At 43.2% G+C, this 121,215-nt stretch overlaps 2 protein-coding genes across 4 annotated transcripts; both read left to right on the top strand.

Moving 5' to 3' along the window:
* Positions 1-20,906: 20,906 nt before the first annotated feature.
* On the top strand, positions 20,907-23,694 carry BCL2A1 (BCL2 related protein A1). Its single transcript, XM_075043961.1, has 2 exons — positions 20,907-21,408; positions 22,903-23,694. Exons 1-2 carry the CDS (start codon positions 20,989-20,991, stop codon positions 23,005-23,007), a joined length of 525 nt encoding a protein of 174 aa, XP_074900062.1. The 5' UTR covers positions 20,907-20,988; the 3' UTR covers positions 23,008-23,694.
* A 2,527-nt stretch (positions 23,695-26,221) lies between these two features.
* Positions 26,222-110,924, top strand: MTHFS (methenyltetrahydrofolate synthetase). Of its 3 annotated transcripts, XM_075045107.1 has the most exons (4): positions 26,222-26,478; positions 30,039-30,303; positions 46,111-46,260; positions 49,519-50,860. In XM_075045107.1, exons 1-3 carry the CDS (start codon positions 26,338-26,340, stop codon positions 46,239-46,241), a joined length of 537 nt encoding a protein of 178 aa, XP_074901208.1. In that variant the 5' UTR covers positions 26,222-26,337; the 3' UTR covers positions 46,242-46,260; positions 49,519-50,860. The 3 variants fall into 3 exon arrangements, with proteins under 3 accessions (XP_074901208.1, XP_074901209.1, XP_074901207.1); XM_075045108.1 differs by lacking the exons at positions 46,111-46,260; positions 49,519-50,860 and adding an exon at positions 110,804-110,924; XM_075045106.1 differs by lacking the exon at positions 46,111-46,260.
* The last annotated feature ends 10,291 nt before the right edge of the window (positions 110,925-121,215 follow it).

The following is a 121,215-nucleotide window of genomic DNA, read 5'->3' as shown; positions in this document are numbered from 1 at the left end:
ATCAGGAGGGACAGAGTCTATCCATCTCTCATCTCTGTGCTGGCAGTTTCCCAGGGTATTGCTAGTGAACACAGGTTACAGACCACGCTCCCTGCACTCTCTGCACAGGCAGAAGGAAGGGCCAGAGAAAGAGAGCTATCGTGTTCCTGTTCTCCTGTAACAGACGGAAATCCCTTGGGTACCATCACATGTGAGCAGCTCCTATGCATATGTGAGGACCGCAATGATGTAGAGAATCAGGGAACAGCAGAGGCCTGTCCATCCTCATTCCCACCCTATCCCTGCTACATTTTACAAAACCAGACCTGGTCCATCTCACATGCGGTTTAATTTCATTTAATCTGAAGAAAGTCTGGTGCTCGATTCCCTAAAACATCTCATGCACTGTACGGGAGAGATTAAAAACACATACTAGTAACTTACCAGAGTTACACACAGTAAATGCCCGGTGGACTTCCGGAGCAAAAGTACACGCAGAACAAAGTTGAGCATTTGGATCATTGACAGGTCTATGGTTGAAGAGAGGTTTTGTCTTAACATCAGATGCACAGGCACATTTGTGATCCTGCTGTAAATGGCTCAGCTAATGTTTCTTAATGCACAACAGTTGACTTGGAACTTCAGAGGTTTCCAATTCCTCCTTTCTTCCCCATGACCCTTTCCCCTCTTTGTCTTTCTCCCTCTCTGCTCTTCACATTCCTCTCTTCTGCTGCACTATGAAGTGCTTACTACTGAGTAGTGGGATTATGACACAGTTGATAAACTGGGAGATTATGAAATCAAAGCAATAAATCACACCTCCCTCCCAGCTTTCTTCTCTCTGCTTCTTTCTTCCTTTTCTACTTCTCCTCTCCTAAAAGAAAAAGAGGAAAATTGTGATATTAGAAAGAAGCATCTTCTCCCAAGCTCTCTCCCCCCAATCAGCCCTCTTGGCTGTGGTGATTTTATCCTTTTGTTTAAGCATCTCTAGAATTTGTGATAATAAATTTGTGCCCCTTCAATCTCCAAAATGAATGCATGATATTTTATTTCCACAGTAAAAGCCATTTAACAATATTCTGACATCTTACAGGCTTGCAAATTTTTCCCTCCTTTGGGAAATTGCTAATCATCAGAGTTGCCACAATAAACAACAAGTTCTGTAGAAAAAGAGCAGCACACAACAGTACAGAGGTCCAGACACCAGTTTTTTTTTTTTAATTAGTAAAACCCTGGGATTTCTGAAAGTCACACCTCCTAGAATATAGTGTCCCACGTGTGAAGATATGATGGGTTCCTGTGCACTTCAGCCATGAGAAAGTTGGGGTGTATAAGTAATTCAAGTTCTTCATAAATACTGCCTTATAAAATCTACATTACACTGTGCTTTGCTCTTTTATGTAGCATTCTCTAGAATCTGCTTGGAAATATTCATTTCACCTAATTTCTTGTCCTTACTGAACACCTTACCCCACACCAAGCTCACTAGCTCTCACAAAGAATTGTGCTTAATATACTGCTGTCAATTTGCTGACATACCTAATTATATAGTTGAATATGTCAACATTAAGTTATGTCTACATGACAGGCATTGATGTGGCTGTTATGTAGTATAGACATACTCAAACCACCTTAAAACAAAGCTCAGGCACTGCTACCAGTGTAATCATTGCTGAGCCACATGGCCTGCAAAACCAATCAGAATAATATTTATTGAGTTAGAATCACTAGCCTGTGCCAAACTCTGGTTTTAACAACTAGAATGCTACTGGTAATCAAGCCAGCTCATGAAGACCTTGCCCGGTGTGTCTACCTACACAGCAGCGATCACAGCCTTAAGTCACAGCTCTGACATGAGCACTGGTGGGCTTAGCCACAGCAGGATAAGGTTTCATCATCCCCCTCTGTCTGCATCTTTTTTCTCCTTGAGAAGTTTCCACCTTCGTGGTGGGGATGGGAGAAAGGGATGGTAACCTAGCTTATAATTCAGCTGGCCCTGTTCACACCTTAAAGCGGTGGTGGAGATGGCATTAGTGCTAAAATGCTGGATTATGAACTGCAGTATAGACATACAACCTTTTGTGCTACTTTTATCCTAGCGTCAATAATGTCCAGCAGAAAATACTGGGAGAGGCATTGATCATTTACAACACTATGGCTAAATGTGCTGGAGCCAGTCTGTCAGAGCCCTTGCTCTTGGAAGAGAGGAATTGGGAGAAATACAAACCATAAAACAGAAGGTTATCTACTAACAAGACATCCCAGTGTAGTTCAAAATCAATATTAAGTCTTGAGTAAATCAGAGAAAGTAAAACAATAAGTAAAACAGGGGAAATCATAAACATTAAAGACCTATGTAGTAGTCTATATCTAACACAAAAAAAGTTACTTCTCTAGGATTTTTTTCTCCAGTGCTACAACAGATTTTCTGCATGATCTTGGGAAGATGCATAGTTTCTCTCTGTCATGGTGTTAGATAATACTTCCCTACCTTATAAAAGCTCATGTTGCAAGTTGCTGAGTGTTAAAGAGTACTCATTAGATAGGATTATATCAGGTGCTGAAGAAGGGAGAATACATGCAAAAGGCAGGTAAAAATGGGATGAGTTCAGTTGTCTTTTGGAGTCAGTGGAAGCTGGGGCATGGCAGATGCTCAGGTGTTCTCAGGCTCGGTCTCTTGATAAGGAAGAATTTCCCTAACCAACATACAGGGAGCAGGTTTAGCATAGGGGCAAGTATTCACACTCTTTAATACTCAGTGGCAAACTGATTAATTGCAAAAAAATGTTGTTTGATTTCTCATTTGCACCACTTGTAGAAAATATTTCAGTGGAGTCAGCACTGACTCATCTCTTGAGGAATGAGTTCCTGGTGAGGTCTTGGGAAACATTTGAGTAAAGTTTCAAATGGGCCAGGTCCTGTGAATGATGGGGTGGCAAAGAACAATCCTGCACAAGCTTTGCTTGTTCAACAAAGCAGTGTAGTTATCAGATGTGCAGGGGCTGCACCAGCATAGGGGTCCCTGGTGGTGAAAAGTCTAAATACATAGTGACAAAGATGGAAGAAGACAGGGGTGAGCATTAGCAGATGGCTGGGCATGTTACTCCTTACAGCATTATGTATATTAACTTGAATAAGGCAGAATGGGAAACACTAAAGAGTGCCAGCATTTGGGAAGTCACCAGTACCTTGAATTCACCTAATAGCTAAACCAAGTGACATTTTTTATGCATGGGTTTTATACCCTTTAAAATGATTTCCACCTGTTATCTGTGTAATAACTATGGACAGATCAGAACAAGCAACAGTGACCATTTCTGTGCACAGACAAAAATCTTCCACCTGCAGTTGAGTTCCCTTCCTTGGCTGTTACCTTTATTGTGTTATGTATACCAGAGCATCAACCCTTCAGCTTTGCAGCACTTTGTCATGTCCAGGTAATTAAAAGAATGCCACTGCACCTGGCAGAACTATAAAAATGTCCTTATAAAAGTCTCAGCAGCATTTAATATTTTATTCATTGCTATGTTGTTGTGTTTTGCCTGCAGTAAAACAGCCTCATGGAAGTGAGACATTACCACTGAGGGCTAACAAACATTCTCCCTTCAACATGTTATATTAACTCTGTGTCTTTTTTGCCCTTCCAGTTTTGGATCCTTGTTTTTAACAATCTTTCTGCTTTCTTGAAAAGAAAAAAACCAAACCACCTTTCTTTTGCTCGAGCAGGGAACTAGGACAGGCAGTGTTTAAGCTTTCATCCCTTCTCCATATGTGGAAAAGACTGTCTGAAAACTTTATTTCCCAGGGAAATATATTCCATGTTTTAACCTTGTAACATCTGAATAATTGCCTTGCATATAAGATTATCTCTCCCATTAGTAACCCAGGAACTAGAAAGAAAAATAAAACAAAGTTTCATATATACAAAAACACTGATAGTTCTATTACAGAAGGTGTAGGACGCCAAACCACACAAGCACAGACATAGCTATTAAAGGAAAATTAGAAAGTTGCTGACACAAGCTGTTCACAAATAAATTTTTCAGGTCCCCCGAAGCCACATGATTAGCTTACAGACTTTTGGTTTTCAAAATACAGGTTTGGTGTGCTCTTATGTGTCTTCACTTTTTGATATGCTGGGGAATCACATGAAACCAGCTTTATTTTACAAGTATGGAGGCTGAAAGTTTAATAGATATTCTTGAGTGATAACATGACTCCAGAATTGAGAGATTTCAGAAAACCACCACCAAGGCCACATGGCCAGCGGTAATGCTTTAAGATTTAGCATCATTAGTCTGTTCAATTCTAGCAAACTAATTGATGTTCCCATACATGCATTTCCCTGTAGGCACGCTATGTTTTTCCATCGAGCAACTTTGTCTCAGAGAAAAAGGACTCTGTCTAGGATTTACAGACTTCTTGTTGCACAAAGGAAAGCAAAAGCAAGTTGGGACATCATGAAATTCCCATTATGTTCTGTGTATGCTCAGATCATCCATAAGTACATAAGCAGTATGTCTGACTCATCCCCAAAACCTGGATGTGAGTATAGGAGTCCCAGGTGGAGATTGTGCCAACAGTGCAATAAGCAACATGACTAACATCTATCATATGTAGTTTGTTTTCCTGTCCTTTTTTTCCAAGGGAAGGACCGCATGTCTTAGCAGGTACTATTAGCGCTCTCTTTGTATCCAAGAACACAAGCTCTAGGAATTGCATCTAGCACAGGAAGCAGAAGGTGGTGATGCCTGTGACGGCCATGAGCCCCTGAAGGAATTCATTACTTATTCTGGGATGGGGTCTGTCCCCTGCCCGGACAAGCTGCCCTGTCATTTTGCAGAATCCCATTTATCCGAGGGATGCGGCTGCCAGCTAGGTGTTTAGTCTGAGGGTCTGGATGATGGGGTATGCCAAGTCCAGCCATTTGAGCATCTTGCTGTAATGCTCAAAATTTACGTCGAGAAAAGAAAAAAAAATGAGGCAAGGCTTGGAAAAAGAAAATACAGAATGATATTCAGTCTAACTGCACCAAGCTCTGTGAAGGTGAAGAGGTGAAATGAATATGCCAAGCCCAAGCCAAATCAGTGGCACAGTCAGCCATAGGCTGAAAGCACAGTCTCAGTGGACAGTCCACCCTCCTGTGACTTTCATCCAACACCAACCCATTGATACAATTTTTAAAAAGTCTCAGCAAAAGCAATTTATACTTTCTCGAGTAGTTTGACATATTCAAACGCTAAGTCATTCTGCTGATGTGAAAAGCAAAACCCTCATTCTAGATGGAAAAGGAAAAAATCACTCATTTAGTTTCACTAAGTACAGTCGGCAACAGCACCAGTGTTGCCAATTCTGGACATTAGGTCTTATAATATTCACTGTTTTTCTGAAAACAAGAAGTTATGTGTAGCTCATGAAAAACAAATGCCCTGAATTTCTAGCCTTCATGGTTGCAAATAAGAGCTTGAAGACCTGAAGTGAGTGTGCATCACAACCTTAGAAAACCCAAACACTAACTGAAAATATGCATTTTATTGTTTTTGATCATCCTTGTGATTTTAAGTCATGCATGACTTTTCTTGGAGGCCTGACTCACAGCTTTTAAATGTTCATATGGGGCTGCAGTATCCCACAAAGAATGAAATGCAACTGTACGAGCTGTACCCATGTTATGGGGCAACCAAGAAAACATTTGCCAGCAATTTTTGTTTCATGTTGGCAAACACGAGGAGTCTCATGCTCTTGGTGTTTTATGGGAGCAGAGAAAGCTGATGAAGAGCAAGGTGAGGGGAGGAAGGATTCCTGCCTAACTTGAAAATAGGTGAAAGTTGATCCTGAGAAAAAAAATAAACTGAATTTAACTGCTACCGCTGTGTTAATGAATGGTTGGGAAGACAGCAAGGGAAGGCATGTGTTTATATCGCAGAGCTGGTAATAAGGAATTCTTGTTCTTGCCCTGATTCTGCCACTGACTCATCCAGCAGGGTTAGGCCTACTTCAGTTCTCACTTCAGAGTAGATTAGACTTAACTATAGACCCAGCTGCTGTCACATTTACTCATGTTGAGTAACACTTTCTTCCCTGGTGACACTATTTGTGAAGGAAGAAACTCCATAGTTCACAGAAGGTTACTGACTGAGCCCCACTGTAGAAACAGAAAAGATAAGAAGCATCTGCAGCACAGAGGTGCTCTAAGGCTTAGCTAATTAGGTCTATGCGTAATGCATCTCTTAATTAGTTGAGCTGTATGTAGATATTGGGATCAGTTACTGATCTGCTTCTCTGCAGGCTCTCCTTTGGGAACAAATGATCAGGAACTGAGGAAGGTTTGGGAGTTGAGATTTGCTCAGCTGGCAAGCCCACGGACTCATCCCATGTAGCTGTCAAGGTAAGAGACGACAACCTAGGCCCTCTTCCATGCTTAACTCTGAACCAGCGACGGAGAGGGTGAAGAATTCACAATATCTTTATGAAGATGCTTCTAAAAATTCTTTTACTTAAGTCTAAGATGCTCCACTCCAGAACTGAGCTGAGTTTGGAGCCCAGTATAAACCCCGTTTGTAGTGCTGCCAGCCTTCAGCGCACACAGCGTACCAACACCCAAACTTGTTAGCAATCACTGACAGCACGAGAGTGCTATTCAGTAAACCCTTCCAGGGAGTTTTTTCTCACTTAACCAAATGTTTGATTGAAAAATAAAGTTTTAAAATTCAATCAGTTGCATAGACCCCTGGACATCATTTGTTCAGGAAATTATTTGGTTAATACTGATGAGTATTATCAACATTAATATATATATTATTTAGAGGTGCCAGTTAATACGATATATCTGCTTTTGTCAATGTCAGCACTGTGCCATGCCTCCATTCCCCCTTGGAGGCATCCTTTGTAAAACGGCTGCAGATCTATTAATAAGCACTACATTAGAAACTAAATCTCATAAAAACTACATCTGTTACAAATGTATTATTGTGCCTATGTTGTTTAAAAATAAGAAGTGAACTTTTCTCTTGATAACCCCTCAGATTTCAAATAAACTACATGTGGAGTGGATTCAGGCCAGTGCATCATTTGTGCTCTTATGGAGGCCCTTACATTTTTACTTTTGATTTGAAATGTTTTGCATCATCTTCCTTTGCTCAGTCATCTCAAAGAAAACATTGCCTTGCTACACTTCCCAATTCCTAAATTATCTAGTTCATATTTATTGTGATCTAGTCTGGTACACAAAAATCAGGCTGGGCAGCTAAAGACTATCTGGTATTAAACACACACTTCAGAACTTATAGCTGCCATAAACCCCTCACCTTTATGCTTACTGGCTCAAGAACTTCATGTCCCCCTTTTATGACACATCCATAACTTACAGCAACATAAAAACACATCTTGTCTTTCCTGATAATTTTGCCATCCTGCTATTTTATGAGCCAGTCGGTTGGTCTGCGAGTACATGCACCAGGTACTGTATCTTGACGAAGGAACTGGATTATTGCCAAATAAAACAGTCAGACTATTATTATGGCTAATACGCTAGAAGTGTTTGCAATGGGTTTTTAAATAATCCTCTACATTTATATTGCACCATTCATCCTGAAGAGAACCAAGGTGCTGTGGAGGCTAATGGGTCTTTTCGCTCATTGCTAAAACGTAACTGCTGCTAAGCTGGAGAAATAGTGACCATCCTGCACAAACAGCGTTATGCAAGTGCAGTAGGTAATGAAGCAAACAATAATATTGCCATTTGAAATCGCAAGCTAATTACTTGATTTGGAATTTGATGAGGACATAAGAGCTGATATGCTGCTGCTTGTAAAAATATGCCCCAAAGTATTTTTGGGTTGTTTCATCATTTGTGAGCGATGGCACTTCCACCACTGTTAGGTTCCCTGTCATCACACTTGGCACGCTATTTCCAGCTGAGCTCAGGGACAAGATTGTAACTTGAGCACTGAAAGCTTCATTTCTAGCAGTGCACAAATTTCTCTAAAATATTTCCTAAGCAGTCCAGTGACTTGTGAAGCCCAGCTCCCTTTGGCTTAGGAGAACTTGAGTGTACACAGATTTACTCACCACAGCCCAAACACGTGATACACACGGGAAGGTGCCTGACAGGCAGCCTTCAGCCAGGGATGTGTCGGTGCTTTGCTGATGTCTGAGTTGTAATGCAGATAATACCACACTATTTAACAGACAGTGAATCTTTCCTAAATGTGGTAGGAGGACATGTAGCATTCTACTGGACTTGAGAGACGCATCAGTGGTGCATTCCCACAGTCTGCCCTAACTTCTGCTTTGGGACTGGCTCTGCCACATATACTTGAAGAATAGGAAAATCAGAGTTGAATATAGGAAAGGTGAGAAATTCTTCTATCTACATAATTTTTTTTATTCGTTGTGTTGCTATATGCAATTATGAAAGGACTTGGTTATTATCTGAAATAGCAGATAGTTCCTGACAGACTGTCCATATCATGCTACCTATATAACCTATCATTAGAGGAATAGATCTGTACTGCAAGTGAAGACTACTGATCAGACCTTCCCTTTAAAAATTATTGCCAAAGGCAGATGGGAAGTACCAAAACAGTATACACCAAAGCTGAAATCTTGCTTACAGGGAAGACATGGGAAAAATTCACTACAGAAATAGTGGTTTGTGTCCAAATTGGATCCAACGCCAAATTCTTTGCATGTTAAAGATCACCTAGATCCTACAGCCAAGTGTCATTTTTGAAGCCAGCAGCCCAAATCCGTCAAGAGTTGCCCAACTGGACTCTTGAGACCTAGAGTAAGAAAGGTGCATTCCTAGCAGCAGGATAAAAGCTGGATTCATGGTACAGGCTTTCGAGCACTGATGTCCCAGGATATCTTTATCTTAACACCAGTCTCCCCCTCTCACTTAGAGCATTGGGAACTGAGGCATTCGCATTGTAGTGCTGTATTTTCTCTCTGGCTCCCATGCACCAAGCATAGTATTTCAAACAAACAGTTTCAGATAGTGCTTGTTTTCTGTGCTTAACCAAGATCATTAGGCAAATTATTTAGCAGGGTGCACAGGGATTTAGCAGTAGGATTCCCATTAATATGACAAGACATACATGGCTAAATCTCTGCACTAACATTTCCCTACACAGTATTGCCTTAACACTCTTTTAAACTTCAATAGTTTGTTCTGTCTATACAGAGATGCTATAGACAAACTGAAGGTAAGGCTCCCCAGATTTTAATCACTCAAGAGTCAATATTCCCTTTCTTTGGGTTCCTCAAGCCAGAATAAATCCTGTGATATTGCATGACAAAAGCACAATGTGCCAAATTAAAAGCACTGTAATAGCTGAAACCAATTGCTATTGATCAGTCCTTTGTAGGCTGATAACTCAACTGCTCTCTGGAAATAAATTTCTACAAATTCCTTAGGTGTCAACACTGACTGAGGCAATCATTTACCCATGATAACAAGGGCTAGCCTGTGCTGACTCAGTTTTCTTCCCAATTTAAATATGTCAGAAGGTACCAAAATCCCAAACTTTATTAAATTGGGGGTGGGACTGGAGACATCAACATTAGTTTGTTTAGTGTTAAAGGTGACACAATATCTTGTCACCATACCCTAACTCAAATAAGTACAGGGACATGGGCAGAAAGACACCACCAGTAAAGCTATTTAGCTTTAGCGGTGAACTTCTTATCTATCATTTTGGTTGTTTAACCACTGAGCCTGCTGCAAAACATACCAGTGTACAGAACAAACTTTCACTGAATATCAGACAGGTACCTCAGGGTAGAAAGATGATTTACAACATTAATGCACCACCATTCAGATAGCTCCAGAGTCACATGCAAGAATCATCTCTTGAAGGCTCCGATGGACAAGTGGGATTGATTTACAGTAAGGCAGCAAGAGAGATTTGCCTCAGCTCTCACATCACAGCTACTGCACTGCTCCAAACTGAGACCCAGGGGATTAAGGACAACTGAAATCGGTGTTTGTCCACCTTGATCCGCTGAGTTCCAGGTTGCAGCAGTGCAGATTCCGCCTGATGAATAGTCGAGCCATCTTTGCAGGAGGGGGGAGAGGTGGGAGGCAACGACTTCTGGGAGAAGGAACCACAACAGTTGGTTGCAAGGCAAATCATCAGCATGTGTGAATCAGACCACCCGTTCTGGATTGTTAGATCTCTGCAAAACCATTGAAAGGAACGAAAGAATAAAGCTGTGGGGAATTCATCTATCTAGCAGAGCCTGTCTTAGCTGGGAGTTATGAGCTACACACAAGAAAGTACTAATTTAAATTCTATGGTTTGTATTATCAAAGAGGGCTGACTAGATGATCTGACTCAAATAACCATATATTTATCAGAAGGAAGGAACCTATTTTGACCTTATTCACATCCAGTTGCAACCTGGCTAGTGTAAATATAAAGCAGAGGTAAAACACTACCAAGCCATGACTGCAATAACTACCTGGGGAAATGACTACACAGGGTATAGGGCAACCAACCTAGAGCACAACCCCTTTTTATGGCTGGCGGCTAAGAAATAAGTATTGTATTTTTGCTTGTAAACTGAGCACATTTGGTCTGGACTCGGCAAGAGCCAATAATCCTGCAGCTCGGAAGTGACATTTTTAGTGAGTCACTTTTCACAGCAGACCACTTTCAGTGTATTACTGGGGCTGTAAACGTTTGTCTCAGCACTCCTATTTTGTTAGTATCACCAGGAATTGGGGAATACGTTTGCTAAAACTGAACCCTATTCCAGAGTATGAACTTCTGGATCACACTTTGTCGCACCCCGTTTCCTCAGAAGATAACAGAAGTATTCATAACTCTTTGGAATTGAGATGGAAGCTTTACAGGTTGGATCCTGCAGCTGCATACTACCTCCCTCCGCACAGGAGGATGCGCCATTAGTAAAACTTACACATGTGCGTGTGAGGCTGCAGGACAGGGCTTTAAATCTGCAGAAAGGAAGAAAGAAGATTGGATTGCGTGGATGTTTTAGGATGAAAACATTAGTGTCTCAAAGAGACACAATAGCTAGACATCTCCAATGCACCTAAACCACTTCCTGATTTCACAGGAGGCCATGGTTAATGTAGAAAGTGTTGTTTGGCAAGGAATGATTAGAATAAAACCCCAGTTATTTTCTTTGTTGAGTATCTAGCTAGACACCATGAACAGAAAACCTGACTACATCATGCAAGTGCGTTGTGTTGTGCTTTTTACCTTCTAAGGGAGATCAGTTTCTATTAGATTTATAGTTAATTAACTATAAATGTCATTTATTAACATTACCATTACTTCCAATTTTCCATTTGGAAAACATTACATACTTACAAAACTATTTCTTTATTATAAAATGAGATTTTTACCTTTTTATGAAATCTATCATTTTAAAATATTTTTGAGAGCTACACAACAAGTTAATTTAGTACACTAAACACTAAAGAATCTGACCATGACTGAATAGGAATCCACTCATAAATTGACTATCCAGAAAAAGTGATTAGCAAGTAATATGGAGAGACTACAAAAGAAATGTTGTTCTACACCAATTTCCAGATTATACAAAATTAGCTTCTATCTCAATGGTGAAAAAGGAAAAATGTTTTCAGGAGCAAGTACCTTGGATCAAAGATCAATGCACAAGAAAACAAATTGCCTCAGAGTGTGGTATCACAATTTAATAGAATAATTTTACGGCTAGCAAGCCTTACTGTGAAAGAAAGGTGATTTGAAAAGATGAACTTGATAAAATCATCTTTCAGATTCCCTCACAAACACTCAATCTTTGGTGACTTAACCAAAACATATGTCCAAAGAATTACAAGTTCTACATCTTTGGCATCTCTAAGGCAGATCTATCTGCTAGCTACAGTGTCATGTGGGAGAAAAATGGGATCCAAGAGGTACACACACATGTACATATATATATATATAAACACCAAAACCAGCATCTCACTCTATAACATGCTACATTAAACTATGTATTAAAACTAGCACCTAGGCCTGGCTGAGATCAAGGTCCCAGCATGCTCACTGCTGTACAAATAAACAGCTCCACTGACTTCCAACAAAGGATGGAAGAAAACAAATATTAGGGCTCTGACTCACACACAGATGGCAAATGACTGGAGCGGTGCGCCTTTGAGTCAGCTCTTACCTGCTTCAGCTCTATTTGGCTTGTGGCCACAGACTTGTTGTCATCAGTAGCCTAGGCTAAGACATCCCAGCATGACCCAGAGCAGCTGAAACGCACACATAAAATCCCTGTAACATGCCTCCTTGGGGAGGCTGCTACATATAGGCAAAAGACACACACCTGAATGTAATTCTCTAATTTCCACGGGGAACTGAGTCACAGAGAGACCAGTAGTTTTTTTAAGGTTAGGTAGGAAAGCTGTGGTATAAGTAGAAAATTAGATCATATTTGCTGAATCAGCAAATCTTTTGGAGAAGCCCATCCAACAGATGGGGCAACCAAAACTCAGAGAGTTGGAGGGGTCTGCCAGGCCATAGGAACACCAAGTTTTATACCGAATATAATGATTCTAGGTTTTGTGGCTTGCCACCTGTTGTAGAGAGCACTGGTCCCTACCAATAGATCCAGCTAAGGACTGAGCTGTACTCAAGTGGGACAACAACTCTCAATCCCCTGTAGGCAGCCAGAAAAATGAACTCCCTCTGGAACTGCAGTGGTCATTTATTAACTCAGGAATATAAAGAAGGGATGTAAAGCAAACTAATTACATTTGATGGGGGCTTTTTGGATCTGGGTTCTGAGTTGCAAAATAGATTGGGAATGTTTATTGTCACGCCTCCAAAAGGAGATTAAGGGGAAAGGAGAAACAAGGATGTTGCTATTATTTACGTTGCTCGAGCACTGGCCATTGGAAATGCATTTCTCATTGAGTGATTAACAGTTATCCAGCACAAAGAGCAAATAGAAACCTTGTCTAACTCAGTTGATGCCATTCTCTCTGGTCTTGCTGCATTAAATCATGTGAAACTGGCTGGTTTATTTACTGTCGCTCCTTAATATCATTAGTCTGCTGTGATGTCATGTTTCAAAATCAGGAATAATTAAGAAAACATAAGAGATCTTTAACTAAAGTTCTTTTCCCTTGAAAATCGATAACTTTAGGCTTCATTTAGCTCCCTGTAGATAGATTCACATCCCTGCACAGATGAAGTTACTGAAATCAATAGAGCTTTGCTGAGGCACAGGGGGTCAGTCTGTGCAGAGCTCCTCTGACTTCATGAGCAAAGCACTCACTGCTGGGTCCAAGCTTCCATCTGCATTTGGGTTTAAAAAGGTTTCTCAGCTCTAGAATACACTATGAAAGCCCTTGATTAAGTCATTATGATGCATAATACCCTGGCATGCCAAGAATCTAGTCCCAAATTGATACAAAGGCAAGTCTGCTAAGGATGAATGGGTATTCTGGGGTTTTATTGTGAAAACTCAAACTCACATACACTGAACTGCTGGTATGGAGTTTGCTTGCTGTTGCTACCGATAGCCATTAAAATGCCTCATGGATGAAATGCAATCATCCTCACTGTTGCCTAATGAAAGACTATCACGGTCCCACTCCCGCTGTTTTGTGAAGCCAGTGGGCTTTGTGTCAGCTCAGCACTTCTCCCCACGATTAGTGAGCTGGGGCAGGAAACTCCTCCTGGCTTTCATGGGTGAAACACCCAGCACAAGACAATCCCTGCTCCCGACTGGGGCCTTTAGGTGTTGCTTTATGGCCTGTAACAGTCAGCACAAATAAGTAAATGCTCTGCATTATTTGAAAGGGTCTAAAAGAATTTGGCTTTCTGAAAGACAGAGCATTCTAGGGCCTGAGCAGGCACCGGTATTAGCATCATTACTAACACGCTTACAGGCTTAATTCCCTAGATGAACTGGGGGCTCTATACACAGCCATGGCAATGAAGTGATGGGCAAATGTAATTCAAAGCACAGAGCACTGAAATGTTATATGATTAAAAAATGAGCTCAAGAGCAAATTTCTTTCTGCTTTGGTTAAAGAATGGCAGCAGGTTTGGATAACTAGTCATGGTAGCATCAACTTCCTTCACACTTATTTAATGGGATGTCATGTCACTTAAAAAGATTGAGGGGATAGTATTACATGCTCAGACAGCACAGCAATGAATGTGGTATAAATACCTGGGGAGACAGATTAGTTAGCTATTTCTGCTCACAGCCTTCTCCTAGGAGCACAGAAATGCCATCTCAGCATGCTTTTTTGGAGGATCAGAAAATCGTAATAAACACAGGGATAAAAATATACCATGAGAGTTACAGCTAATTTCTTGCTATAATTTGCAGCAATTTACACATAATCATTGTGGGTTTGAAAATACTGCACAGTGCCAACAGGAGAGTGTCTGCTGAAATGGTGCAAATCAGAAGAATGAGACATGCAGTTTGGATTACAAAACCCTCCAGAAGGGTTGTTTGGGATATTAGGTTCACAAGTTCTTCCCTGCAGTTGACTTACGCAGGAGATTTTATGCTACCACATGCAGTCCAGTTTCTTAGGCTATAGGTGGATGGAATGAGTTTCATACCAACTGCTTTTAGCCTTCAGAAAAGTCTTATCAAACAGCAATGTAGTCTATGTCTTCCTCATATGTTAGATGAAGGGATTTTTTTATTTTTTTTAAAAAAAGGCTGTAAAACATAGGCACTAGCACCACAACATTTTCATGCAAATACATGACAAGGTTATAAAATTGTAGCAAAATTACTGAATTGGGGTTCAGAAATGTGTTTTAATTTAAATATTTATTTCCAGCATATGAACATTACTGATATCATATTACACATTAATTTCCTTAAACATAATTTCTATTCAAAGATCTGAATTGATTATAAAAGAGGAAAATATTGTACACTGTACATTTGTATTTTTGTCCATTTTTATAACTTAAAATAATTCAAAACAATTTGAAAGGGAATAAAAACAAATGTGCCCCCAGACTGGAACCCTGCATATAAAACAAACTAAAGCTGAGTTATGAACCTCCATGAAGAGTGATTTATAGTAGAAATACTAGCATTCCTACAACACTTTTATAGGGTCATCAACAGAGGGGATATCATAAAAGGGGGGTAAAATGATTTACAAAAAGAATACATTATCTTCTAAAGGAAAGATATTTCATCTATGAATCACTAACACTTGACCCAGTGCAAAGGTTTCTAGTAGTAACAGAAGCAGATGCAGGGTTGATTTAAATAAGGGAGAAGTACAGGAGCAGATGCAGGCCTGATTTAAATGAGGGAGAAGCACAGAAGCAAGCATGCTCCTGGGAGGGCTGATGTAGAGGACTGCAAACCTCCAAGGCATCCAGGTAAACTACCTGGTGAAGTGAGCTTGAGTTTTGAAGTGATTTATTTTAAAACCATGAGATCATATGCTTCCCTTGGAAAATCAAATAGCAAAGAATTTAGAAGCATGCCTAACTTTAAATTGTTAGTAGCCTTATTGAATAGCTGCAATTTTTTTTCAAAGGTACCTAAAGGAACTGGGCACCTATATCCTGTTCACATTCAGTGAAACTCTTTACCTAAATCTTGTTCATATTTTGAAACTCTCATCCAGTGGGACTCTGTATGCTGTGTAAGGCTCAGATATGTTACTGAAATGCTGTCTCACCATATTTTGAGTAGCACCACTATTTAAAGTAGCTTTAAAGCACTGGTACAGCTGATGTTGAATGCCTGTCTCTCCTGATGGCATTATGTCTTTGGAAGACACAGATCTGAACCAAAGCTGCAGATCAATATACAAATGACTTTGCACATGTCCACGTTGCACCTGCCATAGCAGAATGAACCACAAGTCAAGACCACCCTTGACTTGTGGGTGCGAGGGACACACAAAGTTTTGGTGATCGTATTGAGGCATGAGCTCTCGACTTCTTATTTCATGAATACTCACAAGCAGACCTTTCTTATTTTTTTTTCCTTCTGGGAGCAAGTATTTGCAGCAATGAAGCTGGCTTCAGCAGACAGTGTTTCTGCTGGCATCTGCGAGGTCTTGCTAAGCTTCTACCAAGACTACTTGTTCTTGCTCCATTGTCTGGGAAGCTTAGGGAGCCTTACGCTTCTGTGGCTCACTGCTGACAGCTATGACTATTTGTTCAAATTCTTCTAATCCTAGATAAACATTTGGAAAGGCTTATGAGAATGTAGAACATGTGTCTACACACATGCATATGATGACACATGGCACATGCATAGCGGAGCAGTGCGTTCGGCTGCCCTGTTGATTCATGATGATGAGAGAAGCTGGGATCCAGAAGAAGCCAAGTTCTGAGTTGAGATGAGTTACCAGAGGAAGTGACGAGGCAGCAGCTGAACCCTGAGGAGCACAGCCAAACCTGGCCCTTCCCATAGTCCCCTTGTGTTGCTGGAGCGCTATAGAGGAGCCATAAGGGGAGTGGAATGGCCTCTCGGAGAATTCTTCTCATGCTTCAGCAATGGAGAGCCACAGCGTGCATCTTCATATGATCCATCCTCCCAGCATTTGCTGCGTGGTATTTTGGGAACAGGAGAGAGCTTATGCCGTATCGCTCAGCCCTCAGTCATTCTGAACTGCACCACAGCTCAACAGTAAGCTGGAGCAGCTTCTTGCTTTAGTTTATGCTGGGGACCACTTTGGCTTTCCAATTGGCCCAGAAAATCTAAGTTGGCCCAGAAGATGCAAAACTAGCTACATCCTCCTATCCTTCCTGGAGTTCGTCTTCTGTGCTTCTCCGAGACACGCAGAATATAAGCTGGCTCTAAGTCTCTGTTTCAGCTGCCACAGAATTTAAGATCCAGGATCCTGCTATTTCGTCTCCACCCTAGAAACATTAGGAGATAGGCTGAAGTGTTTTAGAATGACCTGCTCCCAAAACTTCTTACGGAGATGACCTTTCCAAGCTTTGGACAGGAGACTTTGGTGCTTCTCAGCTGACGGAATTCGCCGGGAAACACAATCCCATTTAGTAATTTAGATCATTACGGGGCCTGAGCCCCAGTCCTACTGTATTTTAGTTCTTTGCTGCCTAGCGAACCTCAAAGCACAGAGGACTTGAGCGCCCGTGCTCAGAGCCGGGGAGGTGAGGGCTTTGTTTCTTCTCCTGCGCCGGGCTCCTTCCTTCCCTGCGTGCAGCCAGCCCGGCTGCGGCTAGGTGGCAGCACTCCACTGGGCAAACCCAGCCTCTGCATTTAACACCGACTAACCCTCTCAGCTCGCAGAAAAGCCAGCTTGCATATTGCCGTTCACAGGAAAAACAGAGGGTAAATAAAAGTCACCAGAGCCTCCTGAAGTCTTATATCAGGGCTGTGCAGGACAGCTGGGAAGCTACAAGTGAACTGAGCTGTTCTTTTGCAATGAAATCCAATACCACACAAAAATCACCCTGGTTTGGACGGCAAAAAGAGAAGAAAACCAGAAAAAATTCTGCAATAATTTTCTCAAGGCCTCAGACTGTTCCTCCAGACAAAGCTCACAGTTCCCACATTCACCTGGAACTGGAACAACTCTGGCAAGGCAGATGCCGCACGAATAGCTCAATGAAGCTTTTGTCATTTTGGCTTAGTTTTGCCTCAAACGCAATGAGATAACATTGTCTCTCACAAGTCAATTTTATGAGGATCTGTCAACTCAGTTCCCATCTGTTCTGGAAAATAAGCCTTTTCAGGTTAGGGTAGGATGTGGAGTCAAATCCACAGAACACAGATTTAAACTGAAGTATTTGAAGCCCCGTGCTATTGCCAGGTAGCGAGGGGAGGGTTCGCATTTGAGCTTCCATGTCAAGCTGGTTTCTGTTTCAAACCTTTTATTAACACTTACCATTTATAAAAGAAAAAGTGTATACAGCAAAGAGGAAAAGAAGGAAGAAGCAGTGCAGTGTATAAGAATGCAGTCTAAGCAGCACTGGGGAGACAGAGCAGGTAGGAAGAAAAGTAGAGATACATTAAGTTAAAGGTATTCACTTACAACTACAAAATGTGAATAAAGTCTGGTAGGAGAAAGGAAGGCACTGCCTAACATAGAAAATGAGAATCAGCGCGTTAGAGTGGCACAAGACAGGCAAGAGATCCCAGAGCTGATTTCTTACAGTGCTCAGAGCTGACCATTAGAGCTTGGGACGATTGGGCTATGCACTCTGGTCTGACTCTGTATGTGTGTATACAGATACATAAACTGTCATTGCTACTAAACATCCAACACTTGGAATTGCCCCCTCGGCTATATGCTATTGAAAAGCCAATGTGTCTAACACTGAAGTCGATAGACCTGGGGCAGCTTCAACAGCTACATCCTGAGCTCTGGTCACCAGTGTCACAGCCTGCTCTTAGAGATGCCTGCTCAGAGCTGCCACCCCTTCTGGGAGCTGAGCACTGAGCTTCACCTTACAGCCCTTTCAGAGATCAAGAGACTGTAAGTGGCAGCATTTGCACCAAAATTGACAAGGTATTATCACTGACTTCTTTCAAAAATGGTGACATACTCATAGCCTTATTTCATCACCCTCCTCAATACACTAAACACTTCACTAATGAAGAAATATCTGCTTCTGCCTGTGCTCTGCTGCTGTCCGTGGTGAAGAAAACAACGTCTCCTTAGGTATTGTTCACTGTTCTCATGTTCAACTATTACTTATAGTCACAAAGAATACAAAAAGCTTTTCTTTAATCAGTTATTAAGAGAGTCAAGAGTGATCTACAACTTCACAGACTGTGCTACACAGAAAAAGGATTCTTGTGATTTTTCCTCGAGTACTTCTCTCAGGCCTGTTTGCAGCAAACATCTGACAGGAAGGAAGCTGTCTGGGTAGAGCAATGCCTTCCTTTGCCCCAGAAATTTCTGCCCAGATTTAGCTGAGTTGGGAAGAGTTAAGGACTGTCACATTCTCTTTTTTTTTCATTTGCATTCCTCATAAAATGTTGGCAGTTTGCTGAAATCACTGAACATAATAAAGGCAAATCCAGCCTAACAGTTCTGCCAAAGCAGCAGCTGCAGGTATTGGATAGAGGACACCGCTGAACTTTCAAAATGAGCTTTGGTAAGAATGTGCATGTGTATGGAGGAGGTGAGAGCTAGCTTCCCACCCCCAGCCCATTCCCAGTCCTAGCATCACATCGTTCCCTGGGGGTAACATCTAACATGAGAGTTTCTCCAGCTCACACTGCCCTCCTAGACCCATTCTCTTCCAAAGGTGAACACAGCACCAAGCCACCTCTTTCTCTGCTTCCAAGAGAAAGTGAGGGAAATGTTTTCCTGAAGCACTGAAGTGATTTATGTCTGTGCTATGCTGGTGATAGCCTGAGATTTCAAACCCTGCTGTGCATGGAAGACTAATGTGTCATTCTGAGCCAGACTCATCACATACAGAAGAAAAAACCTGGTAAGGAACTGGAAACTACCCTGGTCTTCTGCTGAATGGGTTTCTGCAAAACTGTGATGTCAGAGCCACAGCATACACATTGGGGGGGAGGGGGGGGGCTAGCTAGGGTTAGCAATATACTGACACCACAGCTGTATTACAGTCTAGATACACTTTGCTCCAGTATGATTAGGGGCCAGTGCTATCCTGACATCTGAGACTCTAGCCCTATGCTGGCCCCCAGGCATGCAGCTTTGCTCATCTTCCATAGATCTGAGCATCAGGGAGCGCCTGGAACTGGAAACAGGCTCACTGCCATCCCTGGAGCAAAGAAGAGCTGTTGGTGTGTGGGGCTGGGAATGCCTTTTGCCTTCAGAGAAGGAAGAGGCATGAATGAGAGGTGGTAAGAAGTAGAAGGATGAAGAAAGGGGAATGGAGAAAGAGAAGGGTCTCCAAACATCAAATTGATTGCTGCTCTGAAGCCTTTGCAATGGGTTGAGGTTCTATACAGACACATCCTGACCCTTTAGCAAGATCAGGTTGCCTAAGGAGACGTTCGTAAGGAAAGAGTGGGTTAGACACCCCTGCCCTTTCTGCCCCAAAAAAGAACTGCTTGACTGAAAATCTGAATCTAAGAGCAGTTGTTGTATCATGATACTTCTTCGTTACCTCTCATGAAAGATTCAGTTGGTATCACACATCACTAGCTTGGCCCGTATTTTCCATTCCATGTTCCGACATGCTGACTGCATTAGCGTTGTCTTTCATACTAATAGTGTCTTTTACAGCAGAACTCCCCGTGGGGGAAAGAAATCTTTGAAGCTACCCATTCAAATCTTCAAAGAAGGACCTTGAAGAGCACTCACAGAGAGAGTGTGGGAAAGTCTGGAACAGGGGATAATGCTATAAAGCTGGCTTTCCCTGTTTTCCATCCATACTTGTACCACTGTGGTGTTCCCACTTTTTGCAGTTATGTAAAGCTCCCTGAGTGCTGAAGAAAGTTTATCCATTCTTCCATCCTGTTGGAAATGTCTACCAGTTTCTTAAAAAAGCTGTGAACCAGAAATAACCCATTAACCTGCAAAACAGATTGCAGCCTTCACCCCTGGCAATGAAAAGATTGGGGTGAGGGAAGATGGGGGTGGGGGGCTGCATCCTCCTATAGCATACACTTTTTAGGCATGTTTTTTCAAGCCAAATGCCTAACCTTTGCTAGCATACACCATTCTCAGCATTTTGTAACCCAAATGCCAAACCTTTGCTAGTGTTACATAGCAAAAGTCCCTAGCAAATGCCAATTTATACTGCTAAAGAATGTGGTAAAAGCTGGTAGATTTTAGTTGTGGAATCATACTATTTAGAGAAATAATAAATCACTCAAGAAGACATGTTTTCTCCCCTTAAGCAGACACTTTTTCTTTCATTTCCGCTGTGACATATTCCACAACCCACACAATCATTAAGTCACTAGGTTTCTACAGGAACTTCTGTGGTAAAAGCAAAAAAATTCCATTGAAACCAGATGATACAAAGCTGTGTGCATGTCCTGTGGCTGCTCATTACTGACCCTCATTAAGAGTGGTACACTGCTCTCTGTATTTCGTTCTAAATGGAAACTGCTGAGTTCTATTACGTTTATTACTTGGCTCAAGATTATCTGCAATATGTGCTTCAGGAATCACATCTTGGACCAGCCCAAACCAGGGTTGCTCACGTCTTGCGAAACATTGCATCTTCGCTGCAAGATCAAACCGAGGAGGCTCTCAGACCATTCTTGGACAGGATTGATATTACTTCTGTAGCTGTGGCCAAGAGAATTTTCAATGGTGTCATGGAAGAAAAATTTGCTGATGGAAATACTAACTGGGGACGAATTATGACCATATTTACCTTTGGAGGTCTTCTCACTAAGAAGCTTCAAGAGCATGGAGTTCAACTCACTGGAGAGGAGAAGGAGCAGATTTCTTATTTCATCACAGAGTACATAATAAACAACAAAGCCGAATGGATAGATGCGAATGGTGGCTGGGTAAGTTTTTCATTTTCCACTGAAGTCTAGATTAGGAGATTTTGTTTAGTTAAGGGAAACTATTGTTACAGACACTGTCAAAAACATTTTATTCAGGGTTTTATTTGGTAGTTTAATATTTGATCTCTGTAATGTCTCCTTGAGACTTACAGTGAAAACTTTGCTTCTGCTTTAAATAGAACAATGCTAAAAGACAACTTTCTTTTTTAAAAGGCACTTTCTGTACCTGTAACAGTTGAAACCCTAGAGTTAGTCTTGAATCATAGAATCATACAGTAATTCAGGTTGAGAAGGACCTTAGGAAATCATCTGGTCCAGCCTCCTGCTCAAAGCAGGTTAAACTATGCATGCCATGAAACTTTCCATTATTATATCTAAAATTAAGTGGCAACCTAAGGTTAGTGGAGCAATTTTGCTTCCATAGAGGAGCTGGTCCAAAAACACTGAAGTTCAAGGTAAGGAAAGAATACACAGGTGTGATCCTCACAGCTGTCAGTACTCTTGCTGTGGATTTCAACAAAGCCATTATTTAATCCCCCAAATCAGTTTTACTTAAACAAACTTACAAATAAGTGCAATTGGGGTTAAATCTTTTCTGTTTGGACTGAGATAATCCTAGAACTTCCATCTATCAATGGTCAATGCTGACAAAAGCATTTGTCAATATGTGGATTATTTTGCCAAGCTGCTGAAATTCCCTTCTGCCAGGGGAGAGGAGGTCCGTTTTGCTTTGCAGAGTTTCATCACACCAGTACTTTTTTTCTTTTGCAGTTAGGGGAAGATGAGAATCAATGACATCAGTGTCAGTTATTTCCCTGGTACTTTTTTCTTTTACCTATATGTAAATGTTACTCTTTCCATCCCTCTCTCATCCCACTTCTCTTATATTTCCTATTTGCTGTTTCTTTTTTCCTTTATTTGTTTTCTGACATCTTGCTTTGCCTTATTTCTTTTTGCTTGTTTTGATCCTTCTCTGTCTGGTAGCAGTAAAAAAAGGTGATAGTGCGTCATGGACCCTTGATGCATCAGATTTATTGTAAAGGCTTCTCTCTCCCATCTCTTTCAAATAGAGTCAATTTCATTTAAGAGAAGTATCAACTCCTTGCAATATTCTGTCATAATAAGTGGCTCATCATAGCAGAATAAGGAGGCTTCAAGGAAGATATTTATAAGGATATCACTACATCAGAAACATAGTACTTGTATCTTCCTTGAAGATGTGGGCAGGATGATACAGTTCACGTTCATTTTCTATTTACGCAGGGAGGGCACAGTCTTGACTTACAGATAAAACAAACATTCAGCAAGGTGCAGCTATTTTCAGCTACTGTTTTTAAAGCTCCAAATTCATCTTTCAGAGTTAGGGCTCTGAAAACCTGTTCCTCCATGTACAACAGTGTACCACTCTGTTAATCTGATACTAGCAGAGTGTGGTGTGTTTTTCCTACATGTTATTTTTAAGCTGCCCCTAACTGTGCATGTTCTTTTCCACAGGAAAATGGCTTCCTAACGAAGTTTGAAAGAAGATCACTACTATCTTTCTCCAAAATCACAGCCATGTTCATAGCTGTTTTTTCCTTGCTCAGAGAGTACTACTGAAATAAATGGACCTGCCATTCATGTATAATCTAGATATTGCCACAAGCTTCATTGCTAAGCTTTCCTCCAAGCAATATCAATGAAAAAATAATTTTCTTCCATAATTTGTTTTTAATTTATTTGTATTTATTTTTACTAAATACAATGTTTAACATGCTATCCTAATTGCCAAACCTGAAGATGAGATCCCTCCAAAGAGGAATCGACACAGCATCATGCAGCAATTCAAGTCACCCTTTCCAGGCAGGACTGCTTCGAGAGAGAGATCATTTTCCACATCCAGACAGCTCTTGGAATCTCTGTTGCACCTCCATGAAAGGACATTGTTTTACTGAAATACAATCCAATGGGTTAAGAAACAAGTTATAATGTCATTTGTTTTGTAAATGAAATACTACTGTAATGCATTTTATTGCAACCTTTGCATAAGCAAAAGGGGGAAGTCTCTGTGAGGAAAAAAGAAATGCAAATTCCAATGTAAAAGTGGGTAAAAGTTACTGATACAGACTAAGCAATTTTTACGCAAAGAACAATTTGTGGAAGCTAGCAACTTAAAAATGTGCACTCACTGTTAATGCAATGGTATGTGTTTCTTTGTTGTATTTTTTTAATTGCTCATATATACAGTGAATGTTCTTTCAAATTTCTGTAATGCAGTCATCGGGCTGAACTTTTTTTAAACTATATGTTTTAAAATAGGCAAGTACAAAATATTTTTTAAAAGAGAAATCTGTGTAAATACACTAATATTTTTAAAAAATACATTAAAATATGTATTTTAAAGTCTTACAGTTAGTCTCATTTCTTTCAGAAAAATTGGTAGATGGGAAAAGGTCTACCTGAGTAAGATAACTCTTAGAAAATCTATCACAGTGCTACTGGAGAATCCAAGTAGTATATGGGTTTGACCTGAAGTCCATGGATGTCAAGACTTTAATTTTCTGTAGTACTTCTTAAATATTATCTGGTAGCTTGTATAAGAAAAAGACAGCTTGTGGAAAAATAAATGAACTGGATTGGCTCTGATGACAGTAATTAGTGGTTTGGGATACAGTGCAAAGCTCAGAAAATTAATGAATAGGACCTAACAGACTTCCAGGCTTTTATAGTCTGGGGCAACTATTGTTTTGACTCAAATGCCATTTGCTTTCAAAGGTTAAACAGCAGTTCTTAAAGAATTTATACTAGAAGAGTTTTCTTTAGCTGTAGTGACTCTCCTACATTAGGGAACTAAGGCTGTGTCTAAACACTTATTTTGTAGACATGTTGGGAGGTGAACCAAACTGAGGCAGCAGTTGCCTGTGGCACACAACAGCATTATTCTCTGAGACAAATCCTCTAGACAATCAAGACTTTATGATACTGACAGAATGAAACAGCCTATTTCTGGTAAGGGGTTCTCCATCTTTCATCTTGATGTAAGAAATTTTTTACAGTAAGAACAACCTCTCCAGGGATGTGGCAGAGTCCCCATTGCTGGAGGTTTTCAAGGTGCGACTGAACAGAGTGCTAGTTTCATCTAGGCTCCCTTTCCCATGAAAGGTTGGACCAGACGATCTTTCAAGGTCCCTTCCAACCTGGGCTGTTCTGTGATTCTATGGTCTAACTTGGTGGGTTTAACTACAGAACACAAACAGATGCTAACATTTGCTAGAACCTGTATTGCTCCCTCTCCCTCTCCTTCTCCCTCTCCCTTTCCCTCCCCAATGAAAACAAGAAAGATTATTTAGCATGTACAGCAGGACTTCTGAGATAAATTTTGTTGCTGTTGAAGAAAAAATGGCAGCATCCTCAGGGCAAGGGGCAGCTAAAGGAAAATGCCCACCTCCAGAACACCTATGCAAGTTCCTGTCAGAACTGACATTATAAACCATATTTTGACATATATTTATTTATTTGCAGTCTAAATCTTCATGATAAGAACAGTAATTCTTACTCAGTTCCTTTTTGTGCACTACTGTAAGCGCACATTGTAGTGGCTAACACCAGCCTATTAATACCACATTCACTTCCTTTTACACTAATCTAGTAACCTCTTTTATACTGGGGAGTACAATTTTTTAATTAAATATAAAGGTGATGCAATAATTTTAGAACTTGCCTTCATGGTAAGGCCTGGGTTTAAACAAAAGAAGCCTGGATCATTAGTGGTCCAGTGAGCTCCACATTATCTTCACCAGGACAAAACCTCCATTTGCTCTCCATTTAAGAGCAAGAAAAGCCGTGACGAGATATACCACCCAGATTCTCAACATACTAAAATGTCTGAAAACAACAGGGCTATTAGCCAAGTCTTATAAAATAGTATAGCTATGCTTTGTTAACTGTCATGAAGTTATCTATACATGACACTGAGTAGTGTACCAGCTCCCGGGGCACTGCTGTTTAAGGGATCCTTTCGGCCGTCAGATACCACCCAGATTCTCAACATACTAAAATGTCTGAAAACAACAGGGCTATTAGCCAAGCCTTATAAAATAGTATAGCTATGCTTTGTTAACTGTCATGAAGTTATCTATACATGACACTGAGTAGTGTACCAGCTCCCGGGGCACTGCTGTTTAAGGGATCCTTTCGGCCGTCAGGTGATAAACAGGAGAACACAATGCTGTTTCTAGAGCAAAAGACGAGGTCAAAGAGCTGCAGAGCGGGATGGCTGATGACTTCATCAATGCACACAGCAGCTAAATTGAGATGTCATCAAATGCCAGGTAGAACACATTTATAAAAACAACTCTTCTCCTACAGAAACGTCCCTTTCCGCACTTAAAGGTGGGCTGGACCATTAAAGGTGCCCAAAAGCCTGCTGTGCCTGCCTTCGGACAGAGCTGCGCAGGCTAGCACACCTTCCCCGTGGGCGCAGCGCTTTCATTCACCACAGCTCCCTCACGGCCCAGGCCCACCCGCGGATGCCGCAGGGATACGAAACCGTTCGGTCGACGGTGGTACAATATCCCGCCGACGTGTAACTTCCCTCCCTACAACAAAACTAGGAAAGGGGAAACGCTCCGTAATCTACGCCGGACAAAAAAAATAAAGATGGGCCTTGCCAGGGCCCAGGCTGGCCCGCCAGCACCCTCAGGGCCGGCGGTGGCTGAGGCCGAGTGGGGATGGCGGCCACCCAGGCCTGGCCGCAGCGACTCCCTCCGGCCGGCGGGCGGGCGGCGAGCGAGGCCGGGCGGCGGGCCGCCCCGGGAGCCCGGCCGGGCGGCGGGCCGCCCCGGGAGCCCTGCCCGGCGGCCGGCCGCCCCGGGAGCCCTGCCCGGCAGCGCCGCCGCCCCCGGGGCCCGCGAGGGCGAGGCCGGCGCCGCGGCCCGGCTCACTCGGCGCATGGAGCCGCCGGGGGAGGGCGGCGACATGGCGGCCGCGCTGCGGGCCGCTAAGCGGGCGCTGCGAGAGGAGCTGCGGCGGCGGCTGCGGGCGCTGGGCGCGGCGGAGAAGCAGCGCCAGTCCCGCCTGCTGAGTCGCAAGGTGGGTGCGGGCCGCGGCCCTGCCGCCGCACGGCGGCTTCCAGGAAAAGCGGCCCGGGGGCGAGGGGGGGGGAGAGCCGAGGACCCTGACCCCGGCCCCGGTGCTGCGGGGGGAAGCCCGGCGGGGACTTTCCAGGCCCCGCCAGGCAGCGAAGCCGTGACTCAGGGGACTCGCCGGCTCCTCGGCCGCTCCCCCGGCCTTCCCGGGCCTGTGCGCCGAGCGGCGGGGGCGGGGGGTGAGCTCCGCCTCGGCCCCGGCCTTCCCGCCTCGTCACTCCCGGTTGGTGTCGGGGAGCGGGGCCGGTGGCTGCGGCGTGTGCCGCGAGTGCGAGGAGCGGGGCCGGCCGTCAGCAGGCTGAGGCGTGGGGTGCTTGGGGAGCTGGAGGCGAAGCCTGCCACGGACTCGGTGGTCTTAAAGGTCTTTTCCAACCCGAGCGATTCTGTGAACCCCGAAGCAGCGGGGTTTCTCCTGGGTTCGTGGTGGGTGTTCACCTCAAGATGTTTTCACATCGGGCGAGCTTTATGGCCAGCTCCTAGCAATGCATATAAAAATGCAGCGACTGTCTCGATTTGGCCTCTTGTTTAACTGGCTGTCGTTTCCCTTCTGTATCTTTCAGTGGTATTTCTTCCATGCGGTTTTATTTCTAACGTAATTTTTCTACCTTAAAAGACACCAAGCAGGGTTTACCTAACTGGTATCCTAGCACAGCATGATACCGGCATGTACTTTTGAAATGTCCTGTTTGCATTTGGATTACAAAGTTTTTATATAGATGTATTTTATCATTTTAATAAACACAATAAAATTTTATTTTGCAGTCACTGCATATAATAGAGCACAGTCCTCATTTTTTTTGCAGCACCAGCGGGTGCTTCTAGATGATGTACATTTATATTGTTATTTGCCTGCCAGAGGATCTCAAATCATTTCATGGACTTCACTTAATACTAACGTATAGCCACTTCATGAGTGGGACGTGGCAGCACACAAACTTTAGGTCACAGGAAGTTTAACTGGGACTCATGTAACCTTTTTTCCATTGGGAGTGCTTTTTTTAAAAAAATGTACGTAATGCCCTACTATCATGATAATGCATTTTAGTAATCACACATCCTAGACTTGAATCTTTCAATTTTCAGAAAATACCGGCATGCATCCTCTTGTAAAAGGCAGAGTCCTCTGCCAACTGTATAAGCACCTAGCCCATGTAGTACCGAATTTTTAGGAGCCCTCAGCCTTTGTCTAGCTGCTGCTGATAAACTCAGCAACAGAGCACTCATTTCTGCTAGTGAGAGCACACTAAAAGATGTAGCTTTTGTTTTGCTTAAAAGAAGGCATCAGGAAATACGACATATAAATCGATGTTATCTTGCCATTTTAATAATCTGACACAAATGGAAAATTATGAGTTCACTTGAGACAGAGTGGCATTGCGCAAGTGGCAGAAAACAGCTTCCTTACAGGAGGGCAATACAGCAGACAGGAAATTTTTGAAAATGCTGAGAAAATATTTGGAACAATATAAGGCTGAAAATGTAGCTTTATAACATATATCAGTGCTTGCAGCTCATAAAAGTGAGTAGGTTATTTTATAACACCTGAACAATATTTTTAGTTGTAAAATCTCATCTCAAAATGATATTTAAATTCAAAGTGAAATAGCTTCACAGGCTGACCGAGGCATCAGTATTTAATTAGCTCATGGATGATTAGTCTTTTTTAATGTTTATGTTCATGATTAAAGTCATGCTGTTTGCATGCTCTGATTCTGCAAAAATAGCCATAAGCTGGTGAAAAAAAGGGCAGATAATATTTTTTAAGTGTGGAAATTTTTTCACTCTTCTCAGAAACTGCTCCGAGTCATATAGCAGCTTTATCTTCACAGTTCTGAAAACATCCGAAATTGTGTCTTCCTGCTAGCATGTGGTTTTACATCTTCAACCTCATTTTTTTCTGTACGGCATAATCGATGTGTTACTGGGCACGTTGGAGCAGGTCAGACCTGTGTGGTGCCCACAGCACACAGCACCGCTTTGAAAGAGGAGAGTTTTGTGTCTCGGTTTCTCTCTTCTCCAAACCCGTGATAAGATTCAGCTCTGGAGGCCCTCAGCAACATGAATCACAGGCATTGTCTGGAGTCTGCAATTTGACTAAATAGTCCGTTCTTTCAAACAAAAGCTACCGTGGAAATCCTGTTGTTTAAGAGCCTAATCACTTAGTTGGAAAAATCCATGTGTGAGGTTGGGCAAATTACAAAAGGAAGTAAAATATGGTTTTGAATTGTTAAGTCATTTCTATGGCCAAGCAACACATTACCTAATTTGGTCTGGAGTGGGTTTGGTTTGGTTTTTTTTCTTTCCCTTACAAAAATATGTCCATCTTGTGCATATTTCACCTGGGCTTTTAACTGCTGTGCTGGAAAGAAAGAAAAAAAAGGAGTGAGAACCATATCTCAACTTAGATAGGGGCATTTATCTCTCAGAACGGGGACAGGGCAAAGGCTAAAGCTCAGAAGAGCAAGTTACCCTGCAGTTATGCAAACACAGAGCAGAGGATTTGGTGCTCTCTGTTCTGTAGATAAGCAGAGTTTCTCAATTGTCTGATATTTTTGACAGATTTTTGCAAGTGTGTAGAATAAGAATAAATCACATTTGAATGAGAAGGGACACATTTGTATTTGTTTTGTCCAGATGTAAGTAACAAAATATGTAAGGTACTAGAGAAAGAGAAGACAAATTTTTAAAAACCTTCTCTCAAATTTTAATGTGGAATTCAATCTGGAATGGGGCAGAGACATAGTGAGGCATGAATCTGCTAACACTTTTTCACCATATAAGCATTTTTTATTTTCTTTCCTATATTCAGTCTTTTATAAGCCCAGCACAGTGAACCTCATGAAAATCAAAAAATGGGAAGACCATCTTTCCTTCAAGCTCTGAAAAATGTGCAGTAATAAGATCACCTATTAGAAGCAGGTAATGTTTGAAGTCATATATCTGAACTTGCTGTAGGGAAGGCGTTTCAGGTTAAAAAAAGAAAGAGAGGGACCTCGTCTTGGAAGACTTTGTGCTCTGCAGTTATCTAATGCTAATTTTCTTTTGAGTTATTATCACTGATGCGCTTCTCATTCTACCTAGGCCTGGATGAGAGATGCAGCATGTAAAAAGGGTGAAAGAAAAGGAGTGCAAAAACCTTGTATCTTGCATAAACTTGCAGTTCTGACCTGCTGTATCTTTCTCCAGGGATGTTGGGCATTTGAGGATGCCTGCACTATATAGCACAAACGTTTAAAGGATCAGGAGATCGTCTCCAGAATTGTTTTTTGCTGGCCCAAACCTGTTACAATGTTTTGTTTACTAGGTGCAAAAATTTGCCTATTTTGATTTCGCTAATGGTGTAAATGTTGGAGTAGGAAACAAAGTCAGTTTATTCTCTCTATGATGCATGGTAGTTTGTATCTCCACCTTTTTCAATGGATATTTTGCTCCAGCTGTGTGTTTAATTAAAGTCGATCTTTTAATAAACTTTTCATAAACTGATTGCATCAATTTCCCATGTAGGTGATTAGCCATCCCAAGTACCAAGAATCCAAAAGAATTGCAATCTTCCTGAGCATGCCAGATGAAATCCAGACAGAAGAAATCATTAAGGACATTTTTAAGCAAGGCAAAGAGTGTTTCATCCCACGTTACAAGCCTCACAGCAATCACATGGACATGCTGAAGTTATCATCAGCTGAAGACATTTCTTCACTTACTTTGACATCCTGGAATATTCTTCAGCCTAGTGATGATGACAGTGCAAGAGAGGAGGCTCTTGCTGGTGGTGAGTATTTTCTTCCTGCATTGTGGGGTTGATGAGCAGGAGTAGCCTGGAGGCCAGTAGGAAATAACCTGATAGCAAGAGTGAAAAGAAATGTTACGCTTCGGTTTTATATTTTGTCGAGGTGCTTAAGTCAATGTAAGCAGACACTCCTTTCTCTTGCCTGTTTTTCTCCATCCTGTGCCACCCCTGTGATATGCCAGCAGGGCAGGAACAAGACTGCACAGTTGATCCAGCTGAAGGAAACTCAACCCTCCATATGAATCAGCTTCTTGGTCCAATTCATGGACATCATCAGTGCAGTCTCAGCAAGCATAATGTAGGGGCTTGTGAAGGAGGCAGGGCCTTGCCGGGAGTGGCTTCAGCTGCCATTGAAAGACATGGGGATTCACAGTTTTAGGATGCACTCTGAAAACTTTAGTTTGCACTGTCCGAAAGGTAGGGAACTTTCCAGGTGATGCCTGTAGGCTGACATGAGAATTTTCTGAAATCTTTGATCCCGCAAATTGTATTGCGAGGATGAATCACAGTGCTGATATGGAGCCTGCCCATGCAGAACAGCTCTCTGGACTGAGACCTTAGGCTGAAAATAAAAGGACTTTCTTGTAGGCCTGGATGAATATTGCAAAGTCTTTTCCATCACTATTCTCCCACATTTTTATTGTTATCTTATAATGCTGTCTCAGTCACTGGATTCTTCATAAAGCTGAAAAGTTAAAAGTTTGTTTAGATCTAGCTAGTGGCATGTGTGTTTTGATCCCCAAACAACGTCTCTCTTTCTTAACCTAAAATTCCCAACTTCTACAAACTCGCAAGCAAACTTACTTTTTCTTTGTCTACATTCGTTATTTGCATTCTTTTTGTAAACACATATCTTCCTGTAACATCTGCAGAAATGTTTAATGTTATTAATGGAAAACTCATCTTGAACTCACGGTTGAAACCTCAGTCTGGGAAAATATTCTCTAGGTGGAAATTCACCATGCAGACAGATTCCACACCTCACAGACTTACCAGCTTTTTAATGCTTGATAAAGGAACATAACATTTATATGACTCTGGTTGGTTAAACTTCTGTTTGTATTTGCTTTGAGATGCCAATGTATTCTCCCAGAACACTTCACTGTGTTTGTTTCTCTTTTATTTTCGATCTCTACCTCTTTCCTAATTCGGAATCCTTTCTGTGTGCACATTTTAGCTAGCAAGGGATTTCACTGCTTCATACAATCATCTTCTTCACATTTAATATTTAGCACTGTTACTTGTTTTCCTAATTTTAGTCAAAAATTTGTGTATATTGATGGGATTTTGGGGCTTTTGACGGTAACCCTTAAAATGTCCAGGGTTTTGTTGACTGAGCTTCGTTCAGGCACTCTGGACAAGCTTTTGTACTACTGATAAGGTGCTGTTAATTGAATGTAACGAATCTGTTGCAGACATCACAGAGTAAACACACAACAATTTTAGGTGCGATGAGAGCAAGGACTACCTGGTGTAGAGTGCACTGAGGTATACCTGCTGGTGACGACCCAGGTGCCAGGCAGTGAAGATGGGGGAAAGCAGTAGCAAGCTTTGGTACCTGGCTATTTCTGGAGCTGCTGTTCTGTTCTCTGCACCAGGGCATGGTTATAGGGAGAGAGTGATGCTAAATGAGCTACTGCAGTCTACAGAGAGATGCCAAGAGAGCAGTTGTAACAACTGGTATATGTCCATGTCAGACTCGTTCTGCCTGAAGCTCGATTTTAGTCAGTTTATACTCAGTAATTTAGGAATAATTCGGTTTGGATTGGAAGTCAGACCCTGGTCCTTTATCCTTGGACAGCTTTTGTAGAATAGAGAATAAGTTTAAGTTTTATTCACTATTGCATAATCAGATCCCCCCTCCCCTCCCCTCCAATTTGTCCCTACAGAAACACACACTGCATCTCAATGTGTCTTTAAATTCCTTTTGCTGTATTTTTTGTGTCAGTTATTATATTTTTTGAACTTTGGTACATTTGTAGGAATGCAAATTGCCTTACTACTACATCCATCCTCCATTGTTGGAATTATGCATGGATGAAACATTTATCTCTGTGATGTTATCAAATACTGTGGTGATCTGAGGCATTTACATTGTTATAAGGAGATAACATGGTGTTACATTAGTAATGTTCCCATTGCTGGCATAAGTTGCTATGTAATTTCCAAGAAATACCCTGCAGGTATATAAATAAGTCATGTCATTTCTGAGTGTATTCATTTTGCATGACAAAAAGCTTAAATTCACACTGTCCTTAAAACTTCAGGCACGGTTATTGTGAAGGATAGCTCAAATATAAGACCAGGTATAATTTTTGCATAGTTTCCCAGTCTTTGGCAGCACTCACAGGCAGTGCTGAATAGACATGAACCCCTCCTTTTGGAGACAGTCCTTTTTCTGTTGGATCAGGGTTTACCCATTTTCATCTTGGCAGTACACTACATTGCACCTTGTTGGCATAAACAAAGATCACTGCAGTTTGGTGGTAGGTCTGTCATCTTCTCTACTATGTATGGGTGACAGTAATTGTCATATGAAAAGTTGCTTTCTTTGGGCTAAACGGGCACAGTGACAGAAAGAACAAAGGTGGAAGAAGTTCAGATATTTTGTTTGGAGTAGGGGTGTATGTAGGTGCATGATGTGGTTCATTTCCAGCTATACCTGCTGAAGGATTTAGACAACTTCTGGAGCAAGCCAGTGATACCTTGTCTTAGGTACCAATTCCCATTTGTATCCTTGCCCTTCAGAAGTATAAATGTGCACTGGTATTGGGTTTTGCCCAAGGTAATACTTCTGGTGAGAGTTCAGGCAGGTTGCAGTAATTGTTTACAGGAGTGTAGATAGCTTGCACAACTTTGGAAGGAGTAAATCAGATAAAACCATGTTCCCTGTTTGCTTTTTATCACAACTCCTACAGAAATTTAAAGGACATTTCCCCAGCAGCTCTAATTTCAATGTGGTTTAGGGAGGCGGTGTGATTCAGCGGGCTGGACATGGGTTTCCTCATTTGTAATGTTATTTATTATTACTTAAACCTGCTCTTAGAACTATGGGTGAAAAGCTAAGTTATACCTCTGAAAAAGAGATTCTTACTGGGAGTCAAAAAAAAAAAAAGAAAAGAAAAGAAAAAAAAGACTAGGTTGAGTATCTCCATATGGTAAAATTCTTGGAGGTGGCTTCTTTGAAGGGAGGCAGGTGGCCAACTTTGCACTGAAGAATCTCAACCGGAAGTCTTGGACCTAAGCAAATATTATGCTTAAATGTTCACAACTAAACTGAACTACTGACTAGTAGTTGAAGGTATACCATAAATTATAGACAACTTTTAAAACATTCACCTGGGTGATGGGGAGAGGGGTTTTGGCCTAGGTATTTTTCTTGGGCTGAAAAATGAAGACTTACTAGACATTATGGCTCTGAATCTGCTTACTCTAATGGATTGTGAGGTGCTCTCCTAAGAAATGCAAGAAAATGGGATTATGTGTCCAAACTTAATTCAGCCTCTTTATCTGTGTAAATTCTACCCCGGTCTTTAAGTACATTATTACATAGTCCTTGCCCGTTGGATCTGGGCTCATTCAAAGATGAACCCAGATGGAATGATCTGGGCTTTTTCAAAGATGCAGAATATGAACACTGCTTCCTGTTAATGAATGCTGCTAACAAGTATGCGCTCAGTCATTTGCTTTCTCTCTGTTCAAGTTAGAGCTGCAGGCCTTTTTTACCACACATTATTCAAACCTTGGTATAGAGACTGAGGTCGTCATTTCTGTAGGGGATCTTCATCACTACAACATTCAATGACTTAAAGATATTCACTAGTATTTACAGATGGAGAAGCAGCAGAGGCTCGGGATCCTGGTTCCAGCCTGAGTTGTGCAGAGGAGCTGCCCCAGTGAACGCAAACTCTTTTGCTTGTTTTTCCAAACATTACAGTTTCTTCTCTGTTCCCTCCAAAATGATAATTTCCGAGACTTGTCTCGTCCTTGGGCTAGACCCCCTTTTCCAAGCTTTAATTTCTCTGCCACCATAATGCCCCTTTCCATTCTTCTGCTCGTTGCCCGGCCTAACTGAATCTCCCTCTCCAAGTGTCCTTCTCTGGCCTTTCTCTCCATATTCCCATTTCCTCCTGCTCTCAGTCCTAGCTTGTCATTTCAGGGGCAGCTGGGCCAACATAAATAGCTTGCCCTTGCCAAAAGGGAGGAGATCATGTGCTTTGTCTTCTTTCACTTGTCCGCTCCCAGATATACAAGATTCACTGTCCCAATTTACTCATTTCCTTCCCCACTGTGCTGGCTTCTTTCTATTTTTCTTTGGCTTAGAAGAACTCCCTCTCTGTTACATAGTACTTTTTGTACTAAACAGTACAAAGACATAGTTTTGTGATTGTTTCTTTTGGGCTGTGCCTGATTAAATAAGCCTCTGCCCTCTCTCCTCCCTTTGGTCCCCACCCCTGCTCTCCTGCGCCAGCATGGATGCCCCTGCAGCCATGTTGGGAGCTATACTGGGAACCAGTCTTGGTTAGAAGTAACCCAGCACCAATAAAAGGCTCTTCTCTCAGACAGGGCCACCACACAGGTTTGGACTGCTGCTACTGAAGGGCTAGTAGGAACCTGGTGATGAGGGTTGTGTAAGCGGGTAGCATGCCAAAAAAAAATCTTAGTGAAACTTCAGTCCTCATTTCCTTCTGTGTTTCAGTTCCCAGTCTTGCCCCAGTCAGTGGGACTAGGAGCAGCCACTGAAATGAAAGTCCTTTGGAGTCCTCGCAGTTGGGAGCAGAGCTGGCAGGAGGAGCTGAGCCTGCAGCTCTGTGTTCTGTCTTTGCAGCAATACGGGCTTAAGGAGTTTTCCCTCCTCATGTTTTCAGCATGTTCCTGCCTCTCTGTGGTAAGCTGGATCAGCTTGCTGCTCTGGATGAAGGGTATTTTCCTCCTTTCTTCTACCATGTTTTGGTTGGGATTTTTTTAACCTAGATGAGTGGATCCAGATTACCTGGTGGCCTTATCAGTGCAACATGTGTGGGGTGGGAATGAGTAGCCACAATGGAGGGAACATCCCCTGTAGACTGTCACTGACTTGTAGGGAGAGTCGTGGGGCCACCCATGCTGTTGTGACTCCAGCAACGGTGTGGAGAGGCCCAGTGCTCACTCTGACACATCTTTCCTAAGCCTGTGCAAATGACAGGTTTTCAAACGTTTACAACATTGTGTAAGCCCAGCTCAAATGGATTTGAATGGGGCTGAAGCAACGTCGTTGACACAGAGGGTACTACGAGCCAGATTTCAAGTTCTTGCCTCAAAGCATAGAGCAACAGAGCTTTTCCCATTGCTGTTTTTTGCTAGCTTTGTTCTTAGAAACAAGTGAACCATTTTGCCTGAAATAAAAGAAGTATAACCCCCCGCCTCAGTCTGGCATAAATACCCAAGCTGAAAAATGTCAGCACTTGAAAATATAGCATCTTGTATGTAATGGGGAATGCTGAATAATCTGCTACTACTCTACTAAAGCATAATGTATTTTTGCTCCCAGAGATGAATGTATTAAGAACCAGACTTGTAGATTGCAATTTAGTTTGGAGACTTCTGGCATTTTCAGTACTGGAAACTTTGGTGGCCTACCGATCACAGAATTTGTGTTGTACCTTCAAGATACTTAGTGAAATATTACTAGATAATCCGTGCTTTAAATAACGGTATATTTATTATTAATAATAAGGAAAGATCCAGATTTCAAACAAAGTGAGGAAATATGTCTAGCAGCAACTTCTTGCAGCTTCATTTTCACATAACCTTTTGAATGTTGGCTTTTAAGGTTAGGGTAGTTATATCTTTCTGCCCTTAAAACTTCCAGAACACTTTGAGACTTGCTGTAGCATAAATTACAACATGCTGGTAGCAGAAACAGCCAGGGACGGTTTACCTGTGTGGATCGTATTTGGTTTATGAGAGCTATTTATTGCCAGGAAGGGTGACCCTCTTGCAAGGAAAGTGCTGGCTACCTCTAGGCTACAGATCCAAGCAACCTCAAGTGGTTTGAAATTATTTTTGAGTGACCATTAGCCATATTTTAAACTTTGCCATTGGGATTTGCCCTGCAGAAACATTGTAGTCTGCAGAAGCTTTTTCACCTGTCTTTAAACTTCTGTTATTTATTCATACATTCAAAGAGGCTGCATTTGCTGCCAGGACTGATGGCCTTGTGATGCCATCAGTATTCTTAGTTATTCCAAATTTTAGCATAGTTCTTCAGAAGTGTGACTGAAGTTGTGGCAATACAGTCTTAAGAGGAATAGGTTTAACTTACAGCTGCAAAATAAAATGGGATGTAAAAAAAAAGATAATGGGTTGCCCCCCTCTCCCCCCCCCCCCCCAAAGATGTGCCAGAAATGGGAGGGTTTTGAAATATGAGGCATGTTAGAGTTTAGAAATAAAAAACGGTGTGAGGAGAAAATGCTGTGCCTTGAAGCACAGGGAAGGTCTAATATGCTACTTCAGCTCCATTAGATGTTGTATAGCTGTACATGAAGGCATAATGGGACCATACAAAATGATGCTAATCATTCTGAAAAAAGATGTGTAGTAAATAATGCTTGGGGGTAACTGTGAATATTTAAATGAGATATATGCAGATTGGAATGTATCTGGAATAAATGAAATATGGGTATGTGAAAAGCAGGGATATTAAATATTACTGCTTAGGAAAAAAACCCCCAGAATACCCCAAACAAGATTGTAAAGTGATTGAGGGTACTATTAGATTTTCTTTTCCTCTGGGAGACTTGATTAAAACTTACAGTACAAAATATGTCAAGGGATAGATTATAATTTAAAATCTTTTTGCACTGGTCCTAAAAAAGAAAACCTGAGAGCATGGCATGAAACAAAATTGAAAATCAAGGCTTAGCTCTTAATGTAATTTATTTTTTAATGAAATGATTTAAAGTTTGGAATGAACTTCTGCTTGGAGACAATGAGCCATAGTATTTTGATATGCATAAGGAGAACAAATTCAGTGCAAGTGAGGCATTAACATTCTGGTGATGAGTTGTCTTGTAGAGAGAGGATGCTTCCCCTCACACAGTACAGGAGCACTGGACATGCAATCCAGCATCATGTGTTTTTACAAGAGTCAGGAAATCTCACAACTTGTAGCTGTGTAGCAATAACTGAAATTTCTTCCTACCTCTGCAGCTGCAGTCCCTGGCTTATCCCCTTACAAACAGGTTCTGGTTTCTCTTTACCTGTGGGCATTTGGAGTGTTCCTCTAAGCATCTAATTATATTTGTATTAAGCCCTTGGCTCCGCTGCCTTCTGACAGCTGTGAGTTGTACTGGTTAGTTAGTTGTAATGTGAAATATTATGTTCCTTATTATGTTAATATCATATTATGTTCCTGTGATGTGTGAAATATTATGTTCCTTGTATTCATTTTAAATTTGCTGCTTTCAGTTCAAGTGCTACCTCATTCTTCTATGATAAGTAAATAAGGATGTTTGATTTACTTTCTTTTTATTATAAATTGTTTAGTTAAACCTGAATTATATCTATTGTATTTTTTTCTATCAAACTTTGTCCATTTACTTACTCTCATATAGAAGCTTTTCTAGATCTGTAAGAGTTCCAGCCATTGCTCTTTCAACCTTTGCAATCCCTCTGATGTTATTTTGGAGAAAAGATACCTGAGAGAAAATTTTATGTCCAGGCAAAGAAATACTGTGAAATGTATGTAGTGGCACTGTAGACTTTCTGTACATAACATAACACTGCTTTTCAAATCAGGTAACTGGGCAAATCTTTTTCACTGGTTCCCACACAGGTATCCCACAATGATGCATCATTACAAAAATGCTTGTTCCAGTATTAAAGATCTGTAAAATAATTTTACATTATTCTGTCTAGCATGTTCTGTAACAGGTAGAACTAGGAAAATGCCTGCTTGGAAATAAAATATTTCAGGTGTTGGACCCAACTGTGGTAGCAACTGTTACCCTCAGGGTTTTTCTGCATCCTAGCGTTCAGTTGGAAGATGTGGGACTTCATCCCTGGCGCTGGGATTGCTCTTTCCTGCAGCTGGTGTCTGCCCTTCTCCTTGATGTCTGCACCAGCTTCCACAGCTCTCTGAAACAGCTTAATAACAATCAGCACCCAATTTGCTAGGTGAACGCAGACACTTTTAGCTGAGCTTCTCCCGGTGCTTCTGTTCAGAAACAGGTACAGCATGATTACAAAGAGTCTCTTTCTTTGAAAGGCTTTGAAAAAATGCTCTGTAATGCAAAAGTTGATGTGTTTATGTGGCATCGCTTTGTAATGCCCTTTGGTGTCCTTATGTCCTGAATTTCCTTGGTGCAGACTAAACTGTCAACACTGTATGGTTTAATTTTAATACCGCCTGTGCCAGGCTGTCCTGCAGTGAACCTGGAGGGCTGAGAGCTCTGGAACACTACAGCGTTTTGCTTTCATAAAGTTCATTAAGGCTTTAAAAGAGTGCTTTTCCTTGTAATCATCTGAAGTGTCACATCCATGTTTGCCTTCTTGCAGAAAACATTCTCTTTGCACTCAGCAAAGCAACTAAAGAGATTACTTCTGCTGTAATCAATTAAAGTTTAAAGAGAACTGAAAGCAACATAGGCAAGGGCTTTAAATTCACTGCAAGTGACTGTCAAGTGTTTTGTTTCAAAGAAGGCTAATTTTGCTACAGTGAGTGTGAAGAGTAGCATTGTCATTTTCTTCATACTGCTTCCTGGAGACAGGAGTCTCTGAAAAGCAACTAAGAGGTTAGGTTCATTTCTGGAGTGTGGCATGAGTCTGTACAACAAACTCATACAGGGGAAATGCAAACATGCGAGTATCTTTGGCTGCGGTAATTAATCCGAACAGATATGTTTGTCTTCCTTTATTTTCATATTTGGAAAGGAAGAGCCAGCACCAAGCTCATCTCAGTGCCTTTGTGCATGTAATCTGGACAATCCGGAGAACAGGAGAGGAAGCTTTTTCCTGCTGCCCACCTGTGTAGGGTGATGTGGATTGAACATGCGGTTTGGTGAGACAGCTGAGCCCTGCTAGCACCCTGCTGGTGCCAGAAGGGGCAGTCCTGCTGCCTTTTTCTTGCTTCCAGCTCTGTGCTCCCCTCGTCCTCCCGGCCCTGGTGCCATCTCCAGTATTCACTGCTGAGCAGATTCAGCTCATGAATCTGGCAGAAGATTGCTACTTTTTTTTCTTTCTTTTTCCTAGGATTGGTTTTGTGCCAGTTTAGTGGGCTATTAAATTAGGTCAGCACTTTTTCAGCTACAAAAGATTTGTCTTCCTGGCACAGTTAATCCCCACTGTCTTTGCTGAGATTGAAAATACACTGTCATTTCCCCTGTACAGTGGGAAATTCCTTGGACCTGGCCAAGAGCCACTGACTTTCAGGGAGCAGGAGACTCATGCTGTTGTTTCACGGTGTAAGGATAGCTCTTGGTCTTCATGCTTGGCATCATAACTGGACTCAGTTCCTGCTTGTGCTGGCTGTTGGGGATGTGAGGTGGGAATCAGCTTTTGGGGTGTAGATGGAGGGCAAGTTCCTCTCCAGGAGTGACATGAAGTCCATTGCCGGCAGGTGTCAGTATTCCATATATTTACTATGGAGCGTTGGTGTCATTTAGGCTGTTTTCCCTATAATTAAAATCTCATCCAGGCATTGTACTCACTCACACTGGAGAACATGCTCTCCAGCCTAATGTTGCCCAAAAAATCAGGGGTTGGAGTGAGGGAGGTGGAGGATTTCGGGGACAGTTGGGATTTTTAAGCTGTGCAAGCTTAAAAAGATAAAAGAAAATCTTGTGATGGACGAAGCAGGATTTCTCAGCTGTTGTGATGTTAACAGGTCTGACACTAACAGTGAAGGTGCCATCACCTCCAAAACAGCTGACTCTGCATGTTCAGTAAACCCTGCCTGTAAGCATGCCTAATGTTCCCATCAAACGGTGTAACTCCTTACAGCAGTCGGGTTTATGTGCTGATGAAGAAGTTGATGCCTTAACTGTTCATATTTCACAAGAGGTTCTGCATATTTTACAATAGGCTGCATGGTGAGTGAGTCAAAGGGTTCTGCATATTTTACAATAGGCTGTATGGTGAGTGAGTCAAAGGGCATTGGAAATATTGATAGTGATGCATGATGTATTGAAAAAATCCCCAAATGATTCACTTCTGTCATATTTTGATTTTAAAATACCCAGACAGCAGCATGCAAAAGAGGACCAAGAGTAAAGAAATAAAGTAGTCCACATGCACATGTATCGAGTTGAAGTATTTAAATAAGTGCTCAGATAAACACTATGGGAAGTGTAGCTGATAAGATCTTAAAAGAATTTCACGTAAAAACACATAAAGATATACAAAGATTCTTGTATCTTAGGCTGCAGCAGTGTTATGACAATCCCGACAAACAGTTCAAGCACCAATGCCTTGTGAGTTTCTCTAAAGGAGCAGATTTGCAGTCAGCATTTGCTGATTTAACAAGATGTGTTGATGTGCTGTAAAGTGGCTCTAATGCCGTTTGTCCTCTCTTTGGAATTGGTCCTTGGTACATCTTGTTTCAGAGTATTTTGGTGGTTTAAAATCACAGGAGAACCCAGGTGCAAGCCTTTGAACCAAACATTTTTCGGCGCCCTTGTTTTCCCAATCAAACTGTTCTAACTCTGCTCACATATCTGAATATCAGGAGCAGATAAGTCATTTTTCACGGACTGATAACTAAAGCATTTCTAAGCAATTATTTCCTTTACTCTGAATTTGCAAACCCAGACATTTTTGTAGGTGGCATTGAGTGATTATGGTTTATTTACAGGGCTTACACAGACTTGATGAATAATAGTGAAATAGAAAACTACTTGTTCAAATTTTCTTTTAGGTAGGCATTTGGCAAATTCTGAAAATGAGACACCGGACCTCAGCTGACTGTAAGTTAAACCTCAGGGGAAATGAGTGTGATGGTTATAACCTCACAAAGTCTTGCCACATGGTGAAACCAGCTAGATTTGAGCACCAGTCTTAGCCTTCCTTATACAGTAGCTTCCCTGATGACACATGAAAGGATATTTATTTGTGGAGCAGGATAGGTTTGTTCATGCAGGGCTGATGTACTACAGTTGATGCTGTGCAGTACACTTAACCTTTCAAATGCATTGGCACTAAATTTGTAAGATTTTGTTTTAAATGAATTCAAAATAGAGGGTGTTTGCTTGGTCGCAGCTTAGTAGCACAGGAGCTGATCAAATAGCTTTATTAGTGTGTTTTGCAGGTTTAATAACGGGAGAGTGGCAGCCACTCGTTTGTTTTAAACCTGTACAACTGATAGCTATCGTGTAGCTTCTTAGGGAGAAGTATAAATATTTTATTATGCTGTAGTTCAGAAGGGCAAGTGTGAACTGTGGAGACCAGTGTTTCATGCTGACACAAAGCACTGACATGGATGAGTAGACAGATAAACGCTGAGTTGCTCAGTGCTTGTTTGTAGATTCTGCTGATGGTTCTATTTTCTGCAAAATATTTTATTGAAGTAATAACAGAAGCTGTCTCGGTCATGCCAGTGGACCAATTACCTGGGGCGCGCCGGTTGCAGAGGAGATAGTCTGCTTGGCATCTGTATGTATGTAAAAGGAAGATTGGTGGGTTATGGGTGTACGTAGATGTGGGTAAAAAGTTTTTAGAAGACAAAAGGACACAAAACCTTCCTGGTGCCTGCAATTCCCATACATAAATAGGAATGAAAGTAAAGCAGATGATTGCCCCTGGTGTTGAAAGCATTTCTCCCTGGACGAGGTGAGCATGAGCCTTGAGGGCCTCACGGTGTGCCCCATAGCAGGAGACCATGGATGGAGCCTGTGGGATTTGGATGTGATACTTCAATTTTTGATTCCTGTGCCTGTCTAGTGCATGCTGGGTAAAAAGTGAGCATCTCTCTGGCTCTCCTTCTAAAGCAACATATGTCTATGAATAGTTAGAAGACAGTAAGTCCTGCTGAAGTGATGTGGTACTGCACAATTAAAGGTGTTCACACAGGGGAAACACCTGGAGGAAAAGCTACTCACTGTGGTTTAAAATGAGCTGGTTTTTCAATCTAATATGAAACACAACTTTTAGTCCTGTTAGGTAACTGTTTGGGGTCATAAGGAGACTACAGAGTGAGCACTAGAGGAGGGCTGTTTATGAACAACCAATAGCAAATATCTACCAGAGAAAAGAATGGATTTTTCTCAAACTCATGTCAGTAACTCGGAATATTTTTCATGTAGTTCCCAATATTAGTGCAGAGGGGGAGTCAGTGGGGCAATGCTGATTTACAGTAACTGAGGATCTGATTCTTTGTGTTGTACCTTGGGTTTCCAAGGAGATGAGAATTCATGCTGAGCTTCTGATACTGATTTCCAAAGGCTGTATCATGTGAGCAAATAGGAACTATCGGATAAGAGTTTCCTTTCTGCTGAAGGGATTACATTTGCATTTTAGCAGACTGGCTGGAGTAAAGTTAAGCAATGTAACTGCTTATATCTGAGATCCCCTTTGTTACTGGAAAAAGTCAGCATCACTGTTTTTGGTTGAATGACTGTTTTTCAAATGCTTATCAATTGCAGCAAAGGGTAATGTTTTTGTCTCCTTGCTCATTTGATTGGGGATATAACAGTATCTGGCTTTTCCAGGGCTTACCTGGGGTAAGGAATTGGTTTCCTCTGGAAGCAATCGCAGCCCTTCCAGGAACCATACACCTTGGTAGGGTCTGGATTAGGCCTGTTGTGAATAGATCTGGCATTTCCCTTTTTGACCTTATACCAAGGCGAGTTTGTAAAAGCAGAGATGCAGAGCTTGAAACCAAGAGCAGGTTTTTTCCAAAGGGCAGAAAACTTTTGTCTGGAAGGAAATACTAAGCTGTTAGTAACCTCAGTAGTGGTGTGAGGGACACCCCGGGCATTCTAGGGAGAAGGCTTTGCACTAGTCATAAAGGGGAAGGGATTTGTTTTGTTGCAGCATAATTGAAATACTTGCTTTTGTGGAGTTGTTTTCTCTGAGGTCTGGTGATTAACCCAGACCACAGTGTTAGGTGCTGTCTAAATACAGAACAAGATGATGATCTGTGCCCTATAGAGTATATGTTGAGAAGCTAATACCTACCCAAGAGACCTAACTATGTTGATGCTGACAGTAGTTAAAGTTACAGTAACGACTCTGTCATTAATTAGAACTTTCTGAGTTATTCCAACTCATTGGCTCATACCTTGCATGTCACCAAGACTGATACTTAAAATGTTAGGATCAAGTGATTGTGTTAATTTTTTCCTCTCTGCTGGGGTAGCAGATAGAGAAGCAGCAGATGGTTACTGCACTCTTTTCATTCTGAAAAGTAAGGTTTTCCTGCAAAAGGGTTTGGTTTTTTTCTCCATTGTGGTCCTTGCTAGATCAGAAAAGGACCAAAGTAAGATTTCATTCCTTGTAAGTGAACAGCTTTCCAATATTTGTCAGCTCCACAGAGGTTGTGCGTAGACTGATCTGACATTGTTTATGGGCGTGCATAACACCATAAACATGCCTTTCCTTTAAACAGAAAGTCGTTCTTGTCCTGGTTCTTCTGGTCCTGCACCTTAGGTAAACATTTACATCTGAGCAAAGAAGGGGAGTCCCTGACTGCCACCACAGTGCAAGCTGTGCCTGCTGAAAAGCTTTTTCCTGCCCAAGGTACCAGGCTGGGAAGATCAAACCATCCTTATGGTGATGGAGTAAATGATGCAAAAACTTCTGTGCTTCAGGGAGAAGCTCAAACTGCACAGCTGCTGCTGTGAGGAGCAGCAGCAGTGGCATACAGAGCTGATTGCTGTCGACCTCTTGGAGGCTTGAGCTCAGAAGGCATCTGTGCTGCGAGCATGATTTTTATGAGCACGTTGCCATTCTTTACAGGGACACAGGAGTTGCTGCAGGTCGGCCTTTGCATCATCCTCTTGTAAGTGCTTTGGAGGTGAGGATCAAAAGAGTCCTAGCTCCCACTTTGATGGGTCCCAGGGCCTTCACTGTGTCCACAAAGCAAGTGGCGGCGAGGGATGAGAAGGTGGGATGACAAAGTATTTCAGTTTCATCTTCCATGAGGACTGTCTCATGGAAGGAGGAGGAGATGAATGACCTCACACAGCTGGTGGCAGTGGGCTGGCGGAGCCCCGTCAAACCTGCGAGGAGAGGGGCCATGCTGGCTCTTCCTACTGAGGGAAGGACAAGTCCCCGGCAGTCTTTACATGACCTGTATCGGTGCAGTTTGATGGACTCTTCTGTAATTAACCATTGTCAAGAACACTTCTGAAAATGCTGGCTGGCATTTCAAATAGGAACATCAGATTAGGAGAAGAGAGGTAATGAGGTGCAAGGAGAAAATCCTTCCCTGGGGAACAAATCAAACCTGATATCATCATGAAGGGTAATGAGAAATGTACTACCGAACTGGGGAGATTCACCGCAGCTGCCTAGAGGAAGCGAAACCGTGTATTCCTATTTAAAACACCAGAGAGGGGATGCTGATGTTTTGGTCTGCTGGTTAAGTCAGGGGACATGCAGCTTGCACACCTGCCTTTTGCTCGTAGTTTTGCCACACGTTTCCTGAGTCCTTGGGCAAGTCATTTCACTTCTCTGTGACATAAGGTATGTCTACATAGATGTTTGCTACTCAGTGCAAACAGAGTGTGCCTGCACACCCACATGGCAGGTTCTGAAGCTATGACTGTATCTACACTGCTAAATAACACAGGGCTAAGTGGCACAGACTAGTCCTGTCCACACTACACAGAACTTGGACTGTCTCTTCTTTTTTGGTGTCACACGATGCCTCTGTGGCCCCAAGGCAATGCTGGGGTTTTTTTCTCTTTTCCCCAGTTCATAGTGTCTTTAATAATATGAGGCCTTATGGCAGACCATCACAGCAGTATTTTTGTAGCATCAGTCTGAGGATTTGTATTGAATATTCTGGCATGTGGCAGGAAAGCCTGTGTCTGGAGAAGCAAAAGCAGTTTTGTTGATGTAGGAGGAGTGCACAAAGTGGAAGGAGCCAAACCTGTACTCTTCTGTCTTTACTGCCCATGGGAATCCTGTCCCCTGGAGCAGGCGTGGGTGTCACTTGGACTGGCAGTGCCAGACAGTGTGCTGACAATTCAACAGTATTGACCACCTGTGATCCTGTAAATCAATTTGTTTTCTGGCTCTGCTGTATTTAGCAGTATAAATGAAACCTGTGTGGCCGTGTCAGCATGGCTGTATGCCCACATTGATAGATAAGTCAGGGTATATTACTTCACGCACGGTGCTACACAGTTGAAGGAGCTGTGGCCACAAGAGCTCATGTCATAGATACAGCAGGTATTAGGTGACTGTCATCATAATTGCTAACCTTACTGGGATACCCAGTAGCTTAATTAAGTGTATAAGAAGCATTGATATTCTCTACATAGAAGCTGGAGCAATACATTGTTGCTTGAGACAGTGTTTTCAGCCTTTAGCAATTTGCAGACCACAAGCGAGTATTCCAGGAGAAGCACGAATTACCTGTAGCAAAACCCTCCTGACTGTGAGTGTGCTTTCCTGGGCTCTTGGCATGTAGTCATAGGACCCTCGGGGATCCGAGAACCACCAGTTAATGACTATGGACACGTAGGGAACAGTGGACATTACAAGGAGAGGGATAGAAGTAGGTAGTGAATGTGAGACCTCTCTTAGCATGTTTTATGAGGCACTAAAAACTGATTTGATGCCCAAATACCTGCTCTGTCTTCTCAGGGACAAGGATGCCATTTCACACAGCGGTCTGTGGGAGCAAGGGGAGTAGGATGGGAGAACAGAGCAAGCCTGCAGGGTGTCCTGAGTGGCAACCGGTGGTCCTGCAGGGCTGGAAGGGCCTGGGAGCATGAGGGCCTTGTGCCAAGAGGGGTAAGATGTTCTTGCCCTCACCTGCCATCCTGTTGATGTACTCTCATTGCTGATAGTAATCTTATGTGTCTGCAATCTTGGTCTCATCTGTGTCTGCAATCTTGGTCTCATCTGTGTGTCACCTCTCATCCTGTGACAACTCTTCCCCCGTGCTGCCGCAGGCACCACAAGAGGTTTTGTTGCTCCCCAAGTTATGTGGCGGGGAAGCGTTTTCTCCATGCAGCTCTCTGCCATTCATTCTAGATCCCGGGGCAGGATTTGGGGCTAATGCTGTTTGAACTGCCTTCGGGCTCTGTGTCATTTTTCTACCGAAAGTCTTGCTTGGCATTTTACTTAAATCTTGTGCAGTGTGAGTTGCATAGATCTCAGACAGCGTGTTGTGAGTCAGACCAAAGGCAGTATCGCAGTGCTCCAGCAGAAGGAAAATACAAGGGTAACTGTTACAGTATTTACAGCATAATTTTTCATATTGAAACTTGCACAAGCTTGTTTGTGTTATTTGGCATAAAAAATCCGTGATTATAGAGGAGCTGACTCATTAAAACAGTCTGTTTCTCCAGAGAACCCAGAAGAAAACACAGTGCTTTAATACATCTAAGTTCACTTGAGTGTGCCTGGTGCTATCAGTTAAACTACATAGAAAATATCTTTCTTCCCTGCACTGTTCCTGCCAATTCCCTCTTTCCTTAGTCCTTCCCCTGACTTGTCGTCTTCCTGTCTGTAATACAAATGTAAGGAGAAATGGCACCTTTTTACTCTGCAGGTTTGCCCCTTGTGTGCAGTCTTACCTGCCAGCAGTAGTGTCTGCAAATGTTTCCTGCTTTTTGACATGAGAGTCACATGGAGTGAAAACAGTTAAAAAGAAGTGTGTAAGGCAGAGTGTATTTCTTTCTGTGCATCATTAGTGTTTGGTACATACTGGTTTCTGGGCCACCTGAATACCTATGCAAAGCTGATGTAAAGCAAATTATGGAGAGGATAACTAGTAAGCCCAGGAGTAACTTGGGGAGGATTTGACCTGCTGAATCTATTACTGACCGTGTTAAAGGGGAGATGATCAGCTGGTTTCTAGGTCCTAGTTCATAGGCCTGACAGTTGGCAAATATGAATTTTTGCAAACTGAGATGTGACATGCTACATCTACCATGATGTACATGGTGATACCATAAAAATGGCATCTCTTTTCAGGTGAGACTGTACTTCTGCCCTCATGCCTCTTTTCCTCTTTGTTTGCCATTTGCCATTTGTGTGTCCTGTGAGTCAAAAGTTGACTGCAGTGTGGTAAAACACTCAGACTCCTTTTTATTTCAACCAGTAATATTCTGTGGTCTGCCCTTTGGCTAATTCCCTCCTCTTACTCCTCTGACCTCATTAAAAAAGCCTGCTTCTTAACTGTATGATGCCGGATTTGCAAGACTGATCTTCTCTAAGCATTTCACACTGTGTTGCCTTGCATATTTTGTATCAGTGTTTTAATTAGTCATCAGGTCATAATGGATGAGTGTTCACATCAGTGACTTTTCTCTGAATGATGAACAATGGAAGGAAATCTCCAGGAACCTGGGAAGTGAGTGCAAATGAGTTGGTCTTATGTGAACTTTTAACATGCTTTTCCAGGCTGAGTTTGGAGTTGATACGTGATCTCCAATGGGATCCCCTGGAAACTGAAAAACTCTGCTTAGCTCTGGCTTTTCCAGTACATGCTCCCACACATCTCCTTGAACGTTGGGCATCATTCCTCAGCTAGATGTAGTGAGAGCAGCTCAATCCAAAATGACAGGAGAGAGTAGCTTTGGACATAGGAAAAGCAGAAAAACACCTGATGCATCCTAGCCCTGGTGAAGGAGCAGAAGCTAGTTATAGAAAAGCTGCTCAAGGCTAAGTACCGTTCCTGTAACAGGGAAGAAGCAGTGGAATGAGACACAGTATTTGCTTTCTTTCCAGACTCAGGTCAGCTGTGTTTTAGTCTGTGCTGGCTTTCCACTACCATTCCTGCACTTCTCTCCTTAAGCGTCTGTCTGCTACAGCACCAAGTAATGAAACTTACTTTGCATTGTGAAACTAGTAAGTGGGACGTTCCTGCGTTCAGCAGTCCATTCCAGGCCAGCCAAGCTTATTTGCTTAGAGGATGTCCTTGCAAGACTTCTCACACTAAACAAACAAGCCTTGCATAAGTAATGGAAATCTGCACACTGGCTGCCTCCATGCCTGGTGGTCGCTCAGCATGGCAGCCAGTTTCTTTTGCCCACCTGGCAGTGATGTGAATCAACTCCTGAAACAAGCGGGCAGCCAAGTGTAAATTGTAGTTGGCTACCTGGCATGATGCCGATCCAAATCCGTTTGTAGACTATGAACAAAGCAAGAAAAAAAGGGCTTAGCTGATCTTGCCTTTTTATCAGGATCTGGTTGGTGGGGTCTTTTGTCAGGGTTTCAGCAGCCAATTGTGTCTGTTTTGTCCAGGTGATTGGCAGCTTACGCAGCTTGTTTCAGTTTTTTAACTGATTTTGAGTTCTAATCAAGTGCAATCTCAGAAGAGTCTTGGGGACCCCATACATCCCTCCAGAAGGAGGGTTATTCAGGGCAGGCAAGAAGAATGCCTGTGTGTGCTGCTGGAGTAACAGTGAAAATTGCTGGAGGCTCAGGAAGAAAGTTCTTTGGGAGAAGAGGAATGTGACATCATGAAGAGACAAGCCTTCAAATCTTGATCTTGATAAGAGGGCAAATAACCACTTTCAGAATATATTGTATTCAAAGCTCTTTAGTTTGGGGAGGTTGAGTGAAGGTTCATGATGTCTTACAGTTGTGTCAAGATGTTCTGTCTCTCTTTTACACGTCTTCTTTTCATTCTTTTTTTCTTTTCTGTTTTTGTGGCTGATGTTGAAGTTCATTTGATTTTCTGATTCCTCCTGCCTTTAATTTCCCTGACTTCAGTCTCTGCCTGGATTTAGAGTCATAATCATTAGTATTTGGAAGTGTGGGGTTAAAATGATAAAATAAATTTGTTATAATGTAGGTTTTTTCCCTTCTAGCTTTTCAAGGTCTAATTGTTTTGCAGCTGATCTAGTATGCAGTTGATAAGATGAAAATGTAAATTTACAGGTTTAGCATTCAAAGTATTTTTTATCAGATCAAAGAGAGGGAAGCATTTTGCAAAACACAAAGCTTGCATTTTTGCAAATGTCTGAAGTTATGTGGATATAGTCAAGCCATCAGGAAATCCACAGTGCATCCACTAATGTTTATTTCATTTTTCTACAGGAGGTCTTGACCTTATCTTCATGCCAGGCCTTGGGTTTGACAAAAAAGGCAACAGATTGGGAAGAGGGAAAGGATATTATGATACCTATCTTGAAAGATGTATGAAACATGCCAGGGGAAAGCCTTACACAATTGCCTTGGCTTTTAGGGAACAGATTTGTGAATCAGTGCCTGTGGCAGAAAATGATGTCCAAATAGATGAAATCCTTTATGAAGATCACTGAAAGTATCTTGATACCAACCCACCTTCAAAGTGACCAACCAAAGACATCAGATCCATCAATCATGACTTTTTGGTAGTCATACATGACTTTGGGAGCAATAAAATACACTATTTGTGTTTGAACAAAAAAACCCGAACAGTGTAAATGTGGTAATAGTAGTGAGGATTGCATTGATTTGCTTTTAATTAGCAAATAGCTGGTGTGAATTCTTATTCTAGAATCAATAGAAACAAGAATGTGTGACTTCATTATGGTAAGGACCATTTCTTCTCATCGTACTTTTGAGGAACAAGCTACTTGATACTTAACAGTTTTATTAAAAGTGAACTGTGTACTAATGACAGTTCTTGATCCATTCTGGAATTAGATACTTGTTATAGTGAAAGTTCTTAGTACTTAAATATTATGTGCATCCATTAGCAAAACAAGAAACTGCCGGATAAGTCCTATAGTAACTGGGCAAAAAATGGTGATTGGAAAAAAGCCTTAATGGATTTTCATGTATACGATAATTTTGACTGTTTACTTGGCTCCTTGAAGTTGTCTTAAAATAAAGGGAGTATCTGTTAATAAAAAAAGGTTCACGTCTATAGCTTTGGTATACGGTTCTTTCCTTTATCTGAATACAAGATTGTAATGTAGTCTAAAATGCAGTCAGTGAATTCTCCATCTGGAGGAAAACAGCTCTTTTTTGGTAAAGTAATATTAAAAATTACTTTAAGTTCTATAATTTTGTACATGGGCCATTCATAATGTCCAAAAGTATTGTGTGATGTATGAGTCCTATGTTAAAGGATAAAGAGATGCTAAGAATTGCAGAGAGCAGGTTTTATGGATTGAGTAAGTTTTTGGATGGAAGGTTGTTTGTTCTCCAGTTATCCAGACCATCCTGGAAATCAGGAACAAGATAGTGAGTCTACCTCTGAAAAAAACTCACTATCTGGAGATAGTGAGTTTTCCTCTGCACGCTGTCCTCATCATAATAGGACACAATATTTCCAGTCAGGATCAATCAAACTGTCAAAATTCTGTGTTCTTTCTTCAGTGCAACTTCACTTTTTCTGTAAATGTTTAACTCCTCCTTTAATCAATAAATCAGTGCATTTATTTTCACCAAACTACTCTGTGTCATCATTAAAAAATCCATGAATTCTCAAGGACCAGCTGCAGAGCAGAATGACCTTAAGACTTCCTCAACAATAACTGCTTTTGTGAACAAAACCATGCCTACAGTACGTATGAACCTTTTCATCTCAGAATCCTTGTATTCAGTTTTATTTCCATTTTGCTAATACAGTAACTAATTAAACCCTCTTGCTCTGGGGTGAACATAGGCTTAGCAACTCAGGTATCTCTGGCCTGTGCTCCCTGGTGCTTCTCCATCCTGTGTTAACAAAGGTCCATCTGGCTGGGGTGAAGATACCTTCAGTATTGGCCTGCTGGGCTTTCCACCAGTGTGTGCAGAAAAGCTGCAACCTGAACAAGACAGCTTGTAGCAGTTTGCAGTATGGGCTATTTAGTAAAATCATGGTGATCAGACTTGGCCTTCCATTGGTTCTTTATCAAACTACTTCATTCCACCAAATGAAAGATGCAGAGTAAGATGTGTTCATGTATCACAAAGGGCTGTGCAAGAAGTTGAGAGGACGGTATTGGTGCTGGTGCATGCGGTGGAGCGTCCTCTGGCTCCTCTCAGCTCTACAGTGCTGCCAGCTGTACTGCCTTGCAGGAGGGAGACAGACTCTTACGAGTCAAGGCCTTTGGAGAATAAATATGATGAGAAAATTGGGCTGTTGTTTTTCACAATGTCTGTCCTGGCAGTATTTTAATCCCTTCTTCTCTTCTGAACTTCTGTTGGCATATGGAGAGCAACAAATAAAAAGATGGGGCAGGCTTTGCGTGTGGCAGACCTATTTCTAGGTTTGTCTGCAAGGCTGTTTGAATTCACCCATCACATTAGGCTCAGCACTATGCCATATGGCATGGCCTGCCATGGACATCAACAAAGCTACACTGAAGCCAGTATTTTTCACAGCAGAAACCTGGATCCCAAATCTGATGATAGATGTTTTAAATGCATATATTAAGTCCAGCCCCATTCAACAAGCTACCTGCTTCCACCTTACCAAAACCAGTGGGTGCTTTTAGTGGTGTCCTGCCCCAAGGTTTAGCCATGGAGGTTAATCTGAGATCCTGAGACACGTTTACATGTTTTTGGTTAGTGTGCCACTAGGCATGGCTGCGTGAATGCTGCTCCAGTTCTACTTTAGGCACAAAATTAAGAGGCCACATCAGCATAACAGGACATAATCAGAGGCTAATGACCTCTTGCTGCTATATTCAAGCTTAGGGGAAGCCATGATGTTTGGTTTTAAAACTGAATACTACTTCTTTGAACTGTTTTATTAGGATGCCTTGTGCCACATAAATCAAATGGCTAGTGTGAAAGCAGTTTTTTATCCAAAACCTCTGCACCTTGTGGCTTTTCTGAGGCATTCTTTATATAAGAGGGTATTATTATTATTATTATTATTATTATTATTAGCTCAGATATGAGTTTAGTCACAACACTTTATGGCCCTTTGAATTAGCTTTTGATCTTGCTATCTGAGCTTTGATTTGTTCACTAGAATAAGGGCTAGCTTGACTTGTATTTCACTACAGGACATACCAGGTGAACAACTGTGTACAAAAAGGGCAGCATATAATGAAGAGATTTCAGAGCCAGCACTATCAACTGTACAGAAACAAAGTGCTTAGGGAGAGACGAGGACTTGGTCATATGTTTTGTTCTGTGGGAGTTCAAAATAGGTGGGAAAAAGTAAAAAGGAAGAGTTCAAATGCAAAATACAGGCCCCCGTCCAGCACAGCCACAGCTAGGCACCAAGCTTTGTCCTCGTGGGCTCTCTGGAGCTGCTGGAACTAATTGGTATAGGACAAGCAAGCAAGCTTTGAAGGCTTTCAGGACTTGAAGCAATGAGTGTCCCCAAACTTCTTATTTCACAGATCACATTTCAATACATCATGGAGGCATTCTCTCCTTCTCTCACTCCAAACCGCCCTTTTGGCTACAGCTGCAGTGGGAAAGGATGAGGAAGCTATTTAATGTACTGTATCATTGGGAACAAGAGGAGCTGGTGCTTTGTTTCTTGCCAGCCTCTCCTGGGTCAGGAGGAGATCATCACAGGCTCATTGGCCAGGCTGAGGGAGCCGCAGGACCCTGGCTGATGCAGATAGCTCTTAACATTTGGCTGGTGGGGATAGTAAAACAATATTTATGTATATTGTCTTGAGAATCACGGAGCTAAATAAATGTGACAGCTTTCATTTGACATCCCCAACCTTGCTGCTGTCGCTCAGGGTTTTTCTTTTTGCCACATAACATGAAATCACTGTCAGTTTGATAGTATATAGCAGTGTTTCCGAAGCACAAAGGTTAGGGGGTTGGTAGGTGCGTCAGAATTATTTACGTTTGCTATGCATAAAATGGCACTTGGGGAGCAAGGCAGGCTGCCAAGAAGGAGAGGAATCGGGGCTGTCTGTTTGCTCTTTTGTATCTCTCCATGCTGGATTGTCAGAGTAGGATTTATAAAAATTGCTTCAAAACAGTATCATCTTTTCTCAAATGGACGTGCCCCCGTCTGTTGCAGTGAATGCCATTATTGCTATTCTTATGACAAAGCGTCTATCAATCTCTACTTTGTTTATAAACAAATCTGTCTGCCCTGCATAAGAAATGGATAGGCTGAGGAAAAATACCATTACCAAAGGAATAAGTTAATTATATTTCAGGATCTCAGCAGGGATTGCTATCTCGGAGTATTCAGTAAGATCTGACCAGTGGAGTTATAATTAAAAAATGTCCCCAGGGAGGAACTTGTAAATTATTTACTGTAAGGGGCTTTTCCAGGCTCTTTTAGTTTAATTACACACTCTGAAAGAGAAAGGCCTCAGAAACAAATTAACTAAGAGGTTGAAATGGCTTTGTTAAAATCATGTTCACGGCTAAGCAAGTGGAAGACAGCGAGCAAGGTTCAAATACAGGATGAATCTTTGGAAGCTGGCATTACTTGTGGTTTAAAAATCATATGGAAGACACCAAAATGTCTGTGCATAGAAAATGCAATTACTGGTTTTGTCCAGTATTCCCACTGGCCTTGGAAGACTTCGTGTGTAGTCCAGATCTGACAGTGTCTCATGTTCTCCTGGCCATTTGCTTTGTGGGGAGAGAAGCTGACTTTTGGGGCCTTTTTGATAGGGTATGGATGAAGTCCTAGGAGAGGGAGATGAAAGATTAGAGGTGATGGAGAGGCGGAATAAGAGGATGCTGGGACGGTATGAATTTTCTGTCGCTCTCACACCGCCTATGGCATTTTAGCTCGAAACAGCCTGGTTAACCTTCAGTGGAAGGTGGGCTGAATGTGGCCCTTGGTGCCAAGAGACAGGCACCCATGCTATTAGTGGTTCACTCTAGTCAGTGAAACCTGACTTGCTTGCCCTCCCACGTGAAACACGGCTTAAGTGTTTGCTACCGAAGTTGGGCCCTGGAGCTGGCCTTTGCTGGAGGACAGCTGGAGTGATCTCTGGTCAGCTGTGGAGAATGGAAGTCAAGAGGCCAGAGCTCTCCCCTCATCTCAACCGCTGACTCATTACTTGGCCAAGAGGGAGGCGTGATCTGCTTCCTAAGGAATAAGTCAGCCAGTAATACTGGCCTGCCTGTTGGTGCCAAATTTTATGTCTGTAATGGCCTTCCAGCTGCGGTTGTCCTTGCATTTCTTTCTTTCTGAAAAAGCCCCACATCTGCTGCGGCACCCTTACCAAAGAGCCAACTGGCTGAGCAGGGCAGCCGGCCAGGCGTGGCTGCTGGTGCATACGTGCTTGTTAGCCCATATACATGCACACAGCATTTCTCTTTTCCTTGTGTCTCCTTTTCCTTTCGAATTTATTGCACTTACATGTCTTGCTTAGATGGAGGCTGCCCCAGAGTTAAGTCTCTCTACCCCCTGCATGGGTACAGCCTTCAACACATGCCATTTGATTATAGCCTGAGGGTACCGTTATCACATCCTAAACAATAAGTTCTCCACCTTCAGGCAAACTAGCTGAAAATCCACAGATGAAAGCTGCTTTAGTCATTCATCAGGCAGATGAGATCTCTGCTTTTATTTTGTTATATTGTAAATCTGCTGCTTAGTTTCCTAGTCTCTCTGAAAACTACTGAATCATAAAAATGCTTGTAGCAAATGCCAGCTTGTCTGTCACCAGAATAATACATTAAATGGCTTATCAACTCTAAGAGAAGACTACAATACTTTTGAGATGATTTGGATATATAGTTAGGGAAGAAAATATGTTGACAGCTTTAGAATTGTCTTGATCAGTAGATTTTATTTTGTATTTTACTGTAGCGTGTCCAGTAGTACTTGGGGAGGAAAGAGAAGATATCCCTAAATTCCTGCACCTATTGATGGGGAAAACTGCAGAAGAAGAGTGGAGTAGAACATAAACGTAAAATGAAGGATTTTTCTTGAAAGGGCAGAACTGTAAGGTTTGAATATTCTCAGCAGAATTATTGCCATTTAATTATTAGGAGTGGTGAGTCCATATTAACCTTTATGGAAAAGTACTATAGACTATAATAAAGCTGAATACTTTTCTATAGCCTTTTGTTATCACCTTGTCAAATTTAATAAAAAATTACTAATAAAGAAATTCTATTAGAAAGGCTAAAAAAAAAGTACTGGAAAGGGTCATTTACTATTAAATAGTTTAGATTCATAGAGTGATTGTTATTAGACCGTATTACAACGTGTATGACTTTTTCATTCTGGATACAGCTGCAAAATGTAATTACAGATAAACTGTGCAGGGCCTTCGCTATTGTTGCCTTGCCCGTGAGCGAGCTTCTGTGGCTGGTTTTCTGCCGCTGCTGTCCTGCACTCCCAGGGTAAGTCGGAGCGGAGCCGGGGACTGCCTGAGAGTGACCCCCGCGGGACAAGGCAGGGCTGAGCTGGAGTAAGACTACATGGGCTATAACAAGGGGAGGGGGGGCAGGCAGCATCTCTGACCACGCTGGTCGAGGGGATCCGTCCAGAAGTCTCATCTGACAGAGCAAATTACCTTCAAGTGGCGCTAGCTGATCGTGAAGCTGTGCTTCGGGTGCGGTGACGGTGAAGAGCAAGGCTGCCAACCCTGACCAGCGGCGAGGGCTTTGCTTCTCCAGGGCTGGCCCTGGCGGGCAGCTCGCCACTTCCAGCCCTCACAGAGAGCAGCGGGAATCTCTTCTCGGAGAGGCCCCTGAGGCTCCTGCAGCTCCGTGTCCAAGGTGGCATGTCAGGCAGGGATGCTAAGAGAGAAGGGAACGGCTCCACTTTACCTCTTTAAGGTCTGTAGTAGGGTCGGGCCGTGCAGAGGCTCTGACAGTTGAAGAGGCCAGACTTTGCTCTTCAGTCTTAGAGGTTTTGCATCATTTCTGGTGTGGGGAAGGTCTGTGGTGCCCTGGGAACATCACTCTTGGAGCCCACCAGCCCTTTAATACAGTTTGGGGCAAGAGTAAAAAATATATCAAGAGAAAGCAGGTAAATTTAACCGGCAGCAAGATCTGAGGTGGGAATTTGGGAGGTTTAGATACAATCAAATCACACTGGAAAAAGGGGAAAAGAGATTACCGTCTGTAAGCTGAATTGCGGTGACTTTGTGGCAGATGAAAGGGCTTAGCTCAGACTCGAGCAGTTTTGCAGCCACCCTCCTGGGGACACCTTGCAAGAGTCAGTGGCCAGATGCAGACTACTCTCTTTACGACCGTGATAAACACTTTGCAAAGGCTAAAAAAGCAACTTTGCAACTCGTTAGCTGGGAGAGACTTGCTTCCCTGAGACTTTGGCTGCCTAAACTGGTAGGACTTTAAAATGCTACCAGATGCGCTGCTCTCTCCCTAACACGGGACTCTCATGTATGAACACTCTTGCTGTAATAAATTAAGAGTAGTGGGAAAGGCCCTGGAAGTTAGCCATAAATCTGGTGGTAAGCGCCAGCGAGCAGCAGGGGCTCGGCTGTACATCATTAATAAAGATGTTGAAGAGGTGCAGGCAGCGTGTTGCTGTGGATATTGTTACTCAGGTCTCCACCACAGCAGAGCTGAGATTTGATACGCACAGGACAATCAGTCAAAAACTCTCTGCTGTTGTAAACGTTACGCAGGTTACTGTTGGTAAAAGCTGTTTTTGGTGGCGAGGTTATTGTTTTGCTTTTATTTAAAGAAAGAAAAAGAGTCCAACTCCATTTTTCAACATAATACACATTCCTGAAGAAATCCCCAGCTTGTTGAACAGTGCTGTGAACACTTTGTTTTACATAATTTGCACCAAAATTAAAGTGAGGTTTAAAGCTCTTTAGGGCATTGGTCTTGTGGCTTTGTAAGCACAGTCTCCAGCACAACAGGCCTCTGGCTGGGATTAGTACCAGCACAATGCAGATTATTGAAGAGGGACAATAAAGAGGCAAGAAGAAGGTATTTAGTGCAAGAGGCTTAAATCTGGTTTTGAGTAAGGGCTGTGGAGCAGCAGCAGAACCAGTCAGGCTATTTTCTTACCACTTGAATAGTTCAAAACCAGCCTGGATATATAATTTTATGGCTTTGCCTCTGTTTTCCCTGATGGGTACCCAAATTTTTGGAATAACCGTGTCCTCCTTCAACAGTTATAGGATACTTTACGGTGCATGGACAGAAGCCGTGAGGAGTTTGGCGGGTGTCTTCCTCAGTGTGGCACCCAGAAATGTAATGTTTTTCCCTCGGGAGAGCAGGGAGAGGACTGCAGCCATCTGGTGTCGCAGGGGGGAGCAAGGAGCTGACAGGGTGAACGGCCTGGGAGGAGGGAAGGGACCAGCTCTGCATTGGGGGCTGTCACAGACTCGTCTCCTGTCAGTCAGGAGACTTTATATACAGAGCCGTAGGGAACACAATTATTTGTGGATTTGGGGGGGGGGGGGACGACGACAGAATGTAAATTAGATTTTAAAGCAAGCATTTGGCTAAAATTAGAAGCCATGGGCCTGATACGCTGTAGGCTGTGACAGGAGAAGTGGCTAATTGCAAGTGAGTTTCTACCCCACTTGATTATTGTTGTGACACGCAGATCATTAACATGATGGTCTAAACATGAAACAAATTGTTTAAATATTAAACTGTCAAGTGCTTCCTCGGATCTCTAAATCACTACCTAAAGTAGGGGGGATGTGTGTGTAAAAAATGAGGTTTGGGCTCTCCACTGTCTGATGCCGCATGGCTCCCTGTCAGCATGGCGACGACTGCCAGGAGGCTGCGAAATGGCATTTTCCATCACCTGCTTTGTTTGCAGATGTATTTAATAACTGATCACATGCGCTTTTCTGAAAGCTCTCACGTGGGCACGGAGGCTGCTGCCTCCCATGTGCCTCCCTCTTCGCCGGGTCTCCGGCACGACTGGCCCTGCCCAGAGATTTGGGGCATTTGGAGCGAGGGAGATGGGGAAGGAGAGAGGCCATTTGCCAAACTACTGCTTCATCCTCTCCTGCTGCTGCGGATCCAAGTGGGAACTGTTCAGTGGTGAACACCCAGTGTCCGACCGCTGTACCACCACAACGGGGTGGCCAGCAAGGAGCTCCTCGTGTTGCAGCAGTTGTGCCGGAGATGGTTGGCCTGGAAGGAGCCTTTGGAGCAGCTGCAGACAACTTCTGTGCTTCCAGGTACAATGTCTCCTTTCCTCCTGGATTTGCAAGATCTGTGGGTTTGGGAAGATGCCCTAACTGCCAGTTCATGCGCTTTGAAACAAACAGCTGTCTTCAGGTGGAGGAGGAGGTGACCACAGACAGCCCTCCTTCTGATGCAGGAGGAGTGTTGGAAGAGTGAGCACGCTCTACAGTATTTTCCCATTTTCTTAGCCCACAGAACAACACAAACATCCCCTTGGTGCTCAAAATACAGTAAGCACTTCCCAGAGAGGAAGAATTTGGCTGTAGCTGAACACCCCGCTTCTTTGCAAAGTCTCCGCAATGCTGTTGCTCCATGAAATGACCTCAGTTCAGTGTCACCTTAAAGATGGGACAACAGCAGTGTAAGCACACTAAATTCCTATCATTTACAGTTCTGCCCTGTTGAATTTTATTTCTCAAATAGCTGTCGTGCCATACAAAAGGTGGTGTGCATAAAAGACCCAGTATAGAAACTGTTTTGCAAGAGAACAATGCTGTTGGGAGAAAAATACACGCATATTAATGACATTCAGCCAAGGGATTATTAAAGGCAATGAGCGCAGGGCACTTATTTAGGAAACTGTCTGTTCAAGGAGGAGACTAACAGCTTTGGCTTCATAGTTTCCTTCCTATGTAACACATAAGAGCAAAGGAAGCCAGCTCTTAAAATTCATGGGTCATAACCCTATCTGCTGAAGAGCTTGAGTAGGATCAATTTAAAATGAGTCCTAGCACCCTTCTGCCTTTCCCCAAGAGCACAGCAAAATTAATCCACCACTAAAGTTTCTCTCTGTCTGGAGCTAGGAAATACCAAGTGAAATTTCTGCTGATAATTACTTTGACAGCCATCACATGTGCGTGTTGTAAAGGATCAGCACAGACACAGCTTCCAAGATGACGATAGTCCATGGTAATAGCTATGATTAAGAGGCAGCTAATTAGAATGCATTACACATTCAGTCCCCACAGTTCACTGTTCTTTAAGCAAATTTGCATTTGGGAAGAGAGCCTTATTTTTAATATACGTGGATAGTGTTGCCTGCAGACTTCCATTGATTTACACCATAGCCATTTGTACCAAAGCATTCTCTTTGGTAGCTCACCAAATATAGCAGTTTTCTTTAACACAGCAACAATATTCAGAAAAAGATTTGTCCTAGTTCTCCTTACAGACAAGCATGTACAAAAATACAAAGCAGTACTTAGCTGGAAGAGAGATTTTAAAGGTTACCTAAGGAATTTTGTCCAATGCTACTTTTTTAGAGTTGCCTCGAACACTACCTGCTGTCAGTGTAATATGTAGAATAATGGGTTGAGGATAAGTAGATCTGTTTCTTACACATGCATCCTGCAACCAGACTCGGAATGAGTTAGAAGCTTTTGAATAGTACTTTGATTTCTAAGTCACGTAACTATTTGCAGTTTTACCCAGTATCAAGTTGCACATGCAAACAGACTAGTTTCAAGCAGCACGAGCATATTCAAATTATTTTGTGCTGAAGGTATTAATCCACATATGGATATTCAATTACTATCAGAACAAACTGTGCAACTGCACTAGAATCAGATAAAAATATGCAAAGCAGGTAGCTTGAGGCTCATTTTATACTAAAATTCCTCTAGCTGTTTGAAGAGACTTTGTAACATCAGTATACTCCCACGTGAGTGTATTCTTTATTGTGAGCATTGTTAAGTGGCCTTCCTGGATGCAAAAGTTGGATTTTCAACATTTCAAGGATGCAAGGTTTTTTTCTCTTAAGTAAAAAATGACCAAAGAGGAAAAGTAACCTAATTATTTTCTTTCTTTCAAGAAATTACGGAATTTATAGAGTGACAATTTGTGAAAAATGAATTAAAACCTGGATTATCCCTCTCTTATTTTCTCCTGCTCATCTTTTATCCTTTCTTGTCCTTGTCGTCGTTCCCCCCTCTCCCCCGCTACGTTATCATCCTTGCTATCCTTATCAGCATTATTACTTTTGTTGGCATCCAATTCAAAAGCCTGCCATCCCATCACAGGTTTATATTTTCAGATGTAGGGCAGAGGTTTTGGATGGAATCCCACCTTTTGGGGGCCCATGGAGATGCATGGGGAAAAAAAGCAGATAAGAACAGTAAGTCTATAAATCTCCACATCTATAAATCTTAAAATGGATTACTGATGACAGTGACTCTTTAATGGAAAGAGTGACAGTCCATGTAGACAAAAGGCAGTGTAATTCATGGAGGCTATTAAATTTGAGAGGCCTTTTCATTCTCATTTGTCTTTCAATGTTATGTGTCGATTTCTGGGAGATTATTCTCTGGGGAGAGATGTGCCCTGCTCATCAGGGCCCAGAAAGCACCTGTGTTTATTTGTCTGGCATTTGCCGTGGTGGGTAATATATTTGCTCCTTCTGCACCAGGGAGGAGAACTCACAGCGCTGGCAGGGGATGGAGAAGAGGGAACCCAGCTGGCTGCCCTCCTTGTGACATGTGAGAGCCTCCTGGTTGCACCCACTGTGTTCTTAGGGTTAGAAGTGTCCAGAAACCCATCACAGGGCAGTAGGAGGCTCATGGCCAAGTTCTCCACATCTATTTATCATCTGGGATATGGCTGTGCCCAGGCAACCCCTTCACAGCATGGCATGACTGTCACAGTACAGGGGTCACCTTCACCGCGTGGGATGCGATGGTGGGGCTGTATTCTGGGAGCTCTTCTGCCGCAGCTTTGCAACGGGACTGAGGTCTTGGCTGAGAGGTCAAGCCACTACAGAAATAGACACCCAGTAGAAGCAGTTTGTGGTTTATAAATACTAATGCATCAGAATAAGAGTGCAGAGCAGCGAGCGGGCACTGGGGACAATTCACATCTGAAAGCACTCGCTTTGCCAAGGTTGCGTTCCTTCATTTTGATCATGGATTACAATTACCATGCAACATGTTCCCATGGGAAACTAAAGGCCAGCTGAGTTTCATCAAGAAATGAGTTGCTTCTTTGACTCCAAAGAGGCTGGGAACAGGATGGTTTCACTCCACGGAGCAGGAGGATTTACTGTAACACAGTCATTTCATGCAGGTGATTGACTGTTACTGCTACCTGCGACAGCCTGAAATCTGTTGCCTTTGCATCCTTGCTGTTAGTACAATTGTTCATTCAGGGACTGAGACACTCGCGGTGCATCCAATTCCTCCCTGTGCAAGTGGATGCGATCCCTATCAAAATCAATTGACTGAAGTCAGACCCTGCATCTTCAGTTGCTAAGGAAAGAAAAATCAGTGTTGCTCATGAGAAGACCGCTGGTGCAGAAAGTCACTTAGCACTAGCAGCTGCTTTATGGCAGCAGAGCCTGGCAGAGGAGATTCAGAGATGCAAGCAGAGGCTGGAGCAGGATCCTATATTACGTAGGAGTCCTGGGGACATGCATGGGAGGAAACCTTGAGCAGAGGGCTGCTCCTTGACCGTGTGTGGAAAATTCCCATTCATTTCTGAAGGGAAGTGCGTGTGTGTAATTTATTTGCTTACTTATTTATACAGCTAAAAAGATCAAGGACGTTGCTGTCAATCTACAGAGATCTGGATCCATACCCTCTCACTGCAGCCAGGGAGCTGACAGGGGCTCCAATGCTCTAAAGTATTTATTAGCTAATTAGCCAATTACTATTACTTATTAGCGTATTACTATTAGCTAATTAGCCCTTGGCTGGCCGTTGCAGCAGCCCTGTCTTGCCCATGCCCTGCAGAGATGAAGACCTGCTCAGGCCCCGGTCTGCGTTCAGCCCAGGTCAGTGGTGGCAACCTAAAATTGCTGCCCTTTCCTATAGGGAGCGGGTGGGTTGGTCTCACCCTGAACACTGGTGCGTAGTACCTTTGTCACAACGCCCCGCTCGCGTTTTGGCAGCCTTGCTGTTGTTTTGGGGATGAGTCACAGGAGACTGCGCTATCTGGTTGGGTCTAGGAGAGGCTCAGTTTCGGTGCTGAGTCACTGGCAAGGCGCTGTAGGCAGCCCAGGGCTGCATTTGTATTGTGCCTCCTGCTTTATAAAGGACTTTGGCTTATTTTTGCCCATCTAAAAGGTCATGCATCCCTTTATTGATGTGTCTCCAGCACATCTAGCCAAGAATGGGTTTGCTGGTTCGTGGTCCTCACTGTGTAACATGAGGGTTTCGTCACGGTGCATAACCCTCATCCACATTGTGGCTGCCTCCAGCCTGGCTCTGACACCAAGACAGATTCCACTTTTTTCCAAATAAAACCAATATTGTTATTATTATGTATTATTTATGCTGTGGAAAAATAGTGAGAGGAAGAAGTGGGAAAAATTAGCTCATTCTTTCTAGAATCTGCGAGCAGCTGAAAGGCAAAGAATATAGAATTTAAAAAAAAACCCAACCCTCAGCTAATTTTGGAGCATATTTCGTCTTCACAAGAGCCACTCATTTTGTAGCTAATTCTTTGTAAACCTTTATTCCTTTTGTTGCAAGTTTGGTATAATTTTACATTATACCAAGTTCAATGGAAGGAAAAAAAAGGGAGTGATGGTTTGAATTATTCCCCATCCCCCCATCCCACAAGAAAAACTCGGGTTTGAAGATCACTTTTTAATATGCAAGGATCCAGCCAAGGACGCCCTTGCTAATCTTTCAAAATGCAGCATTGTGCTCCTTCAAAGTATTAAAAGCTGCTTGGATTTTGACTGAACGCGTAACCCTGTATTAAACTTCTAATGGCTAACGAGACAGAACTTGGTTATGAGGACTAAAATATAGAAAATATAAATCAGCAGCCTGGAATGAGCACTCATCCTCTTTTACTTTCATTAAATCCATTTTAAACTAACTTTACCATTTATCTTTCATGAGATTTTCATTACTTTCCCATCCATTGTGGACAAGATGGAACAGTCAGTTTTATTGTTCATTTGTCTAATCTTCTCTTCACTGTGGGTTATTCAGGCATTTGAGTGTGATATTTCACTGCCAGCCCAAGCTAGTGTTTTAGTCTGTGCTGTCCCTTCTCCTCCTTCTGTACTCTGCCTTCTCCTCCTTCTGTACTCTGCCTTTCTTGCAGCTGGAAGGACAAAATATGCAACTTAAAAAAAAAAATAAAAAATCCCTTGCAGTGTTGTTTTAAGATGGAGCAAATCATGGAAATGATAAAAATGGCTTTTTTCAGCCCTTTTTCCCTCTAGACATTTGCATCCTTAGTCCATATAGATTTTTCCTAGCTTGGAGTGACCTACTAGTTCTCCTGTTCAAAGAGGCAAAGCTACTGCTCTGGATGTGCCTTAGGTTACCATCCGTAAGAAAGCTGAAGCTGAGTATGTCCAGTAGCGTTTCACTGGCTAAATCCTTCTTACCTCATTTGGGCAAAAAGTTGCACGAGTTACATGGGGTTTATCTTGCGTGAGTAAGTAGCAAAGTCTGATTCGGTAATGTCAATGAGTTTTCTGACTTTGGCTAAACTATGAATATTTAATTTTGTTAATGCATACCTATGAAATCCCTCTCAATGACAGCTCCTGTTATCTAGAAAACATTTGAAGGACAATAACAGGGTTTATATAAGTCAATTGTATAGTTATTTGTGGGGACTGCACTGTAGCTCTGCTGGAAATAATGGCAATTCTGCAGTTCTTCATGTCAACGGAGTGATGTTATTCCCTGATTGCTCTGCAATTAACTTGTGCCACTGCTGTAGCCCAGGAATGGAGTAGGTAGGATACATTGTTAAAGAAAACTATGCATTTTTGAAGGGGTTCCCTTATGGCCGCCAGCCCCCAAATAGTCGTTCTATTTAAGCGAGAGCTAGCTAAGCATTAGCAGTGAGGATCCACGGCTATTTTTTTTGAAACTAAGCTCTGCGTTCAGCTCAGCGTTATTGATGGGGTCGCGTGTGAGGGAGGCTTACACCGAAGGGAAGAGTAATGGCATAAAGAGAGAAAATGGCAAATTGGCTGGCTGAGAAATTACCTGCATTCAGCCCCGCTGCATGGAGCGCTTACGCCTGGGTAACCCCTTCGTGCTCGGGGCTGGTTGGAAGGGTAAGGCACAGCACACAGCCCTTCTGTAAAAATACTCAAAAAGCCATTTTTCGTGAAAATACAAATACCGATAGTAGTTAAAGAGGACAAGTCAAGGGGCGTAGGCTGTTCCCTATGAGGCAGCATTGGATGGAGGGTAAAGGTTTGTTATTTGCATCTTTAAGGGGTTTTATTATTTTTATTGGGGAACAGGCACCTGTGATTGAAGCGCTAAGAGGCAAACCCCACAGCTGTGAGGAAGGCACGCAGGTCTCGGGAGCCACCCTTCAACCCGAGCGCTGGAGGAGAATTTACAAGAGATCGATCCCTTCATACCGAGTGGGTTTGGTTAAAAGAAAGCGTGGCAAGAAGGCTAGATTTGCTGCAGACGTTATTGCCAGCAATAATTCCCTCACCTCCGCTCCTGTCAGCTCCCTCGGCAATAACCAGCTGCTGAAGCAGAGCGGAGAAGGCGCTGAGCAGTGACATGTGGCAGGGACAGCATGTCCAGTCACGGGCCTGGGGAACAGAAACCGGCACAGGCAGCTCCCGGCAGGTGCCCTGGTGGCTTCTTGAAGCCATTTCTAGGGGCCGGAGTAGACAGAAATAGGGTCACAAGGCTGCAAGGAAAACAGATGATGCCGTTTCTATGAAAACAGATGTGCATTCCCAATGTGTGCTGTTGCTTCTGTCTCAACAGCTGGATTGCGTCCTCATTCCTATCGCTCACTATTGCTGCGCTGAGCTATTGCACATTTAGTATGAGGCTTTTAACTCTTTTTATGGAAAGTGTCACCCGGTAATACATCTGCGTGTGTTGGTATTGGGCTGGTTTCTGTACAGAGATCCAGTGCGAGATGCTGATGAAGAGACCTGAGCTGAAAGGCTCAGTCCCCTCAGGGACACCACACAGGTAAATGGGGTGCAGGCTCTTCAGTCCAGTGGACAAGGAATAATTCGCTGTATTTTCAAGCTTGGCAGCTTTTTTCCTTACAATTCCTTGAGAGATAGTAATTAAATATCATCGCATTAGAACCAATATGTCCCAAGTAGAGAACTAACTCATATTCATAATTATGTAGCCATCACATTAAACAAATGAGCTGCTCATTAAAAATAGATGCAAAAGATTCAATTAGATCTAACGCTGTATTAAGGATTTGATGACATGCTGGCTTTATTTCCATTGGTTCTAGGCAATAATGAAACAGCTTTTCCTAGTGACCCAAGAGGAAAATGTTTCTTTTTTAAATACCCATTTCCTTCTTAATCTTAAAACTACTATTAAGCACCTTTTCCTTTAAGTAAAGGGGGGGGGGGGGGAGAAAAAGGAGCTTTATTGTTTTCTAGCATTCCAGCTGGGTTTAGAGGCATAAAAGAATGAGAGACTCCAATTTTTATTCTGTGTGCCACCTCTAATATAATTCAGAACAATGTAATAGGAAATCATATCTCTGTAAGGATGATTATTGAATGTACAGAAAAGGATGATTATTGAATGTACAGAATTTCTTCTAACAGTTATCTGCCTCTCCTATATGTGCACATCATAGCACCAGAAGAGCTGTGTGATGGTTGCTTCGATCCAATTCTGCTGATGAAGCCGTTGTCTTTGGTCTGTCCTCCCCACCCAGCTGGGCACTGGCTGCAGCTTCAACTTAAACTTAGCAATAGATCTTTCTCTCACAAACTGGTTTTATTTAAATCCTTGTCTGTGGCCCTGCCCCGTGTGTTTTGGAAGCACATTACATTTTGCCGAGCGATCAGGATTACGCTTGTTCCATTGCTGCTTTCCTTTCTCCGGAAAGGCTGCCCAGGGGACAGAGCTGTAAATTGCATCCCAGCTCCGTCTTAATCCATCACCTGGACCAAGCAGCAGAGTCCTAGCGAAGACTGAAACAAAATCAACTTTGCTTTTTCCCTGAATCTCTCACCTAGCTTGCAATACAGACGCTGTCAACTTTTAATTTTGTGTAGGCAGATTATCCAGTTGCGAATGAACCATGTTACACCAAAAATAAAACACTTTTATTCCCATCATTGACCTTTTTCTACATCGTCACTCCAGTTTTCACTGAGTTTAATACAGAAAATAAAACATTTCTTTTCACAATCTGATTTACACCGGTTTTGTTCGACTGTGCTTTACTTTATTTGGGTTAGTTCAGCTCCCTCCCCGAGTCTGGATAATCACAAGTTGACTGACTATAGTGAGGAAAGACATATTAAAATTTATAGTTATAAAATAGCCTGATGCAGCGTCTGCTGTAGATGGCAAAATAGATCGGATTGATTGGGCATTTGTCTCTGAAACAGAGGGTGGTTTTGATGTATGTGCATAATTTGTAAGTGAATTTGCTTCTCCCTAGCACTGCTGCAGTTGATGCTGCATAATTAAGAATTTCATCACCAATCTGAAAAGTGCCCTTCTGTTTAAAGTGTGGTTTGATTTCACAGAGAAATCACCTTCTGGGGACAGCATATTTGGAAACCCCAAGAATCCCAGTTGCTCTGGGATATTTGCTATGATGGAAATTTAAGGGCTGTGTGCTTATGAGTGATATTGTTATAGTGACCAATTTCTTGACTCCACCTTGTAAATCAGCATATTCTAGCAAAGGGCACAAGCCTGAAAAGTTGTCCACATAATATGTTAATCTACAAAAGATATGAAAAAGGGAATATTTTAGGTAGCTTTTCAGTCCAATTTCAGCTCTTGCTGTTGTGTCCAGTCTAGAGAGAGCTGTGAAATCTGTCTTGCTTTTCAAGGTGTACTTTAATGTGGGAAATAACTTTGCAATGCTGCCAGCGCAGAACAGGAGATGGTGGTGGTGAGGTGGCATCACTTCGCCTGCCTGGTGCTTGCTGTGTTTTTACGGTCTCAGGAAGATACAGACTCCTTCGGAAGTGTAACAGATCCTGATTTGGTCTGCAGTGCATATAAACTTGTGGTTTTGGGTAGAGAACTGCAGACTGGAAAGGAGCAGACTGTCAGTCTCTGCTGAAACTTGAAGAACGTATTTTTTTCCACTTTTGCCCACATACTTTACCCTAGCAAGCTCATTTCCCTTTTAAAAGCCTTTTTTTTTTTTTTTTTCCCCCCCAACTGACTAACGATTCCTTATGTGCCATTTCATTGTCATCTTCAGGAATGGAAGAAATCTATTGGAGCATTTCTTCTGAGAAGGGGAAAATAGTGACCATCCTTAGCTGAACCACTATTGGTATTTCCCTTCACACCACTCTCTGTTCCGAAAGCTCTTGACTAGAGAAAAAAAATATGCAAAAGGTTAGGTTTTCTTTACACTTATAGAGCCCTTCATCCCCCAACGACTGAATTTATTTCATCCATAAAACAAGAGTCTCGAAAGAGCCCACCCTCCTGTACATGGGGTGGGTTGATTTGTATTCTGCTGCTGTTTTCTGTAAGATAACAAATACAGGAAGAGAACATCAATCCTGATTTCTTTTCTTTCTTTATCTCCCCTCCTGTTCTCTGTTGTGCAACGACTGCTAATAGCATTCTGGTTTAGTGGTGGATGTAATAAGATATGGATGCTGGATATTGTCTTTTTATACCTGTTGCACCTGTACAAATGTTGCCGGCAGACTTCCCTCCTCCTTTCCTGCGTCTCTCTGAATTGAATTAATTTACCTCAGAATTACAGAGTTGTAGTCACAAATCCATTGGGTCAGAGAGATACTTAGAAGAAAGATGTAGTCCACTCACCCCACCTATATGCTCTTACATTGTTATCACTCCCTTGCCTCTCTTTTTTCTTTTTTCTGAAAAAGAGGGACAAATACTCCATTTTTTCACTTAAATTTCAGATCATTCACTAAAGTTGTTGTGTGTAACCAACTTTAATTATTTATAAAGGTGAGACTTTCTGTACTTGTAATAAATTTCTATAGTCATAAAAAGCCAGGGATTCATAACACCCAGAACTAAATTATTTATCAGTCAGAAAAATGCTTGGATCCACAATACAGGCTGTTTCTAAGGACCTCAGCTGACCAGAAGGTTCATCTCCTTCGGGTTAAGGGATTTGACCTCGCCCTTTTTGTTCGCTAGAGCTTTTCTGGCAGAGGAAAGCGGTGGGCATTATTCAAGCTCTGAAAATTATACATTTACGAGGGAAAATATAGCATGGAGACATGATGTGAAAGTTAGGAACTGGATGTCCGTCCCTCATCCATCAAATGGGAAGAGTGAAGGTGACCGTCAGGGCTACTCTAGGCTGGTGATGAAGGGCAGCACCTTCTGCTGCTGCTGCTGCTCACGTTTTGCCCAAAACCACAGACTTTACTGGTGCTGAGTCACCTGAGCGCACATGGTGCAATCTGTCTGTGCTCTCTCTATGGTGTGGCCAGGTGGGTGTTGAAAGGACAGCCCAAGGCCACTGAATGTGGGCTTGAAAGTGTGATTTTGGAGAGGGAGGTGGTGTAGATTGGTCCCCACAGTCAACAAACTGGTGTCCCCAGTGGGCCAGGCTCCTCGCCCACCCCTGTGTCTCACCCATTTCTACCAGGCAGCTCCGTGGAGACTGATCCCTGATAACATTTAATTACCCCACATGTTTTTTACCCATTGTGTACATTGGCCCAGAGCACATCTGCCTTCGCAGCAGCAATGTTACTTGGAGCTCTACGCCAGAGCCTTTGCCCATGCAAAACCTGTTTTCTTCACTCTATTGATGAAACTGCAAAATAAGATTTTCCACCTGTGCCCAGGAAAGCAGAATTCAGAAAAAAAAAAAAAACAAGAGAGAAAAACAGTCAGAAGAAGAAAAAAATTTCCACTTACCAGAGCTCTTAGCTGAATGTCATCACACATTCATAATTCTGCCTTCCACTAGCAGCAGGGCTTTGGGAAAAAAAATCTCCATAGCAGACAGCAGCACAGGTGATCTTAGTGCAGAGAATCAAGGGCAGGAAGTTTTCCCCAGATTTGTATTTTCATATGTAACAGAGATTTTCAGTTTATTTTCATGATGAAAGAAGTGAGCAGAAAAAAAAACAACCCAGCTCCTTCCATCATGAAATACATATTGTGGCAGAATGCTGCATGCCTTGTGTCAAAGGATCCATAGTATTGATTTCTTGAAATGAAAAATAAGTTTAAGGTGGAGTGCTTGGAAAAAAAAAATCAATAAAATTTCAAGTGACTGAATAGAACTATCAACTGTAATGACAGCAGTCAAAAAGCCTTATCCAGTTCCATAACATTTTGGTGTCTGGACCTTTATTTTCATTAAATTTGCCATTGACAGAATGCTGACCTTACCTTACCAACCTGTCTGAAATTAGATTAAAATTAGTGCAGCTCAAAAATGCCTGGTTTTGTTCCACAAAATGTTTGTAAGCAAAAAATGAAAAACATGGAGCAAAAGTGTAAATGTCTGCAATGCAAATTGGGATGCTGCAACCCAGCCAACGGGGAAACATATTTGAAACTATCTCCTGAGATTTAAGGAACTGCCTCAGCCTCCAGTAGCTATCACCAAAACCATCTCCCAGGCTGTTAGCTGGAAGGCCAGAACATGAGAACCTGGGTCTCTTCCAAAACCCTCTCCTTTTGTTTTTTTTTCCCCTTCACTCCCACAAGAATTGGATTATCAACAGTCAATAAATAATCACCCCACGTGGGACTGAGGGCTGCAGCTCCCTGTCCGTCTGACTCATGGTATGGGACTTGCACCTGAGCCATGCCCATCACCTTCGTCATGGGGCTCCTGGGAGGCCAGCGAGGGCTCAAGGCTCGTGCCATCCCCACTGCCCTCAACATCCCATGGGAAGGATCAAAGGGCACTTCTGGAGGCAGTTTGCTCTGCTTGGTGTTTCCAGGTACCTCCTGCTTGCCTTGGCCTATCCAGCTGAGCGTCTTGGGAGCAGGGTCAAACTCATTTTGATCCCGCTGCAGCCCGGCGTGCATTGCCAACAGGCAGTAAATAAAGAGCATCATTAAAACTGCAGGAGGGAGCTGCTGGGGTGCTTGCACGCCTTGCAGAAGAAATGCAGAAGACAACTGAGGTGCACGAGGCAGGAGGGAGGGCGCTCGCATCGTCTGGTGGGCTGCTCCCGCGCACCGGGCACAGCCGGCTGCCCGCAGCTCCCGGCACCCTGTGCTGCATAAATATTAAACGTGAACGAAGGTGCTAACAGGGCAACGCTGGGGAAAGGCATGTGTGGGGAGAGGGGGTCAAAGCTCTTAGGGAGCGTCAGGTTTGTGCTGCTGCTCCAGTTAACGTGGAGGAATTCGTTATTCATTATTATACATCATCTTATCTCGCTATAAATCACGTAAACAGCACCGTCCTTTTCCACAGAGGATGCTCCCCGCACGCTACATCGCTGTAACCCCTGTGTGACCAAGGCGGTGGCTTTTCTGTGTGCCCTGGGGAAGAGCCAAGGCCAGGCAGGGACCGGCGGGCGTCCCCCCTGCTCATTGCTTCAGAGCCTCACTCCCCCCTTCATGCTTCTCCCTCCTTGGCTGCTTTCCTTGCTTTTCCCCCTTTGTTCAGTGAAACGAGGCTGCCGTGTGCTGCCAGCTCGGCAGCTCCCAGGGGACACACATGGCAGGTCCCCATGGTGAGAAGAGCGACTGTGACTCCCTTCCCACCACGCTTCCCCCCCTCATGCTCATCCCCCAGCCGCTCTCTTGCTGCCCCACTGCCCTTCCTTCCCAAAGAGAGTGGGGACAAAGGGAGCCCATGCTTTATTCTCATACTCCACACCCTTTCTATTTTCTTTTTCCTTCAGATTTCTCTCTCTCCTTTTTTTTCTCCCTACATTTTTTTTTTCCGCTGTTACAGCTTCCAAAAGCCTCACAGGGGCCACCTCCTCCTCTGCAGCCACCAGAGCGTCTCCATCAGAGCAGCCCCCTGCAGCTTGGTGCACCCTTTCCCATCCAGTTTTTGACCAGCAGTAGCCGGGTTCCTCTCTTGAGCAGAAGGCACCTCTCCCATCTCAAACAAGTTTCCCTGCTCTGCAGTGAGCTAAGCAGCCATCTAGCAAAAAACATAGACTAATCCAAATATCATCAGAGCAATGCTCGTCTCTGCCTTTCAGGTAGCATTAGCCCATGTTGGCCGGTGCATGTAGGATTTGCTTGGCCAGCCCAACACCTCCTTGCTGCTCGTAGCCCAAGAGACAGTGAAAGTGTGGTTTCTGGCTGACCTTCTGGAGGCTGCAGGGGCTATGTTGTTTAGATACTGCCTTGCACACCTACAGCAGCCTGAAATGGTTTGAGAACCAGAGTGTTGATACTGCTGTTTTGCACTCTTACCAAAGCCCCATATTATTTCTTTCAGTTTCCCCGCCTGTCTGTCCATCCTGACCTGCTATCGCTTATCTTTTCCTGGGGCAGACAGAGGCAATGGGGTTTTTGTTTTCTAGCAGTGAGCAGGAGAGGAAGCCATCCTGGGAGGTCTGAGCCTGTTGTCTCCCCTGGGAGAGTCATTCCCAGCAGTGAGGGACAGCAGCATCTGCAAACCTGGCATAGTCCCATCCTGTCCTTGTGTTTCTTGGCAAAGAGCTGTTCCTTAAGTGTCCCTGAAGTCCAGGGTGTGCATCTTGCAGCTGCTGGCCAACAGAAAATGCATCTGTATGGGTCTTTCAGGGTAAAGAGTCTTGGCCACCCTGAGTCACTGCATGGTACAGGGAGGTCCGTGCCTGTGGCTGAGGCCCATGCTAGCAGTACAAAGGAGAAAAAAAAAAGCCTATATTTTCCAAAGCTCTTTTTTTGATTTGTTAGTCTAGGCTGGATTTTGATATAACTGCACAAATGGATTGAATGCAAAATACTTGTTTTTACTTTGTATTCTTTCAAGACTGTTCTTACAAGGCATAACCATAAGGAGATGCATCTCAATGTGCATGGCAGTGCCTCTGATATTGGATGCATCAAATGCTCTCATCTTGGCTATCATCAAAGGCTTCATGCCCTCCAGTATCTAGAGGTTCAGTCCTCCTCTCGGAGAATTTTGGCCTTCTCTTGTTCCAAACAATGACACGGAATTTCTAGCAGTTTCTGGGAAATATTTCTTTGTATTAAAAAAAAAAATAATCAAGCCTCTAAATAAGAAGCTCAGTGGCAAGTGATTTTGTCTTTCTTGAAGCCTTTTGAACTTTTCAAAGCTCCAAGTGTTTGATTTACTTTGTGGTTCAGATGCCAGCTCAGGCTGATTATTTTTGAGACTTGTTCTCTTGTCCCAGGTCATTGAGTTTTGCACTTGATCTTCAAAAGCACCTTGGTTTCCACTATGGGGTTCCTTTGGGAGTATACAGGCTTGCGTTCAGCTGCAAGGAAAGCAAGTACAACCCACCCCAAAGTACTGGAGTTGATTTACAGGAAAAGGGCCAATTTTTTCCTTTATCGCTTCTACCGTTGCAGAGAGATGAATTCTCCATGGCATAATAGCAGAACAAAAATAGATTGCTTCTGTAATACACTATACAACAGGCTGGAATTCATCAGCCTTTTTCCTCAACGGTTCTTTGACAAATGAAACTTTATCTAACTAAGTTCACCACGTCATTCTCCTTCTCCTTTTTGCTCCCTTTTCCCAAATTCCTGCAAGTACCAAAATGGTGCTTCTGCAGTAACACGACCGTTAAGGTCGTGCATTACCTCTACTGCTGTGATGCTGCTACTAGAGATACGCAATGAGATTGTGAATACTTAGTTGCTTGCTGGATGGACAGAGGTTTCCGTTTATGATACTGTTGATGAGCAGCAGTGGTCGGGCACTCAGGCTCTGGGTCAGGTACTGGCCAGGTTTCCCTTATTTTGGGCTGTATTTGCTCTCACAAATAACTCTCAGTAATTTTTTGCACTAAGTTTCCCATTCTGTTCAGTCTTGATGCAGGAAAAGTATTAGGGAAATGCCCTTGTCTATAGAAAATCTTCTAATTAAAACAACTGCTTGGCTTCACGCTATTGAAAGCAAACAACTCTGAAGGGAGCATTTGCTTTATTTGTACGTGAAGAAAAAGCAATAAATGCTCACAGTCTGGCTAAAAATGGATGTGAGAGTGAAATCCTTATTTTCAGGTCTACAAAAAGTAAAACCCTTTTAAAAAATTACGTTTCAGACTCTGGGGAAAAGCCATTCCTTTCAATCTGGGTGAAATGTTCCCTTCAACCTGAGGACTTTATGGTTTCACCCTCCCCTAGCACCTCAGCCTAGTGTTTCTGTAAAAAGGGATATCAAATGAGACTAGCAGGAAACCGGTTCCTCCATATATTGAGATTTTGTATCAAATATGTGTGCTTTGACCACCTTTTTTTAACTTGATTTATCCTAATCTCCATTACACTTTGGCAAGCCCTTATGGATGCTTTCAGGGCTGCGTGCTGAAGGCTACTAGCCCATCCAGCCCCAAGAGAAAATGCATCTGCTCCTGTCCCACCTCCTTTCTGCTACTGCCCAATGAACTTTGCTATCCAATTCCAAGGAATCACCCATAACTGCAACATTATATAAATGTATTTGGAGAGTCTGGGTTTGGGGATGTAGGGACTGCTGCTCGGCGTGACAGGCACTGCACTCCCAGCACTCCTATTGCTGCCTGGGGCCAGCGCAGACCGAGGTAATGCAAACAAAATGTTCTAGCAGGAAAATGGGTATTTTATGATGGGTGAGGCTGACAGTTGGGTGGTACCTCGAATCTCAGTAGATTTCAAGAGACTTCACGCAGAAAGAACAGGCTAAACTTTTCTGCAAGAGCCACCTCAAGCAGACTTCCTTCTTGGGGTAAGAGCTAAAAGGCTGCATGCCCTGAACAGTTAAAATATTCCCTGCATCCCTTCATTGTCATCCCTGGGAGTGTTGAAAACACATCCTCAGCCATCTCACAGACAACCCAAAATGCACGTGTCCAGCCCCATCTGCATTCCCAGAGCACACTGAAGCCCAGCTCTGCCCCCGTGACATGCGGGGTCCCCGGATGACCATCCTCATGGTGGCACGTGGGTTTGCCGTGCCACAGGAGCCACGTTGTCCCAACTGGGGACAGATATGCAAAGATGCTTGTGGGAAACTGCTGGTTACATCCAAGACTGACGAGATCCAAAAAAAGTAAATGATAGGTTTCGGCATCATTGCAGGATAACCCTCCTCCAACTCGTTCTGCCCAGCACCTCAACGCCCTGAGCAATGGCCTCGTCAGGCACTTTGGGTGAGGGCTGCCAGATTTTGGGTGAGGGCGGGTGGGCTGCAGATGGCAGGCGCAGTTTGTGAGCTTACTTTTCTACCCCGGGGCCTGCTGGGCAGGATTGATTACACCACTCAGAAAGCGGCATTAGCAGATGTTATTGATGTGGGACTGGCATTATCCACAGCACATGCTGTCGGTGTAGAGAAATACCACAGATGGCATCATTTTTTAAAACACCTCTGCCAAAATCTTTTAAAACAAAACTTGCCATTTCTGTTTGCATTGGTGCTCCTTTCCTGCTATTGATTTTTGCTCTTTACCATTACTGATGCGAGGAACAGGCAGTGGCCGCTGTCACGCCAGCACGTGGATGGAAGGAAATAATTTTCAGAAATCCTGTTAATGGTGGGGGGTCCTTGTTTTGTTTGGGTTTTGATTTTTGTTTTGCTCTACTCTTACTGCTCTATTTAACATCAAAATAACAGGGCTGTTAGACTGGCTACCAAGTCCCCAGATGGCCATAAGGAGAACTTGGTGGTGTATTTATGTGACGGCTGTACCATAAAAATGGATCAGTAAATGCTTCAAGCGGAGAGCTTGGCTTGAGCTGAGTCCCATGACCTGACACGAGCTGGAGCTGAGGAGGGATTTCAGAAGCTGAACAATGCATTTCCAGGAGGGCAAGGAACAACAGGAATTAGGGATAATGCAAAAGAAAACCTGAGACCTGCACGGTATCAGGAACAAGGCTCAGTCCAACCTTTCCTCCGTGAAGGGGCCCGAGGTAAGTTTGAAACGTTGCAGTGGTTTTGAGCTTGCTTTTCATTTGCATGTTGCAATTTCAGTCCTCTGCTGTTCTCAGTCAGATAACACACTGCAGAAAATAGGACACGACTTGGCCTTACAGTTTCCAGGAAGAGAGTTAGTCCCGAAAGGGTATCCCTAAGGTATGGGGCTGCGCAGAGTCCTTCAGCAGCAGAGCTGGTCTGAGCCCATCTCTGCTGCTGGACCAGCTCACTGCCTTGTCTGGATGTCCCAGCACAACCAAGGAGGCAGTGACCTCCATGGGGCAGGTTTTAGGGAGTAAAGAGCGTATAAAGTGCTGGACCCTGGTACTCTTAACCAGAGCCACTGTTAAAGAAGTTGTAATGTGAAACTGCACCTTTGGCTAGTACTGGGAGGAGGATCCGGGACCCCATGGCTTCTCCCCATGTGTAGCTGGAAAGAAGCCAAGCCAGAAGTGCAAAACCAGACCTTGATCTTTCCAGGCAAGTGTTGCAACCTTGAGTACTGTCCCCTCACTGCAATCCAACAGCCTTTCCCTGCTTTTCAAGCAGTGACAACACCATGTTAGAGTAGAGAGAAGATCATGGGACAGGTTGACCCTTGCTGCAAGTCTGGTTTTGGCCTTTGGAACCTGTCTTTTATGCAAACCTGAACTACAGAAAAATCTGTTCTGTCTTTTGTACCAAGAAGGCTAATTTGTGCTCAGTGCATTCTCTGCTGGCCAAGCCGAAAGAAAGACCTAATGCACTTCTATGGGATGCTGCTTATTACTGCTTTTAGCCTGCCAGCTCAAAAGACATTTGTTCTTAAGTAATTAGCCAGCAATTGTGTACCACTTGGTCAAGGACTGGGGTGGGATCCCCACACATGGAAATGTTTGAATACAGATGGGGTGTTTTTCTCTGTGAGTTTTTCTGGTGCAAGCAGGATCTGCTTGAAGACGTACAGACTGCACTACACCAGAGATTGGACACAGGATCCCTTCTGGATACTCTGGTCCCTGTAGCAAAAATCATGCACAGACATAAAGAGATCCACGTCTCATCTGCGTGGTGGTGATCAGCTCAGGAGAGGTGGAGGGAACACTAAAGGCAATCTGATTTTGTTCTTACTTGCTCCATTCATTCATTCTTATAAATAAGAAATTAGCTCAGCTCATCTAGGATGTAGACCTCATACTTCCAAATGAGGGGACAGTAGAGCAAACTGCTAAAATGCAGGCAGCTGTAACTGCACCAGAAGTGTACAGTTTTGCTGAGAGTTCCCATACTTCAGCCCTCAGCTACCTGCACACTGGCCCCTGAATCAGGGCCAAAAGGCCAAAATCCCCTTTTTTTCCCTGCAAGAAGTTTCAGGATTGAAAAATAGGACAATCCAGGAAATGCAGATGCCTGGGAGACCCAGCATTAAATGCAGAGCATAAAGATTGTGTATGTTTTCAGCACTATTACATTTGCAGGAACAGACCTTTTCTTGCAATGTATTCACATGAAGTTTTGTGTCAAACAGCAGATAATGGTAATCATCCTGGTTCCCATTACTTTGGTGGCAGCCTGCCTTGAGTGCAGCATTCAGTTCTGGGCCACCTCATTACCAGGAAAAAACAGACAAATTGGAGACAATTCAAAAAGCAGCTAAAATGATTTGGGGGCTGAAAAGATTGATTTATGAGAAAAGATGATGAACTAAATATATGTAGCTTCACTGAATAATGACTAGGGTTATGGTTACTATGTTCAGGCAGACAGAAAAGTATTATTTTGTGTGCACAAAAGTGTGATGCTAGGGGGAGCATGATAAAAATGGCAGAAGGGAAAGTCTGATCTAAGAAACAGGACAAAATCTCTGTGAAATAGTCTCCTAAAAGGCATGGAAAAAACTCCCATCTTCTTACTGACATTTTAAAGAAGACAGGGAGAAATACAGACAATACAGTTATTCATCCAATTTATCCAATTGCTTTTTTATCAATCTATAACCCCAAAATAAATAAAATAAAAAAAGGGGGGGGGGGATTAGTTTCTTCTATCCTCAGTATTCCTTAAAAATACCAGCTGATACTTTCTTGGTAAAACAATGATGGAGGAGAAATTTCTTCAGACTGCGTAACTCCCTGGGGGAGATCTGGATTTTGTGACCTTGGCAGTTCTCAGAACCCAACAAATACTCCCTCACACAGGAGACAACATTTCTAACCTAATTAGTCTGTGGGTTTTGGGGGTTTCTTTTGTTTGTTACATGCTGCAGGATCCAGAGTCCGTGGGCGACACGTCCCCGTGCCTGCTCCTGTGCTCACAGCCATGCGTGGAGCTCAGCTGGTGCTGGAGCTGCCACCGGCCAACTTCTTCTCACCAGGTCTGGGATGCTTGCAAGGGAAGAGCCATGAAGAAACCCAAGCCCTGCTTCCAACCTGCTCTTTTGACATTGTGAAATGTCTCCGTACATTTGCCAGCAGTGCAGAACTGCTTGCCTAGCCCTGATATATAGGGGACATTTAGGCAGAAAGGAGACTGATAGCTGGACAACATGAACAAAATGGACAAAATCCTTTTATCTGATGTCCATAGGGAATGTTCTGTTCAGAAATGGTCCAGTTTGAGAAAAATTACTTTGGTCCAGACCATCTGAATTCATTATTATCACTAACTTTGGAGGTTGCAGTCATGGGCCACTGTGCTTGGAGCTGCACAAAAGACCGTTGTCGATGCCATGTCCAGCTGAGAATTTCATGAAGAAAATCTACACTTTTAAAATCAGCTAATCAGCAGAATAGCTAAAGAAGTAGTTACTTCCTTTGGATCACAACAATGCCAGCACTTTGCACAGCAAAGCATGTAAAAGAAGTAGCATGCAACATTAAGTGATATAAGTGAATATGTCATTAAAGAACCAAATGGCTAATTTTTTCTAAATCTGTCATTAAAAAAAAAAAAAATAAAAAAAAAAAGACACCTCATTTCAACTCGTCCAAAAGCTGCTAAACCAATTTAACACATTGCTGTTTACTTCTGAAAGAGGTTGAGAGCTTATCTTATCTCCTCCTACCACTGTTTGAGGCTAATCACAATATATTAATGCATTCACAGTATGAAAATCTCTTCCATTGCAATAAACCAGTAAAATGAACTTAGAGATTTCTACAAACTCTGGTTACCAAAGACCTATTCTTTTTCTTGTCTGAAGTGCAGAAAGTGGCTAAGAGATCGGAAGTGATGAAGGAACAGTGAAGCACTGGATCACCCAAGCTCCTATTCCTGGAAGTGAACTACAAAAAACCTTAATGGGAAAACAGCGGGAGCTGAAAACAAGCTTAAATGACTCAGGCTGTCCCGAACAGGAAGGCTTTCCAAAATCCAGCCATCAGCAGGCTAAGGAAAAATTTCCCCTGCTAAAATCAGTCCTGTTTCCCGAAGGGGAAAAATATCAGTTATCTGCTACCAGTGCAGCAGCCTGGGGTTACCTCCTCCTGCAGAGCTCCAGATCAAGGGCAGTGCGTGACACAGGCAGTGAATCAACCCACATTGATGAAACACTTTGATATGTGGCACTCATAGGGACTTGGCTTTATTTTGTTTGTTCTCCCTGCTTAGAGAGGGACAAGTAAACCAAGCGTGTTTCCATCCATGGCTTTCCTTATGCAAGAAGCTAGGGAGAAAATTTAGGGGAGGGCAGGAGAGACTGTAGAAAGCTTTGGTTGATAAAAACAAATGGGAAACAGCAAAAGGAGGTGACAGCGTGGTGCAAAGGATCGGGGATTTGCTTGATGCATACAGTTGGAAGATTGCTTGCTTTCTCTCAGCACCAAACAGATCCATGTTTTCCCCCTTCCAAAAAAAAAAAAAAAAAAGAAAAAGCATGGTTTACCAAGGGTCAACAGATTTATGGTTAGCTTTAAATCAGTGCAACTTCACCTGGGAGGTTTAGTTTTGGATGTATTCAGGCTGGAGAGTAAACGTATGAATTATTCTGGTATAGTCATAGTAAATAGTCCAGCAGTCTCAGACCAATTTCTTTGGTGCCATATCTCATAAAGTCTGATAAATCCAGCATGTGCAGCTGCTGAGGAGTTTTGGCAGTAGAAAAAGGCCCGTATACCAGTGAGTGTCTCTATACCAGAGACTCACTGACCATGTACCAACCCTATCAACTTGCTTCTGTGATGCTGAGATTTAGTTATGGCCTCGGTCTCCTGTGTTTTGTGTAAGGGAGGAGAGTAAGCAGAGGAGTGCAGAGCAGCCGCAGGTGAACCTGCTGGAGTGTGTCATACTGAATTCCCCAGGCTGGCAGGAAAGTGTTGTGTGTCTCGATCTCTCATTTACGAGTTCATCACATTTATAGCAGGTCCAGAGATTTGGGGGTTTGTTGCTAACTGATCTCTCAAAGTCCTCTTTCCTATCCGGAGGTAGATGTTTGAATTCCCTGGACCAAAGAAGGGGGTCTACCCAAGAGGAAAATGATCTCCAACTCACCAGATTTGGGGAATTTTAGATATCCCTCCCCCACTTCCCAAAGAACTTCTCCACTCCATCACTCCCAAACATTAGTATAAACATCTTAGCTAAACACTGGGGTTTTTATTCCTTTCTATTTGTAAATGAGATTCAGCTTTACATGCAAAACACCCCACAACTTTTTACTGTGAAACATAAAAAACGATCCTTTTCATACAAAGTTGAATTTTATCTCAGGAGGAGAAAAAAATCATCCCAATCATTATCTGGTTCTCAACATTGGAAGAAGATATTACCATGTTAGATAATGAGAAAAGCTGTCTGTGCAGCTGTAACAGCGACTCGTGTCCACTGCTGGAAATTAAAAACACAATTATAAAAATATTGTTGTTGTGTTCAGCACAGAAATACTGAGTGGCTCTTGTGAATGATCATGTTTTCACTAATGCTTCCTGGCAGAGCTGTATCTTTGTTCATGCTGAAATCACTGGGAGCTACTGACCAGGAAGAGGGTGGTTTAACATGTTTAGGAGGCTTGGAGAGCTGTCTGAAAGCAGTCAATCAGTCTGCACTGTGGTATTCTGGTTCTGACTGCATTTTGTTTAAAAAGCAGAGGTAAATGTTGCCTGAGGAAATAAAAAGATTTGAGAGAAAAATGTGACTATGGAAGGCCAGCTGTCAGTTATCCAAAACGTATTAAATCCTGGCAAACAAGACTCCAAAATCAGCTCCAACCAATTTTCTCCTTATTTTCTTTTCCTCCGGCCACACACAATCTTTATTCCATCAGGGTACCTACAGCGAGCTGAAGGTCTCGGTTCCCTGACCACCACCACCACCATGAGGTTGGATAGACCAGCCCCAATGTCAAACAAAAACCCACCAGGAGCACACCTTGTGTGGGACGTATCGGTAGTGAAAATTGGGTGTCTTGGCTAGCACTGAATACTGCGCCATGCTGCAGCAGAGCAAAACCAGAGCACATTCAGAAAACCAGCCCTGGAGACCTCCCTCTCAGTTATCTTGAATCATCCAGGACATGAGGGAGCTGTGAGACCTGCACCAATGTATAGCCACTTGTCTTTGAATTTACAAGGTGGAAAGCCATGGAAAATCGCCCTCCAAATCCAAACCTGACTTTCCTCCGATGGGTAAAATAGCAGGATTTTCCTGTCTGCAGTATCTTACACAGCTGAAGCTTTACTTGCTGAGTGCATTTCTGGTTGCTGTGTATATATATGTGGTGGTGGCTTTTTGCCAGAGCATTTTGGTTTCAGCAGCAGAGGTTGTCGGTTCAGCGTTTGCTTGATATTGCTCTTTGCTCAGGAGAACTCCTCTGTTTCCTCGTTTCCCTCGCAGCTATCGCTGTGCCTCTCTATGGTGCCCTTAGCACCATTTAAACCATGCCAGCACGTCCTATTTTTACACACTGAGAAATGGCAAACCTATAATGAAATATGGGCAAGAAGGAGAGCAGTACAATAGGTGGTGCACAGTGCTCACCGTGTGGATGAGTATATAAAACAGCTATGTGTATAACATCCCTGAGCCCTGCTATATTTTGGCAGCCTATTTCCTTCCGGTTACAATTCAAGCACTAGTGCAGTCTATAGAGACTTGGACAGATTTGCTTTGGGGGCTGCTTGTCTGAAATATATACCTGTGCATCTCTAGCCTTTCGGAGCAGTCAATATTGGATGGGATTTTTTAGGCATCTGATCTGGGAGAGAGCTCTCTGGGGCCGATGTCACTGTACTCCACATGCTTATTTCCCTGGCAGTCAGTCCTAGCGGGCGTTTGATGTGCAGAAAGTGCTTCTTTCAAGCTGCAGACTCAATGAAGGCAACAGCCAAAGGACCAGGGGGCTCTTGGCCCTGGCCAGAGAAAATTACCATCCCACATGGAGAATTGTGCATTGGAAGAGAAATATGAGATGCCCGATTGCCTGCTGATGGGCATCATGTGCAGCTCCCTCTGAAATTATTGCACATCAGCCATTAGAGGCAATGAGAAACCATCTCAAATTCGTGGGCAACCAGCAATCTGACGGAGGATATTCAGACATTTGCGAGGGCACTGCTGCCTTTCACCAGGCAGGCAAAGGGCACCTGATGAAGTGTTAGGATCAGCCAGCACTATTTAGCTGCTTTCATAGTGTCACTGCAACGTGAAAGGTGGTAAAGTTGGGGTACAGAAATCCTCCTGGCTTTCGGGCTTGTTTTTATCGTCTGGCCCCGTCCTTTTTTCCCCTCAATACTGTAAAACATCATTCTCCAAGTGCATCCAAGTCATCTGAAGCCTCAGAGTGGCTGCATGTGAAGGTCTGAAAGCCTGCACGAGATAAGCCCTTCAGGGAAGCAAGAAATGTCCATTCCATGGGCTTGTTTGGAAATTGGGGTCTCCCCCCACTGTGACTTGAGCAGTGCTGTGGAGCCATGGATACATGCTACATGGGCAGCAAGAGAAAAAGAAAATGTTCTGGGAGGAGAAGGGTGGCAATATGGTCACTGTCCCTCCGTCCATCCCTACAGACGCCCTTGTAGGTTGTGGTACATCTGCTGTGCACCCAGAGGGACATAGTCCTGGGAGGTCTAGGAGTGATGGCATTACAAGGAGGATCACGCTAGTCTGTCAATGCTTTTGCAAACAGGAGGCAACCAGGTTTTAGCCACAGCCAGTTTTTGCATCCCAGAATTTGGGGTTGCCCAGCTGGAGGTGTCAAGGCTGGCTCCCAGCACAGACCTGTGGCCACCACAGCCCGGTGACCCCAGGGCCAGCAGCAGCATGAAGCCCTGAGCAAAATGGGCCAGGTCTGGCCAAAGTCCGTGGGATCTCTGGAGACGCAACGCCTGCATAGATCAGCTCCAGGGGCTCTCTAACGTGAATAGCAAAGGCAATTTGTCTTAAATTTATCCACTTAACATTTGTGCTTTCCCCACCTGATGATGGGAATGGGCAGCAGTGCAAGAGCCTGTAGTTTTCAACTTGAAATGTTTGCAAAATGTTCTCTGACCTGGGCAGAGCAGCTGAGACCTGAGCACAAAGCACGGTTCATGTTTCTGCTTTTACAACCCAGATTTGCCCACTCTGAAGGCTGGACCTTGCAGCCGGTTAGGGTTGGTGTGCGCCTTCGCCTTTCCTCATCAGTGCTCAATAGCCTGTGAAGAGGAAAGGCTTTGTTTTAGCAGGAGCAGGTGTTTGATTACCTCGCCTCTCTCTTTTCATATTAAACATATCCCCGGTTCACCTCTCTAGGAGGGATAAACTTGTGTTTGCAAAAGCGGCGAGGGAAATCACTTGAAAGGCGACATCGGAGGTAGGCTGTCTGCGCTGATAGTTTGATGAAACAAAAGAGCAAACAAATGAAAGAAAAGCATTTAAAGTATTTTCTGCCTGCGGAGCGCAGCTTGGAGTGATGCTGTGGGCCAGCCTGTCTCTGCAGCAGGGCTGTCAGCCTCGCAGCGAGCCACTTCCCCAGGGGGCTGCCTGAGGCTGGATCCTTGGAGATTTACCCAGAAAAGGGGAGAAATTTAGCCCTCTTTCCCATCCCAAGGGCTGTCTCCCTGCTCAGAGGCTGCACTGGTGGTGGGTGCTCTCCTACCCTGGACAAAGGAGCTATGGCATCCCCTTGCAGGACAGCATCCAAAGACAGCAAAGGCATCCCTGAAGGGAACATAAGATCCATTACTGCCCGCGCCAGGCTGCAATCAGGCAGCAGTGTGGTGCCCAGGCACAGCAGCTGAGGATTTGGCACCTGAGCTGCCCTTGGCCTGAGCGCTGGGCTCAAGGTGCCAATGCCAAAAGGGATGGGGGGCTGGAAATAGAGAATCATTCAGGGCATGGACACATGGACCAACATTTTTGGATGTAGAGGAAGAACTGGCGGGAACCCTGTCTGGTTTCAGTGCATCCCATGTGAACATCCATCCCCTCGATTTCGGCCCAATTAAGTGAACAAGCAGAGAACTGTTACCCAGGTTACGTCTTTGTTTCAAACAGAAATATAAGGTGGCCATGCCTCAGTGAATAAAAGCCCATTGCTCCGCTCTAACCATCTGTCAGGCTCCCTGCCATGGTGTCTGTAGGTTTGCTCAGGCGTTGATAGGGAATTATCCACCTTATATCACAGCAGATTGTCTTTTGCCTTCTCACTACTCCGTTCCCCTTGTGAATATTTTGGATCTTTGCCTCCAGTGGCTCAAATGCAGGTGTTGGATTATTGCCATGGAGAGCCAGGGACAGAGAATAAAGAAATTCTTGGGTGTCTTTGGATGAAGATGATGTTGGAAGGAATTTGAGTCGGCTTTCTGAGTGTTTGCAGATACCAGCACAGCAGTGGGATCAAAAGACCCATTGTTCCCCTTGGCACGATGCTGGAGAATGTTATCTAGAGACTGGGCCAGAGTACAGACTCATGGCCAAACTGGAAACGTTTGCCCATTGGAAACATCTGCTGTTCTCCTCTGCTTCTCATATGATTTGCCAAAATATATTTCTTGTACATTCCCAGCTCAGAACAGCTTGTTATGAAGTTTAATTCGTGATGTGTGATCTTGTGACACATTGCTGCCTGATGATGTAGGACATGGAGATGATGAAGGACGATGACTGGAGTGTAAACACACCAGAAAGAGGAGTGCAGTGCCCAGCTTGGAAGTTGTACAAAGTATTTTCATATGTGTTAGCTACCTTTGCTGTTATTAGTCCTAAGAGCCAGAGAGAGAGAGAAAGTTACCACAGCCAAAGATAAAAGACCTTTCAACAAATATGCCTCAGAATTGAATGTCCTGCTGAAATTTCCAAGGTTCCTCTGACCTCCTGATGTGATAAAGATGAGTGTCCTCCACTGATATCTAAGCTCCTCACTCCATGTGTGGATGTCTAAATACCCTCAGCCACTCTGCGTGCCTAGATGCCCTGTAAACCACACTGCTCCCTCAAGAAGTCCCCCTGCATGGTGTGGCGTACCGCCTGTGCCCTAGCTAAATGCCACAGCTCCATCCAGCCCTTCAGTTTAAGCATATCCTGAAGTGCTTTGCTGAATTAGAGCAGGCCTTCAGTGCCAGGAATGGTGGGGATGCTCTCACTTCACCCCAGCTCTTTGGAGTTTCTCCAGGTTGGCCATCTCCAGTGTCAGAGAGTGATTTGACCCATCCTGAGCCTGGGATCTGAAATAGATGGGTTCAACCTATTTTTCTCCGATAATGCCATGGTCTCTCCTCTAACAGGAGAGGGAACACAGGAGAACAATTTGGCAAGACACACAGTGTTTGTACAGAGAAAGTCCCCCCCAACCAAATGAATCTGGGACTAGGTGCTGATGTTCAGCTCTTTCAACCAAAGAGATGCAAATGATCCAAAAACTTGTTTCTTACTGATTTTTTGATTGGTTGAATTTCAAGGTCAAATACTAGACTTTAACATTACAGTCATGCTTTATACAAAAGAGGAGTATATAAATACTTTATAAAGGGCTAATGAACAATTAATAGTTATTTTAAGATATGGATAATCAAATGTTATGGATTGTTATACAGTCCTACAGGTCAATATGTTGCTTATGACCATAGCTGATTGCTACCCATAACACCTTGAGTGATGTGATTACGACCAGCTTTAACACAAGATGTTTGTGTCTGTGCAACATCTATTAACCCTCTCTCCACTATTCTAGAAATAAAAACCTCCTATAAAGCATGCTCAGGATTAATGGGTTATGATACGAACATAAGGCTGTGGGTTGTTGAGTAGCTCATTTGTAGCTCAAGAAGTTGATTATAGATGAGCTGAAAGAAGTAGAGAGAGATGAATTCAGACTGCAAACAACGAACAACATCTGCTAACTGAACAGGGAAAGTTCCGAGTGCCAGAATTGTACATCCAGAAATCCATGAGCAATGGGGCTTTTTAATGTGTGCTGGGGGGCTTTTGGGAGGATCCTAGAAATTCCTTCAAGGTTTAGTCGCATGCTTAGCTGTCTATCCTACTGTTTTAAAATTACAGCTTACAGAGCAGGTCATCTAACTACCCCATATGGGGCTGTGCAAGAGAAATTACTTCTTCATTATGTCAGCCTTGCTATTATACAATTAATTCTGCTTTTAGGTAGCAAAGAAGCTCACTGGAAGTTGCCAGTTCCGATTACAGTGTGAAACATCTAACCTTGGTTTACAGTGACTACAGTTGTGTTCCTCGCAGCCTGGGATTCACTTGGTCTGAGACAGTGTTGGGTAAAGGGAGAAAAACAACCATGCTGAAACCTCCTGGAAGGCACAGACCACTTGCACGAGACAGGAACAGGGCCGATGGAAGAGCGGTGAGGGCTCACTCAACAACCAGCCTCCTGAAATGCAGCCGCTAGCACTGAATGCTGCAAAGAGTGTTAACACAGATGCTGCTTATTTGTCCTTGGAGCTGCGAGGATCGCTTGAGTGACGGCTGAGGCATTTCACACATCAGTAAGCGCGTTTTCCCCAGGTATTTCTGATCGCCGTACATTTTGTTTGCTGACAGGTTTGTGGCAATATGCTCACTCCAGCTAAAAATTACACACTGGCTAACAGAAGAACAGACCTAATTTTCCTTGCTTTTACACTGGTTTTGCAATCAGTGTAACTTCAATGACCCTCTACTTTTATACCAGAAATAGCACTGAGGAAATCGGATTTAATAGAGTAGAGAGCCGTTCAGTGTAGCTATTGTAGGAAAGGCAAAGATAGGCAGAGACATTTTTCCACTCCTTCTGATCCTGGCATGGGCCAAAGGCCAAATCTGCCACTGGTACAAAGTAGAGCAACCTTCTAGCTGCTTTAAACAGCCTTGGTTTGTAAAAGCTGCTAGACAGACTTATGGTACCCCTGGTTTCTGCATCACCGTGTGCATCCTCCTCCAAAACACAAGCAGAGCTGCTGCCCCAGTGGCGTATGAGAGGGTTGCCATGCATGCCAGCCCAGCTACAGACACCAACACGAGCCCTACTCTGTCCCAAAGAACATCAAAGGAAACATTCACTGTTTTGAGGTCTCTGAATCAACTTTTTCTGTCTTCTTTCATTTCTTCTCCTACCTGCTGAGTGTTAGCTGCTTGATCAGTCTGGTAGAACGTGCAAATATTAATATTTTTCTCCAGAAGTGCTGACAGCCTTATGCATGCCTTGCCAATGGGTGCAGCGAGTGAGAGATGCCTCTGGAACCTGCGCTGAGAGACTGTCTCGGGGAGCCGGCGCAAACCCCTCATGTCTGTGACCTTCAGAGGCAGCAGGAGCAGCTTCCCCTCCTTTTGCATTTCTTCGCTGGAAGGGCAGCCCACAGGGAATGGGCAAGGCATGGGGGAGCTGAAGGTGGGAATTGACTATGTTCCTGAAGGCATTTCAAACCATCTTGAGCACACAGGAGAAAATGCTTTTCAGCAAATGAATACCCCTCAGGTATTCATTGTGGAGAAAAAAACCCATCCTTTCCTCAGTACTTGTGTTGTCCTCAACACCAGTGGCCAAGTCCTTATTGGTTGGGGTTATTTTCTTAATTTTTTAATAGTGATCTAATCCTTGCCTGTTTTGCTGTGGACATTGGGTTTTGTCCCCTTCTTTCACATGAGTGTAGGTAGGAATGGGCTAGGAAAGGAAAACTTTTCACTTGCGTGGGTGGTACAGTAGTATTCACATCTCTGCCATGTCAAGATGTCCATGGGAAGCTTCTGGCTTCCTTATCCCTGCAGCTGTGTCTCAAGTCAAGGGTGGGTGGCTGCTGCGGGTTCCCACGCTCACTCCATTCCCAGGACATCTTCCCAACTGGCTGAAGCTTATCTAATGGAGGAGAATGAAAAATAAACCCTGCTTGCTTGCCAGTGCCTCCTGGATGGGATATGCAGCCTAGAGAAAGCAAGGTGTCTGCCACACTTGTCCTGGACAATGAAAGGAATAAATCAATTCATGTCCAAAAGTCAGAACTTCTGAGTTGATGGATGGCACTTGCTGAATATTAAACTTCCTTTTTTGTGGGATGGATGTTCTCCAGCCAGACAAATTTTGTCCTTTCACACTTCAGGTGAGGGAGCTGCAGTGAGCTATGGCATTTGCTGAGCACTGGAAGAGATAGCACCTGCCTGAGGCAAGTCTCTGTAGCACTTCCAGAAGCAGCAATCTCTGTTTTAAAAGAAGCTTCAATACAACGTAAGGCTGAAATTAGTAACCCTGAAAGATCTGAAAACAACTGCATTCAGCAGGGGTCTCACTATGGGGTTTTATTTAGCTATCCATTGAAACGCACAAAAAAGGGAATAAACTTAGTCTGTTGGATCAACCTGTCTAACAGTTCATGTGATGCCGGTTCTTGTATTGTGTTTCCCAGAAGATTGTGTTCCAGTTCTCCTCCTCTTTTCCTATGACAGGTGATAATATTAGCTTTTATCTGTTAATAAGATAGCATGGGAATCCTTGTACAATTTTTAAATAGAGAGAAACACGTGATTTGTTTCACCCCCTCAGCTTACACTGCTTCCTCTTGGTTGTGAAGAGGACAGGGTTTTCTCCAGGGCAGGATGAACCATGTATCTGCCTGGTCCGAAGGGTGGCAGGACCACTCATGCAGCAATGGGGGGTCCCAAAGACACCGCAGGATCAGATACTTGTTTCTAAAAACTGGCATGAATGAGAAGCAGAAAACACTAAGCCGCCATGACCAAGGCAAGAAAGAAAAGGTGAACGATGGAAAGGAGGATGGGCCTTTTCAGAGGTCGTCTAGTCCAGCAGGCTGCCCCACGGCAGAAACAACTCTACTGAAACTACTCCAACAAAAATTTCTCAAGCCCTTCCCTAAAAATCTCCCTTGGCATCAGTGCCAGCACTTAGTTACCCAAACGGCCAGAAGGCTTTTGCTGGTGTCTCACCTCAGAACTCACTGTATCATCTCACCTCCAGAGGCGGCAGGCATTAGCAGATGAGAGCTGAGGACTCAGCCTTTTGAGTATAAAATTGAACAAAATCTTAAATATCAGCATATTATACATTCCATGCAGCAGGCCTGAAAAGGCTCTGGGAAGGATGAGGCATTTACGGTTTTCACAGAAAGAACTTAAAGGAGATAAAGATGAGTATTAACTTCTAAAATAAGGGCTGTATGTCATATAATAACTTTCATTATCTGGCGCTGCTGGCCTGAGCTGTGTTAGTCAAGTGGATTTGTGGACTTCTAATCTGAATTGTTCTGCTTGTTATTACCCTGCCGTTACCAAACAACTCTTCTGTCAGCTGTGAAATGGGAAAGGGCCATTCCTGTTGTTATTTCCCTTCTGAGTCTCCAGGAGCTTTTGGGGTTCCAGGGAGGTCTGACACAAAGATAGACGGAGTCCAAGGGAAGTTTTCCAGCAGAGAAAAACCCTCCAGAGAAGACACCACAGCTTCACTTCCTCAATAGCAGCTGGTTTTGTGGCTGATGTTGACACAACTGGAGAACACCAGGACAGGGCTGGACTTTCAATACTCAGCAGCCGTACTTTTTTACTTACTTCCACTTCTGTATATTTTCAGCATAGGAAAAGCTGCAGAAAGGAAAAAGTGTTGTCCCCAACCCCAGTTTCCTTAGTTCACCTATTTGTGTCACTCTTAGAAGAGAGGGACTTTTTTGGCCTGTGGGGAGCGGTACGGACACTTTCAAAAAACAGTGATAATTATACCCCAGAACTCTTGTTTAAGTTTTGTTACTTATTATGGGCAAACCCTGCCGCTTTGTTGTAGTCATGTCAGGCAGGGCATCGCGGGGTCCTCAGCTGGCTTCACTGGGAAAAAAGCGGATAATGACTTTCTTACATTCATTACCTTCTTCCCAGGCAGTTCACAACACACCACTGACTGCATCTGTTGGTAGACTTTGGGGTTTGTAATGCAATGAATTCTACCGGGATGCATTTTTCCAGAGGTTCATTTTTAGCACTTACTCAAATGAGAGATTCTTCTTCTACTAATACATTAGTAGCAGCACAAGAGAAAAGAAATAGAGTTTAGAGAGCTTGCTATCTACTGCCCTGTTTTTCTTTCTCTCCTGAAAAGATGTAATAATATACAAAGTGCAACAGCTGGCTTGCACCTTTTAAAGTCTTTGCAATGTAACAGATCTTCACTGACTTTTTGCAAAGTTGTTTCTAAGTGGCCTTGTTGTTATGCTGTCTGAGTACCAAAGGTTGTTTTACTACCATGTGCAATTTGGGAAGTCGTGGGTATTTAATCTGTGTTTTGATACTATGCATTTGTTTTCACTGGTATCTGATTCTTTCTGTTAAATAGGTTTGGCCTGTTTAAATTTTGCAGCTTTCTCTACACTAAATATAGAGTTTCATAACTTAACCAGGTGGTACTTGTAAGCATCTTATGCAAAAAAAAAAGCGCATTTCACTATGAATATAGTACAGCACTACAGAAGGCTTATACAAAACACTGCAACAGAACAAAAATATGGTTTTTTCAGAAGAAATAATTTGGATTATTTCAATGTGCCCACAGCCTAGCTGGGTTAGCTGAGTTGCTTCATTTCTGCCTGGGATATCATCACTGGTGTTTTTTATGTGATCTGCTTGAAAGGTAACTGCATGTTCTCACAAGTGTTAGCTTTATACTGTCTGTTGAGTGTTACAACAATCTAATCCTAATCTGCATTACCTCTGTTGCTTCAAGAAAAAGATTATTTGGAGCCAGTGTTGTTTTGATTCTCGGATCCTTACTGTCTGTTTACAGAAGTCCTTTTGTTCTGTTGACTTATTCCATCATTATAGTGCCTGAAATACTAATCAAAAATATCAATGTTCTTGTTGAGCCTGTGAGCTCGGGAATTTAGGGCTAGAAGGATCTTGCGGGTCACACAGGTGAGTTCCCTCTTACTGCAACGGTCTCATACAGCCCTTTCCATGAACTGTGTCAGGGCACTTTAATTTCATCAGCTGTAAGATGCAGATTATTACATAAAGATTGCTCAAGTACACACAATCTGCATCAGAGCCGCACAGTTAACCCCAGACATGCAGACACTTAACCAGAAACCAAGTTTTCCTCCCATGCATTTGGATGTGGAGAACTAGTTTAGGCACATACCTGGTACAAGATGAAGACAGTTCTAAGCAGAAAATTTTCTAATTTATTATTATCTTGTTTAAAGGAAAATAGAAACCACTTCATTGTAAAAGTCTGCATGGTTTAGCTTTACATCTGCTGCCTTCCTTCTTAGTCTTAATGCAAAAGAGTATCTGAGAAGCGTATGCTTTTTTATTAGCAGAAGAGACAGGCTAAATTGGGATATGATTCATGCTTCCAATTTATGCCTTCTCTTCCTTTATTGTCAATGGCTAATGAGAGGTAATTGCAAAAGCTCGCAGAGGGAGGCACTTTTGGAAGGAGAGAGAAGAATTAGAGAAGGTGTGAGTAAGGTTGTTTTTACTATTCAGAGGCTTTCCATTCCACTGTTGGTCTGTTCGCAGCTTTCCAAGGTTGCTTCTGTCAGGGCTGGATATAATTTCCAGAAGTTAGAAATTGCTGGAGTGGATCAGTAATTGTTAGTGTACCCTGGCCATTGCTCAGGACGAGTCAGGAAAGGCAGTCCAGCTATGCGATGAGCTGTCATTGAGTCCTCATACCGGCCCAATTTTCAGATGAGCTCTCTGCCTTGAGGTAGCAACACATTTTAGCGCTCCCTAAAGATTGTCCCAGTCGAATTACCTGGGCACAGTTCACCGTAGACACAAAACGGCATCTATAGATGAAAGCCCTGCACCTTTTGTTTCCACAGAAGAACTAGCAGGATTGGGTACCCAAAAAAAGCTTGGAAGTTGACAGCCATTTCCCAGCATTAGGCTCCAGATTTCATTGTATTACACTTCTCCTGGTTTGATAATATTTATTATTAAAAGACTTTTGTCGAGAACAGAGGCAGGGTTCAGTACACATCTATGAGACAGACCGAGATAACTTGCCAAGAGTCATTCGAGAAGAGTGCTGACTGAGAGAATTTTTCATCCTTTATTACTCATTTTACCCAGAGACCTCCCTAAGCGGGAGCTGGCATCCCCCCATGGGGGGTAGCCCCAGTGCAGAACTTTTCCAGGTGACACAGCTTAAGTCTTCAGGCAGCTCACGGGAACACTGGCCCATGAAATCTCAGTATTCATCAGCTCCCTATGCCAACATCACTCCTCTCTCCTTGGCTGAGAAAGGACGCAACTAGAGCCGAGGACAGGCTCAGATTCCCTAAATCCCTCAGTCCAGTGCAATGTTGCATTCAGTTATGTAAAAGAACTGAGTTAAAGGATACTGCCATGTGTCCTGGCTGTTTCTGGCAATTTAATGATGAAACATCTTCACTGCAGAAGAAAAAATTTACATGACCAGTCACAGTCAGCTTGTGGCTTCAGACAGTTCATACATCCATGCTGTGATCCCTCATCCTGTGAGAAGCTGGAACTCCTCATTGTGTTACAGCTGCACAAAGGGCTGATGTCTCCTTTGACATGTGATAAGCCAATTTTCAGCCTGATAAACTACAGACAGCTAAACTGAGAACTAAGTACTGTAAAGAACAACTACTGATCAGTGATAAAAATAACTCACTCTCCAGTCAAATTCCCTGATTAAAATGAACTTTCTTAGTATCAAAGGTAATATTTTAGCTTAGTATGTCACATGCATCTCACATGACTCTCCTTAAACACTCTTCTGGCACAATCCTTTGCCACAATGTTAGTGCACGAAGACCATGGCCAGTTGCCTTGATGGATTTGGTCTAATTATGTCCTTGTACTTCTTTGTCTCTCTGGCTCCATCTATTGTCTTTCATGTCAGACTTAAATTGCCAGCTCTGGGACTGGAGTGTCCATTGGGTCTATGCCTGATGCATCATGGTGGGAACTTCAGGCACTGGAGAGATGTGAATAATAAATAAATGAAAGGTGAAATACAACTTTTGTCCAGTATAACCCAGCATAGCAAGATCAGGTTCCGAGGGAATGGCAGTGTATTTGTTTTCCAGACCGTTAGCTGATGCAAAGGAAAGTGAGAGCATTTATTAGCCTCCCTAAGAATCACCTCTAACAAGAATGAATATTCACCACTATAAATAAGACTGTTTCAATTAAGTCTGCACATAAAAATGCTCCATATTGTCACAGAAGGCTGTGCTATTCAAAAATAAGTGCCTAGATGAAAGTATTTAAGGCTGTATTTGAGAACAAATTCAACTGCCTCACTTCTGGTGTTTCACAGTTAATCACTGAAAGTTATGATATTTTCATCTTATCTGAACATCAGCCCACAAGTTGAGATGCAGAAGAAACCTTGGACTTGTTTTTTTCTACCTGTTAATGGTAATCTGGTACCATGATTGTTTTCTTGCTCAACCTTAGATAATATATTGTGTTGGCGATAGGTTTTATGTTTCCCTGAGTATCACTAACAGAGAGCAGCTGCAGTACAGAGCTGCTTATTACAGCCTCCAGGGAACATCACCCGTGATGTGGCACAGAGACCCAGCCATCCTGTCCTGCTACACAGACTTGTTTTAGCCTACCCCTCTTTTGCAAAAACACACCCATTTTCAATACTACCTTCAAAAATCTTTATGAATCAACACTTTGCAGGATCAGGTCTCTTGCAACAACCCATCTAGACAAATTCACGCAAGAAAATGTATTTTAGGCTGTTGGAAGACCAGTACACTGGTTCTCCAGCTCAGAAAGTCACTGGTCTTCTGACTACCAAGAGCTGGGAGAATATGTTGGGAAAGTACCGGTATTTGCTGTGATGTCCTTGCCCTGTGCCTTGGGAGCCTGTTCTCGGCTGTTCCCAGAGACAGGCAGCTAATGGGAACCACTGTCTGAACCAGTACAGCTGTTGTTGTGTTTGTCTATAAATGGCATCATTTACTGAAAATGAAAAGGAAAATAAAGAGAAAACAATGGCTCTAAAGTCAAACATTTGCCACAGGAAAACTAAGGATAGACAACAATTTCATAAATGGGAATAAGTTGGTGAACAATCTCTCCCAGCCAACCTTTCCTTTCCTATTCATTGAGAGAGCTCTGATGTGCAACCACTGTTCTTTAATGGATGTTCACCCCTTGAAGGACAGGTGCATAGATCCTCCTCTCTTCTTCATATATGTGAATTTATGCGTCGTAATAATACTCGTCCTATTAAGAAGAACTCTGAAAAACATGATGCCAGCAGTTATAGGGAATCAATGACAATATTTGCTGAAGTCAATAATCTAAATTACCAACAAAAGGTAGCCAGTATAAGCAGTTCATCTATACTTCTCTGGGATAAAAATTAGAGCCTGCATCTAAATATGGTATCAGTGGCAACAGTAAATGATTCCAAAAAGGATTTAGCCTGTTACAAGACTGCCATAACACAGAAAAGTGGTAATCTACTCTGAAATTACAAATTAAATTCAGTTCATTCAATTCAAATAACTTCAGGAAAAGCTATATCAAAACTAGAAACCATGACAGCTCTGTCACCCCAAGTAACAAATACAATAAGGCTTTGAGATGAACACCTACTATTAAATCAAAGACAGTAATCTATGGGCAGTTACGGTTCAGACATCCTGATTAGCCTTAATTAAAATTCTGATGATCAGGTGGCTATTTAAGGGACAAAACTTTTAAAGAATTTAGGCAAGTGCGAAAGGCTGGAGATAGGGTAATAATTAGGAATAATATCTCTTGTTAAATTTAATTCCTTTAGCCTTGAAATTACCATGACAGATTTCAAATTTAGTGGCAGTTTTCCAGTCACTAAAAAGAGCTTAATTATATAGTTTAAGACTTTGGGAGAACTGATTCAGATAAAGCTACATGGGGCCCATATCAACTGTGTGGTATGCTTGAATGGACGCAGATAAAGAAGGAATAGATAGTAACTTGTTCAAGAAGCTTAAGACATCACATACCTGAACATTTTTTTTGAGACACCAAAAAAGTTTGGATAACTTTTAAAATTTCTCTTGTAATTAATAACAATCACTCTCATTCAATTTGCCTTTCTACTTCTTGATTTCAGCTGGGACTAAAAGCAAGACAGAGATAAAGCAGCCAAAACTCAGAATAGTGCTGATACTAACAGAACTTCTTAATCATTGGAATTGGCCTATCTCTAGAGCCCAGGCAAGACATCTAGCAAGACGAGCAAAGTTCAAATCTACAAACTATTCCTCTGAGTTACAGGACACCTTGTAAAAATCATCACTGTATTCTATTAACTGCTGTTAGCTTAGGAGAAAATATAAGATACTTAAGAAAATGTCAGATCCAGAAGTTCTGTCAAATGAAAGAAATATTTATTCTAATACGCAGTTCATGGCAAAGCTCTCTTGGGTTTTCAGGGCCAGGGAACATCCTGAACGATGGATGGATCAGCAAGATGATTAATAACCTGAAATACAGATGCAGAACAGTCTCTTCTCATAGAATCAAACTCAAAAAGATAGATGTTAATATTATTTTAAAGCCACCTTCATTGGATTCTGCCATATCTATGTAATACACTTATATGATCTCATTGTCAGGTTAACTGAGCACTTTACAGTTTTAAAGACACTTATTCTCCCAAGAGCCCCATGAAGTAGGAAAATACAGTTGTCCCATTATATAGATTTGGAGCCATGGCACAGAGGTGCAACGTCACACATGGTGAAGCAGGGAATTGAACGCAGCTTTCCTAAATCCCAGGTTGTCACCCTAACTACTGTTCCTACATACTCTTTACATCAAAATGAATGGTTAAGCCAGAGTCCCTGCACTGTGTTTCCTTCCGTCTACATTAATCTCCAAGCACCTTAGCAAGCCTGCAAGAGTGCTACATCAAGAGGATAGAGTGGGTCAGTGGAAGAAGTGCCCCATCTATTACAGTTTCTCGTTCATGACTGAACTGATCATATGCCTTAGGATCCACTGACAAAGAGTAAACGTTCCCAGAGGTAATCTTTCAACTGATAAGAATGGGATACAATACCTTACAAGAGTATAAATGAGCTCCCAGAAATGATAAAAACAGGTACAGCCTGGACTCGATGAGCAAAAAAAGTTCATATTTCAGAAGTTAAATTCAAAAAGGGTTCAAATTTAAAAAAACAAACCACAAACCAACAAACAACCTGTCCTGGTTTCAGCTGGGATAGAGTTAATTGTCTTCCTAGTAGCTGGTACAGTGCTATGTTTTTGAGTTGGGTATGAGAAGAATGTTGATAACACTGATGTTTTCAGTTGTTGCTAAGTAATGTTTAGTCTAAAGTTAAGGATTTTTCAGCTTCTGATGCCTAGCCAGCAAGAAGGCTGGAGGGGCATAAGAATTTGGGAGGGAACACAGTCAGGGCAGCTGACCCAAACTGGCCAAAGGGGTCCTCCATGCCATTTGACATCACATCTAGTATAGGAACTGGGGGGAGTGGGGCTGGGGGTAATTGCCGCTCATGAACTAACTGGGCATCAGTCAGTGGGTAGCGAGCAATTGCATTGTGCATCACTTCTATATTCCAATCCTTTTATTATTACTATTGTCAATTTATTAGTGTTATTATTACCATTATTAGTTTCTTCTTTTCTGTTCTATTAAATTGTTCTTATCTCAACCGACGAGTTTTACTTTTTTTCTGATTCCCTCCCCCATCCCACTGGGTGAGGGGCAGGTGAGTGAGTGGCTGCATGGTGCTCAGTTGCTGGCTGGGGTTGAACCACAACACAACCCAAGACTGGTCATGTGCAATCATCTTAGAACAGCAAGAAACCCCAAAGTGCTTGTTCTGATGCTGCTGAGCACAGAGGAGCCCTGGGAACCCCACAGCTGCCCACCACTGCAAGGAGGACACCAACTCCCTCAACTCGGTGCATCATGTTCCAGAGAAGATAATTATTCAAGATGATTCATTCTGCCTGCCACCATCCCCTCAAGCTTTGACCCTTGTGTGTGTCCATGCCTGTGGGTACTGAAAAGGGCAAACAGTTGCCCTTAAATGACCTCTGGACCCAATGTCTAATAGGCACCATTTCTGAGCATCTTTGTGCACCTTAAGAAAATAGTACTGGGAATATCTCAGAGGCTCTCATCCATCTCCAACTTGGGACCAGCTTTACTTACAGCATTCCTGAAGGACCTTTGTCCTGCACTGTGTGGCTGCACATTCTTACCTGATTTTCTTTCCTGTCTTTTCAACAGCATCCAAACCAGGGCCTGCATGCTGTGCTTCTTCAGCATTAAATTAGTGTTCGCAGTCAGGGTGCAGTTGTTTTATGAAAGTTTCTATGCATTTTCTCTTCACCTTAGATTATGGCAAGACTCTCAGCTGTAGACTATTCTTAGCTCTGAGCTGTTTTAAACTTGCTCTGAAAATTAACACCTAATTGGGGTTTAAACCTAATTTTTCCTAATACAGATGTGAATCCACCATCTGGAGCTGGGCACAACCACACACCCAACCATTTTTAGGGATTGGATCAAATGTGGAAGTATTGCCAACATGCTGCTACACAAATACCTTTGTCTTTCCTCCTGGATGATACAAACATTTCACAAACACGTATTGCAACATATCCTCTCTTCATGCTAGTTCTGCCAGGACAGATTCATTTCATCATGCATGGAAATTGAAGAATTATTCCAGTTACATGGTCCTAATTGCAACCCCCTTTCTCTCCTAGGCTTTCTCTCTTCTGTGACCTTTTCTAAGTCACATTTGAATTTGAGGTTATAAGTCCTTGGGGAAAATTAAGATGGCCCAACCATCTTATTTTCCAAGGCTGAATCTCCATGTCTTCATTAATCTCACAGCAACTTCTGCGACGTGAAGCTGGAGAGGAAATGATGGGATGGTTTTGAGATACAGTGACTGAAGGAAGACACAGTAAAAGTGATGGGTTTCCATGTCTCCTTTGACTGCAGTCATAACAGCGTTGCCAGATTTAAAGCCTTTAAAATGTGGAATAGACCACTGATGAACGTAACACCATGAGAGCCAGGAAGGAGGGGAGAGACCCCAGGCAGGAGGGCACATGAGCTGAGGAGGAGCAGAGGTGATGATGGGGAGTCCTACATGCCCTACAGTCTAACGAGGCTTTTAGAGAATAACATTGCCTATTGCCAGCCATATGTAGCAGACGGGGACTACTTCTGCACATTGCTTCTGCTGAAACCTTTATCCAAGTAACACCATTTTAATAAGGGGTGCAGGATTTGTGAATGTACTACAGGAAATCCCATGTTATATGGGACAGCTGGTGTCGCAGCGTGTGAGAGACTGGAGCCAACATGCTGTTTTCCCACCTGGAATTGTGTCCCATCTCCTTTTATAAGACACCTGTGGCAAACTCACCCGTGACAGGAGTCTTTTCTGCTCTCTGAAAGATGAAGGTCCCAGTCTGTGGTTTTATTTCTTTTTAATAAAATTGCTGAACCTTGTGCTCCTCTGTTTTTATTGCAGAGCCTAGCTTCCCTGTACCCCATATTTCCTCTCATGGTTAAACTAAAAACTCTTAATTTTTATGCTCCAGTGCCTCCACTTTGTTAAGAAACCACAGTACCCAGCTTCTCGTGTGTTGTTCTAGTAAAAAAGTTTTCAGTCAGAAATCAGTGTATGATACAGAATGCCAGGAGAGCAAGATCGCAGCTTGATCCCAGCCTTTCCATTACTACAGGGGTAAAGAGACCTTTCCCCAGTTCTCTGTGCCAGGGGCAACATTAATCATTAGGAAATAAAAGTAAAGGCTGAACTAAGTTTTAATGAATATGCACGGTCTGGATCTCTGCAAAACTGAAATAATGTACTCTGGGCTTGTGATTAATTATGGGCATACCGAGAGACTTCTTACAAGCTAATATAAAGGGAAACCAAAGCTAAAGCAGTTTAATTCAGAAAAAAGAGTTATAAGGATATTATGTAGCTCCATTAAATATAGACATTGATTCTTTTACTCTGCCACTGTTCACCACAACACAGAAATCTGAGCCTTTTTCCAGGATGGATGTACATGCACATGTGATAATAGTAAAGCAATTAATGACACCTGCTTCTGAGAAACAGCTCTCTAGCTTTCTTGCATAAATATATAGATCTGCAGAAGTTAGCTTATTGTAATGTTTACATAAAATTCACTTCAGTAGCCCTTGAATTTATTTTTCCATGTTGCTGTGAATAGGGACGCAACGGTGCTCTGCCTTGCCACCAGGCCAGCCCCGCACTAGGGACAAGCAGGGCTTGGAGTAGTTGCACAAATACCGGACAATTCCCTGAACATTAAAGATAAGTAGCAGTTCCTAATTGTTATCACTTGCTTTCATGCCTCTGACTCATTCCTGAATTTTTGTTTTAAACAATATAGTTCATCTCTAGTGGAGTAGCAAAAGGGCTTACAGGAAAAAGAAAGAAGCACTTTTGACCATTTTTGAAGGCTTTGTGGCTGGAACACGTTGACAAAAACCAACGGCTAAATTGCCATTTGTAAACTGTTCAGGGGAGGAAGAAATACATGAAACAGAAATATAGACTCCCTTTGATGAAACAGGTCTTAGGTCCTTGCTTTCTGCTGTGCTAAAACCCAGCTATTCAAGACAGATGCTGGTGGAGTTATCCTGCAGCCTCTTTAGAGAAAAATACTTAGAAGTATAATAACAGCATGATTTTAATATTGACATATTTATACCAGAGAGCACAAGCATGAGAGTTTTTCAGCATGAGCTTGTAAGCAATTTTTAAAAAAAAAAAAAGGTTTGAAACATTATGCCCCCTCACTGCTACATATTCTGGATGTGCAGCAGTTTGTGGACAAGCAGTTTTAGAGTGCTGTTAAATGAATATTTCCAATCTATTTGCTTTCCCCCCTTGCTGGTACAAAAAGCTCTGTCAAAGTCATGAATCTAGCTACTCCAGCTTCAGAGAGAGCGTGCTAAATTCTCCCTGACACATCGCCAAATAAAATCCAAACCTACGAGGACTGAAAACAAGAGCCTGATCCCACCAGAGAGAATAATTGGACTTTCTAGCTGCCTAGAGCACTGAAGAGCCCTAATGGTTCAATCCCCCTTTGCCCAGCACCCATCCTAGCCCTAGTACAGCACAATTGCTTTTGCAGGAGGAAAAGGAGGAGACCAGCAGAGCCCAGAGAGGTGAGAGGAGGAGTCGCCATCCCTACAGCGGGGTCTAAGCAAAGGCATCTCTGCCCAAAGCAGAGGTGCCAGTTTGGCCACAGCACCTGCTGCGTGGACCTGACAAGCCTGAAAGCACAGAAGCAAAGTGTTGAAAGGTATAAGAGCAGCATCACATAGCGTGACCCATCACTAACCTCTTCTCTTCCTACCCCACATCACCCCCCACAAGCAAACAACCTACTTGCCTCCCTTTCCTTTCCTTCTAAAACCTTGAGCTTGAGCAGGCTCAGCTTTGCCTTATTAGCTCTCAGCTGGTAGCATTTCCCTGAACTGCCTTTGAACCTTGACAAGGCATTAACCCCTGAAATCCTAGGCTTTGCCTGGCTCAGTAGGGTTGATGCAGGACACTGTGAGTGAGATGGGGAAGCCTGGCCAGCAGGTAGGGTGCTGCAAACACCCTGCACGCTGGGAAAGCATGGAGCATTCCTAGGGTGGGATGCTTTCCTCTGTCTTCTCCCTTTGTTTGCTCCACAAATGGTAGCAAAATTGCTGGCAGAGGAAGACTGATGCCCTATGGAGCATGTTTGCACGGGCTGGAAGGGTGACAGCACTCGGCTGTCAGGATGCTGACCCAGTCCTCCAAGCTCGGCAGGACTCTGGCTGCCACCGTATTGCTCAGGGCAGAGAGCTGCATAAGTCTTTGTGCTGCTCAGAAAGGGGAAATTTAACTTCATCCTCTATATTATGGAGTTAGGCATTTAAATGTTTGGGAACTTATGGGGTCTCTCCTGATGGGATGCATTTTTTCCATTAAAAATGTAGAAATTAAAAAAAGTCCTGTACAAATTGAGCATGTCAGCTGAAGTATGAAACTGTAATCTATGTTCTTATGTGAGCTCTAATTTTATGCCTGCTGGTACTCACTTATACAGAACTTCAGCAAACATTTATATCTCTCTTAATTATCCTTTTTCCCTATTAATTTCTCTTATGTTCGATAAATGATCCTTATGCCTGTTGGTTTAAGACTTCCTTGCAAAGTTGTTTTTCCCTGCTTTTCCATAAGCCAGATATTTTAATTTCTTGCACTATGCCTCATTTGCTAGTAACAATGATGTATTTTCCTTTTCCCCATGTATTTATTTTTACTGAGAGATGCAGCCATTCATCACACTGAAATGAAGAATTATTACTTAGCTATTATTATTATTGCTAGTGATGGTATGTAAACAACTATAATGATGTGTGGGCTTGTGTAGGAGCAAAGACCACAATAAAGATGTTGCCTTAGGGGGAATGAATGAGGAAAACGTGCAAAGATTTAACCAGCGCACCCTCTCCTTGCTGGTTTTGTCACCTTTAACTGCTCGCTTCAGTTCCATGGCCTATTTCCTTTGGTCTTGTTTTCCCACTAGATTGGATTGGGAGCAACTGGTCAATGGGGAGCCCTCCCCGAAATACAACTCAACATAACTACCACAAGAAGGACACATGCCAAGGCGCTTGAGAACATGAATGATGTGGGGAAACGGTTTTTGCTAATACTGTTTTGAATATGGATGGGTGCGTGTGATGAGGAAGGGGTGTTTTAAGTGTGTGGTAAAGAGAAAAAGAGAAGCAGAAGATATATTACAGAGATGATGGCCCAAGCAAGGCTGCAGGACAACCTGGAATGAAGCTTTCAAAGGCCACTACTGGGTCAGTTTGGGTGCTCTGCATAGGAACAGACCCTTGTTACTTTGGTTTCCTTGTCTGGGAAATGAGTCTTTTTTTATATACATTCCTAATACATAAACAGGGTTAAACCAAAGGTATGAGACTCTGATGTTCATTTCTCTTCTAACTGGAAACAACCAACAATAAATCATGTATTTGCTCAGCTGCTCCATGGCAGTTACACTGCTACCAGGTGCCAACGACTTTGTCTAGAGTAAGTGGGTAGGTGACAGGGAGAAACAAGCCCCACGCTGATTTTTACAGTCCTTAGTTATGTTTGCAGGCAAAGAAGAATCAGCAGAAAGTAGGGAGGGAGCATGAAGAGAAGCCAGAACTGAATGGAAAAAACCCAGCTCTTTGGCAGACCCATAAAGAAAATTCAGACTAATAAAGAAAGTTCAGTCTCTTTATTCTGTGCTGCCAGCAATTTACTGCCCTAAAAATGAAGGCAGTTGGCTTTAGGAGGATCAGCCTTGAAGACAGTAAAATTTCAGTATCATGTATTAGCCTGGCTTCCCTTCTCACGAGTAGGAGCGTGAGCAGAAGAAAGAGGCATCAGCCCCGTCATCCCTCGTCCCACAGCTTCTGGCTGCAGTAGGAGACCAGCCTGACCTGACAAAGCTCTCTAGGGAAGGGATGTTTGTAAATATGGGACAAACAGAGTATTTTGCAGCAATAGGTGTTCCTTGAAAATGGGCCACCTTGGTCATAGGCTTCCCAAGACCATTGCAAAGGGCTTCTCTTGATCTCAGCTCTTAACACCTGGCTCCAGGACAGACCCACCCGCATGGTTCTCCAGAGCCACTGTGAGCTTTGTGAGAGCTGGTTTCCCACCTGAAGATCCAGGCTTGCTGCTTTTGGAGGCTTGTTACATTTTTTCAGTATATTCCCTAATGCTAACCCATTCCTGGTTCTGTCTGAGTTTCCTTTCTAAGCTTCTCTTTCTAAAAGCTTGTGGGAGCATTTTAACACCAATGATTTTCAACAATGAGCATTGTGAGCAAACCAAGGAGAGGAAAATCTACTTAGGATCTCCAAAGAGCTTACCAAGCAGTTTTTACGAAGAGCTGACAAAAGTGGAAAAATAACTTAAAACATATTTTATGAATTCAGAAGCCAGTTCTGAGATAAATATTTTAGCCTTTCTTCTCTAAAAAGAGGGGTGAGAGTGAAAGAAAGACAGAGAAATGAAAAAATCATCTGTGTCGAGGATATGGCAGATATCACTAACCAAACTCTTTCAGGATTTAACATATACCAGAACCTGAAAAGTTTACATATTACAGCTATTTTGCGTTCCTTACTGGATTTTGAAAGAGCTTCCCTAGTTTAAAACCATTCAGATCTTCTGTCACTTTCGTTCCCACTTGCTTCGAACCAGCTAATGTGTGTAAAGTAACGTATGCCCTATGCAACTCCTCTGTGCCACCAAGGCACAGACTAGGTCCAATGTTTTTAATAATGCTAATGGTGCTGCTCCTGGATGTCGGTTTCTGTCAGAGTCATCGCTTAACTAACGTGATCAAGGCAAAGGGACCAAATCACTCCAGAAACACAAATGAGCTATTCAGCTTCCAGTGACTTTTGGGGACTGGGAGCAAAAGCAATCGTCCCCACTGGTCCCATCCAGCTGAAGACCAGAGTAGTCCTTACGAATACCAGCATCGCTTTGCATTGGGTTTGGATCTCTGACCCACTGAGTGTAGGGTAACAAAGACATTCTTATTAAACTCCCCCCATGCCTTTTCCCAGCCTGAACAACAGCCCTTATGAACATTTAAACGGAAGATGGTACACTATGGGAGCACACTGCAGTTTTGGGTTGAGCTGGAAGTGAGATTATGATAGAGTTTTCACATCTTCACATAGTTACCCAGACATAAATGTACACCCCATGTGGAAGAATGACAAGTTCCTTGAAAAATTCATGAGCACCATAAACAAACATTTAAATTGTGCTGGACATGAAAGGAAGATGTTGCCAGCAAAGCTGGGTTGCATCCACTGATATGAAGTCGCTGGGGCTCGGGAGGGAAAGTGGCTGCTGCCTCTCGCTGCAAACTCCAAGAGCAAACAGCAAAATGCAGAGGAACAGGGAGACAAAAATAGTCAGATCTGTGGGCTTCAGATGACAGGAGTTGAGGGACACAGATTTGTTTTTCTCCGATAATCGTACCGCCAAAGATTGTCCTGGTTTGGGGATATTTCATGTAATATTCTCACCATTCTTCTGTTGTAGCTTTGCCGCTTTTATACGTTTTTTTTGCCATTGGTTGATGGTTTTTAACTCTCCATCCCTTCCTCCTAAAAAGACCTTTCTCAGCTTGTTTGTTTGCTTGTTCCTTTCCACAAGATTCTTCAACAAAATCACAGTCTGTCAAAAGCAAGGCGCCTGCATTTCTGAGCCCTCGCTGCTTTCCCGGGTAATTTATGAAAATGGAAGAGCCTGTTTCAGGCGTAATCCAATTTGTTCTCTCTCAGCATCATAAGCACATTTGGAGCCAGATAAGACAATTATCACATGGATCTTTAATACCTGCAATTTATAGCTAAAAGGTTTATTCTGATAACTTTGTTTTCAAGTGCCATGTCCTAAAGCACAGTGACGGGGGCTCTGCAGCAGTGAGACAGCAAAACTGTTCCTGCAGCGGTTCCCCTGGCACGTCCATGCAACATCAATGCGGGGCACGTTTTTGGGGAGCAGACATACTCAGAGCAGCAATATAAGAGCACAGATTGCATTGCTCCTCAGGGGGAAGGGGTACAGGGCAGGCAGAAGACAAGGCTCGACTCCTCGCTGCGTGGTGACATGTGGCTTCCCCATGAGATGGCATGGAGTTGCTCCAACGCTTCCACCACCTTCGACGTGGAGGAGGATTTCAGAAAGCACCCGGAGAGAGAAGGTTGCTACTGAAATGTGTTTTCATAATCAGTTAATTTTCAGTTTCCAAATGTGACTTGTGTATGTAACCTTCAGCGCCTTGCAGAGCAGGAGTCCGCAGTCTAACAGTGACATTCAAGGCTGAGCACCAAAAAGTCAATATTTTCAAGAGAGCTCAGTGAAGTTGCTAGCAAGCCTGCAAACATTTGCTTTTTAGCACTATGCATGAATACTGATATCACAATGTATAGTTGCTCATTAGAAAAAGAATCTGATTTCTAATTGAATTACTAGCTTTTTATCACTGTTTATGACTCAGGATGCAGAAATGAAATATTCTAATTATTTCATGATAAAAAATGAAGATAGGGACTTACGATTTCATCATGTGGAATGGTCTGTGACAGTGTCTATTTTCAAAAGATAAGGTCTGGTCTGATAAAGAATTAACTTGTTTCACTTACATGAGCAGAACCAACAGATACCAGAACAGGTAGCCAGGGGTATTTTGAGAGAGCTAACATCAGGCACTTTTTAGTTCAATTTAACGTGGAACCTTTGAGCATTATTAGTGTTTGTATTTGGTCAACAGTGAAAAATCAAGTGTATTATGACCACACACTGTAGGTTTGCAAATTAAAAAGTGATATATTTTTGTAAGGCAAAAATTAATTAATTTAAAAATGTTTATAATTCTATAAGAGTAAGTCACCACAACAGTTTAAAAGCCACACTCCTTCTCATAGCTATGCATCTAGGGCACTACCCTACTTTCTTATCAATCCAAACATAAGAATATTTTATAACAGTTAAGACTCTTTGATGTTCATGTGCTTCTTTGGTGAATTTTACTAGGAAGATCTTATATCTAATGCTATTTTAGCTATCTCTTGATATATCCAAGCCATCAGAGTATCGCAGCTCAGAAGGTCTGTGGTGCATTTCTTTAGGGACTTCATTAGTGGAAGATATCCTGACTCAGTATACGGGCTACTTTTGATGCATCATTCATACATACAATTCAACTCTACATCACAGGGTTGGGGGGGGGATATTTTATGTAGCAATTTATAATAGTTACCCAAACAGTGTTCTAAAATTAAAAAGTATTATTTGCATATGTATAACATTAACTAAAGACTTTCAAACAATAAAAACCTCTCTATCAGCTCATGCCCACATGACTGATTAGCTTTTTCTCCATAGATAATTTGACCTGCAAATTACCCAGGATGTTTCAGAGCAAACAGCCTGATCTGTACCTGAATCCAGAGAACATGAGTCAGGGTGAGTGCGGGAAGCCAGGCTGCAGTAGTACACAAGGGGTTGAGAGGAGAGAGGGGATGCTTCGAAGGAAGGAGGAACTGGTCAGCTTTGGGATAACTGAGGAGTGGGCTGAGCTGCTCAGAGGATGGTGCTTCTCCCCTATGACTTTGCCTTTTCAAAGGAACTGCAACGGCTCAGAGTCAAAGCAGGTAAAGTCCTTGTGTTAGCCTGCTGACCCCAGAGGAAATCGTTCACATTTAGCCAGAAAGAAAAATCTCAATGAGTAAATGATGAAATGGGAATTTTACCTTTTCTGGAAGATGGTATTTGGCCCTAAGACAGGCAGAGATTATCCATTCTCTATGCTTCTTATTTATACCTTGAGGAGCTGACAGCTCTTCTAAAAGCAGACTGAGGGTTTTTAGACAGTCTGAGGTCTAAAATTAGGCACTGGAACTAATAGGCTGTTATTGTCTCATAATTATATTTGACATGATGCTCTTAACTCTTTTCTGAAATATCATCCTGCATCGAATGGAGTCAGGATGCCGTAACTTTGTCTGCAGCAGCAGACATCAACCATGCCGTGACACGGGGGTATCACGGCTGCTGCTCTTCCCACCTCCCTCTAGATGACACGCGGACGCCCCAGCTTGATAGAAACAACCCACCTGGGTGAGGCTATACCTTTAGCTGCAAACTTAAACGAAGGGATGCTGCTTAGGATTGCTTTTTGGAGACCTAGCTGAGAGGCGCAATTCCTGCCCTGCTACTTCCTTGCACGGAGAGCAGAGGAAGCAATTTGTTGTTGGCCCTTTCTAGCAGCTCCTTACAACCCCTCCAGCAGTGGTTCAGGTGTCCTGGCTGGTGCAGCACACCGCCAGAACCGAGCCAAGCCAAGTCAAGCAAGGGCTTGCTTTCCTCTGCTGCCCTCCTGGCAGTGTGGGAAGCTGAACAGACCTTTCCTTCTTCCCTTGGCGTGGCCCAGGGATCTAAGCAAGCACGTTTGCATCGCAGGAGTCAGGCAGGCACCAGCCTGCTGTCAGCAGAAGGAAAAATAAAGGGTTGCAACTCAAGTCCCTTTAGTTACACAAGGCACTTAGGAGGTTCAGGTTCTAGGTTTTTTTGCCCAGGCTGCTGGAGCTGTGACCTTCAAGGTATTGCCTTGACAACTTGTGCTTTTTAATAAAGCACAGTCTGGTGGAAGGGAGTTAATTTACACGGGTTTTCATTCTTCGAGCTCTGTCATCAGTGCACCAGCCTCACTTATTGAATTCCCCTGTCGATAGAGCAACCAACTGCAGCACATTCACATCCAAGTGCCCAAATGAAGCACCTGTTCTCAGTTACTTGAGGATTAATTTCTCTTTTCCACTTCATTCCCTTTCTTTCTCTGTTTTTGGCTTCTGGTTCTCCTGGCACAGACACAAATGCTAGGAGCTCCAGTTGGGGATGCAGCCACCTTAAATAGCCTTTTTATTTGCTTAGTGCCTTTTCTTTATTTGCCTTGCTCTGCTCTTTCAGCTGCTTCTGTCTCATCGGAGGCCCAGTTCAAACCAATCTGTGCAATCTAATGCAAGCCAACATGATTTTTTTGGTAGAGTTGTATAAAGCCAATAAATGAAAAAGGAAAATACCCCCATATTCTGGGTAGGTCTCTTAGTCTTACCAGGTTCTGCCATCAGATGTAGCATTGTCCAAGCAAAGCTCTTGAACATATGAGTACCTTAAAAAACCAGGTTGGTCACCCAAAGCCACCCCTTCACCTGGGCTGTGTAGTCCCATGGGTCCTTAGTTACCTCCCAGATGAAGAGCAGAGGACTTGAAGCTTTTTGCAGTACCAAATGCATAGGTTGCGGTTTGACACAGAAACCATTGTTTTGTTTCTCCAGCAGTTGTGCTGGGATAGAGCAAAGAATGAGATCTTTTTGAGTGTCTAGGGATGGTTGTTATGGGTTAATTAATGATTCAGCAGCAGTGATATATAAGGGAGAGTTATGCATGTCTAAGGTGATTCATGCTGCCTCACTGGATTTAAGTCTAATGGGAAACTTATTTCACTGTATTTATGGGTAATGTCCATCCATATCCTAGATATCTCTCCAGGGAGGCTTCTCTCCACAGCCATCGAACTCCTATGAAGAAATATGGACTCCTCTGTACCCATCTTGGCTGTAAATCTGCAATTAAGAGAACGGTCCATTTACTTCTCTGCGATGCCGAGATGCTACTAACTCGTGGCTCCATCAGGCTGGTTCCTCCAGCCAACAAGCCTTTTCCCCACCTGCCCTGCTCCAGCCCTCCCAGCCTGCCACCCCCACCCAGAGCAAGAAAACCACTTTCATCGGGGAGCTGCATCTCCGCAGGTTGACTTTGCAGCTCTTTTACTTTTCTCCCACTTCTCAGAGCCATTGGACACAACGATGGGATAGATCTGAGCCTGGCTTTTGGCCGTATGAACTGCTCCCCCCTCCCAGCACAGCCAGTGCTGCCCTCCTCCCCCCATCCCCTGAGGTTTGATTCACTCGTACCCTCAAGGCAGAGCCATTTTTGCATTAGACCTTCAGGGCTAGCTTTTCTTTACGAGACGTTATGTGATTAATTTCCCGCTGAGGTGGCAGGAATAGAACGGTGACACGACAATCTGTTTAAATTCCCTTTTCTATCTTCTTTTCCCCCCTTTCTTTTAGTGTTTCTTGGCTTATGCTAAGCCTCAAGGAACTGCTGTCTGGTAACCCTGCACCATCTGCTGTGCTGTTAGCAGAGAGGAGCTATGGCTGTAGCCATTTTTTCTTCCTTTTTTTTCCCCTTTCCCCTCTGCCAGGATTTTGCATGCTCACGGCTCCCTTTGAGCATATTCTCCCTCCTCCAAGTCAGGGGCCACAAAGGTCTGGGCTGCAAAATTATCATGCAGAAATATTATCATCAAACTATTCAGAGCCCAGCATTATCCCGGTATATACAGAAATATAGGAGAGCATGCATGTAGCACTCTGTATACCTAACTCCTCCTGCAGCTGTGTACAAGAGCATGTAAACAGCCTGAGCATGTGTGTTTGGAGGCAGAGAGAGGCAGAAGGAAGGGAAAGGAGAAACACAAATTCTGCCAAACTCCCTTGCACAGTTCCTGGAGCAACACTGAACTGGAGCCCCGATTACCAGCGTGGCTGGATCCAGAATCAATAGACAACTTGCTTGCACTGAGAAAGGAGTTAAGTGCCACCAATTCAGAAGACTTCCTCGTCTGAAATGAAGCCTGCAGGAACAGAATTTCAGAGAAAACTCAATTGTCTGTGTAAGCTGAACGCTTCTACAAAGGGTTTTCATTGCATTAAGAAACACCTTCAAAACCCATTTTTCCCATTAGGCAAGTACTGGTGGCTGCAGTAACAGTCTGGAGATATCAGTGATGCTTTTGAAATATGCTGGAGACTTTGTGCATATGAATGTGTCTGTGTCTCCCATAGCACAATAGGTTCCTGACCTATTTGGATGCTAGGCATGAATATATAAATACTAAATAACTGTTAAACTGCTACATCAATTCAATATCTTGACAAAAACCTTTGACTGAGGCTTTTTCAAACCAGCAAGATTTAGATTGTTTTCCCTTTGGGACAGTTTTATCTAAGTGTATTGCCACGTTTACCCCATTAGAGCTTTTTGCTGAGTCGAGTTAGAATACATGTTGAACAAAGAAAGATTTCTTAAGGCAACAAAGAGAAATCTTAGTCCAATCATGTCCCTGTTACTGCTCAGCCTGAGCTGCAGGAGGCAGCTGGGGCTGACTGCAGCATCCCAGCATCACCCCACAGGTTGGTGACCACCAGCCACAAAGCATGAGCAGGGAGCAGGAGTGTAATTTGGCAGCCGAAGGCACGCGGTTTTAGAAACAAGCTACGTCTGCCCTCCCTCCATGTCTACAGGGGACCACAATGGTGCAGATAGCTGGGAAAAGAGAAGGAAAAAACAGCAAAAGAGGTCCATCAAATACATATAAGGAGAGTGGAGAGAAGGTGATGGTACACCACATCAGTGTGACTGCATGGGGTTTGGACCATCAAGGTGGGTTTTGCTGGAATGAAAAGCAGTGAACTTGGGGATGTGGATCACGGCATGCCAGAGTATTTAAGCACTGTTTGTTGCTACTGAGTGTCTGTCTCAGCTGGTCCCTTGGCTAATTTCCTAACCTTAGACTTCATGTCTGACCCCCATACCCAGAATCACCCATAGTTTGAAAACCCTATAGCTCACTGACAGTAAAAACTGGTGCTTCCCTCCTCCTTTTAATCCTGCTTTAGTATAGAAAGTGGATCCCCATGGTCTACAAGGCTGTGACAGGTAGTACGATTTATTGGAGTGGTGGAGAATGGGGGGAGGAGAGAGGAGGAACGGTGCAGGAGGGTTTGCTTGCCCATGCCACTGGCTGTCACAGCATGCACCCCTGCATCACACGAGACAGTCCCCTGGCTGTAAAACCTCCCCTCGCCCTTCCCCATCTGCTCTGGACCAAGGTCTGGGCCCATTCTCCAGCACAGATTTGTGACTGGACCTGGAGGGCACGGTGGAGACACGGTGTCTCTTGGGCATAGGGCTTTTGTCTTTCATCCTAATGTTTTGAAGACATAGTGTAATTTAATCCTCTTGGGCCAGTCTCTGGCAAATTGATTTCTGCATGCAGTCTTTCCTTGGGAATTACTTCGGGATACCATTTACTGCAAAAAGTTCTTTCAATGGCAGCAGCAAGAACCATGCTTTTCGATAGCGACATCGAATCCAACACCAAGGCAAGGCATGTTGATGAATTTCCCAAGACCGTGTGCATGACTAAGTAAAACTATGTTGTTATCAGCTCCCCTACCAGATTTTTCTGAATTAGTTAAAGACTTAGGGTATCTCTTAAAAGATTCTTGTGAACTGAATTTTATGGAATATATAATTTTTCACAGATGTCTCCTATGGTCCGACCCAAGACAAGCACCAGATCTCGGATCAAGCTGAGATAATACAAACCATAAGACACAACTTGTATCCCAGCGACAGAAAATAAGTTGCCCAGGGTGGCAGAAGCAGGATCTCCCTTGTACAGCAATTCAAAGAGATTAAATGACTTGTCCAAGGTCACATAGGAAGCCAGAGACTAGATTTCAACCCAGTTCTCCAGCAGATACCTTAGCCCTTAAGTCTACCCTTTCCTCCTCAGCACAGAGTGAGAAAAATTATTACAGAAATCTCAAGTTCAAACTACTTGCTGCTTGGACAGCAGCCCATGTCCTGGCTGCTTTATCAGTTTATGTGGAAAGACTCCAAGACATTACTTATATTGACTCAATATTAAATGGCAATAACCACCACGACAGATTTACTGTCTGGCGATGTCTTCCTGTCTGCTATAGTAACAGTAATGATAAATTTTTTCCTCATTAAAAGAATTAGGCACTTAGTCCCTCTAGCAATATTTTGAATTTTCCTGTTCCTGGGAAGATCAAATCCCTATCAACAATGTTTTATGAGGGAAAGATCACACCTGATGGTACCGTACAGTGCAAGGCAGGTTTTGCCTGGGAGTGATGCTGTGTTTGAAGGCACCATTTGACTTTCATGCTGTCAGTGCCACGTGGCAGCAACCCACGGGCAGATCGGGGATGCTCTGGGAAGATGCAGTCAGCAAACATCTGCTGCTTTCTGAGGAAGGTTCGGCTCTGGTGCTGAAAGAAATGCTGACAGTCATGGTTAGAGGCAACGAGTGGCTCTGGCATCACTGTTGCTGGCTGAAAACCAGCAGGATGCATAACAAGAAAAAAAAATCTTAATTACGGACCTACGATAAAGTAATACATTCTCTCTTTCTGTTGCCTTGGGGGAGGGTCCAAAATTGAGAAAATTTTAGGAACCTGGGTTCAGGCACCCCTTCATTGTAGCAAGACAGGACTTTAAAGCTGTTACCTGTCAGAAACCTGAGAAACTCGGTCTCAGGGTGGAACGAGCACCTCCCCGTCCCAGCCTTCAGAGGCAAGGTTTCGAGCACCCAGCTGCTACCTGGAGCTGTCATTAAGCAGGCAGATGGGCCTTATTTCCACAGAAATCCTGTACCTACTGAAGCTGGCCTGTTTGATACTGATTTCAGCAGGACCAGGCTTTCAAGCTATGTTTGCTCATTAATTTATCTCACCTTTGTTTGCCTAAGTACGGTGTAGGTGACTGAAGTGATGTGACCATTTAAGTTGCTCTTTGGTTTTCGAGCTGCAATTTGCTCTTGTCTACTGTCACCAAACCACACAAACACTCAATCCAGCCTTCTGCAAACATCAGAAATAGCCTAAATAGCCTTGGTGCTCCCTTTTGCATTACTGAAAATAGCAGGAGACGACAAAGAAATAGAATTAAGGAAGGCCATGCATGCAGCACTTGCTCCTTGTTTGTGCTGGCTCCGTGCATGCAGACGCTGGTGCGAGGGACCTCTTCATGGCTGAGCCATATGCTGGAGGAAAGCAGTGGCAAATGTGAGATGAATGATTTTTCTGACACCTCCTGCACTCAGACGGGCTCTGTGAATCTCACCTTGCTCGTCACTGCTGTTGCTCTCTCATTAAGAGCAATTACCAGACTGTTAATACCCCAGGGGAGCATGGTGGCCTGTGCTCTGCATTGCCAGGCTGTCCCCTAGCTGAGCTGCTCTTCTCTCACTCACCTCCCTTTAAATCTATCTATATAATTTTTTTTTAAACACACATCAAAGGGGTAAAGGGAGAGAAATGCCAACAATTAATCTCAAGATTGGTGCTGAAGATCTGTTTTTCCATACTAAATGTCAGAATCTGTGTCCACCCCTTCAAGAGATGAAATAAGGCTAATGAGCTTGCCGTGCAGGAGACATGGTTCTGCACTCGACCCTGGAGGAACAGAGGAACAGGCACTAGAGGAGATATTATAACTAAACACTTATTTGCTGAGTATCTCTATTCCCTGCCCACTCTTTGATGATGGGGTGTCTCATTATTCTGTGCTGAGCAAGCACAGAACTGGTTCAGGATGGTGCTTAAGTCCATGTTTAATTTTAAGCTTGTGCCTCTGTTTTTGCAGTAGTTCAAACACATGCAGAAACACCGTCCTGAATACTGACATGCTGCAGAGTGGGGTAGGAGAAAGACAGAAGCAGCTATGGTATGTGACTCAGAATCTCATTAAAGAGTATCTCTGTCCAGGCTTTTCCTTCTTTGTTGACTTTGATTACCCTGTTTGATATCCAAATGCCACCCATCAAAACTAACATGTATTGCAGGTGACGAACACCTGTGGGCTTTCATGGAGAGAGGCTTTCCAAGCGAGCAGAAGGGACACATGGGCTCAGGCAGCGATCCCAACCCAGGCACACAGAACACACTCCTGGTGACACCCTCCAGCCTTGGTCATAACCATGGGGTATTTTTTTCCTGCATGGGATCACAAGGCATCTTTTCCACCTGTTGCACACACCTGACTATATGCACAAAGCACTCGCGTTCCCCGCTCAGACAGCAAGTCCCTATAAAGCCCTATATGTATAAATGCTACGCAAAAGAGTAACTCCAGGTGAGGGACTTACTCTGCTGCACACTGCGCATCAGGCTGCGAGAATAACCCCAAGCAAAAGCCCAGCGTGCTACTCCATGGTGGCAGTGGCAGGATGGGTACCATCACAGGCCTGTGCATGGGAAATCGGAGTCAATATTTGTACAGTATTTTGAAGAGGTAAGGTAGGACTGCCTGAATTATTCATTCCAATTATATTCTTTGCAAATGTTTCCCTTTTCCTCTCATCTTAATTCATTTGTGAATGAGTTTGAATTTCATTTGATGCATTTCTTATAATTGACCAGATGCTGTTTGGGCACACAGTTTCCAAACAGCCCTCGCTGTCTCACAGGCAGTGCTGTCTGACTCTTCCACCCCACACAGATCCCCCCTCACGCTGTTCTTGATTATTATTCCAGCTATATGGCTGGCCATATGTATTTTTTCTGCTTCCTAATTACTCTGAAATTTTTCCAGAGGAAAACTGAACAAGCATACTCCTGTTTGATGGGGATTTTTTTGGTAGGAGATCTGAGAATTATTCTGAATAGGAAAAAAAAAATGCATTCACCCAAGGAGCTGTGAGTAATGAACGGCAAGGGGCCAAAAAATAGACTGGGCTGCTTTATTGGGCAGAGCAATCCATCTCTCCTCTCCTCTCACATCTCCTCTCCTTGTCCTCTACTCTTGATTTTCACATGTTCAGCCTTGTAAAAGTGACATCATCACCAAGCTCTGGAAAGTGGAAGGTCCTGGGTTTTCCACGTAATTTTGGATTTGCACTGAAGTTTGTCAGTGGTGTTGGTGAGAAACGTGCAGCACCAACCACAAAGCAAGGTCAGGGAAGGCGAGTCATCGCTTGCATAAGCTGTAGTGTCCTTGTTGCAAAGTTTAACCTTCTTAATAAGCACCAGCAGTTTGATTTAACTAATGCTAAGTGATGCCGTCTGGATTTCACCTGGGGTCCCTGCTGTAGGTATTCTGCAGCTTTGATGGGAATATTCCTATTAATCTACAATGAGGACAGGTTTTTCTTGATGTTAATGATGCCAATGTTGCAAGCACTTGCTTGGATCTGGAGAACTTTTAACTGCTGACTGCGTCTATTCTTACTTTTCTCTTCCAGCAGTAGGAAATAATGATCCATTGACTCCAGTAGAGCACTGCTGATTTACACCTGCTGAGCATCCAGCCTAAGGTGTTTCATTGATTCCCTCATTGAAGAAAAATGAAGTGGATCATTCTGGTCTAGATTATGAAAATATATTCTTTCTGATGGAGCATCTGGGCAGCACATTTAGAAGAGTTTCTCCTCTCCTGCACAGTACCAAGTACTGGTGTTATTTTGTATCACGTGATGATTTTTAAAAATGTATTCAGCTTTCACCTTCTATTATATTGGATCATTAGCCAGCATCCTGTTATGCAATGTGATCAGCAAAGCTTGGTGCAGTATCTCACAATGTGATATCATTTCTCAAACAAAGCATGCAGTGGGGAAGAAATTAATTTCTCAAAGCTGCGGCATCATTACTGACACGGTAAAATGAGATGGCTTCCCTAGTTGTTTTAAAGGTTTTAAATGCTCAGGCTGAACACTGATCTGAGAACACCAGGGAGTTATTTAATATATCCATTTCCAGGACAAGAGGGCTATTTTCTTTTAGGACATGATTACATTGGTGAATGATACCTTCCTGTGCTCTCCCAGGTTTCCCTTTTCTTTGGAGCTGTCAGAACAAACTCCGATTTGTGGGCATAGCCCAGATATAAGGGAGATGAAGGCACAGGGGAGAACAGATGTCCATCCACAGGCTCCCTGATATCCTCCTGGAAAGCAATAATTTAATGAATGCCCCCAAGGCAGCTCCACTATCCCTGCGCAGGGTGCAAGCTGGGGACCTGACTGGCCATAGATTCATCAGACAAGTCAGTGTACTGCACGTATGCAATACAGTCGCAGAGCATCCCTCGCCACAGCACAGATGAGAGATGTGGGGAGCAGCCCCCCAACCTGCCCATTCTGCAGGGCACAGCACTGTGCAGACTGAGATGGTTCAATAGGTCTTTGTCCCAAGGGACAATGAAAACGGTTCTGTGATTTTCTCCTGAACAAATGACACACAGACCTTCCCTAGATAAGCCACTGGAAACAGAAGAAAATGCTATATGTTTTTGTTCAAACACCTGGACCCCTTTTGTACATGCAAAGTTTAGAAGCAGGAATCACTCATGAAGAGGCATTCATGCAAATAAAATGCTGTGCACCACTTGGAAAAATTACCTCTAGAAATATGGTTCAAATGATGCAAATCCAAGGGATGCGATATGGTGTTGAGAACTCATTAAAACCTTCGCTTCAAGAAGTTTCCTTAAAAATTGTTGTCTGTGCTGGAAACAGCCACACAGTCTGAGCCTGAAAGCAAAATTAGTTTGTTTCTTCCTTAGGAATGGAATAGCCAAAGTTCATTTCAGGTACTTCCTCGCACTTTTTCACCCCTAAATTGTTATCCACGTATAAATAAAGTAAATAAGATGTTTGTCCTTGCCCACCAAGCCCAAAAGGTGCAAGAGGACATCAACTTCTCTGCTTAAGCTGTGACATGCTGTGCATGTCAGCAGCTGGTGGAATTGCGTCTCTGAGGTGAAGAGGACACCTCCCCATCTGCTTTGCATTTATTAGCCTTGACTTAAAAAAACAAACACACATTTTGCAGCAGTGCTGCTGGAAAACTTACTTTTTGCCAGGATGCATGTCAAGCAGCCTACAGGAATCCAGTTAAGTGCCCCAATGTCACAATAGCCTAAAAACCTGAGCACAAAACAAATGCACTGAATCAGCCCAGTGGAGATGTTCCTCCACCCTTACATACAAAAGCAGAGACAAGCAGCTCCCATTGAGGTAATCTCAGCAAAATGCTTAATTCTTCTTCATCCAGCCAGGATCACAACAATCTCCTCTTTCTGCTCTGGGGACCGCAGAGTCATAGGATTTCTGAGGATCGCTCATGGGTGGAAGAAAATGACACCTAAGGCTCCCCACGTCACTTCTGGGCTAAGCCTGGTTGACCTGGTGTTGTGGTTTAACCCCAGCCAGCAACTAAGCACCACGCAGCCACTCACTCATTTGCCCCCACCCAGTGGGATGGGGGAGAGAATTGGGGGGAAAAAAAGTAAAACTTGTGAGTTAAGAACAGTTTAATAGAACAGAAAGGAAGAAACTAATAATAGTAATGATAACAATAATAAAATGACAATAATAATAATAGGATTGGAATGTACAAGTGATGCACAATGCAATTGCTCACCACTCGCTAACTGATGCTCAGTTAGTTCCTGAGCAGCGATCCACCCAGGCCACCTAGTTTATGTACTGGGCATGACATCCCATGGTATGGAATACCCCTTTGGCCAGTTTGGGTCGGCTGTCCTGGCTGTGTCCCATCCCAACTTCTTGTGCCCCTCCAGCCTTCTCGCTGGCTGGGCATGAGAAGCTGAAAAATCCTTGACTTAGTCTAAACACTGCTTAGCAACAACTGCAAACATCAGGGTGTTATCAACATTCTTCTCATACTGAACCCAAACCATAACACTATACCAGCTACTAGAAAGACAATTAACTCTATCCCAGCCAAAACCAGGACACTCAGTCCTGGTGGGTTCATTTTCTCAGATAGCCTGGGCTCCAGATCACACAGCAGCCAGCAGAGTTACCCAGCAGGTAGCAAAGCCCCACTGCTGACCACGGCTCCAGCACTAACATCCTCCAGTGGCCCAAAGCAGCTGCTCCACAACCACCCCACCCTCGAACTCTGTTAGTTTTGCAATGTCCTTGAAACTTTCTCCAAGCGGGTCTGGAAAATATTTTCTCCCCTTATTTGTTCTCTGCTCCTTTAGGAATATAGCATTTGTGAGCATGCACTTGCATCGGGCAGCCCCACATGCTCTGAACACCAGCTTCTGCAAAGAATTCTGCCTTTCTAATGCACATCTTAGGAATGCAAATTTTTGCAAATGAGAAGTGTTCTCAAACATTATGGATACAGTTTATGGTTTTGTGGAGATCAGAGAATCTGGCAATGTTACACAGTGATGACATTATTCCAACTCTGAAAATTCAAAAAAATCATTGGAATGCTGTCAGTCATGGATCTAGTTTTTCTTTGTGGACTGCTGCTCCTACCAGCTGCCTGTGGCTACCAGTTGGTCAGAGGAAGGGCAGAGATTACAGGCACATTCCAAATGTTTGTCTTTTCCACGCATTTTTCAGAGGGAAGCAGCATGTTTCGAAGGGAAGCAGGAAATTTCTGTTTCCCCAATCCAGCTAGACCCTCAGTTGCTTTAGGAAGAACTTGCAATGAAAGCAGCAAAGCATGAATTGCAGATATACCAAATTTTTGCCTTTCTTCCTCTCTCTCTCTGCTAATATTGGGCAAATTTTACAAATGGTACAGTTATCAGGTGTCTAAGCAATATGACATTGCTACTTTATTCACCTTGTTGCCCAAAGCTATGCTTGATGGGACACATAACTCAGTGCTAAAAGGAGAGCGATACTGCCCGAGTCTTTAACTCATTTTTCTAAAAGATTGAACTCATTTCTATTATCCTGTATAAAACCCCTGGCAGCAGAGAGTGGCAGAGAAGGCAGGTATTCATCCTGCAGCTTTACAAAAGAAACCAGGATGGGAAGGTTAAATGATGTGCCCAAGGCTACACAGCACAAGAGTGTCAAAGTGTAGGTGGAAACTGGCAGCCAGTGGTCCCCTCCCTTCACTTAACCAATATGTTGTTGCCCAGTTGAAAGAGACATTTCTTCCCCAAGCCAGGAAGGCTGGCATTTCATTGTGTGCAGCCTCCATCAAAAATACTAATTTAAGTTTCAGTTACTCAGTTTACAAAGAGAAACACTAAAGGGAATGTTTGCAAGCAATTTCCTGAAGCAAGCATGTAAAGCAACAAAGATTTTATACTGGCATATTTCATGTCTGCATGAAGGACCTGGGGAGTGGCCTAATGAGGGATAGCAATTCATTTCCATTCCTTTTACTTATTTTTGCCTGTTTGCCCATAAATCTGTTCTTTGTTTGATGTAAAAAAATATAAAAACTTAGGACGGCAGCCGTAGATATGAGAGATTGATGAGCTGATGGGGAAGTGGCTGAACAGGCACTGCTTCATTACCAGGGAGTAACTCACTGAGGAACTTGCATCTCTTCTGCTTCTAATTCAGAAGGGTTTGCAGTTTGTTAAGGATTTTGGAGTACAATGTTGTTTCTTGTTTGCACGTGCATCGAACCTATGAATACCCTGTACATAGTTCAGTCTGGTTTTGCAGTAGTCAGGTGGGCTTTTGGTGGGAACAGGGATGCTGGCTTAGAGGCAAGATGCACAGGTAGGATACATCATTGTCATCACATTAGAAAGGAGGCTTTTCATATTCACCCTGCTGGTAAATCTCCAGTGGCTCAATTGACCCAGAAGCGTCAACACTTCCTCTGCAGGTATCGCAATGCATGTGATGAGTATGTAATGGTCAGAGACAGGAAAGATGAAACCTGCCTTGGAAGCACACAGGAGGATTCAGAGAATTTCTGCATCCCCGAGTAGCCCTTGGTCATCTCTGTTGTCCCACTGAAGGAAAAGGGATGACTCTGTCACTAAAATCAGCTTGACTGATAGAAAATCTGCAGAATCCATTTTAGAGCCAGGTAGAGATTAGTAGATGAAATCCTACCAATATCATCAGCAAAAATGCTGCTGATTTCAGGGGTGTTAGGCTTCTTTTCTTGTCCAAGGCCTGAACCAAAGTCCAACAAAATCCATTGAAAATCTGTCATTGTTTTTGATGCTGTGTTGCACTTTGTTTATATGCAGACTTCACAAATGAAATGCTTGTCAAGTCCCTGAAATTCATGACAAAATTCCTATGACTTGAAGTGGTGTGGACTTTTGCATCAGCCATACCCAATGCTACACTTTTTCACTCTAATGACTTGCTTCACTTCCTCGGGAGCTTGTGAACAATGTTGCTTTAGGAAAGAAATAGTGAAAGAAAGTTTGCCAAGAGCCTTATTTCTGTGTTCGACATTCACAGATGGTCAAAGAAATAACCTCTGCCAGAAGGATGCACTAGAATAGCTTTAAAAACCAGAGCCTGTGTATCCAATCTTCTGAGTTCATGAGCTTATTAAGTTTTTAAAACCAATTCTGTAATTCCCTTTAATTCCAATAACCTTTGCATGGGTTGTTGACACTTCTATTGAAACTGCCAGATGCTGTTAACTGGAATTGCCCGTCAGTTTTACATGTGCAGGTGCTGCTGTTGTGAGTAGCTTTGTGCAATTAATTCAGCTGTCACAGAGACTTTGGAAGCCTGTTGTAGATCAGATTGTATCGGTCTATTTTAGGGCTGATCAAGAATCGTCCCCAGCCCAAGGTAATCCCTAGATGGACCACATATGGATTAAATCCGAGCCCACTTCCAAGGGGGCACAGGGACTGCTCCCTTTCTTCCCCAGTCACTGTGGCCAGAATGACCAGTTTGAGGGAAAGAAAGTAGCTGCTCCAAGGACTGGAGTCAATCATTTCCTTTCCTAGTCAGAGGCTGTAACAATACTGCCCCAGGGCAGTAAAGCTCTGCCTTACTTGCAGGGTTACTTGAAGTTTACAACACATCATTAAGCACTTTTGTCCGGATTCATCTCACCCAGCACGAAACCTCTGCAGAATCCCACTCTAAGAAAGGCAACCAGGTGTGCAAAGAAGCCACTGGATACACCTTCCTGGGGAGCCAGACTAAAAAAAAAGTCAGCATCTACCCCATGCCAAGTACCCGAAACCTTTCTGTAGTAAATCTTCAGAGCCGGTTTGACTGTCCTGAAGTTTCTGCCTCTTTGTGCCACTCTGCTTTGGAAACAGATTGCCAGCCCAGACCCTCTGTTTAGCTCTGCCAAACCCTCCCGGTCTGACTGCCTGCATCCAGTTAATGTGCTGCTCCACGGTAGTTTTAAATGGAGATTATTGACCAAATGCTTTTTCACCCTGATAAATACCCAGATTGATACATGAGGGAAACGAATATCGATAAGCACTGAAGATCAGCACAGCGCTTCCCACCACAGGATAAATGCTAGGTCATTATTATCATCACTATATCTTGAGTTAAGCCTTGCTCCACATTTTAGTACCCTAGAAAATTAGGTGGGAAGGTAAAAATATGTCATGGAAAAGAGAGACCCTGGGTCATAAGCAAACACCTAGCCGAAATGGGCAAGGTGGCTCCCGAGATAGGTCGCTGACCTTGAATTACTCTTTGCTACTCAGTGTGGCAGGGACTCATCCTCCCCACGGACAGATGCATGGTGCCTTAGAAACATCTTTGGTTCATCGCAGCTCCCTGCAGTCCCTCAGGGGTCAGGTCTCCACTGAGACCCCCGCATGCAGTGGCACCGGCAGTCACCAAAGCTGAAAGCAGACCACCCACCACCTTAATAAAATTGCCTGAGGCAAGGAGCTTAATCTCCTGTCATTAATTGCAAGGGAATTTCTTCTGCTTTAATATACTGTTACCCAATACCATCAGCACTCCAGATCTGAACTGTTTCCAGAGCCAAGAAAAGACAGGGGTCTTATGGTTGTCATGAGAGAGCACTTCTAAAGCAGATTAGTATGTTATCCTTTCCACAGCCCATATCATACTGCTGCTCCATCTTTTCAACAAGGGTCACCTGGCACTCAGCTCTCAGGGCACTGCTATTTTTCCTCTGCAATGCAACATGAATGAGAAATTCAACGGTCTGGGGAA

This window comes from Buteo buteo, chromosome 13 (assembly GCF_964188355.1).
Source record: "Buteo buteo chromosome 13, bButBut1.hap1.1, whole genome shotgun sequence".
Lineage (NCBI taxonomy): Eukaryota > Metazoa > Chordata > Aves > Accipitriformes > Accipitridae > Buteo > Buteo buteo.
The sequence above is the reverse complement of the archived record's forward strand: the minus strand, read 5'-3'. Positions and strand labels throughout refer to the sequence as shown.

Coding starts and splice junctions, on each gene's coding strand:
- BCL2A1 (XM_075043961.1), top strand. CDS start 20,989: ATGGAAACTGCTGAGTTCTATTACGTTTATTACTTGGCTCAAGATTAT. Junction 21,409..22,902: donor TAGATGCGAATGGTGGCTGG/GTAAGTTTTTCA, acceptor TCTTTTCCACAG/GAAAATGGCTTCCTAACGAA.
- MTHFS (XM_075045106.1), top strand. CDS start 26,338: ATGGAGCCGCCGGGGGAGGGCGGCGACATGGCGGCCGCGCTGCGGGCC. Junction 26,479..30,038: donor CCCGCCTGCTGAGTCGCAAG/GTGGGTGCGGGC, acceptor TTTCCCATGTAG/GTGATTAGCCATCCCAAGTA. Junction 30,304..49,518: donor AGAGGAGGCTCTTGCTGGTG/GTGAGTATTTTC, acceptor ATTTTTCTACAG/GAGGTCTTGACCTTATCTTC.